Here is a 144,179-nt window from a genome sequence, read left to right as displayed (position 1 = left end):
TTCGTACATGGACTCGTTAAGAGTTATACCATTGCATATTTATTCCCATGTATGAAGTATTTATGTTTTATTTTGACAAAGATATTCTGATTGTTAATCTCATTGCTCTGAAATTGCAATTGCAGAAATACTTGAACAGTCAAAAAATGCAAAAACTGCAAACAGAGATGATGAGACGAAGAGCTCTGAAGAAGATGCAACCCCAAGCAAAATATTTTTAAGTTTAAATCAAACTTAAAAATAGGGGGCAAAGTGTAGGGTCAAAGTCAACCTCAACAAATTATATGGGTCATGTTCAACCCTACAACAACATAAAAGCCCAACAGATGCTGGGGCTCCGAAGCCAACAATAATAAAAGCCCAACAGAGGCTAGGGCCCTGAAGCTCAACAATAATAAAAGCCCAACAGAGGCTAGGGCCCCGAAGCCCAACAACATAAAACAGACCAGAACTTACAGTCCAAAAAGGACTTGGTCTTATCAAGGCAGTACGAAGCCGATGCAAATAAGGCCGAACCAATAACTAAGGGACGAAGCCGAAGATAAGACAGTTTCTCGTTAAACGGTAACAGCCAAAACTACTGTAAACTGCTGCAAACTACTACAAACTCCTCCAAACTACCGTAAACTCCTCCAAACTGCTATGAACTTCTCTAACTGCCACAATTGCTGGTAACTGCTCAAGAAAAGCATAAAAGAAGTTCATTAGGAGGGTGAAGGGGGAGGCGGATGGGGATGGGGATTTCCTACTTGAACTGTATTCACAAGTGATAAATAAAATACCATATCATTCTGCACCGTGGACCTAGGCTAAAAGCCGAACCACGTAAAATCTCTCTGTTTTGTCTTATATTTGCCCATTCATTCTCCACCATTCGATTGTCGATAATTTACATCAACACAATCATATTACAAGCATTCAATTAATTAACAAACAATTATGGTTCAAATTCAAGGGTTGATTCTTTCTTAAATATGTTGGTTCGTTCATTCGTGGTGCCAACAAATATTATTAACAATGGGTTAATCCTGTTCGGTTCACAATCATTAACCCAAGGCTAATAACTCATTGCGATCTAAAGAACTATAACAACCAATCAATTCCCTAAACCTTTTTCATGGCAGTCGACAATTGATTTCATTAATTTCGATTCCACTAAGACACGTGAATTCAGTTCGTTCCTTAGTCCTAGCTAGATGAGCCTAATTGAGCATTCAATTGATGATCAGACAATAAAACAAACAATAGACTATAAGCATGGTAATTAAAGACAAGAATCATTGAACCAAAATCATGCATTCATCAAATCAAATAGCTTGTAATATTCATGCTAGGCTACATCACACCCTAGTAATAAGAAAAACTAGAGAGAATACGACTCTCCAACTCTCCTCTCTCTCTACTGTCGTGGCCCCCTTTTATATTGAGTAGCAAAGCCAAAAAGCTTCCTTCAATTGCCAACTCCAAGTCATTCTCTGATTTCCTTATTTTCTTGAAAGTCTGATTGCCTTCAGTTAAGACTCACGAAAGTCGTCTTTTTATGTCCTTACTCATGCAAGTCCTAATTCTTCTCTTTTTTCTATTTAGCCGAGCCCACCTTAACTTCCTTTAATCTTTCAGAATTTTCAGCCGGGTCTCATGTCTCTTCTAGTTAAGAGCAAGGCCAAGACCTCTTAATGTGCATGTTTTCTCATTCTCTTCATTTCCTTCGGCCGCAAGTCACCCTTTTTTCTCCTAATTGATCTTGTATTAACCCCGACATAAGTATTGAACTTGGGCTTCTTTGATGGCTTAGATCATGGGCCTAAGAATCCCTTTTTTCACCACTTGTGCACAAATTAACCTACAAATCAAAATCAAGAATATTCTTATAATATCCATCATTAATTCCATCAAAAGAGACAAAAATAAGTGGAGAGTGAGGTATAAAAATATGTAAAATATAATACGATCAAGGGGCAAGGGTAGAAGTTTGAATCAATGAACAAGTTGGCTTGAATGCTTGTAGAGAGTATGTTTTCTTTCCATCTTTGCAATAGCTTTAGATCAAATCTTGACCATCAAATCTTGACTATCAAACTTCATTTGATCTCAGCCATTCATTGATTTAGATAAACAAATCCTAGCCTTCCATGATAGTGCCGTTGGGAGCATGTGAGGAAAGGTACTAGCATTGTTTTCAATGTGTTGTCACAAGCACATCCCTTATATCAACTCTTCCTTTAAATCTGGACCATCAATCAGCTCTTTAAATTCTCAGCCGTGCGATCAATTGTACTTTGCAATCTTGTTGTTTCATTTTGGTTCCAAGACTTCAAAAGCAAACCCAAGCCAAGGGCCTTGTTTGGTTGCACCAAACTAATCTTCTTTATAGCACAAGCCTTAAAATGAAGGAAGCCAAACAAAGACTATGGCAAATCTGAATTGTAGTACTAATAGGTCTCACATATTGGTCCTATGAAGAGAAAGCCTTGTTGGATGAATCCCCTCCAAGTATTTAAGCTCCAAGCTTGGTCTCTTGATTTCAAGTACATTAAATCAATTAAATTCAGCTGCACTAGACTTCATATACTCGGTCATATAGTCTTCATGCACAAGAGTGTCTTCACGATCAATTATAGCACAATGAATCATAATCGGGTCCAAGCTTGCATACATATATTTCAGGTCTGAAAAATCAACAATCAAACTGAATATGCAGCTCATAACCTTCAGGAATTTTGTAGCCTTAAGGTTCCATTCACCTCAATCAATTGACCTCAGTAGTAAGTTGGTGAATTAGGCTTTTATTGATTTCCTAGAGCTCCGAGCTCAATCTTGAAAACCGGACTTCAATTCACTTGAGCAATGAATTCTGAGTGTATGTGATCACAATGATGATTAACCTACAAGGAAATAAGAGGTAGCACTCCCCAATTGCATATAAGCTCAAAGAGCTTCATATGAAGCACATAGGTTAATTATATTCGAAAAATAACCCAGAAAATTCAGATTATTGCATACATATTAGAATGTCCATATAAAATTTCATAACAATAAGAAATCGTTTGGTCACTTAACCAAGCAAGTAAGTCACTTATAATAAAAATCGATAAATTCTAACTGTAACCTTACTACCATTTTGCAAACTCAGTGTAAATGACATTTTCTCTTGAACTTTTCTTAGTTAAATATGTTCATAATGATGAATTTAAGGTGCACACAAATTTTCATTTAAATCAGGATTTATTTGATTCACCACGCTCACAAAGAACACATATGGAAAAAATTAGGTAAAACCTAATTTTGGAGGAATTTAAGCATATGACCAAATATATATGTGATGCACTTAATTTCTCATGATTGTAGTCCTAGAACATACATTAGACCATCATGTGCACTTAATTTAAACATTAAGCTATGCTTTTATAGTATGATTTAGATGAACAATCCTATGATCTTGGCCATGAAAATTTATTTTTCTTGATAATGTGCTTATGTTCCCATCCTTCAATAAAATTAACCATGCAGCAAATGCTTGAAAATAGGTGGAAAAGATCTTGTAAGAGTGAGAAGTATCGTTCTCTTCACAGGTTTTGTTTCAATTTTGCTGAAAGGTTAATTTTAGATTCGTTAGAACTGTATTCATGAATCTATTTGCTTCTCACATGCCTTTAATCCTATTTTGTAATAGTTATTTTGGTTGAAAGAAAACCATGTTTGAATTGAAGTGGCATAATGTGTGTTCTAATCTATTTTACAACTTTGAACTTTGCTCAAGGTAAAGTGTGCATGTCATTTGACGATCTTATTTGTTCTATAACCTCAAAAGCAAGAATTGAATAATTTGAACTCCATACTAATACAGTGAAAGCCGTGCGAAGCGCGGGTAAGCAGCCTAGCTAGAAAAGTAACGGAGAAAAACACAACACACAAAAGTAACGCAAGAATTGAATAATTTGAACCCCATAATACAATGACAGCCTAGTGAAGCGCAGGCAAGCAACCTAGTTAGAAAAGTAACGGAGAAAAACACAACACACAAAAGTTACATAGATGATTGATGGATCAAAGGTTTGACTTTAATGAGTTAATTTGTAGAAGACTTGGATCTATTGAAGCTAATGAAAGGATTTCCGCATCACGTTCTACCACGGACATGATTTCTTCTTCTAGTGACACCCATGCTTCTATTCCATTACTCATTCTAGCATCCACGAGCGCAATCACAGATCCACCAAGTGGTAGAGGAAGACATGGAAACCATATCGGCTTCCCCCAACCAAAATCAACATTGTACATGCCTGCGTTGCACCAACTATTAAACACAATGAACTCGGCTCCGTCAGACAAAGCCTTGGAATATGATTCACCAGTCTGTATCGCAAACTCCAAAAATCGTTGTAGTCCTTGAGTAGCTTGAAGGCTTTTTAAAAACTCACCATTGATTTTGGACACGCTTTCCCTTAGCAGGCCTAGGAAACCACACAAATCTGTTTCTTCGCCAATTACAATGGGTTTTGTCAAAACTAAGCATCCCACACTTGTCTCCGGCAATGGTGGCACAGCCCTCGATCGCAAGTTTACTGCAGTAGACATTAAAATTGACTTCTGGACACCATATTTTTCCTTCAATGCAGACATGACACATCTAAAGAGGAGTGCAAGCACAACCTCTACCCGTGTTGGGTTATGCACTCCAGAGCTTGTTGCTTTCGATTTAAGATTGTTTACGGTTGATCCTTCAAACAAAAACCTCCTGAAAACAAAGTTACCATCCCGACCAAATATCTGGCCTACGATAATCGGGGATATCGGATCTTGTGGAAATTTAGTGTTTTGAGGAAACAAGCACGTGGAGCTGAAACGGGAGGTATCGGTGCTCCTCCTCTAGCCATTGTGGCCCAAGTTTTGAGGAATACCATCGTAGAAGTTGCATCGAATACATGGTGTGGAACAACTATGCCTATAGCAAGACCACCACAAACAAATGCAGTTTCTTGTACCATAACAACATAACCACCTGGAGTTATTTCACTACAAATGATTTCTTCTGGCACGAATTTAGCGAGTTTGGATAAATCAGGTTGCTTGAGATAGTCTTGCAAATCACAATTAGCTCTAGCCACCATATAACAAAGTCCCTTGTCATTACAATCAATAGAAAGATTGTCAATGAACCTTCCGGCGATAGGATAATAAAGAGTAAGAGTGCGTGACAGAGAGTGTTTTAGCAACTGTGATCTCTTGGTCATGGAGATGGAGGTAGCTTGGCTTGGTGGATAGAAAAAGAGGCTAGAAGTTAATGCTGGACTGCCAAATTGATCAATCAGAGATATCTTGTAGGTTCTAAGGTGATGAGGTGTTGGAGAAGAAGGATTGACGCACTCTCTTGATATTATCTCAATCTCCATATTTCTCGTTTTTTGATCAATGTCTGATCAAAATATTTGCTTGGCCTAGCTTTATAATAAAAATCCAAATATCTATTCCCACCACAAATAGCACCAAAGATTATCCCTTGCACACCATCTTCTTCCCTAGTACAGCTTACCTAAAGACGCCAGATAAGACAACAACTGACCAGTTGAGGGTGATCATACAGTTCTTCACGGCTTTTTGTTTTTTTGTTTGTCTCTTCCATGAAATGCGGAATCCGCCACATGCATCTTATGTGCCGAATGCATCACGTGATTCACGCACGTTACCACCACAAATAGCACCAAAGATCATCCCTTGCACACCATCTTCTTACCTAGTACAGGTAACCTAAAGACGCCCGATAAGACAACAACTCACCAGTTGAGGCCGACCACACAGTTCTTCACGGCCTTTTACTCCTTTTTATTTGTCTCAATCAGAATTGGCCCAATCTTGGACCACCCTATTATATAGAAAGGTTAATTATTAATCGGGGCCCACTACACACGGTTCGAGAAATAATTAAGGGAAAATGACGGGCTGATACCAATTTAGAAACTTATGGACAATTAAGTCCAGCCCAAAACAGTTTATCCCTCTAAGGTCCACTTCTTGCTTAAGTACATTCTTACCCCTGATCTTACTCCAAAACCACAAAAACGTCACCATTGTTGGACCAAATGCCCTACATTTTAATTTTGATGATCCAATATTATTGTGCTATTTGATTACATGCACTATGTGATAAACTTAATTACAAAGATATCGAATTTGAAATTGTCTTTTATTGAAAAGGTTTAAACCTACTTGTAAACTCACTGATCATTTTTATATCAAATGAATTTGGATTAAGCTGAAATTTGGCAGCGACATTATTTACATCATAATGAATATTTTTTATGAAGACATGATTAAGAAATTTTGACTTTTTCCTGCTCAAAATCGTTGCCCTAATATCTGTCCGAAATTGCTGCGCAATTTTATTATCCTATTGATTTATGTGACTCATCATATGACTATATGATCTTTGTTTGAACTGAAACTTTACATGAATATTCATATATATATATGTGATTATGTGTTTCATACTAAAAGATTAATTATTTATATTGACTAACCTATACTCAAAGCGTGAAGCTCTTTTGAGCTTACAAGCATATTGTGGTATAGTACACCATTTATATTTTTCATGTTAAATCAAAGAAATGTCAAAGTTGTCTAAAATATATGGTAGCTCAAGAATGACCGAGGAAAGGTCTAGGGCTAGCCAAAATCTCAGTGACACCTGTGTGAATCCACTATGAGAAAATTGAGTCAAAAATGAAAATTGCCTATGTCGCAACTAAGGTGGACATTTGTGCGACATGTAAATTATATGTGGTCGACTTCAAAATGTGTCAAGGAATTAATATGGAGCCAAAGTGAGCTGTTGGTGCCAAAGTCAAAAAGGAAAGAGAGTTTTGAAGTGGAATTGCATAAATCAAGGAATTAATATGCAAACCATGTGATCTAGCTTCCATTTTTGCAATTATTGACTTGAAGAATATCAAGAGAAATTCAAAGAGAGCCGAATGCATATTTTCCTTATCAAGCTTTCATATATGATCAAGCTGAATTCAAGAGATTGACGAGTTGATTCTTGCAAGGCATTTGAATGCAGAATGAAGGAAGAATGTGATTTCGTGAAAAAAAAACAAAGAAAGATATAAAGTTGATTGGCGAATAAAGTGTGATATATCTTTCCATTTATAAAGCTTTGAATCAAGCTATTCTTGAAGATTGAGTGGTGGTACAGCAAGCTATGATTCTAATATGGCAAGCTTGATTAAAATATTTAATGTCATGATTTATGCAAGTCGTAGCTCCTGTTATTACCAAAGTTCTGGAGCCGACAATCAAGGAAAGGTAATTTACAAGAGAAGATCATGGAGCGCTGTTATCATGGTCATTTCTGGAATGTAATTTCATATTCAAATCAAGTACAAGAAATATTTCAAGACAGAATACAGATAGGAGTTGATTTTCCATATGGTCTGAAATCCCACATTATCAAGGAGAATCAAAGCAAGTTTCCTTATCAAACAAGATGTTCTCTTCTTTGATATACAAGAAGCTCTAGTCACCTATGTGAAGTCAAATTGCTGATTTTAATTTCCTAGTATGAAGAGCTAAACAATGGGGCTAATTGATGATTCAATTGGGAGCAAATCATGGAGAAAATTAGTCAAGATTAAGGAGAAGTCTTTGAGGGTTTCTAAAGCCAAATTTAAAGAGACAAGTTGTTGTCCTATGAAGCTACACATGAGATCAACAACAAAAGCAAGAAAAGAGTTAGCTGAATTCTCTGCATTATTCAAAGCACAAGCATTATTCACTTTTCTGCTCTCTAGCCGTGAGCACTTAAAGCCTTTCTTATTTTCTCTAAAAGCTCCTACACTTCACAATACCTATATATCCTACCCATGAGTTAGAGAAAAATATGGAGAGTTCCATTACACTATCTTGTGTCTATACACTTGAGTGAAACCTTTGAGCCTAAACTTGTAACCCTATTCGGGTAACACCTTTTGTGTAAAAGTTTGTGGTTACTTTGAAAAGCCACGTGATATAGTGGATTTGAAAGCCTAGATAGGTACTGTCCAGGTAGTGGAGTAGGAAAACTTGGGGAAGTATCCGAACCACTCTAAACACTGTTTGCATTTCTCTCCTTCACTCTTTATTTTATAGCTTTGCATATTTGCTTTGATTTTCTTATTAATTGGTGTGTTCTTGCTTGATTAAAACATTAACTCTGACCATATAAAGTTTTGTACCATATAAAGTTTTGTACGCTAAGTCTGGTTGTGATTGATAACTTCTATCATACTTGCACGTCTGATCATATTTCCATTATTAGTACTTGTTTTGTTGATTTTCTTATTTTATATATTCTTAATATATGCATTGATTGTCCGATTCATTATCTTGTTACAATCTGAATGTGAGTTGTAATCTTGTGTGATTCTGTGATCTTATATACTTGCTTCTATTTGACCTCCGTGATTCTATGTGAGATAAACTTAGATTAATACTTGTTTGAATCTTATTAGGATTATTAGAGACCGAATCTTGTTTGTCTGTGTTTTGTGTGATGATTTTATTAAAGAGCATTCCTAATAGGAATTTGGGGACACAATTCACCCGCCTCTTGTGTGACTTAGATCCAACAACAATGTCTCTTCTATTCTCTACAACTGACGAAGACCAAAACTACCTCCGACATTCACTCTAGCCAACCAATTCCGGTGATAAACTGCTACAAATCAAAAACGTGAGATCGTTATACTTCTCTTGTTACGTATTATACAAAGATTATAGTAGCTTTAAAGATCTGTTGTTACTCTTTAAAATTTTGGACTAATTAGGGTTAGAAGTTACTATAATCTTTGTCGAGGATTTGGGTGCTCTGGAAGAAAAGGAGGTCAATCTGTCTATGGATGAGGTATCATTACCGTTGTTTTTCTTCTTTCTTGCTAATTTTGTGTAGAGTGAATGAATTGAATTGATATTTGGAATGATTTGAAATTGCTTATTGACAGTGTTTGAAGTTGTTGAAGGCCACTAAGATTGCGTTGACTAAAGTTTTTCTTGCACAGAAGGTGTAGTAACTAGTTTGGCATCTTATTTTGCATACCTGTTAAGTAACTAGTTCAATGTAAGGTAGTTGGGTCTAGTTCTGAAACTTATATAAGTTAATTATCGAAGTTTGTTGTTAAAGAAAAATTTCTGCATCCTTCGATGTCTAGTTCTGAAACTTATATAAGTTAAGAATAATGCTATTATATAATTTTTTGAAAGGAAGTCATTTCTATATAATAGGATGGGTTAATAGTTTGCAATAACCGTAACAGGAACTAGAATTGATAAGCATCCAAGGGATTCACTGAAAATAAAGACTAAACCAGAACCCTAACCAAAGAAAAATTCTAGAAGTTACTGTTTCAGGTTTACTTTGACTATATTTCTTCTTGCTAAATTTTGTACTAAAAACTTTTTCAATAAATTTAAATTTGTTGATAAATTTTGCATTAATTTTAGGTTTTTTGAGGCATACATGATTAATGTTGCCCTTCATATATAATGAAATTTACTTTTTGATATTTTTCAAAAAAGTTCAGGCCCTGCTATTTTTATTATAATGTTAATATTTTATTTGATGATAAAGTTATTTGTCTACTATAGAAAGCCCTCCTATTCTGGTTGATGATCACATTACTAATGTTACTATTTTGTTATTTCTTAAAGTTACTATTTCAAGTTTGTGTTCTCATATCCCATACATGCTTAAAAAAATCTACATAGTATTGTCTCATTCAGATTGCTTGTTGAAGAAAAATGGTGAAAGATTCATTCTGATAAGGTAACTATTATGAGTTAAGTTACTGTTTTATAAGTTACTATTTTATCAAACATTAACATTTAATTATTTATGATAAACATTTCACTTTATACAGGGCACTATAAAACAAAGTAAGAAGACAATGGCTAGCAAGCAGGTCTTAAAATTTTTACCACAATACAGATCAAATCTCAGTAATACGAGAGATCAAAAGAATAAAATTCAGAAAACAATACCTGATCCATCTCAAGAAAACTCCTTTTAGAATCTTATCAAATGCATCTTGAAAGTCAATTTGGACAGCAAAAAATGTAGGAAGTTCGATGACATCATTCTGGATATGATATTTTATTCGATGCCAAATCAGGGAAATTCTACATCAACAGGAAGAAGTTGAAAATGAGTCACAATGACATCAAGTTGATATTTGGAATTACTTATGGAGAAAAAAATTGCTTCTGGGAAAAGGGGAAGATGACAAGCGAATTTGTTGAACGAAGGTTTAACAAATGCGATCGCATTACTAAGACAAAAATATCTGCAGCTCTGAATACTGCAATGAAAGGTAGAAAATTTTTTGACATTGAAGATGTAGCTAGGTTAGTTACTCTTTTCTTCCTCGTATCACTCTGCGTTCCAAACAAAGCACAGTCACTGGGATGGGCATACATTCAATACGTTGATGATATAAGCCGAATGACTACATATGATTGGTCTTCCCACATTCTTGATTGCCTGTACATGTCTCTATGTGCACATGGGGACATTCCATTAAACGTCACCAGCTGTGTTATGGCTTTACCACTAAGTTACTTTGTTCTAAATCATCATGCTATTGTATCTTACACAAACAATAAATATATAATTGTACAAAGTTTTACTAACATTTATTTTTCTTCCATGTGTGATAACAGTATTTGCTGTGCAAGCATGTAAATCATTGCTCTTGAAGACAATAAAGCATTCCCTCGATGTCTAAAATGGGATTTGAGGAAAATAAGAAAAGAATTTAAGACAATTGATATTGTGAAAATTGAATGGAAAAAAGTAAGTCAGGATAGTTATTTGTTTCATATTTACTTTTTATAATATATTGTTAATGCTCCAAAACAGTTTCTAAACGGAAACATTATGTCAAATGGTACTATTTCAAAATAGTAAAATTTAATTTTACAGTTTCTAAATGGTAACATTAGGTCAAATGTTACTATGCCAAACAGTGGCATTATAACTATGTCATTGCGTGTGAACTTAATTGCTGATGTTTTTTATGTTCATTAATATTGTGTTGATATAGGTAAATACAAGTGAATTAGTAGCAACAAATTCAGAAGAAAAGACGATGATGATAGATATGATTGATGACGAAGATGAAGGGCAAACAGAATCAGAAGAAGATGAAAAAGGAGAAGAAATTGAAGAATATTCAAAACTGGAAGAAGAGGGAGATTTAGAAAAAGAGATAGATTTAGAAGTAGAAAGCTTAGGAGAAGATACAGAAGAAAATTCAGAAGAAGATATTGAGGGAGAAAATAGGGGAAATGAGCCATCACAACAAGAAGAAGTAGTTCCTGAAAAAGAAAAAATAGGAGAAGAACAAGAAGATAATTCATCACAAATAGAGGGGAAGAAAGTAGGAGGTAACGAAGAGAAATTATCAGAAAAAGAAGAAAAAGGAAGAAAAAATAAGGAACATGAGGAAGAAGAATGTGAGGAGGAGAAGTCTTCACAAAAGATGATTTTAGTTTATGAAGAAAATGATGTCTCACTTCAAATTGAGGCGAAAGCTAAAATTGAAGATTTGGAAAGACAATTAAAAGAGTCAAAATCCAGAGAGCAAGAACTATAAGAACAACTAAATGAAGCCTCGCAAAAATTGGCCACAGCAAAGCTTAATTTGGAGAAGTTTGAATCTGAAAATGAATCTCTTATTGAACAACTGATTGTGCTGCAAGTACACAACATTACACAGCTGCATGCCTCGATACCACAGGTGCACCAACCTATCAAAAATGTGCAGACATCAATGGTACGTGGACTAAAGGGCAAGAAGAGGAAAACAAAGACTGATCCAGAGTTCACGTACCCTAGTTTAAAAAAGAAGACAAAAGATCCTTCTCAGAAAGATGTTGGGATTATTGATCTTGAAGATTATCCAAATATTCCTCAAAAGAAGAAAGCAAAGAATGAGATAGTAAAAATTGCAATGAGTTGGCCAACGGTTAAACAACTACTGCTGATGACAGAAAGAAGATGTTGGAAATTCAAAAGGCTAAAAAACCAACATAAGTTGAATTAAAAAAATCAATAAATATTGCTGGTTTGATGTTAGTTTTTTCATATTATTATAACTACTAATGTTACTGTTTTATCATATAGAGATTTCATTTGGAATGGATCAGAATACAATTTCTATGTGTCATTAGTTGAATTGTTCGATATTCTCAAAGACCTTTCTATATTAAACAATGTAAGCTTTTACCGTCTTCTTCATATAGTACACATGTATGGCAAAACATGATTCTCAAAAATATATTAGCTTTCTTTCCAATATGTGTGAAAGTAATCAATGCCCATGGAGAATTCTTGAAAGCTGCAACCACCCAAAATGTTCAACTAACATATTCAAACCGATTCGTCATATTTGACAGCTTGTGCTGGGTAAGTGAAAGATCATTTACATTAATCAATAATAAAATTACATTAACATTACAACTATCTATTATATTATTTAATCAACAGAGTTATATCACGGATGATCGTATGGCTGATTCTCGAAAGACCAAGATAGATGATGTGCTACAAAATATAGATGATTCAAAGATATTGAAGTTTCCAATGAACTCAAATGGCGGAAGGGATATCACACCAAATCATTGAACATCACTAGTTTTTCATTCCGACAAAGGAGAATGGAATCATTATAATTCCAACCTACCTAGAATGGTAGCAAAAACATGTATCTTGAAGATGCAAGACTAATAGTAAGTTATCAACCAACATAAAGTTACTACTTTATTTACATATATTTCATAAAGGGAAAATTAACGATAAGTCCCTCATTATAAAGTTTTATTCCAATAAGGACACCCCTAAAAGTCTTATTCCATAAAGTTCATATAGTTTGAACTAATATTCCAAGAAGGACAAAAAGTCAAAATCTATGGTTTTATTACCTAAAATACCCTTATCTTCATCCTTAAACATGGCACATGCCTCCTGCACATAATTCATCTTGGACCTCCGTCGAAAGCTTTGTCTTCTCTGTCGGAAGTTTCGTCTCCGCCTCTCGTGGCTTATTCGAGAGTTCTATGGCATTTTTTAATGATTTTGCAATCAGATTTTTGTTGTGTTCGAACTAGATCTACTCATACTCACCGCGAGACTTGTAGATCTTGTTGTTTTCCTTCGATCTATCATCACATCATTATTTTTGACTGTTTGTGGTGATTTCATGGTCTTTTGGTTCTAATGTGAGATCTGCATACTGTAGGTGATATGCTATCTGTTTCGATTAATTTGATATTTGTTATAATGTTATCTGTTTTATTAAAATGTTATATGTCCTCAATGAAATGTTATCTGTTTAAAGTTCCAAAAGGACCAAAATTGATAACATATCAGAACAGATCCAAAACAGATATAATATATACAGATTCATATTCGATTTCAGAAGAATATTGACAGATACAAAACAGATATAATATCATATAGGAAACAGATATAATATCATATACGAAACAGATACAATATTTGCAGATTCAGATCCGATTTCAGATGGAAAAAATAAGTTCGAAAAAGCAATAAAACCTCAAAGGTGATGCGCCTTGGTCTGTGGAGTTGATTGGAGGTGTTGATGGTAGCCGGCGTCGGCTGTATTGGCCGGATCTAGCTCTTTTTCAAACAGTGACCTTGATTTCAATAAGCTTTTTCGGCGACACAAGTGATTTACTACTGTTGGTGATGACTGAGCTTTGATCGGGCTGAAGAAGAAGAAAGAGAGAGGGTATTTTGGTAAGTTGTTAGGCTTTGTTCTTTTTTCTAAAGTTTTTTTAGATTGTCCTTGTTGGAATACAACTTTTAAGTTTTGTCCTTATGGACAAAAACCCCAATATTAAATCATCTATCATTTGATTTTTTCCCCCTTAATTGTTATGCAGAAAGACTATGTTGAGGGCAAAATGAAGGACAAGATAGTGCAGTCAGAGATATCAAAATACACAAGTTTCAGTCAATCTGAATTCAAATATCCATTGTTTGCTTTCTTAAAATGTCCACAATAGTCTTTTGACGGTGTTGATTGCAGCATCCATGTCTGTCACATCATGGATCAGATCTGCAACAATGAGCCAATAAAAGAAAATATGACAATCATTGATGTAAGAAAATACAAAGCCAAAATGGTGGAAAATTTTATAAGGGACTTGAAAGATTAGAATGGACTTGAGATTGCGATATTTCTCTTAAATATCTTATTTTGATATTTTAGGAAATTAATTGTTTGTAAATCAATTAGTATTATTTTTCTAGGAGTCTAGTATCTTTTTAAGTATTTGTTTCCTATTAGAAGTGTCTAGGGTTTCGTTTAATTTACTATTTAAGGTTGTAACCCTCATTGAGGAATTTCAGTTTTGAGTTTTGATTGAATAAAATTAAGAGACGGCTAATCTTTTCCAATTCTTTGGTATTCATTAGAATAAACAAAGTTTTGAAGCCTTAAATCTGGTATTCGTGTGTCGAATCAACAGGTCCAAGTAAGTGTTATTTTCACCACGCCACGCTGCATCAGAAAGTAACTTTTTTAACATGGAGTATTTCTTGATGTTATTGATATATAAGTATTGGTTCCATTTGAATGATGTTACTGGTTTGAATGTTACTGTTTCATTCAATTTTTGGTGATTCAGATATGACTTTCTAGGTCTATGATTCTCTAGTTTGATTTGATATCCCTTGTTACACTTTACTTTACTTGGCATTAGATCTTTACATTTAAATTATTGTTATTAGAGTTTAAGGTTCTTGGTGCCGCTTAGTTTGTATTGTATTTCTGACTTCCTTTTATTATTTATATAACGTTAATTGCCAAACTGAGTGTAGAGTTTTATGTATTGAGACTAGGAGCAATGAGCATGTGAATGATGAGTTCCACTGATAGTTACCAAAATAGAAACAATAACTTTTTTTTTTTGATAAGTCTGAGGCAATTTTATTAAACTGTAACTTAAACTTTCAAGTATTGGTAGTAACCTTAAAATCTGGTTAAAAGAGATTAGAGACAAAAACATATTTCACTTTTCAGATTTTAACTACTAATGCTAATATAAATTTCACCATCTAAAAATGACTCAACAGTTTACATGAGGGAAAACAGAAAATAAAGGGAACCCCATTTTAAAATGACACCTTAAGACACTAATAGTTCTTTACATGTTTTCTTATTATGATTACCTAGTTTGTCACACCTAAAATATCGTATCCTCTTAACAAGCTCCCCCTTGATTTGAATCTTCTCTTTTTAGGCCTCCCGGGTTGTCTTTTCATAAGCGGTGTAAGAATATCATTCTCATTAGCTATTTCTAATCTTGGTCTTGAAAATGTTGGAATATGATGCATACCTTCTTCATACGACATTCGATATGTATCAACATGAAAATAGTATTCCACAATATCATTCATAGGTAAACCAGACCTAGTTATAGCAATAGCTGCATGAGAACAAGGGAATCCAGCCAGCTACCAATTGTGACAGGAACATTTGTATTCTCTTATGTTAACAATAATTGAAGGATCTGAAAAGACTTCAAAGACCATTGGTGCAGACATCCTAACATTTCACGTCCTTCCCTCAGACACATGTAGATTCCATTTTTTTTGTCATCTTTGGACTCAATATCCCATTCCACTTAGCTGCATGATCCCTTCTCTCTGAAAATCATTTCATAAGCTATATTCTTATAGCATCTATCATAGGCGTGATGGGCAAGCTTCTAGCATCAAGTATCCACGCATTGAAAGACTCTACAGCGTTCGATGACATCTCACCATAACGACATCCTCTATTATATGCATTGGTCCAATTTTCAAAGGGTAACCCTTGTAGAAAAGTATCCGCAATAGCACCTCCTTTCATTCTTAATTCATTGAGCTTCTCGCTAAACAGTTCTTTTGTTGGAGCATGCGCACATTCCCAAAATAAAAACACCATTTGCACCCTGAAATTATTTGTAAATGCACCATGACTAAATTTATCCCTAAGGTTTTTCTTCAAATGTTGTAGACAGAGGCGACACCGAGTCTGAGATTGGCAAAGAAGGGATAGCCCGGCCCGGCCCAACCCTACTTTTTTGGGCCCAGGCCCGGCCCCGGCCCTGGCCCGGTTTAGTTCTTCGGGCCTCGGGCAGGGCTCGGGCAGGGCCAAACTGAGAATATGAGGCCCAGGCCCGGCCCGGGCCCATAAAGCTCGGGCTCCGGGCTCGGGCCTCGGGCCGGGCTCTCACGGCCCGTCACTATTCATCCTCTTTGAAAATTATAAAATTAAATTGTTCATCATAGGATTCGAACTCAGGACTTTTAAATAGGAGAGTAATGAACTGACCAACAAGCCAAAGCCACTTTCATATTATACTTGTCAACTAATTAAATTATTATCTTTACATACCACCCGTTATATTTTTAACACAATTAAATAATTTTAGTTTTACTTAATGAGTATTGATTTTAAATTTTATATTATACGACACACCACCAGATCAAGCTTCTGAAAGTACAGGTGTCAACAGGCCCCATGCAGGAGGCACAAATCAACCCACGCTGGGGCAGACTATCAAGCCCACGTAGGGGCAGACGAAGCCCACACACCTCCTTGTAAATATTCGGAGGAGGTGAGACTAGAACCCATGACCTCAGTCAGGGACATGCAAAGTCATTGCCACTCAACCAATGGCTCATTTGCCACATCTATAGTTTTAAATAGTTTAATTTTATACTTATTTTATAAAATCTTAGGATTTTAAGATTTTATCAACATTTATGAGTAGATGGTCATATTATGGCTTTAGGGTTAGTGCTTAGGTTTAGGGTTTAAGATTTAAGATATTTAGGGTTTAGGGTCTTTAGGGTTAAGGGTTTAGGGCCTTTAGAGTTTTGGGGTTTAGGGTTTTGGGGTGTTTAATATATATATATATATATACACATACATTGCAATAATATATATATACATACACATATATATATTATATATTATATATACATACATATATATATATATGTATGTATATATATATATACAAATACACAGACAGTGTGCACTGTCTGTGTATGTATATATGTATGTGTGTGTGTGTATATATATATGTAAATATATACATATTATATACATATAAAAATAAATAATGTCGGGCTTGGGTCGTGCTCGGGCTCGGGCCGGGCCAAATTGGCCCGAGGTATCGGGCTTCGGGCAGGGCCCGGCCCAAAAAATGGAGCCCATGCCCGCCCAAGGGATCGGGTCAGGCTGCCCAGGCCCGGTCTACTTTTGGGCCTGGCCGGGCTTTGGCCCGTGGGCCCGGGCCGGGCTCGGGCCGGGCCTAGGCCCGCGGGCCAAATGGTGAGCCCTATTTGTACGAAGGTCAAATTTGGAATTATAAAAATTTTAAACGTTTTTATAAATTAAATTAAAAAAATGGACTTATGAGGGATAAAATTTTTTGGAGAGGACCTAGATGTCCAACAGTTTTGAAAGTGGTATTAATATGTCATTTTGCAAATAATTATTTGGATTGGCCCAAGATGAGCATTTACATAGCACTAACCAAACTATATTCACAACCAAACTGGAACTAAATGAATAACTCTGAAATTATAGAGGAAGGTCCACTAAAAACTTGCATGGGATCCAGAAAGCTCACAATGTAGTGCCACATTGGGACCAAGGGCATATCCATCTCCACCAAATACTCTCAATAAAAGAGAAGAGACACTCACATTGAAACTATTAAATAATGAAACGTACAGGAAAGCAAGAATTTAAAAGAAAGGATCCCTTCAAAGATGAAACCTCTCATTGCATCAAGAACTAACTCAAATTTATGCCCCTCTTCCTAGTATCACCTTCTTTCACCCACTAAGAGTAACAAGGCAACAAATCTTAGGAGCTTACCTCAACCAGATCAAGATTAAGTCCATAAAATGACTAATGAGAGCAGTCCAAGACACAACATTTTTTGCAAAGGCATTTCATCGAAGACTTCATGGGCATGGTCCAAAAAGCCACATTTTGCATACATGTTGATGATATGGTTTGCGACGAAAAGGTCCGCTGCATTGACTTGTTCATGGGCAAGCATGTATTAGTGTAATAAAAGGCTCTCTTGTTGACAAGCTGCTTCGACTGTTGCTTTAAGTGGCTCAATCAAGGAAAACTTTAGTCACACCTCACCTTTTACTAAAGACACCCCAATTTGAGTTGGTCATCCCTTGTAAAACTCAGTTAAAGGGTTGTCTTTAGTAAAAAGTGGGGTATGACTAAAGTTTCCCCTCAATCAATTGCTTTGGGTATCTTCAATTCTTTTGGGCCCTGATTCAGGTTCCCTCTCTTATGTCTTGGGGTTCCAGATTTTGGAAGTGTTTTTGGTAGAGAGCGTTTTGCGATTTTCCTTCTGATTTGTCTTTGTAGTTTTATGAACACATTTCAAGATTCTTGTTTTTAAACATTTGTTTGCAGATGAATATCAAAACCAGGGAACAAAATTGAGATTGCAAATAACATCATTGTGTTCACTCAAAGAAAATGCCGGCTATTAAGAATATATGATGACACTTTTATCTAAAACGGCACTTATAAAGAGTGTCATACTTATATATATAGAGCCCGTTTGGTTGACAATATTTGTCAACAATATATTGCACAGCTACACCAAGCAACAATTTTTGGACTCGAATTCCTAGACAATTTATGACAAAATTATGACCCTTTTGAAATGACGAAACCATATTTTCTATCCCGAAGTTTCCCCGAATTATAGATTTTTTCTTTAAAGTTTAAATTTTTATCGATTCTATTCTATCCTCAAAGTTTCAAAAAGATATCCATTTCTGTCCAGACTTGATGTTTTCGGTGAGATGGTGTCGGTTTTTACTGACATGACAACCAGAGTGCTTACATGACTTTTATAACTCATTTTGAGATTCACATATATTGCCACATTAGAAAATGAATTTAAAAATATTAAAAAGAAAAACTCCTTTCCAAACACGAAAGACCACCAAATCCTAACTTTCTAATCTTATTCTAGAACTTTCAATTGAAACCCATTTGTGAGTGAGCTTAGAAAGATTCGAAGATGAAAGAAAGGGATGTGCGCAGGTTTTGTCGTCAAATCGTCTAGTCGGTATATATCTCTTTCTTGATTTCATTTTGTTTGTAGTCTAGTGATTTTGCGTTACTATTGATATAATGAGAATGAGTGGGGTCAATGTTGAAAACTTTGTTGTTGATGAGGGTGCCGTTGTTAAAGGAGATAATGTAACTGATTTTTCGAACGACAGTGATGTTGAATTTGACGTTGACGAATTGGCAATTGAAGATGTTGATGATGAACTTGAGGCTGACAAATACATCGTTGAGGCAGAGCCAATGCTGAATGGCGTCTCTATTGATGAAGATGGAGATGTTGAATGCTGGGATCCTATCATCGATTCAGTCAGAGGACTGAGTGATGATGAATTAGATGAAGATCATTTGTATAGTTTACATTTTGAGAATGAAGGTGATGAAGAGGTGATACTCAATTTAACATATACTACAATTTACCTATATATACTCAAACATCTACGACCCAATCATATGTCAAATACCCAAATCATGATGACAATAGTGAAATAGATAGAGCGTAGTAGATAATCTAACCTGTTTAATGGCTTCTCGTTAACCCTATAACAGTCAAATACGTACCCCAATCGTTGAATAGTCCTTCGCTGTAGAAGATCTTCGGTCGCAGTGTCGAAGCACAAAGGAAGATGAAGTTCGACATGATATTGCCCTAATTTGGTGGTCTTTCGTGTTTACAAATGATTTTTTCTTTTTAATATTTTTTAAATTCATTTTCTGATGTGGCAATATATATGAATCTCAAAATGAGTTATAAAAACCATGTAAGCAATCCAGTTGCCATGTCAGCAAAAATCGACACCATCTCGTCGGAAACATCAAGTCTGGACAAAAATGGATATCTTTTTCAAACTTTGAGGACAAAGTCAATAAAATTTAAATTTTAAGGACAAAATCGATAATTCAGGGAAACTTTAGGGATAGAAAGTATGGTTTTGCCCTTTGGAAATTGACCAAAGTTGAACAATTCAGAGACAATTCTGGGTGCATATACCTGTTACGCCCTTAATTCTACATTGCACTGACAATAATACTCCTTCTCTCCTCCCTGGCCGCCCTCTGAAGAAGAAGAGCAACACTTTCGGGGGACTTGTGTATTGCATCCCAGTAGGTGTCGGTGCTGGCAGTTATAAGGACATCGACTCAATTCTTTTATTAACCATGGAGGATCAATGTCGGAGAGTGGAATTGCTCGTGAGTTATCTGCCCTTCCATATTGTCGACGGGATTTGGAGAAGGCGATGAAAGTAGGCATTCTTGCTCACCTCCGTCGACAGAATAACAAGCTCAAATCCAAATTACACAATCAATGAGAGAGGATAAGCAAAGAAAATAAGAGAAATGGAAGGGAAAAAAAATTGATGACTGAAACCTTCTTCGTGCTGGAGTGCGGAATCGAGCAGATCGGTGTTCTCTTTTAAAAAGGATTTTATTATTTATTTTCTTTAATTGAATTGAATATTTATTTATCCCCAATTTAATTTTAAGTTAAAATTGAAAATTATCTAATGAACTAATTATTTAGGTTATCCTTTAAATAAAAATTCTTTAAAAATTATCTAATTATTCGTTTTAAGTTAAAATACATTATATCTTTATACGTAATTTGTCACAACAATATATGTTACCAGCAAAAATACAACCAAACACCAACCATCATTTTAATCACCATATCTGCTACCATTTATTATCTACAATATATGCTATTATCAAAATTGTTTACCTAACGGATCCTAATAAGGATTAGCAGAATTCGAAATATTCGGCACTCAACAAAAGTGACGGTTATTAAGTATATATGGCGGTACTTTGATCTAAAATGACACTTTTAAGGAGTGTCGACTAAAAAGTAATTATTTGGCGTTCGAAGTAAGTGTCGGGTTTATATAATGTGGGTGTTTGGCAGTGCGTTTGCACTGCGTTCAGTTGCAACACACCTCACAGCACCACAGTTTTTTGTGACACGCCAAACAGCTTTGGCGTTTCAACTCACCTCACAGCACCACAACTTTTTACCTCACAGCACCTCACCACACCTCACAGCACTCCCAAACGCTTACAATGTATGTTGAATTGTCCTACGTAATCAAATTAGGTAAATTATTTTATTTTTGATTAATGTACAATATAAACATTAAGTTATTTTATATTAATATTATTAGTCATCTAATATAACCGTAATTTAGATACGCCAAACGCACCTCACAGCACCACACCGCACCGCACCGCAGTTTTAAAAGTGATGCGCCAAACAGCTTTTTGCGTTCCAACTCACCTCACAGCACCACAGTTTTATAACTCACAGCACCACACCACACCTCACAGCACCTCACAGCATTCCCAAACAAGCCCAATATATAGCGGCGCAATACTTACAAAAGTGCGGCTCCATGCATCCTTTATTGGCATTTTCAATAAGCGTGGTTACTAATTACCGGCACTTTCTGTTCTAGTGCTGTTACGGCACTTCCGTAAGTATCGTTTCTTATTGATGTCGGCACTTTTTAATCATTGGTGGAATTTTTAAAATGTCGGTAAAGAAGTTGTTTCTTGTAGTGTCGTTACACTCAAATTCTGCAAGTCAGCAAATATTTTTCTCTCATGCAAGTATAAACTGTTATAATAAGAAAAGCTACGGAATTCTTATTTATAACAATGCTTATTGGCATCAATTATGATTTTGCCCGACTTATTTTTTGAGCCCATTTCCATGATATACAAATACTATAAATTAACATGATCAATTGTAGGAGTTTTTACCCACTAAAACTAGTTGACAACAGAAGCAACAACTATTGAAGTTCAACTTAATCTTTAAACTGTTAAATGTCAATCGTTATCCTTTCCACTAGTGTTATTGTTACTCCCTTTCATGGCTTCCTTGAGAATAAGCTCCAAGAGCTTCTCATACATTCCAATTGCAGACTCAAGCATATCAATAGCTCTGCTTCTATCCTCTCCCACTTCACTCAACACATCTTCAACCTCAATTGTTTCCCTTATTGACTTGCTTACCATCTCTTTCCCCGATAACCCTCCACCACCATCACTACCTCCACCACTGCCACTACCACCACCACTATTTCCATCACCAATTCCATTAACAGCCACCACAAGACTACTAATACTCGCCGTGTCGTTGCCGAGAACTAGAATCACATTCCCTCTCTCTACCTGCCAAACAAAAACACTCCCATCCTCAGAAGCAGACACTAAATGTTTCCCATTATTCACCATCACAACATATACCACTGTCCCGCTGTGCTTTTCGGGGAATGTCGTGACTAGTTTTTGACGTTGAGAGATTTCTTGTTTGGTTTTAACCTTCATTGTTGCCTTGTAGATCAAACCATCTGAACCTGCAGCATAAAATTCTGTCTCCATTGGATTTAATGCCACCCCTAAAATGGCACAAGGGAATGTGAATGTCTGCAATTGTGTTCCTGTGAGGGTCCACAGCTTACATGTACAGTCTATAGAGCAGGAAAGCATGGAAGAGTTGAATAATCCAGCAATGTCTGTCACTGAGGCATTATGTGCAGCAAACCTGCCCATAAGCAACTTGTTCTTCAGAAAAACAATTTCAGAAAATATACAATTAATTAAAAGAGAAATCATTTTATCTTAAAATTAATTATTTTTGCACATTTCTTTAATGGATCGAGGTGTTCCAAATAGGAAAATATTTCAAGGGTTAAAATCCAGATTTGATAGTTCAGGAGCCACCATGCGCAACGAACTTGTAAAAAAAAGTTTTAAATTAATGACGTTCTTAGCCGTGGTGCCATATGCATGAGAAGGAAAGAAGATCACAAGCAATCTAGTTAACATAGCCATTAACAAAACCTTTGGAAAAGCAACGTGTTTGAGTTCTCTTGATCCATTGATGCATCTACAAGTAGAAAAATGGGAACAACAACAATGGCACCATCGTCACTGCCCGTGATTAGTAGCGATCCATCGTGGCTAATTTTAAGGCAAGAAACCGGCTTCTCATGAGCAGAAAAAGATTTGACAAGATCCCCTGAAGGCAGTGAGAGCGAATAAACATTACCGGAAAGCCCGCCGGCAAATAAATACGATCCATCCTTAGTGGCAACAATCGGAGCAACGGGTTCGGGGAGGGGGAGGTGGTGCAAGGCAGTTGAAGACCACCAATTGTAGAGGTGAATTGAGCCTGAGGTAGCGGATGATGAGATGTGAGAAGCGGCTATGAAGGACTTTCCGGCTAGGGCAAGGCCGTGGCGTGGGGACCGACTGCCCGTGAAGCGAGCGATGGTTGTGCCTGAAGAAATGTCATAGGCAATTATGGGTCCGTCAGGAGAGCTAGTGAGGACAATGTGATGAGAAGAAGAAGAAGAAGATGACATTTTTTTAGTGAAGTGTTTGTAAACGAGGAGTGCATGAAGGAGGGATGATATGTGGGGTTGCAAGGCGTGGAAAACAAGGTGCCTATGCTCCTTTTGTAGACTAGTTGTTGTTGTTGTTATGTGGATGAATTGGCAGTTGGAGTTCATTATTGTTATAACCATAATTAAATGGTCATTGGACCATATGAAGTTTGCTTATATATGGAATATATGTTTCTAGACAATGACTATGACTGAATTGGTTTTGTATTATTAATGAGTAAGGCTCAACATTTGTTACATGAAAACAGAAGAATGCAATGCTTGCATTGTTTTACTATAGAAACAATAAATTTAAATAGACTAATAAAAATCTAAATGGATTAAAAGCAACTAGGAAACACTCTGTTTTAGTATCTTAAATAGTGTAATTGAAGAGTGTTATAATTTATTGATTCCAACCCAAAATGTTAAAATGTGGTGCTATTCTTGGGCCAAGCCCATTTAGTTAACTCATCAATTTTAGACCCACTAAATTAAGCTCATCTATATTTTGTCCACTTTAATTAAAAATGGTGAAACTCATTCTCAACTAAAGTTGGATCTAATTGAACACTTGTAGGAATTACATGGCAATGAGTAACGATATAGAAAAATATCCAATATAGTATAATTGCGTTTACAAACTCATATCTTCTTAAATTTTCACCTTCAATTGCTCATAGTATGTTGCTTGCTTGGGGTCCATGATATGCATATTATTATACACCTTTTTGTTTGTGTAATTAGGTTGAATTGACGTTTTGTTTATCGAAATGAGATCGGATTTTGCATAAATGATATTTTTTGTGCCTTTTCAATTACTTATGCTCAACAACTGCTCAACCCACGCTCGAGCGTAGATGTCACAATATTGGCCAACAGCTAGCGCCTCAAAAGATACTCAACAGGCGTTCAATAGCTGCTCGACAGAATAAAATCCGAGAATTAGAAGTTTGACTTGTTTTAGGAGTTTCTTTTGAGGTTTACGTGCTTTATTATTATTGAAGGAAACCCTAGGAGGTTGGAAAGACTTTCGAACATATAAAAATACCTCATTACACGTCAAAAAGGGAGATCTTTTTTGAAGGTTGACGACAAAGAAAGAAAAAGAAGGGATTTCGGCAATCGCGTTCATCATTCTTGTGTTTTCTTTCCTAGATTTCCTTGGATTCTATTAATTTTACTTTCTTGTGTGAATCTAGTATGAGAAACTAAACCTTTTGCTAGGGGCCGGGATGATGTAGCCTTTTTTATTGTGCTTAATGATATTGGTTTGATCAATTTTTGGATTTCTTTATGTTACGTCAAATTGTTGTGCTTAATTGATGATTGAACCGTGATGCTTAGCTACCATCTAGGTTTGATTGTTCTAATGCAATTCGTAGTAGACGCCATGCTCGGATTGGGAATAGCTTCTTACAATTTAACACCATGACTGTCTAGACTTAGACGCCATATGCTAGGATTCATGTGATCACTACATAAGCTGCCATTGATCTAATTGCATTCTTGTTTATTAAACTAGTCTAGACGCCATGGATAGTTCTAAATTAAGAATAGACGTAGTAAGTTAGACGTCATGACTACTACATGAATTAGGGGACTTGGTCTTTGACATACATGAAGGAATTGATAATTAACAACTACATGATTTAAGAGCAATAAAATGGTGAAATCGGAACCCTAGTATTTTCACCAATTTGATCTTCTAAACAACCCTCTGATTTGTTCTTTGCAATTCTTTTCATAATTTTTATCTTTCTTTCTCATAATAAACCATCAACAATTTTTGTCTTCTTATTCGGTGATATTTGTGGTGAATTTTGTAATTAGGTTAGATTAATATTCAATCCTCGTGGATTCGATACTCATATTTGCCAAGCTATACTACCATTGATTCGTGCACCTGTGAGTAATAAACTGAGTTTTGAATCTATATACTCTAATGGTTCGAAATCTCACATCAGTCCATGTCACTAGTGTTTGTTTGAATAACATACATGTTGAGACATTACTACTGAATATGCATGTAATATTTCTTGATGTAGTTGCCATGCTCCTTCATGGTGCTCAGCAACCTCGTTCTCTTTTTAATTTCTTCTTTAACATCTTCTTTGATACTTTTCTACTCAATGCTTCTTTAACATCTGGGACCTGGGAAGTTTCGAGTGCCACCACTATTACATGAGACAATATATACGCATATTTGTGGAATACAATGCATAGATAAAAGGGGATTTTGGTTTTGGCTTGATCGATGTTCCCACTTGTAGCTTGTACGACTCTATGTATAGAGTGCATGCAGCTTCCAAGTGATGATGCGGAGCCTTACTGGCGAGGCATATTGTAGTATTTGATGAGATGAATGCGTAGGGGGACATATGGTATGTGATGCACGGATGGTAGAGGCATCATGAAAGAGTGCAAGATTTGTGAAACACGACCTATTCCCGAGTAGGTGAATAGAGGATCTGGGTGGATAAATAGGGGACACGAGTGTATGTGGTGCTCCTTAGGTAACGTCTATCATGATGTGCCTATTTTCATCTCTTTGTGAGCCCGATCCTCTCCTCCTCGTTCCGTCCCCCCCCCCCCCCGGCGCAATATGTCTATTTTATTTTCGTGTTTTGTCAGACCCTCCCTCCTCCCAGCCGCACGGCATCTGTCCTTTTTGGGTTGGCCAATCACGTGACCCTATCTTAAAGGTTGGCGAGAAGATTTTACTTCTTGGAGAAGTAAAAGAAGAACTTCCACTTGGAATCTTTCACTCCATGCCTATTTGGCTAAGTGATGGGGCCTGACTCAATCTCAAGGGAATGGGCTTTGGAGTCACGAATGGCTTCTCGAGCAAAAGTTTTGATCATACCAGATTACCAATAGAGCCTTACGCGATGTAAGTCAGTTTGGGTATGGGGTAGGACTGCTACTTGTAAGACCATCATTTAGGCCAGACAAAAATGGGGTACTACACTTTTCTTCGATTTAGGGCTGCTTCTGGTTATAGGGATCCATGCTTGTCTTTCTTCGGTTTCATTTTGGTTTTTGGTTTTGATTTAGGGATTCTAATTTCTGATTTGTGATTCTTATTTAGGGATTTTTTATTCTGATTTATGAATTTATGATTGTTATTCTGATTTCAATAATATGTTTAGCTTATTTGATTTCAATAATTGTCTTATTATGATTCGACTTCATTCTGCTTTGGTGATCTTTATTCGTAAAAGCTATTTTCTTGATTTCTGGTTCAATATAGACAATTCATATGCTAATCTAGTGAATTCATATGGTAATCTAGCTAATCACTAGAGAATAAGTTAAGTTACATATATCTGATGTGTTTTTTATATAATGTGTTATTATGTTATTAGTTTAGTTGAAACAGTAAGTAGGAAAAACAAGGAATCCTTAGTCGATCTTGGCTGTGAAAAGTTTAAATGGGATAGTAAAAATATGAAGATTTTTCTGGATATGCTGACTACATGGAACAAGAAAAGCATTGGTTTGCTTAAGTGGACAAAGTTTGTTCAAGAGTTTAAGAAAGTGAGTGGATTCTCTTGCACACTATTGAAATTGAAGACAAAACATGACAATATGAAACAGAGTGTGTAGCTGTTCAATAGGCTAATGACTGTAGAAACTCGCTTGGGTTTCAATTCTAAGGTAGGGATGGTCGAGGTAAGTGATGATTGATGGGCTGTCAGGATTTAGGTTTGTCGACAATTCTAGATTCTTGGTATATTATTGATTTTTGAATTTAATTTAATTTATTGTCATTACATTATGATTTTATCTATTATGCAGGAGAATCCCAACTTCAAAAATTTTTGAAGTGCTGGATTGGCATTGCGTCAGGAGCAGGATAAGCTGTGGGGTGGCAACACTACCACTGCTGATGAGTGTATTTCTCAAGTCACAACCAATTATGAAGGTTGCTACACTCCATAGTATGTGCATGCTGATCCGGACCAGATTCCTGAAGAGATCAACTGCTTTATCTCCTGTTAAAGCAACCACACCTAATCAGGCATCTACTTCTATAAGAGGAGTCGTAAAAGGAAGAAGGCTAATGAAGAAATTATCAACCCTGAATTTAAAAAGTTGTGTTTGGATATGAAGGCCATCACTGAAGAACAACGTGCGTATTTTGCTGTCAATAAACTATACTATGAGAAGATGAATGTTTAACTTGATTCTGTGAATACTTTTGATCAATGTGTGAAGGCTTTGGTTGAGTTGAACATCGAGGATTCTTATTGTGATGTATACTACTATGTTGTTGAGTTGTCCGCTTCACGTATTTATAGGAATTTGTTTCTTGCCCTACCCCATGATTCTCGGTTTGGATACATTGAGAGGCTTTACAACAAGAATGCATGTACGGGGGAATTGCTCCTAGTGGCTAACTGTTGGTGGCCATTATAGTTACTTTTTGAAACTGTTTTATGTTTGTTAATCTGAACAATAGTGACTTGCTTAATTATTTCTAGTAGGGTTTGAACAATTTCTGGTTTCTTTGTCTTTATTGGATTGAATTGGTCTAGCTTGTTAGAACCAGTTATGACTGTTATTGTTTTTTTTAATATTTGACAGATATTGATTATAGTAGTGACAGTAGTGATGAGAGGGATAACACATTCCAGCTAAAGTTCCTTGCTTTAGCTTTTTACTATGACAGGACAAGTAGTTCTAGAGACACAACTGTTAAAGGCAGTGTTCCATGTAGAATTTGTGATTCGAAGGGATATGATTGGGTTATTAATGTGCTGAGTGGTATCCTGGTACGATGTCAGTAATAAATTAGAATGACGGTTAATGATGTTGAAAGTTTATGCAGAGTATTGAGAGATGAGTATGGATTGAGAGATGAGTATGGATTGGCATAACTGAGATGGTTGCCATGCTTGTCTATATTATGGGACATGCTCTGGCCAACCGAGATATACAAGCGCGTTTTCAACTTTAGGGAGCATCCCAATGCTAGGTATCATATCGTATAGTTTCAAATATTTAATATATGGGCCGAACTTGGGAAGAGAGGTGGGCTTGATGAATGCACTAGACTCAAACAAATTTTTTCAACTTGGTCGGAATTCAGCCCTATCCGACCCTTGATTTTAACCATACTTCACATTAAAAAAAAACACAATTAACCATTTCAAAAAGGTTTTTTTTCTGTTTAATTTAAAAAAAGGTTAGTATGTATGGTTAATTCATTTTTTAAAATTCCAAAGCTTAGCATTGTAGTATTCTTTAATAATACCCAAATACAACAACTTTAATTAATATGCAGTAAAACAGATAATTACTACTTAAGCATGTTTAGAACAGTGTCAAACATATGATTTTGAAACTCTGATCCTTATAAGAACACTATTTACATGCCTTGGAATTCGATTTTTCTGTTCTTTTTTTTTGTCCTTCTTTTCTAATGCACATCCGAAATTATTTTGTGAATAAGTTGGACCAAAATTCAGAAATTCTTTAATTTTATTTTGTATAGGGGAGAAGAGAACCCATCATACAGAAGCTACTTCATACATGTATATGTATAGGTCATAAAGTATTATGTCATGGTAATTAGTTTTTCCATTTATTTTTTGCCCAAGGCAACTCTTTTTTTTTTTGTTCATGTGAAAATCTAGTTGTGTTGTAAGAAGGGTTAGGTATTAGGGGATTTGGCAGCTCGTGCTGGTTTTTTTTTTTTTTTTAATTTTAAGAAAAGGGCTTAGCCCAGAATTTTATTAATCAAGAAAAGTCTCTCTTTGATGGTTTACAAGAAACGAGGGGGTCATGAACCTGACCTGGACAGCTCGTGCTGGTAGTCCATCCAATGCGAGAATAGACACTATCATATATCACCAACGTATCCTGCATTAAATTGACTAAAAACAACAAAACACAATTGAACCAAAATTTTCTTATTAGTAAAAGTAAAATGATTTTCTTTTACTAGGTTTATTGGGTAATTTGGAGACAGTGGGACAATCCAAGTATTTGGGATTTGCGTGAACTAAAAATCCATGGTGTCTCGTCGTAAAAAGAGAAAGGCTATTTTGTATGATTTATTGAGAGTAATTAAAGACTATGGGTTCATATATACCGAAACTAATAACTCTTAGAAATATAACACTTACTCCCACAAGTATGAGATAATCGTTAACTGGCAATTCCAGCATATTAATGTTTGATCCATTTGTGAACTTCAAGGTCAACTAGTTAAAAAATTGTGTAATATCGTCAAGGGATCTAATAGGTTGTTGATTGTGTCTCCAACATTTTGAAAAGTCACTCACTGGGTGTGCTGGTGTCAATGGTGTATCTTCCAGAGCTAGGTCAATCTGAAAGATGAATATATAAATAATAAGTTTCATGATTATAGTAGAATAAAATCTTGTTTTGTCTTACCAGATGAAGCATTTGTTTAATGTTCATAGGCTGGTTGATCTAAGTATGATAAAGGAAAGTCCACTATCGAAATCGAATTCAAGGTGCTTTACTTGAGTCTCTCTTCTATCAAATAAGAGATCCACTGGTCCTGATAAGTAGTTCCTAAATAGTATATGAATAAATATAAAAATCATATTTTGCGTATATGATAGACAAAATTCAATTAGGATCGATGGTGGTTCTTACCCTTTATAACTATCAATGATTGTTGTCCATGAGACTGCTGAAGGTATAAGATCACTTCCGAAGAATAAATACCCACCTCCTCCACTACTTAAACAATGGCCAGTCACTTTATTTATTACACCCTTTGATTCCATTTGAGACAATAAACTAATATTACCCCTACTAATACCAAGTACTCCATTGCCTTTAAAATCTCCAGTTTGGCTGTATCCACACCTGCACAGTGCACAACTTGACAAAATTAACCTATTGAACTTGAAAAACATTAAGGGTTCCTTTGGTAGAGCTTAGATTTTTGAAATTCAACACGAGTTTATAAGTTGTGAAAAATATGTTAACTTATATGTCAATGTTTGGTGAAACTCATAACTGACGTTAACTTATAAACTAGGTAAAATCTACTAAGTTTAGTTTAAAAGATAGAATTAAAAAAAAAATGAAAAATGTGTAGATCATTGTACTTTGGTATTCTATAATTTTTTTAAAAAAAATTCTATGTAAATTTGGTTTAATTACTATTTTAACAATTTATGATATATATGATCTTAAATAATCGTAAATTTTTAAAATAAGTTTCAAATGTGGGCTAATTAGACAAAACTAAAGGAAAATAAAATAAAATAAAAAGAAACGATGTGAAGCTTATTCCCCAATAGATTTCTGCAACAATTCTGCTAGAGATGCCCCCGTTTGGCAGCGGTTTCGCCTCTAACAGTCCTATTATGTCAAACGTGGCTCAATTCTCCTAAAAGTTTAAACTTGTTGGAGAAACGAATATTTTATCTTTTATATTATTAATGAGCCTAATAATTTAACACTCCTCTAGTGGGCCGAATTTTGTTTCTTTTGGGAGGAACAAAAAGATATCGTGTGACATAAAAATAAATGAATTAAAAATTTCAATACTTCATAATTTTTGATGAAAAAATAATGTAATATATGCACCCACAGACCAAATGAGGACGAATAACATATCCATTTCTAAGTCGTAGAGGAAAAATATCTTTGACCAGATAACCCTCTATTGATTTTCCTTCAGCATAATGATTAAGTAGATATTGGCATCGAGAATTTGGATCTGGACAATCATGGTCATCTCCACGGATAGCAGTGCATAAGGGATCCTTACATTTTACAAAACTACCTTTTGCCAGCTTGCAATATCCTCAACGCTTAATTATCCACAAATGTGTGAATGAGAGTGTTAATACTGGTGTAGCTGAAAACAATGAACAACATTGTTAATTATTATTATAATTATAATTACCATGTCGCAATTCCTGCAAGATACATCACATTGGACCCAGGTAAGGTCATTACCACTATCAATGTGAAGCTCGAAAGACTTATGTGGGCTGCCTATATCAATGTTCGTGAAGTAGGCCTTGTAGATTGAATTTATGATATAAGAAAAGATTGTAAGAAAATAATGAAACGCATTCTAGGAATTTACCTTCCAGTATGATCATTAATCTGGTGTCCAGGATAAACAAGAGAGGAAACACCCAAGACTTTTGAGAAATAGCTTTGAAAGATTATACACAACACCATCATCATCATTGGTGTATTTGTAAATGTGGTGGAAGTCTTGTGAGTTTGACGCGCTTTGAGTTTGGGCAATGAATGTGTGTGTGTGTGTATATATATATATATATATATATATATATATACACACACATATAGTTGAGCATTATAACAAAAGATTCTTCCAAACAAAAAAAACAAGCAAACAAGAAACAAAACAAAAGTTAGCAATGATAACAAGGTTCTTAAGTTTTTTTATTCTTGATTTTAAATTGTGAATTTAAAAATAGTAAAATTGCTAGACAGTGTGATCACATAGAAAATTGTGAGAAAAAGAAACAACTTGTATAGTTGTATTTGTTTTGATGTTCCTCCATTCTTGTTTAAACAGTTGGAGTCATTGATTTTATTCTTAAAAACAAAAACAAAAACAAAAGTTTCCGCCTGGCTAGTTATAGAAAACCCACCTAGTTCTTAATTTCCGCATGTAAAAAAAGCGAATTATTGCCGGCCAAATCATACAAAATCCACCGAGCTTTTCCCTATGAAAACTCTTGAATGCTTATGTTTGTTATTGAGATAATCGCGCGTATTTGACACTATCCCAAACATTACTCTCCCGAAACAACTTGCTTATGTGCATTTGTAGCCCTTCGGATACATTTTGCCTGTCATGCTCTGAAATCACATGCTACTTATCTTTCCCAACTAGCAGGGGCAAAACCAGGGTTGGCCATAAGTGGGGCGGAACTTAGTTTGAGGGGTCCAAGGGCAATGCCCCTGAAATTTTTTTTTTTTGGTTCTATATATATCATTATAATAACGTGGAGGTAAAAGTAAGAAATCATATCCATAAATTTGATAAAATGTTTACAATTGATTTTTTCGAGTTCTCATATTTTGATAATATCGTATAATAACCTCATTCAGATTTTGATCAAACACTTCTTTCTCAATATATGTAACTAGACAATCATTGAGCCATTCATCCCCCACTCGATTTCGCAATCGCTACTTCACAATCTTGAAAGTTGAAAACGCTCTTTCTATGGTTGCAGTTGCCATAGGTAAAGTCAATGCTAGTGTTAATTGTTTATACACAAGCAGATATATCAAGTTATACCTTGTCGCAATCATTTTCTTTGATGACCCACTATAATACCCCGAACTTCATTTCTTTTAGAAATTAGGTATGACAAACACGTCTTGAGTATGTGTATATATATAAAATCATTAGAAATTAATACCGAGTGATTTGGGGGGTGTACGAGTGGTTTTAAGACTGAAAAATTTGACTACAGGAGTAACAGTCTGGACAGTTTTTAAAAGCCGTCCGGACATATATAGAAGAAACTGAAACAGGTGATTTTTTAGCATAGGTGTCGGGACACCTCCTTAAATTTTTCACCCGAAATGGGTTTAAAACACTCATTTTCACGATTTCTTTCAAAATACCCGACCTAAACAAACCCTAAACCTCATTTTCTCTCAAATTTCCTCCCTCCCATCAATCTAAGATCATCAACCAAGGTAAGATTACCCTCTTTCAAGTTGTTTCAAGTTGGATTCCTAACTTCTCTCTCTAGCTTACATATTCTTAAATCCCTCTCTTTGTTCTAATTTTTCAAGGTTTGAACCCAAACTCAAATCCATGGGTTCCTACATCATTTGAGGCCTTAAGGAAGCTTGAATCCCTTCCCTCTACTTGTTTCTACAACCTTGGTAAGTTTCTTAAACCTAAAAGCTAGTATTTAAAGATTGGGTGATTTGGGATCCTAGGGTTTTATGGGTTTTGTAGATTTGGGGGAAATTCTTTAAATTAGATGAAATTAGTGATCTAATAGGTTGATTTAGACTTGTTTATGGTTGTATTGCTTGCCGGTGGGCCGGATTAGGATTCCATATGTGCTTGAAACACCATGCGATGATGTCGTTGGGCTGTTCAGGGTCCCGATATGTGTAGGGATGCCGGTGGGCCAAGTTAGGATCTCGTATGGTGTGGTAATCTACTTGTGTTTGATATTTCGCTCACCCCTTTCTTTCTCCTATTCCCTCCTCGCAGGTGAGTCTAGTTCCGGTACCAGGGTTACGGATCAGGAGGAGGGTGCGTGACATGGATGGCCCTCTAGAGAGTGATAGGACTAGATATTCTAAACTTTATTTATGTTATTACTATTTTGGTCGTATCTATATTTCTTAGTTGAGACGTTGTGTGATATCCCCATTCTTGACTGTGGGATGGACGGTAGGGAGGGTACTCCGTGTGATCGGGACTCCCGCACCGGGTTTGTGGACTTTGTGTCCTGAAGACTTCTTATGTTTGCTAGATTGCTATTTGTGCTGGATGTTGATTATATATGTTGTTGTGTGGAGAAATTATGTGTGACTGTTAGGTGGCCTGAGGCCCTGCTTAGATGTGAAATTGATTGATGATATGACATGCTAGGAGGCCTGTGGCCCTGCTTAGAATTGAGAATTTAAATTGTGATATGAATTGTTAGATGGCCGGTGGCCCTGCCTAGGTTGTGAATATATTTGTGAATTTGCTACATGTTACTTCAGGTTGGCATCCTCCGTATTATGGGGAGGTGCTGTCGAAATTTTTGGTGACTTAATGATTGAATCAATTAGGAGATTGATTAAGAGGATACCAAAAGTAACGCATTCCGAGTCGGGACGTTACACCCACATACTGACATTCTTTTGATGAACTTTTCCTTGTATGTAGGTGTTCCTATCCTATATACAATTAATTTCAAAACAAAACAACACTCATGAAAATTGACCCACAAAACTAAGAGACTCTTCAAGCTTTTGATTTGTCAGACTCTACTTGAGGAAAGTGTCTGAAGTTTCTAAAGGACCTCCCTATTCTCATAATAGACTTCAATAGCAATAGGACTCGTATTTCTGAACTGATTGCTGAAGAGGAGAAGAGGGAAGAACTTGATGCTAAGCTCTAGAAACTTGGCAATGAACTATAATCTTCTTTGGTTGCCGAGGAAGAGGAACATAAAACCATTGATGAGCTGAAACAAAGAATCATGAACCTCCAAGCAGAGGTATATAAAACCGCATAAGAAGACCTTGGCTAGGATTTCATAGAAGAACGACATCACCCTCAAGGATTCCGAGGTTGTTTATGCTTAGGTATCCAAGTTAGATGACCGAGCGGCTATTATTTTCAATGAGAAATCCTTCATTGAAGTTAATATTGTAGCCTCTATCACCAAGTGGAATCAACTAAAAGACATTTGTGTGGAACTAGTGATTCCTACTAAAGAGACTGCTCCTTTGATTGCTGCTGCTCCAACAGAGGTTCCACAGGTTGGTGATGATGCTGCTGCCAAGGATCCTTTTGAGTCTGTAACTCCCCCTAACCCTTGAAAATTTATTGGTTGATTTGAACAATATTTGGACTCTCTGTTTGGTACTATTTTATTGCTTTTTCCCAGGTTTTCAGTGACATTCACTTGAATGCTCCTAGTAAATTTCTACATTTTTATGGCTATGTTTTCGATTTTCTGGTGGTGTTCTTTTTTCTACTTTTTTGGATATTTGCTGAATATTTTTGGTTTTTCTAAATGAATGGTAGGATAACTTGGCTATTGATTTAGATTCCTGAATGATAGGAGTTTTATTGTGGATAGGATAAGGTGGATGGAATATTTATTCTGGATTAAGGGTTTTTTTTTTAGTTTTTCTACAGGGTAGAAGGTTAGCACAAAACATATTTATCTATAACTTCTCATAGGGTAGGGTAATACCTTTTGATATACTTCCTATTTATAGGTGTGACAGGGCTTGCCATGAGCCAAAAGGATTTGATAGGATTTTGCACAGAGTCTAACCTCTGTTTCAAATGAACTATGCACAATTAGAGAACACAAGGCTATTAGCTCGAGGTTTGCATTTTGAGAAAATAACTTAAAATTCGTGGAGTGTCAATCTTAAAAAAAATAGTAAGGAAAACAGAAGACTATCACTGGAATGAAAGAGTTTCTGTTAAATAAAAATGAAAAATAACACATTGCTGAAATGCATTAAGAATTCATTGAAAAGGGATACATCCTGGGATGTAGGCGTGCTTTACAAGCTAAAATAAAAATATAGCCGTAGGGGCTTTGGAAAGAAAAAAAAATCTAAAACTAGTTGGCCAAACCCATGCTAAGTAAAAATAAGTGGCTAGAGTCATGCCTAAGAAAGAAATAAAGGATTGGAGATGCTAGGTCTATGTTTAACGATGGGTACCTTGCTTATTCTTCTTCTTCTCTGATCATATCAAGTGATTTCTTACTCATGCTTCTCTGGTACTTACTGCATGATTTAATGTCATGGGGATCATGGTGCAACTGCCTTGATATTGTTGACTTGAATTGCTGAGGTAATGGTCTACGACTACAACTCTCTTCTCGATGTAGGGATGATGACAACCTTTCTCTGGTCATGCGTATTCTTCAAGGAGGACGTGGACATTCTTGGAGGTCATGGTGGTGTCAACTTTGCGGGTCCTCTGGCTATATGCTTGAATATGTGAGAACATGGCTAACAATAATCATTATGTTGATGATTCTGCAAGAAAGATCATGTAAAAATGTGTTTTTCTTTGATGTGTAGGACGAACGTGACTTGGGCTTCGTGACTTCATGTGTCAACTAGAAACAAATTTGAGAGAAATTAGGAACTTTCAGCTAACAGACTATCATTTCTCCTGGACTCTCTTTGAGATAATCTTGTTGAAATCTCGTTTATCTCTTAACGAACAACTTTTGAAAATAATAATTTGTTAAGACAACAATTTCTTGATTTGTATTCTTTGGACACTGAATCTCAGTCAGCCTTGATTTCTGGGAACTGCCTCCTAGATTTCATTCCAGCAACCAATCAAGAACCCACAAAACAACTAACTGCTCAACAAATCAGTGTCCAAAAGGCTACAGATCAGTAAATTACCCGGCGTCAAACACAGACCCAACGTCTTCAATCTTTTATTCATTTCTTAGACATGGCTCTGGCTACTTATCTTTTTACTTAACATGGCTTCGGCCAATTAGTTTGAGATTTGTCTTTTTCTTTCCAACGCCCCTATGGCTATGCCTTCATTTTAGCTTATAAAGCACGCCTACATCTTAAAATGTATTCATTTTCAATGAATTCTTAATGCATTCCATCAATGTGTTATTTTTCATTTCCATTCAATAATAGTTATTTCTTTCCAGTGATAGTTTTTTATTTCTTGTATTTTGAGCCAGCAGTCTTGTGTTCTCTAACTACGCACAATCTTTTTTCTGCAGATGTCAGACTCGGTGTAAAATCCTATCAAATCTTGACAGTAAACCCTGACACACCTGCAAATTCATCATCCACATCCACAAAACTCTTGTTCCTAACCGTCGAAATTGTGCAATCTCCTGTTAGAACGGAAGATAACCAATAGAAATGTAAAAAAATGTACAAAATCTATTATAGACCCGGATCCAATTACTGGATACATCGATGTCTGGACCATCCACTTGAGAATTGGAACCGGCAACAGACTCTTGCAATCATGGGGGGGCACGGCTATGAAGTCGCATCACAATTCAGAAATCAGAACTTCCTTTTCCTTAGGAAATTGTAGAAGACACACTGGGACTGTTTCTTTGTTTGTTTGGGAACATATTACAATTGCAATCCACTGTTCGCTTCATGGGCTTGTGAGGGTTTTCATCGTTGGGAAGAAAAACCCAGTAACATATGAACTTGTAAGGAATGGCTCGAAGCAATCTTGAGTTCTTCGAAGTTTATCTACCAGAGTTCAGCGCTCAACATATGGTTCCTCTCTTCTTTCTTTAATTTCTTTTATGAACTTGAAACAAATTATTATCTGTTATTGTTTGAGATTTTTACTCTGCTTGTGTCAATGAGTGAATCAACGATGCTCAGTGGGTTCTATGTGTCATGGGCCTCATGCCTTAGTATGCTCAGTGGATTGTTTGGACCAACAAAAGCCGAGGATTATTGTCAGATATTGTTCAGGTTCATCTTGGAATGTGACTTGTATTTGTCATGTAGCTAGTAGGAGTTTATGCCTTTGGTATTGCTTTTTTATTTACTAGCCTTTGTTGCCTAGTTGTATGTGGTGATCTCTTATGTAGATTTGAATTGGTGTTATTGGGCAGTACATACCACCAGCTTTTGTTGGGCTTTTGAATGGAACCATATCAGCAGATGCTACCCTCGGGGATCCTACGGGAAAGAATCGGACCGTGAGGCTTGAAGAAGATGAGAAGGGTTTGTTTATAAAAAAAGGTTGGCAAGAATTTGTCAATGATCACTCTTTGAGATTTGGGGATTTCCTCATTTTCAATTTCGATGGCAAGCGCCAATTTGATGTCAAGATATTTGGTACAAATGGATGCCTAAAGAAAGATGTTTTGCTTGATGACTTGCGAAAAACTCGCTTACAGAAGGAAGCCGGGACAATCCCAGATTTGACCACTACCAGTAACAGGAAGAGGAAGAATTTCAAAAATGGCTCCAAGACTACTGGTAAATCAGGCAGTTGGCTACCTATATTACTTCTTATTAAATCTATTTTTTTGGGTTTTTTTATTTCATTTCGATTTTTTGTGTTGGTAAGCAGTTCAACTATTGTAGGTTCATCTGGAGTAAATTGGAACAGATCATACACCACTGTGGACAGTCTCCGACAAAGCAGTCCGAGTAAATATGGATTGGTTGTTGTACCAGAAGGGCCACACTTTGTGGCAACCGTGACCAGTGCAAACTATACTGTGGTAAGTTCTACTTCTTGAACTATTAGATTTTTATGTTGCTTTTGCAATCAAATTGTCTTCACGAATTGGACATAAAAGAACAAGAAAAAGAAAAGTTTAATGTTTCGTTATGTGTTAAATCCAAATTTACTTGGTATTAGAAGGACTAGAGTCCCTAAATAACTGTTTAGACTGCAACATCATCCAACATACTGTGAGCAGGAATTGGCGCGCGCAAGATATCAAACCCCTGGTAGTGTTCCAAAGATTATGACACTACAATGTTAATTTTCATGAACTGCAAGTTTGGCCTCTTCTTGTTAATCTGTTTATTTGACATTGCTTGCGGGTTAATCGGGTTACTTGTGATATTCTTACTGCTTGCAGTATATTCCCAAATTATTGCTGCAAGAGTATTGCATTGCACTGAACAAAATTGTCGAGATTCATGATGAAAATGGAAGAATGTGGCCTGTTCATATTTATCTCAGGAAGGATGGCCGAGGAGTTCTTGGTGCCGTTTGGGACGATTTCCGAAAATACCATGAAGTGGTATCGGAAGACAAGTTAATCATTGAGTTAATTGTTGATGGTATAAAGAAATGCAATCAAATACGGGTGCAAGTTCTTGGTTGAAAATAGGATCTCCGCTAAGTAGATCCCAAGTCTCCATGCAGGAAGACATGAATTTTTGTTCAAAGTACATGTGCAACAACTGGGTAATTTTGTCTACTCAGAAAGATTTTGGACAATTCTCAAACCATTTGGATATCATTTTCCAATTATGTCCTTCATTTTAAATGGATTGACAATAATACCCTTTTAAATTCATGATATAATTTATTTGCAATTTATTTCAATTTGTTATCATGATACCCATATACGTAATTTCCCACAATAATTTTAACTTCATATATACTACTACACACTACCAGAACTTCATATATTCTATTGTCAAAATTATCTATCAAACTGACGTGTTGAGATGGCTAGTATCAAATTAGTCCGGCGTTTTAAATTACTTGGTATTTTGTTTTCCACGACAAAAAAGTCATGTTTATGTATGGGAGAAGTAACGATTTGACCCCTGTACTTTCGAAAATGGGTCAACTAAGCCCCTGTACTCATTTTCGTGTCAAAGAAGCCCTCCTACTTTGGACAATGGACCACGTTAACCCTTCTGTCCCATTTTCCGTTAAAATGTGCTGACATGGCATAAAATATGTTGACATGGATATAATTAGTTGACATGGCTTTAGGTTAAGTAAAAATAAAAACATAGGTGTAAAATTAAACCTCTTTTACAAAATAAGAAACAAAGAGTGCGCCATTCCTCTTCTTCGTACAAGAACCCTAGAAACACAAAACACGGATTGCGCCATTCCACTTCTTCGTTCTTCGTTCTTCTTGCTTCTTCTTCGTTATTCTTCGGTCAACCAGTTGCAAAGGTCTCAACTCTCACTTTTCCAGGTATGATTCTTCTCTCATCTCTCACTTTTGTGTTTCGAATTTAGATCTTGCTTTGAAATATGATGATGGGTTTGAATGATATCTTCCTTTAAGCTATCTTTCCATGCTTGTTCTTGCTTAGATTTCACTTAATGAGGAAGACCCATTCAAAATAGAAAAATATGAACCCTAATTTTAGGGATTTCGGGGATTTCAATTTTTTGTTAATTTTGGGTTTTGATTGTCAATTGATTTTGTTGTATAGGGATTGAAATGGTGAAAAAATCCAGAGCTATTAGAAGGAAAAAGCAAATTTCAGCGCATGAAGAATTTTTTCCCAATGCTAGTAGTGATGGTAGCAGTGATTCAGAAAATGAAGAATTACTCCCTGAAGATAATTCTTCAGAGGATGATGAAGAAGTTCTGGAAGCGAGAGAGAGAGTGAAAAATTACTGTAGAGGATGGAAATCAGTGGCTTTACTAAATGAAAGTGACAAAGATGATATTACCATAGGAGCTGCTGCTACTGAGGATGTTGCTGCAGATACAGGGGATGCTGAAACAGGTGATGTTGAAATGGATGGTAGTGATGTTGAATTGGATGCTGCCGATGCTGAACTGGATACTGGTGGTGAGTCAGATGGTCCATGCAGTGATTATTTCAATTCATCTGATCCTGGTAGCTATAGAGATAGCACTGATGAAGACATTGAATTAAGAGATGATGCAATCCGAAAGAAGAGCAAATTCCCGAGATTCAAATAGCATATAGGTGTCCCCAACTTTGAACTCAGTATGTTGTTTGATAGCAATGACGTATTCAAAGAATCTGTTACGACCTATGCAATAAAGACTAGGCATGACATACGTTTCACCAAGAATGAACCTAGTAGGTGTAGAGCAAAATGTTTTGGGGTGACTGTCCATGGCATATTTTTGCATCTTATAACAAAGACATAGATGGTTTCCAAATTAAGACTTATGTTGCTGAACACACTTGTGAGCCTAAAAGGGGTTTGAAGAGGTTAACCACTAAGTTTTTGGTGTCTAAGTTTTATGACTTAGTTGCGGCACACCATGATATTAAGATTAGATACTTGAAGCCCTTTATGGAGAAGATTTTGGAGTTAGATGTGAATCTGACTCGATGCAAAAGGGTTAAGAAGACTATCTTAGCAGATTTGGCAGGGAATTGTATCAAGGAATATGGAAAGCTTAGGGATTATGCTGAGGAGCTTGTGCATTCTAATCCTGGTACCACTGTTCATATGCTTACTAATAGGGAGAATGAAAATGAAAAACCAGCATTTAAAGCCTTCTACTGTTGTTTCAAGAGTTGTAAAGAAGGTGTTCTAAATGGTTGTAGACCGGTGTTGGGAATAGATGGTTGTTTATTAAAGGGCTTGGTTAAAGGAGAGTTGCTCACAGCAAATGGAAGGGATGGGAATAACCAAATGTTCCCAGTTGCTTGGGCTGTTGTTCTAGTGGAGAACACAGAAACTTGGACTTGGTTTTTGAACTTGTTGAAGCATGACCAAGGTTCTGCTGAGGGTGAAGGCTGCACATTGATAAGTGACAGACAAAAGGTATGTACGCAATTTGCTAATGTATTTTTATTAATAATACCTTGCTGTCTAACAATACTAATAATACTTTGCTTTTGGATGTAGGGCTTGGTTGGTGCTGTTGCGGATACATGGTCGAAAGCTAAACATAGATTCTGTTGTCGTCGTTTATATGCAAATTGGTGCAAAACCTATTCAGGAAGGCAGTTGAAGAACCTGTTATGGGCTCTTGCCAAATGCACTAACAAATTTGACTTTGATATGAAGTACAAAGAGCTTGAAAAAGTTCATCCTGCTGCTGCCAAGGATTTGTTGCTTGTCGATCCTAAGTATTGGTGCAAAGCATACTTTAGTCCATTCTCGAGATGTGACTCATGTGACAACAACCTGTGTGAAGCTTTTAATGGCACTATTGTCGAAGCAAGAAACAAATCCATCATATCTATGCTGGACGATATAAGGAGAGCAGTGATGCGAAGAATTAGAGACAAACGAGTTGCGTATCTACAAGGAAAAATGACTTTGGTCCACTAATACAAAAAAAGTTGCGGAATAATGTGAAGGAAAGTTATATGTGGATGTCTGAATGGAATGGAGGAGGTAGTTATGAAGTGAAGTGTGGGAGAAGTCAGTACGTGGTTCGATTACTTGAGGGGACATGCTCATGTGGGGCATGGGAACTTTCTGGAATCCCATGTACCCATGCTGCCCGAGCAATTCATGACAATGGTGATAAGGTAGAAGAATACATCAATCTTTGGTACAAGACGACTACTTATTTGAGGGCATATTCTAAACCACTTGAGCCAATCAGAGGGGAGGATATGTGGCCAAGAAGTGAGCAAGAAGGTGTGGTTCCTCCTAAATTGAGGAAAATGCCCGGGAGACCAAAGAAGAAAAGAAGAAGAGAATTTCATGAGAATATTGTAAAAACCAAATTGACCAGGGAAGGAAGGAAAATGACTTGTCATGTGTGTGGTGGTAAGGGCCATAATGCAAGAAGCAAGACATGTCCAGGTAGGAGTACTTCAAGTAGCCAAGTCAGTGACCTAACTGCGGCACATACACCAAGTCAGTGTGCATTTGGCTCAAATCCAGCTCCTACAAGGGCTACTGCCAGCAGGCCTGTGCATCAAGGAAGTGACAATACTGCCAGTAGGCCTGTGCATCAAGGAAGTGGCAGTACTGCCAACAGGCTTGTGCATCAAGGAAGTGCCATTAATTTTGTGTCAGCAAGTGCAGTTGCAAACTTTGTTGTAGGTCAAATAATCGATGGACAATCTAGCAGCTCAATGGCAGCCACAAAAGACAGGTACATTAGCCATTTTCACAAAGAGTGCAGGCCTAAGACAAAACCAAAGAAAAGAACATTGCCAACTGGATATGGACTCTATATCAATCCTGAAACCGGCCGATCAATTCTAAATGTAATTGTTCAACCATCAATTAACGTATATAGTATGCATCTGTAACTTTAATAATGAAATAACATCTATTTTTTGTATATTTTGCAGACTGGAACATCTATGTCAAGGGTCATTGATTGTGGAAGTCAGAATACGAAATCGAAGAATAATTCTTCCAAAGAACAAGGTGATGGTGGCTCTTAGATGGGGACTGAATATTTTCACTATGGATTTCATGTTTAAACTTCTAAGATGTGTTATGTTAAACTTGTATTGAGACTTATCAGTATCAGGCTATCCTATGTGTGTTATTTCTATGTTGAATTATAATTGAAGGACTTTGTGTGTTATGTGTTATTTGATAGGTTTACTTTTTTTGATCTGGATTACAGGGCATTTTGGAACTGATTGAAACAAATGGTTGAATTGACTCATTTTTTACAACTATAAGGGCCTAGTTGACCCATTTTTTACAAATATAAGGGCTTAGTTGACCCATTTATGAAAGTTAAGGGCATCAATATATCGATTTCATAAAGTAACAAAATTTAAGCATGTAGAAATTTAATGCCATGTGTCATCGATTAATTGGCCAATGACACGCTGGAAATACACGTAGAATATTAAATAATTAAAAAAATGACATGTCAACGACTAACTGTCATGTCAGCACGTTTTAACAGAAAACGGGACAAAAGGACTAACGTGATCCACTGTCCAAAGTACGAGGGATTCTTTGACACGAAAATAAGTACAAAGGCTTAGTTAGCCCATTTTCGAAAGTACAAGAGTCAAATCGTTACTTCTCCCTTTATGTATTTATCATAGCAGTAGAGTAGGAACAACTAGTGAAAAAACTTGTAGAAACACATTCCTAGACTTCATAAGTGCGAAATTGATCTGTAGATTTTCATGAACATGATTTGAAAACAAAATAGTACGTTGATTCCCACACACCCCATTAATTTTAACTTCACAATTCACTGTCTCGATTACTAATTTCAAATCAGACGATACAAAAACAACTAGATATAGGTAATTACAAATCTCATTCCATCATCAACAACTAACAAAGATAATACAATCTTTCATGTCTAACCAGATCGATTTCTACAAGACTCCTCACATCGAGGCTCTTAGTCGTAGGCTTAGGTATGCATCTAAAAGATCCAATTCCGACGTACGACTTGCTGCATCAAGACTGCCAAAATGCTGCCAACAGATATGTTGATTACATTGACGGCATCGTTGTTAAGCTGCAAAACAAAGAGAGACACAGTCTAAGAACACTCCGTAAATTTTCAAAACAATATAACAGCAACTTCACCTTAAAATATTGCTATGCACTACGAGGTCAAGAACTTATTTGGCTTTTGCTATCTAGTTCCCTAAGAGCAACAAGACTGAAACTAACAGAGAATGACATGTCTTAAACGCATCAATTTATAACCAATGGATCACATTTTTCCTCCATCCGTCCATGATATGCTGCACAGAAAGATAATGCAAGTGAGTTTATAACGTAATTAATGTCTCCATACTGCTCAAATGTCAAGGGATCACATTTTTACAGCCACATGGCATCAACAGCAGATCTTATGCTTTCCAACATTGATCAAAATTCGGTAAAAACTGAGGCAGAGAGACACCAAGTTGACCCACCAAAACCTAGGACAAAAACAAGAAGAAAGAAATGGAAAGAGAGAGAGAGAGAGAGATGCAACATGCACATTTTTAATCTAAAGACCATGCCAACTATACTACCTTAATAAAACATTAGCGGCTAACGACACACAGTGCACTCTTTTATAAGTACATATAGGTGATGCATGAATGATGAAACTAAAGTTTAATCAGGGTTAGAGAATCAATTGGACACCTACCCACCGAAAGCCTTCCTTTTCTTGGAGTGCAGCGCCTATTACACTTTCGCCAAAATTGGCAATCTGGGAAGCTAACACACAAATAACTGCCTCAGAAGCACCTATCTGTCTCACCAAGAAAAATAAAAAAGAGTTGAGAGTGAGAGACATTGAAGGACTGCTACTCTATTGAAAGAAATTCAGCTGTTCAACTGCTAAGCATATTCTCCTAGGCAAAGCAACGATGTAAAATGGAAATATGACTCAAAGGCCATCAAAATAAGTGTATAAGCATATAATCCATGACCATACTATACCACGGTAATGTCGGTCCTGTCATATCATAACGCACAATGCTGCCTCAAGTGGAAAGTGAGATTTCATCATACAAATTCCTATTTTATAAGTCAACATTCGATAATTAGGATCTTTTTATGTTAGTTAATTTTCTTCTTCTTTTAGGAAGAAAGCCGTCTACTATACTTGAGGTTAACTTTAAGCTCCTACTATATAATGTAAAATTTAAGCCCCCTACTGTGTAATGTAAATTTAAGCCCTTGTGCTCATCAAGTTGGAGACATTAAGCCCCTCATAACTGTAGTTAATGTGTCGTTTATCACTCCGTGTAAATACTGACATCGTAGTGACATGTCAGCCATAGGAAGGTTCTCAGCTTCGGACTAAGCACGCATACAATTAACAGAGAGTGATGACCATTGAAAGTTTGTTATCGAAAGGGCTTAAAGTTTGCATTTTGTAGTACAGGAGCTTAAATGTTAACTTCAGGTATAGTAGAGGCCCTAGAGGGCCTTTTGAGTGATTTATCCCTTATTATTATTTCTTTGAAGGTACTCCCTGCTAGTTATCAAGGTTGGGATTGGCCATATTCTGTTTGATCCACAGTCCAAGCCAAAACTTTGAAGCACTATGGAGGCAAACATAAATGTATATATCCCTTGAGTATGTAAGAAACATTAATGTCAACAGAAAAAAATTTGAAGTTCCACTCTAGCATGTCAAAATGACCCACCATCTTAAAAAAATAAATCAGTACTTTGCCATACCAATATGAGATACAAATGCTGACCATTCAAAATAAATTGAAGTGTGAACACACAACCATACTTCATCCAAAAACTAAACAAAAATATCAACACATTAGAGGCATATTTAAATTTTAGCTCTTCTACCTTCTCAGAAACACCAGGCCCTTGTTTATTTTTATTTTTCTTTTGGTACTCCCAAATAAAGTTTACCCTCTAGTTCACCAAATCACAATATAAAGGTTTATACGAATCTTACAAATTGCATTGAGCTTACTCACAATTAGGTAGTTTCAAACAAAATCGAGAAAAAATACACCGCAAAAGTGCTACTGCAGATTTGTATGATAATCAAATACAAATGCTTTACCCAGTTAGATCAAAAAAATCTCTTAAGTTCTTCAAAGTGGCATGAGCCGAGTACCATAGGAACATTATGTATGCCTTTTAATATAAAGGAATGAGTTTGACGTTAGGTGGTCAGGAGAGAATATTATCAATCATGACTACAAGTCTTTTCAAACATAAGGAGTTCCTGTGACCTAGTGGTTGCAGCTCCTTATGCTTGCACGAAGTTCAAGGTTCAATTTCCCCTCCCTCAAAAATGAAGAATATAAATCCATGACTTATCAAAAAATTAAAAAAATATCTTTTCAAACATGTATCATGATCAAAAAGAAAAAAGAAGGGAAGAAACAACAACAATGTGGTGGTCATATCTAAAGGCATTTTGGAAAATACATACCAGGAAACTAATTCTAAAAACAAAATGAATCATACCTTTAGTACATGAGTATCTAAGATGCTGCCAAAAAAAAACACAAAGCAAATGAAATCCAGCAGCTAAAATCTGGTCAAATCTAGGAATAGAAAAGTATGAATAAATTAATATCAAGATTCATGAACAAAGAAAACCAACTAGAGTACCAAGAGATATAAGCCATCATGATCTAACCTTTAAAAATCTCTACTTATAAAAATGTTTCCAGAAGGGAAAAACAACCAAGAAAACATATTAAGGTTAAAAAGAAATTTCATCTGCATTTCAGGGAAAACAAAAAGCTCTCAGCACTAAAGACTAACAGTATTTTACTTATACTTAGGGTGCAAGAAAACCTCAAAAAGGGCTTTAGGAAAAAATGAGAAAAACAATAGCATGAATAGTAACAAAATAGCAACCATGCCTCACTCATCAGACATCCAATGGAGGCAAGAATAACTGAGGCAAAAAGTCCGGCAAGGGTTCCCTCAACACTTACAGCCCCTTCTGTTCCCCTTGGAACCACCTTGAATGTTGTTACTAGGTACCTGATCATAAGACACGAAGCTAGAACATCTTTTTTTTTTAAAATAATATTGAGCCTATAACAATAAATATGAAGCAATCTCATTTCAAGAAAATCCACTCTGCCAGAATTAGCATAGCCTTTGCTAGTTAATTCTCAATTAGTAGAATAAATGAACAAATTGACAAAGAATTAGCTTAATGATAAAGTTAAATAATAAAAAAAGTATATCTTGTACTACTGACAATTTCACACAATTCAGCCCATAAGGAAACAATCATCCGTTTTTGCTGAACACGGCTATATAACTGAAATGCTTATTGCAATGTATCTTAATACAAATACAACGATTGAATTTCCTTCCATCATTGAATTCCATAATAGGGAAATAAATTCAACTAAGAAATCTCAGGAAACTGGTTGCATTACATGGATATTGAAAATGCAAACCACAGTGATCTTTAATAAATCATCTAAAATAATTTTCTGTCCAAAGCAAATGAATTTCAAACTCTATTTTGTCTGATAGATGTTAGAATCCACGATGTTCGAATCCACATAGCAAGAAGCATGCATATCTAAACGTACACAACCAAAGTAGAGGTAAGGAGTTAGCTCAGAAGTACTGGTTCCTAAACCCTATTAGTTTGATGCTAATAGCTTCTTTTTTCATTTTTCTTTTGTTTTTCTTTTCTTGAATGCAAAAGAAGTTTTGTTACCGGGGAACTAAGTGCAACCAAGATGAAGTAAAGGCTGCCCTGGATGACTGTAATGGGGAGAAAGCACCAGGCCCTGATGGGTATAGAGGTATACCATGGAGTTCAATAAATTTTGGTCTATTGTGAAAGATGATGTTCTACTTTTCTTCTCTGGCATCCACAATAACGCAAAATTTGTTGATGTTTTAAAACACTACCTTCAGCAAAAGCAGTATCATAAGGTTCAGCGGTGTATCTTCTGCAAGGCTAATTCGGGATCCATTGACCATCTTTTGATGCATTGTACCTGGTCTAGTATCATATGGAATATCTTCTGGAATTTTGTTGGCCTGGTTTGGGCGCGCCAGAGCAGTGTTATGGCTAGGAATAATTTTTCCAACATCAGCACAAAAAGGAAGAATCTGCAACCGGCTCCTATGGCTATTCTTTGGTACTTATGGCAGAAAGGATGAGGAAAACCTTTGACAATATGGAATTTTCTGTTCCTGTTATGGTCGAGAGTATTTGCTCTACTTTCAAACTTTGGTGCTCTAGTAACAATCTTCCAGAGGCTGTAAGTATTGCCTCCTTGTAAACTTGTTGCGCCTCCTTGTAACCTTGCTGCCCCTCCTTGGTGCCCTTTGAATAAAATTACTTTCCATTCAAAAAAGAAAGCAAAGTAGGATCTAGGACGGTACAAATGCATTCAACAAAAAATTTGGGAGTAATCTATGGGTCATTTTTACTTATTTTCCTGTCAATGACCAGTCATACTCCATAACTCTTCAAAGCCTATTCCTGCAAAAACAGTCACCTGAAACATTGCAAAAGCCTTCTTGACTTATTTTCTCCTTCACTACAACCATACAAACCTCTGAAAAATGTATAGAATAACAAACCAAGAGAGACCCTAGAGGTAGAGGCTAATTGAAAGAATATCACAAAATACAACTACAGTTATCATCCCACCTGGAAGAAAGGAGGGGCAAAAAGAAAGCAGTAGGCTAATTTCACAAATATGCCACAGTTCTCTAATACTACTGGAAAACAACTACCGTGCATAAGCTCTCGCAGTGGATGGGCTTGGGGACACACAGAATGTACGCAGACCTTACCCCCACATAATATGTGGAGAGTTATTTCCAAGAAATAAATACAATAGATAAACTTGTTAACTTGATTGGAATTTTTCCTAGAACACAAAGAGAAACACCTATGTAACAAGAATCAAAATTCTTCACGTCTAATCAAATCATTTACAGGCAAATCAAAACAAGTACTGAGAGAAATAGATTTTTTTATTGGAGTTCTACTTATAGGATTTGTTAGAATATATTATTATAATTTAGTTTTTTTGTTTATGTTGATTTAGGTTCGTATGGTATTTCCTTAATTTCTAAATATCTTTTATCTCTAGGTTTGACTTTTTCTTTTATTCCCCTAAAAAAGGGCTCTCTTTGTACTACGCAATAAATCAAATCAATATTATCTATTTTTTATTTTAACATGGTATCAGAGCTATGGTTTCACCAGCGGTTTGTCCATCCTTGGTATGGCTGTGAATCAACTCCGGGGAACCCTCCAACATTCTGCCCTCAGATTCTAGCCGTCAGTAACTTTTTTGGCGACCTGTTTTCCGGCCGTTTACCCAAGGAAGAGGTCAAAGGGTGCCAATTTGCTCAAAAGACCGTTGGCACAAACACTGCCCAAAATTTCTGCTGAGTCGCAATCTTCTTCAACAGTTGGTGTTAAATCTCAATTCACTCTTTGGAGGTTTTACCAAATAAGCAGTCCGTAGACACTTTATTTTACATTCAATGACTTTTTTTGGTTTTGGAGTTTAAATCGACGCTTACATGCTTGCATTGCTGGTGAAGTCAATCAACAACCATCAGTCAATCTCTTCTTACAGTAAAAGATCTTCATTCACAAACTCAATATTGTGATACCATATTGAGTTTGAAAGTGTTAGAATATATTATTGTAATTTAGTTACAGATTTTTTGTTGATTTAGGTTCTTATGGTGTTTCCTTAATTTCTAAGTTTCCTTAATTTTTAGGTTGGACTTTTCCTCTAGCCATCTATATAAGAGCTCTCTTTGAACTACGCAATATATCAAATCAATAAGATAAAACTAAAAAGAGTTGCCAACTGTCACCAGAATGCAGAACTTACGTTATTTTTCCATATGCCTTCCCTAACTCACTTGAGACTGTATCACTCAACTTTGTACATAAACTTGCCACAAACGCAAGCCGCCACAGCTGAGAAAATGCCTTACCCCCTACTCCATATATCGAAAGAAAAGCACAAACACAAGCAGCAGCACCAGAACCAACCACACTGCCTGGTCCTCTTCTCCCTTTCCTCTTCTCAGCTATTCCCTGAGCTTCCTTCTGTGCCAGTTTAACTTTTGTCACTGCTGTGCCCTGACATATATACAACAATGGAATAGATGAGGGATAGAAACAATTAAGAACCTGCAAGTACAACAATACTACATTTCTCACTTCAAAGTTACTTCCTCAAACTATGTGGCAAGCGCACTGCTATTACTTCCTTAAGATTTCCATCAAAATAAAAGGGTTAAGGAGGATACAGAAGTAAACCCCCAATGGGAACGAAGTGCCATTATTCAACAGCATAAACAAAAGGAGAACCCAATACCATAATTATATTGGGTGTCCCTTTGGGGACACTAAATAAAAGGAGACAATAGAGCCTTAGTGGACAGGGGTACCTAAATAATGACACTCTGTACTAGTGTACCTAAATACAATCAACAAAAATAATCCTTTAGTAAAATGGGTGAGCCTTAGTGGACAGGGGTAGTTTGGCATAGATTATTGCACATGGGAATCATGAGGAATGTAGAAAATAAAGGTTGCTCACGGACACTCCTAAAATGGAGACATGTCCGTGTCGGACACTCCTCGGACACATGTCCAAGTTGTGTCCTGTTTTTTCTTAAATTTTTTAAAGATGGACACGGCTCGGACACATCAATAGACAATATACAAGTTACACAAAGTCAGCAAAGTTTGAATCACAAGTATGGAATCTTCCTTATCAACACCACCCTAAAATGGAAGTATACAGAAATTATACTATACTAATGTACCTGGATTTAATTTTAAGACGCTAATTTCAAGATCATACAGAGTTAGTAGTTGCAATACATTACATGCTTTTGTTATCTTGAAGAGAACCCATTAATGATTCTTATTCAAAACACTTTTTTGCGATTAAAAGTGTTGTTATCTGAATCAAATGAGAAAGAGTTGCACTACCTTAAATAGTTGTTACTTGTTAGGGTTCAAAGATCAAGTGAAAGTGAGAGTTGAAAAATATTTGTTTATATGATATATATAAACTACAATTAAATACTAGTTATTACTTATAAGGCAAAAGATAAAACAGGGAATTCTAAAAATTTCAACCCCACGCAGAAATCTGGAAAAACAAAAAAAAGATTTCTTAAATGCTGCTCAGCACCACGACCTTATTATTTTCACTGCTACGGACCTTCAATCCACTTGTCACAGCCAAGTGACATCTCAATTGCTCTAGCGCCATAAGCAGTACACCAACATTCTCCATTTTGCAATATCCCTCTAATATTTTCTAGCAAAACTTCCCATTTTTTAAAAATATTAAGCACATCCAAAACATGCAATCTATAAAAAAAGATCTGGATTATATCACATAACCTATATAAATTACAGTCAATCCTTAAACAGACCAAGGAAAAATATAAAACCAAAATGGAATTCCGGCAGTAACCATTTAACACTATGAAAAAGGGATCAGCATATTGTGACTCAAACCATTCATCATTGACCCTTGTGCTTCATTATTTTACCAGCATTCTCAGTATCTAACATCCATAAAAACCTGTATTTGGTACAGATAAATGCTGTATATGTAACAGACTCACTAAAATGAAATAGGAGGCGACTAGAAGAAACCCAGTAGGGCCAAAAGCTCGCCAAGTGAGGGTGCCGAGCAAGAAAGCTGCGCCAATGCCGGAGAGGGATAATCCAGCGACAAGAATCGGAGACCCCAAGATGAAGATCACTACGTTGCTTAAGAGAGCTGATTTCCAAGTAGGAGGGGCCGATTGGATCAGGGTCACTATCTCAGACACTGCTCCCGGCACCGAAACGGCATTGGCCAACATTTTGGGTCGATTTGCTGAGTTAGGGTTTCGATTGAGAATTAGGGGTTTTGGGGTGAGGTTTCGGGTGTGAAAGAATTGCAGGGGAAGAATTGGAGAGGAGTGGATGTGTAGTAGAGTTGACAGAGCCATTGTTTAAGGCGTGCCTTCCTTTTGAAGGAAAGTGTTTGACCCTTTTGTGTCGTCCATTACACGGAATGAATCGGAACTGCCAGAAGAAATGGCTCTTGGAACCCGAATTAGATGTATTCAAGTTCGGGTTTCCGGATCCTCTCTCTTTTTAGGTTTTTTCCCCTTCATTCAATAGTATTAAACTCGACCCGAAAACCGGCGTAGTGAAAAACCGGTTCCTGGGTGTCAAGCTGAATGGAAGACATTGCAATTGCAATGCCATTACCATTGGGACAATAAAATTCTTGGAAAATGTGTTATGATGACATGGTATAGGAAGGGATGTGAAGATTACACAATGATACATTTTTGCTTGCTTGGATTATCAAGAAATTTGGAGTCAATACCAACTAATTTTAATTGTGCTACTCGTGATGCCATATAAATCAATTATCAAGGGTTAAAGTAAATTTTTGATCACTGAAAGATACTCAAAATTTCATTTTGGTCACCAAAAGATCAAACCTTCCTACTATCCATTCCTATCCTGTGAAGGCCGGGAACTTAAATGGATCAAGGGAAGGCAAAAATAGTCACGGATAGAGGAGAAGATTTCTCACTAGTGTGGAAGGGAAGGAGACATATTTTTTTGACGTTTTCTTCTTGTTCTTCTTATTTTTTGATTTTGTTTAAAACATATGTATTTCAAGTTACTACAAGTGTAAGGTTCCAATTTCTCTATCTGTAATTTTGTAGAAAATTTATTTCACTTTAATCCACATCAGCATTAAGACAATTATAGTTAACGGTCAATATGCCACGTAAGCGGGTTGACTGCTCAGATTCCCTAAAATCTGCTCGAGTGGCCAAAGTTTAGCAAAAAAAAATTTTGAATGACTAACTTGGAACGTTTGATCTTTGAGTGACCAAAATGAAAGCTTGGGTATCTTTTAGTGATCAAAAGTTTACTTAATCCCAATTATTACCAATATGACATTTTCATCATATATGAAATAAAATGTGAAGATACTTTAAGGTTTTTTGAACAAAGTTTAAAGAGTTCAGGGTTTTTGTTGACCTCTTTTAACAGAATCAATTATAAGGGCATCTGCATCAGTTTATCTTAAAAGATTCCCTAAAATACATACAAAATGTCATTGTTCCCTATTTTACAGATTCCCTATCCAACGAACCATGCATCAGATTACCTATCATATTCTTTACTTCCTTAAAATAACATTTCTTTCTCTTTCTTTTATTTAGTCCATTAACTTTTATAAATAAGAAACCAAATAATTGTTTTTATCAATAATGAAATACATATTGATGACCCGATAATAAAAAAAATTAATATGAATTAATTTATTGAAAAATAAAAAATAATTATTAATGATATATTTTTGTCTCCCCATAAAATTCCCATGGCTACAGTCTTCATATATCACTCCCCATAAAATTCACGTGCCTACAGTCCTCACCTACCACTCCCCACAAAATTCACGTGGCTACAGTTCTCACCTACCACTCCCCCCATAAAATTCACATGGCTACACCATAATTTTCACCTACCATGCCCCAATTATCAGTTATATTTATCTTCTTTATAAACAACATTTATCTTGTCAAGATCAAATATCTCTCTCATTTACTTGTGGTTGTTTACTATCTTCATTTCCATCAATGAGACCCTTTATCAAGAAATTCATTTTTAACTCATCCTCAAGCTCTTCCTCTGATGATGAGGTTGAAGATATACTCCTCTTTGAAGCTGAAAGACTGAGCTTGGAAATGAGCAGGGGATCGACATCACGTGAACGACGTTTGTACATCGACCGAGGATCCATCGAAGGCCATAATCGACTTTTCAATGATTATTTTGCTGAAATCCGGTGTATCCTCATGATCGCTTTCGGAGAAGATTTCGTATGAGTCGAAATCTATTTTTGCGTATCCAGGCAGCAGTGGAAGCTCACGATCCTTATTTTCGACAAAAAAGAAACGCGGCTGGAAAGCTAGGATTGTCTTCTTTACAGAAGATAACAGCTTCCTTAAGGATGCTTGCTTATGGTGTAACCGCAGATTTTATGGACGAGTATGTTAGGATTGGAGAATCCATAGCTATAACCAGTTTGAAGAAATTTACAAGAGCGATAATTTCTATATTCGGTGCGGAATATTTGAGATCCCCAAATAGCAATGATATTGCTAGATTATTAGCGATTGGGGAAAATCGAGGCTTTCCTGGAATGTTGGGAAGTATTGACTGTATGCATTGGAAATGGAAGAATTGTCCGAGTGCATGGAAAGGTATGTACACTGGTCATATCCACGAACCCACACTCATCTTGGAAGCTGTAGCTTCCTACGACCTTTGGATATGGCATGCATTCTTTGGTATGCCAGGTGCTCTCAACGACATTAATGTGTTAGACCGATCCAATGTCTTCTCTGAACTTACACAAGGTCGTGCACCTGCAGTGGACTTTTATGTTAATGGCAATCAATACTCAATGGGGTATTATTTAGCTGATGGAATTTATCCTTCCTGGGCAACTTTTGTGAAGACAATACCGGCACCACAAAACAACAAGACAAAAAACTTTGTAAGATGTCAAGAGTCGGCTAGGAAGGATGTGGAGCGTGCATTTGGTGTACTTCAATCACGTTTTGTAATTGTGCGTGGACTTGCACGTTATCTAGAACCTAATACACTTAATGACATCATGATAGCATGTGTAGTCTTGCATAACATGATTGTTGAAGACGAGCGACATTTGCACCCTCAACTAGATAATAACACCTATGAAGATATTGAGGAAGGCCTCCCTACACCAACAGTGACACATGATCGTACTCCAGAATTTCAAGACTTTATCAATCGTCATATTGGCATAAGATCTAGAGACGTGCACTCGCAACTCCAATCAGACCTTGTTGAGCATTTATGGAATATTCATAGTCTTGGTTAATATTTTAATTCCATTGACTAGTGACCTAGTGACTAGTTGTTGTGTTGTGTCAATCTGTATGCTTCATTATCTTGTATTGTGTAACTTGTTTTTTCTAAGTAAATGCATGGATTGGAGTTATTGTAACTTATTGGACTTTCAAATAGGTATTGTCGTGCTACACAACTGGGAGTAGAATAGTTAAAAGAAATAGGCCAAATATAAAAAGATTCAAGTCTATGAAAATATATACCAAAAGAAGCTATGACAGGCTGCCTCCCTAGTTAATCAACTACAACTACCAAAAGAAAACACAGTGCTGCCTTTAACACAATCAGACAGTCCAAGACCTCCATGACTTTACCAAGCTACATATTCTTCTTTTTACCGAGTATTTCCGCCCTTAAAATTTTTATGTACTCAGCTTGATCTTCACTCAAGCTACTCAAACTCATCATCATTATGTTCATCTCTTCTTGCCTCTCTTGGAGCTTCATCCTCTTGTGCTCTCTTTCTTCTTTCATCTCTTTTAACTTAATCCTCTTGCTCTCATGTTCATCTTGCTTCTCTATCTCTATCTTTGCCATAATCATTTTCTCTTCATGCATCTTCATTTTTTGTTCATGCATCTTTAATTTTTCAGTTTTCAAATCAGAGATAACATCACCAAGATAACCCACATCTTTGTCTTTGTTTTTTCCTTTGCGAAGCTTCTCTTTCTCAGCCTTTTGTCCAATAGGTCTTTCCAAATCAATAGTGGGATGATAGGGAGGCATTTCATCACTTAAGTTTATTGACTCCGGTGTATTTGGAGAATTTTTCAAACTAAAACGTCGCTTGGTACTCCCCCCATCAATGTGTGAAAGCCATTTGGGTTGGTGTCGTAGTATGTTCCAGCAATGCTCAAACTGAAAAGTTGTCTTCTGAATGTCACGATACATGACTTTTGCCATCTCAATCTGCTGTAAAGAAAACAAAAGTTAGTTTATCAATTATTATATGACATATAATGAATGAAAATAACTTCAAAACTTAACCTTATCTTGTTCGTTTACACTGGAAGTGTAAACGAACATTTGACCATCGATTGATTAAGGAGCGATCAGTGCGGTATGGAAAAGATGAACCTATGGCACTATGGTATGTTGAGGAAACTCTTTTCCAGAATGTCGTCCCTTTTTGGTCCGTCCCTTGAATTGCATCCAAGGATGTGTTTAGCCATGCTGAGACTAGAGCTAGATCTTCTTGGGTGGAAAAGTTCCCAAGCCGTGGATTTTTTTTTGGCTTCCCACTTTGCTCGACCTGTATGGGTGTTTATTTTTCAGTGGTGTGTTGGATGGGTGTTTGTTCTTCAGTCGTGTGCTCCAATTGTGAACCTCCCAATGACATCTCATCAAGAATAGTATCAAAAAAACAATTGCCACTGCTATTTGAATTCATTCCTGTCAAACAAATCAAACTCAATACCACAAGATATTTCCTATCAATCTGGAGCATTCTAGGCTTCAAGCAAAAGACGATCAAAATCGCATGCTCAACAAATGGTATCATCGTTAAAGATCGTGACAAAAAAAGGACCGAAAATCGAGAATTACATATCAGAAAGACCCGTGATCGCTCAAAGACCCATCTGCATCTATCAAAAACCGCATAAAATTCCAAGGTTTCTCAACCAAAAGCAGTAAAATTTCGACCAAAATTAGAAAGAAAATCCAATTGGGTATCCGAAACATTGATGCTCGCTCTGTTTGAGTGAGGAATTGATGATGAAAATTGAAACAGATGATAATCCAATGAGAATTAAAGGGATTTCCTTTTATTGATGAGTTCAAGTAGGATCACGAAAAACCAATATCATGAAAACCCAAATCAAACCACATAAAGGGCAAAAAAAATATCACATAGCATATCATGAAATACCCATATGAAGTCAGATCCATTGCAAAACTCAAAACCCAGGAATACCCACCAACCAAAAGCAAATCAATCCCGACATCACTCCCTTCTTCATGAACAATCACCTAAAATTCCAAAGATTCCACATGACAGGGAACAAATGGAACTCTATGATACAAGCGGGAATAGGGGGGAGAATGATACCTGATCGGCAACAATCGATTTTCACCAGAGTTTTAGTCGGCGACATTAGAGAATAAAATCAGCAAAAACTCGTAAAGGAGGCGAACCGTCAAAGAATATGAGAGAGAGAAGAACTGTGTCGCAGGGCATGAAAGATAAAAGTTAAAGGAAAAAAATATTATTTTATTCTTAGATAAATGAACAGTGGTTCCCTACATCTAGGGAACCACTGTTCAAGTTACCTAGTTTAGATAACCACTAGGTAATCTGATGCAGACTTGTGTTTGACTAGTTCACTATATTTGTTCTCTATTTTAGGGAAAGAACCATGTTTAGGTAATCTGATGTGGATGCCCTAAGGCCCAGTTCCTTGAGCCTTATCAGACATGTTGCTTGCCAGGCCTAATCGTGGTCCAATAAGAAATCTAGCTCAAATGCCTCTCTTTTCTTCAAAGCAAAGCAAATATTTTCACCAATTCTTGAGAGGGAACTTGACCACGTGGCCCGTCAAGCCAAACTAAAAAGGACAACCAAGACATGAACAGCAACCCAGGACAGGCAGCAAAGAACAAAAAAGGGGAGACATCAAAGAATAAAATGGATGTCCTTAGATTTAAGACAAGAGGAGACATCAAAGCTTAGTCCACAAAAAAGGCAAGTGGGAGACAACAAGTCGAAAAAGCAGAAAAACAAAAGATAACAAGAAAGCATAAAAATAAGGGACATGGCCTCTAGAAGAAGGGATGCTAGAGAAAAAGAGGGGGAGTAGCTCACTAGAAGAAAGAAGGGTGGAGAAAGAGAACAGGAGAACCAGGAAGTAAGAAGCGAGATGTAAGGATTCAAGCTCATATCCAGTCATCCCAGGTCAGGAATACTCTCTTAACTGAAAAAATATAATTTTTGATAAACAAAAGGAGGAATATTCTGACAACCATTGGACATTACCATGAAGGTAGAAATCGGACGGCACCTTTAAAATCATACGTCTTAGAAGTTGTTATCATGAGACAAAATTTCTGTACCTTGAGATCTTTGCATATACTTTTTTTTTTGAAATTGTATGTTTTACAAACATTTATCATTTGTCTATGTCCCACATTCATTTACATCGCAATAGGCAGTGTTTCACACATCAAGTATCTGTTTGTGTCCCTTATTCATCCATCAAAAAATAGGCAGTGTTTCACGCATCATACATTTGTCCATGTCCTCTATTCATCCATTCGAAAATCGGTAGTGTTTCATACGTCCTACATTTACTCGTGTCCCCTATGTCATCATCACATAATGCATACATTCCCATCATGTGCCACATTATTCCCCCAACAATAAGGCTTTATGCCACCACTCACAAGTCGCGTGTGTTTTCTTCATAAGGTCGCATAGACTACAAGTGGCACATTTGGTCTAATCGACCCCCAACCCATTTTTGTTGCATGCTTTATACTGTAAATATAAATGTATGCTATTTCTCAAAACAATGACATCACCAAGAACTCTCCAAATCTCATATGGTAACTATCTGGTTGGGACAAATGTTGTGGGGCCGTTAACACATTTCCTACACATAATCGCCCCTGAGCCCCTGTGAATCTCAGGTATATATGCATACTATACATCGATATCAGACTTCCAATTGTGTCTATAAATATCAATTGGTGTCGGCTTCATATGCATTTGGATGGATTGTAATGACACATTCGAGTGCGCACTTGCATCGTGACCTCGGTTACAACACATATGATTCTCACACTTGTGGTTGCCGCAACAATTCAACCTAACCCTAAAACCTAAAAATCATGAAACATCTCACGAAGATATTGTTCGAGACTACTTTGCACCTTATTGCATTTATCCACCTTATTTGTTTAAACGAAGATTTCGTATGCATTGAGAGTTATTTCTAAGGATTAAAGATGATCTTGAAAGAACTGACACATATTTCCAACGTCTTCTTGATTGTACAGAATGTCTTGATTTCTCTGCTCCTTAGAAAATGATGGCATCCCTTCAGATATTGGCATAAAATAGTCTAGTAGATAGAGTTGATGAATTTCCAAAGATAGGGGAATCCACTGCCAAGGAAGCACTTATTCAATTTTTCTAGAACATTATAAAATTGTACAAGCACCAATATTTAAGAAAACCAAACATGAGTGACATTCAACAACTTACGTAGAAAAATGCAACACGTGGTTTCCCATGAATGTTAGGGTCCCTCAATTGTATGCACTGGGAATGGCGAGGATGCCATTGCAAGGATAATTTGTAGGTCACAATGGGAAGCCTACTTTGATTTTAGAAGTTGTGGGACTTAAGACTTATGGATTTGGCAAGTTTTCTTCGGTATGGTATGGCTAGATCACACAATGACCTAACTATTCTAAGGTATTCACATATTTTCAAAGAATTTATAAGAGGTCACACGCCCAACGTTGAGTTCACAGCCAATGTCATGTTCATCATACCCCCCGTACTATCTAACAGATGGAATATACCCATTGTATGCGACACTCATGCAATCAATTCCTCATCCTCTCATAAAGCATGAAAAGTCTTTTTGCAAGGAAGGATAGAATGTTCTGTGGAAGCTAGGCCCCATCACCGATTACTAGCTACATACCAGAGAGTGGTGCCGAGTAAATTGATGTGGCGAAGCTCTGTGCCTTGCTCTTGAAGAAACATTACTGGCAGATTTGAAACACATATTTGAAAGAAGTCTATTAACACAGATCTGAAAGAAGCATTAACAAAAAGGTGTCGTCGATGTGGTTTTTAAATTAAAATTACTACAACATCAAAGGATTGGTTTAACTTTTCCTCTATTTTAGAGGGATTCATAAGATGTGCTTGCCTGCTAGTGGGCAATTGATTTGAGTTTCATTGTTGTTTGATTTAGGGGTTTAATCCGACCAAACCCACCAGATCATGTAAACAATGTTTTTTGAAATTCCATTGACGAGATGAAGAAGAGAGTATATATGTTCCGCACTCACGTAGCTTAGAAGAGGTGTAATAGAAGCTTGATTCATTGAGAAATAACATAATAAGAGTCTGCAATAATGTAATAAGAAGTTGAAATAATATGAGTCTACAACAATGTAATAAGCACCTGAAGCAATGTAATAAGAGACTAAAACAATGTATCATCCCAATCACCTCCCTTTTCGTGACTTGGTACTCGAACAAAGTTTATGATTCTGTTTGTTCAAGCTTGGTTCAAAAAATCTTGCAACGTAAGATGGAGAATAATTTAGCTTTCATAGCTCCGTAACTAGATTAATAAAAGCAATAAATCAAAATACACGAGATAGAGTTTGGGGCAAGGTGTTTGGATATCTATTTTCAAGACTGCAATGCTATTAAGGCGTAATTTTGTATATTACCTTGATATTGGTCTCCTCACCCAAAGCAAGCCCTTGGTGATATATCGAGGGATTTGCTTAATATACATTGCCATAATAAATATTTACTAGCAACAAACCCGCGCTACGCTGCGGGTTATTACATTTTTACTTGATGTAATACATCATCAATTTATTAACCATTAATTATTGTAGATTAGTTTATAATAAGCTTAATAAGGTGATAGACTGTTGTTGAATTCAGGTAGTTTATCCAATGCTCAACTTTGTCATCTGGAATAATCTTATTGAAAAAAACCAAAAGAAACAGTTTTAATGTAAATGGAAAGTCTAAGTTAGACAATGATGTTCAGTATTGCTAGTACACAAATATGATCAAATGAATTAAATATAAATATCATTACTCAGATTAAAGACATTAGACACATATGACAATATTAACAGACTTTCATGGATGCTATAAATATTCATTATCTGAAACTTATATCATGTTTTTCCCAACTAATCATAAACTCATTAACTACATTTTAGGTGTTAATTTGAGTCCAAGTAGGTGCTTGATTTGAACGAATATTAGAATATAGACATGACAATGAAATAGTACTTAATCATTGAAGAAAGTCCTGCATAAGATTAGTCACTATGCATTGGATAATCCTAGAAAATAGCCCCTCATAAAAATTTGTTCAACCAATAAATAGTGAATGACTACCACTTTATAGAGCATACATGTGTGTGGCTCAAAAGAATGATTGGTAGAGTAGTAACAAAGGATGTACCAAAGGTCTTTAAAAAAAAGGATATACCAAAGAGCAGTCAACAAAACAACCAAGAGCAATACTCGTTAATAGATTATGATAAATAATCAATTTTTTGCATAGCTTAATTTTAAGAAATTCCTAAATAAATAACCTTAGGGGTAGCGAACAAAGAACTAAATGAGTCATATACTTATGATAAAGACCACAGTAGGCATAAAATGAGGAATATAAGCTGTTTGAGATGATTAATGTTTGATTGTGTCGTCAGCCATCCCTTATTTAGATTTTCCTTTGTCCTTTCTTTTGATGTGAGCAATTGTCTTCTTCTTTTTTATATTATGTAGTGGCTCCTCTATGTTTATTGTTCCACTGTTTATGTAAAAAAATATAAGTTCATTTATAAGTTTGGGCATGTAAATATTTTTTTAGTGCAAAGTTTCATTTAGAGAATATATTTCATACCTTTTTTCTTGTTTCTTATATCTCTGGAGCAAAGTAGATACTGGTTAATCATCATAATCGTATGCATCAGAATCTTCAAGCACTATATGCTAAGTACGTTTCTTGCGGACAATTGACCTTGTTTTTTACGGTGTATGTACTTGCATATCTATTTCTAACTGAGTCAATGGTTCTTTGTCGATTGTGATCAGTATTTCAGGCTCTTCAGGAAATATTTCTTCTTGTTTTTCCTCTTAAATGAATATTTCTAAAAAAAGACTCCTTAATATTTGAATATTAAAATATGGAGGAGTTCTTTCTGATTCTTGTTTTGTATGCAAATATTTCTTGTTTTTATGTAAATTCCAAGGAGTTTTTTTTTTTTTTAATTAAGGAGTTTCTATTTTGACTAATGCAAATTCTAAGGAGTTTTGATTTGTTTTGGTAAATGATTATAATTATTATTCATGAAATTATTATTTCATGGGTTAATACAATTTAAACTGACAGTACAATATATGGAAGTTTTTAGTAGTATTTTATTATTGTGGGTCTCACAAATTTGCAAAAGATATAAACAGATGCGAGATTACACAAATCAACAACTACTCTCTGTCAAATACATATACATGCCTTAGATTATATAGTTATTTTTATGAATATTTCTAAAGAAATATTTCTTGTTTTTATGCAAATTCTAAAGAGTTTTTTTTTTTTTTTAAATTAAGGAGTTTCTATTTTGACTAATGCAAATTCTAAGGAGTTTTGAGTTGTTATGGTAAGTGATTATAATTATTATTGATGAAATTATTATTTCATGGGTTAATACAATTTAAACTGACAGTATATGGGAATTTAAACTGACAGTATAATATATGAAAGTTTTTAGTAGTCTTTTGTTATTGTGGGTCCTACAAATTTGTAAGAGATATAAATAGATGCGAGAGTACACAAATCAACAACTACTCTCTCTCAAATACATATACATGCCTTACATTTTATAGTTATTTTTATGAATATTTCTAAAGAAATATTTCTTGTTTTTATGCAAATTTTAAGGAGTTTTTTTTTTAATTAAGGCGTTTCTATTTTGACTAATGCAAATTCTAAGGAGTTTTGATTTGCTTTGGTAAGTGATTATAATTATTATTGATGAAATTATTATTTTATGGGTCAATAAATTTAAACTGACAATATATGGAAGTTTAAACTGACAGTATAATATATGAAAGTTTTTAGTAGTCTTTTATTACTGTGCTTCCCACAAATTTACAAAAGATATAAACAGATGCAAGAGTACATAATAAAATAATTAACACTGCTTATTATGTGCAGGTGAGTTGATCAGTGATGATGTATAATTGAGGAAGCATGAAGGTAGTGAAGAAAAAAGGAGAATAAAAAGTGAGAGAGAATGAGAGAAGCAACCAAAGTGATATTCAATTGCTGTAGCTGTAAGATCACCAACGGTAATCTGAATGTGTACATATAGAATTTACATAGAACGGTCATATGATGTGACCTTCAAACAAATAATAAAATAAATAGAAAGAGTTTGAAATAAAGATTCAAACTAAGAGCAACCTTGGGTTGAGAAGCCACCCCAAGATTAACTAAATCAAAAGCAACTAAAGGACTTTAAACATAAACAGCCCAGAGGCCCAATGCTATTGAACTAAAACAAGGCCAAGAACATTGAGACTGAAATACGAGTGACAATCGCACCAAGAAAGAACCCCAGACAGGAAACTAGGCACCAAGTAGAGAGAGAACAGATCAATTCTATCACCCCTTGGTAAGCTGAGCAAGAGGTCGAGTCATGGTTCGCTTGTCTAGAAGATGATGAATCCTTTGAGCATATAAAGGTTTAGTGAGAAGATCACTGGATTGATCTGTCGTGCTCAGGTGTGCTAGTTTGATTAATCCTTGCTGCACTTTGTCTCTAGTAAAATGCAAATCCAATTCGATGTGTTTGGTATGCTCGTGGAAGACTGGATTTATGGCTATGTGAATAGCTGCTCGATTATCACAATATAGGTCCATAGGGTACACCATTTTGATGTGAAGTTCTTTGAATAAATTGTGAACCCATGTTAATTCAACAACTGTAGAGGCCATGACCCTGTATTCTGCTTCAGCTGAAGATCTGGAGACAGTCTTTTGCTTCTTAGATTTCCATCCAATAAGAGCATCACGTAATTTGATGCAATAATCTATTACCTATCTGCATGTGTCATGACATGCAGCCCAATCTGAATCACAGAAGGCTCTAACCTGCAAAATGTTAGTAGCAGGATAGAAAGGACTATAATTTTTGGTACCTATGATGTACCTTAAAACTCGATGAGCAGCATTCATATGCTCTTGAGTTGGGTTTTGCATGAATTGGCTAAGAGTGTTTACTGTAAATGTGATATTTGGTCTAGTTAAGCATAAGTACATTAACCTGCCTACTAACCTTCTATATCTAAGAGGGTCATCTAGAGGTGTGCCTTGATTGGCTAACAGTTTAGTGTTTGTATCAATAGGAAAGTTATTTGGTTTTGCCTCAAATAAAGAAGTGTCTTTTAGTAAATCAGAAACATATTTTTGTTGACTAATGGTAATACCATTGTCAGTGTTTTGTATTTCCAATCCTAAAAAATATTTTAAAGGTCCAAGATCCTTTATTTTGAAACAAGAACCAATGTAGTGTTTTACTTGATTGATCAAGGAGAGATCATCTCCTCATATTGCCATGTCATCAACATAAAACAATAAAAGAACTTTATGTCCATTTTTATTATAGAAGAAAAGAGAATAATCAACTCTACTTTGGATGAATCCAAATTCTAAAAGAGCCTTCTTGCATTTCTCATTCCATTGCCTAGAGGCTTGCTTTAGTCCATAAATTGATTTGTTCAATTTACACACTAAATTTTGGCCCTTATAAGAGTGTCCTGGAGGAAGTTTCATATAGACATCTTCCTCCAAGTCCCCATCTAAAAAAGCATTATGCACATCAAGATGACAAATGTTCCATTTATTTATGGTTGTCAAGGCCAAGAAGATTCTCACAGTGGAGCAAAAGTCTCTTTATAGTCAAAACCTTCACTTTGATTACAGCCTTGAGCAACGAATCTAACTTTGTATCTTTCTAGAGATCCATCTACATTGTGTTTAATTTTAAAAATCCATTGGCAACCTATGGCTTTTCTGTCAGGGGGTAAAGTGGTTATATCCCATGTTTTACTATTTGTTAAAGCTTGCATTTCATTCTGCATTGCCTTAATCTAGTTTACATCTTGTAAAGCTTCTTTATAAGAAGTTGGTTCTTTCTGTTGTATAATTGCATAAACAAATGATGCATGAGCAGGAGTAAAATTATGATGCTGCACATAGGATGTAATGGCAGATGATGCATGAGATGTAGTAGCAGTGGTGCAGATATAATCTGTCAAGTAAGTAGGTCTTTTCTTGACCCTAGTTTGAGTATTTAGATTACTTGTAGTGGGTTCTAGACTCTGTGTGTTATTTCTTGCTGAATTTTGTTGAGACTGTGGAGATTGCAGTGTAATCTGATTAGTTTTAAAAGGAACTCTGTTTCTCTAAAATGAACATCCCTTGATGTGAAAACTTCATGAGTTTGAATGTCTAGAACTTGTAACCTTTTGTGCCTGCATGATAACCTAAGAAAATACCAGGAATGGCTTTGGGATGAAATTTAGAATGAGGTGTTTTATTATTTTTGGCAATACAGAAACATCCAAAGACTTTAAGATCATTATAATCAATGTCTTTGTTGTACACAATTTGATATGGTGTTTTTTGATCTAAAATTCTTGATGGTAGCCTACTTACTAAGAAAGCTGCTGTTTTGACACAAAATGACTAGAATTGTTCATGAAGACCACTATGACGTCTACGGGTTCTAGCCATATTAAGTAGAGTTTGATGTTTTCTCTCAATAATACCATTTTGTTGAGAGGTATAGGGACAAGATTTTTGATGAGTAATGCCCTCTTGTAAATAAAAATCTATCATGAGAAATTCTTTGCCATTGTCAGATCTTATTGTTTTTATTTTCTTAGTGAACTGAGTTTGGATTAGGTTTATGAAAGCTTTTATGTACTTTCTAGTTTCATCTTTGGATTTCGTAAGGTATATATAACCAAACCATTCTAGAATGGTCATCTACAATGGTAAGGAAATACATGTAACCATCAATAGATATAGTGGAGTTTGGTTCCCAAATGTCCATGTGGACTATACCAAAACAAGCATCAGATTTAGAATTGCTAACAGAAAAAGGAAGCCTTTTCATTTTACCAAAAACACATTCATTACAAGATTGAGGCTTATTGGATAGATACTTAGGTAACATTTGGCCTACAATATGAGATGGGTGACCCAATCTCATATGCCAAATCTTACTGCTAGTTATAGAGTTAATTCTAGCAGAATGCAAAATTCTATGTTCTTCATCAGGTCTGAAGACATAGAGGCATTTATCCACGCTACCCATGCCAGTTTTCTTCAAGGTGATTGGATCCTGCAGTACACACTTGTTTTTAGAAAACATGACATTATGATTATTGATATGTGTGAGTTTACCTATTGAAATTAAGTTGAATGAAAAACTAGGAACACAGAGGACACTAGTGAGAGTGACCTGTGGTGTAAGGTTGACCACACCTATGTGAGTTATTCTATGTGTTTGTCCAATAGGTAGAGTAACAAAAGCATTGTGCATGGTATGATATGTATGAAACAATGATAAATGACATGCTACATGATCAGTGGCACCACTATCTACTATCCATTTTGTAGTATTTTGCAGAGAATTAGTTATACCTGAGATAGAGAAACTTGATGTGGATTTTGTGAAGTATGTGATGAATCTGCATTCACTTTTGTTTTCAAAAATTCAATGAGTTGCTGACATTGATGGTTGGTAAGATCTATCTGTTGAGTGCTAGATTCCCCAGAGTTAGCCGAGACTTGTTTAGCTGAGCAGGACTTGCCACTAGTATTTGGCTTCTTCTTTGGAGGAAAGCCAAATAACTTGAAACATTTTTCTGTGTTGTGGTTATCCTTTCTACAATGCTTGCAGTACATTCCTTCTTTGTTAAAAGAATACTCTTATTGCTAATATCATTGTCTCTCCTTGGTTTTTTTGAATTGTTGTGCTTAAAAGCTGGTTTAGAGGAGGCATTGTTTGGTTTGTTGAACGCCATAGCAATAGGATTTTCTGCTACAGGTCCTGTTGAGTACATTTGCTGAGTATTTTCTTCTTGTATGATAGATTGAAGGTTGTGTTTAGATCAAGAAAGGGTGACATGAGAAGTATTTCGCTTAGGGATGAAAATGGGTCGGGCCGAGCCGGGCTTTGACAGGCCCTAGGCTCGGCCCGTTCCCATTAAATAAGGCCCGAGCTCGGCCCGAGCCTTAAAGGGCTCCAAAAACTCGAGCTCGGGCTCGGCTCGTTAGAAAAGAGCTCGGCCCTAGGCTCGGCCCGTATAGCCCGGCCCGTTTGTAGGCTTGATCATAAATATAAAGAAAAAACCTGTAAAAATGCCTTAAATAAAATCCAACATTAATACAAGTAAAATTATTACAATAGCAGCCACCATTACACAAAATCCGTAAGTAAACTCCAAAATAATGTACGAGTCAAATACTTCATAAATAATATTGCTCCAAATCCATAGTCACACCCACGGGCTGTTTTTCTGTGGTAATCACACCATCATCTTCCATCCTGAAATGGAAGAGTATCAAAAAATAGCTAGACAAATGACCAAGGAAGAGTTATACAAAAGAAAATAACTAACAGTCTAACATGAATAAATAGTTGCAACTTTTTTTAGTCATTCGTTAAGTACTATGAGGATGCAAAAGAAAATTATAACTAACATGAGCAATATTGTCATCACAATCTGAAAGATTAAAATAATATAGAAACATGGAATCACAACTAAAACAGGTATAAAAAGAGCAATGGAAAGAGAGAAACTATTTGTTAGCTTCTTAAGCTTATAATTGAGCGAGTATGAAAGGCCAATAGGCCATATACATGTCGCTACAGACTAGCATGTGTTCCTTCAATGGAGTAGCGAAACAGATCGAGTCAAATACAAGTGATAAGCACAGTTAGCAAGGATTGCACGTTCAAAAAATAAACCCAGCCTAAAACAAAATTAAACCACCCCCAATAAGCCATCAAGAGAAGAGATCACAACACACAAAAAGAATGATTAAGCAAAATTAATCAATAGCAATTTCTGGAAATCCTCTTAGGAGATCAAAGCCCTGTTGAACAATGTAAAGAAAGTAAATGAAGTGCTGCAAGTACAGTAAAATGCTCGGTCAACAGACTCAACACATGCAATGACTCACCTTGTACTTCCCTCAGAATGTAGAAAAGCAAGATAAGAACCTCTTTCATACTAATGTTATATGAAGTTCTATGTAATTTTTTTGTAGAATTATCTATAAACTATCTCTCCTGCTATCTACTTGATAGCTTTAATCGCTTAAGTATGTAAGCTGAAAGAGGCTTGGGCTGATGACTACAATAACATTAAGGGATAATTTTAAGCCGTGGGTTAATATTATTTCCAGTCATTCTTAAATGTATATAAGTAGAAACCAACGATATCGCATATATAAAATCTATAACTACAATTATTTCAGGCAAGAAAACCATAACACGTCCTTTCCACATAGAAAGGTAGCAAACAATATTATCACTCCAATATAAAAGCATTTCAGGCATTATAAAAAGCAGTAATCAAAATAATCACCCTTCCTTTGTTTACTTTAGGGTCCTAATCAAGGGTTTATAAAGTGAACACTCTTCGCCACCATCCCCAAGACCTAGAGCTGCTTGGAAATCAAAATTCCACCTTCGTTTCCTACTCTCGGATTCAAGGAATTTTTGTTCAACACAAAAGTACCAAAATTAAAAAAAAGGTTTAAGATCGAGAGAAAAAATACCTGATAAAAGGCCGAGAAGTGAGAGCTCAAAACTACTGATAGATGCAGATGATGATCATGCTAGTTCTTCTGGTATGGCCGCTTCTCTGCCCATTAGAGAAGACTCACAAAAGCAATGTTTCAGGAAGAAAATCGAGACTCAAGAAGATGTTTTAGGGTTCCTTTGCTCTCTCAGCTCTCGTTCTCTCTACTACAATTTTTCCGTATAGGAGCAAGGTAAAGAGATTATGGATTTAGGGAATTAGGGCTTCTTGAATGGGCTTAAACAATGAGGAGTCTATTTGGGCTGAATATAGGATATATAAATATACATATGTGTATATACATACAGGCCCGAGGGCCTGTAGGCCGGACTTCCCCAAGCTCGGGCTTGGCCCTAAATATCAAATGAGCTTCCCATTAGGCCCGAGCTCGGCCCCTTTGTCTTACGGGCCGAGCTCGGGCCGAGCCTAAATAGGGCCGCCCGTGAGCCGCCCGCGGGCGGCCTGACCCATTTTCAACCCTAATTTCATTGCATACATGATGATAAGTGTCATTTAGGCCCATTAAAAATTGTATAACCTTCTCTGTCTCCCTTTGCTCCTTCAGAGGTTGATAAGTATTGCATACACACTGCCCACATTTGCACTGAGGCTTAGCTTGATAGTTCTGGAGCTCATCCCAGTAGGTTTTAAGTTTAGCATAGTACTCTATAACAGTCAATGAAGACTGCTTGATATTTGTCAAAGCCCTGAAGATCTTAAAGACACATGTCTTGTTAGTAACTGAATGCATATTCTTCAGCTCCAACCACAAGTCTCTTGCATACTGCCAACCAGTAATGTTGGCTAAGATTTCAGTGGAAACGCAATTAGTTATCCAATTTTTGACCAAGCTATTGCCTTGCCTCCATAGGGGAAGATTTGGGTCATTTGAGTTTGGCATAGGGAGAGAGCCATCTATAAAGATGAGTTTGTTTCGTGCCTCAAGGGCTGTGAGCATATTACAGCTCCAAAGTAGTTAGCCCCTGTTAATTCAACAAAGACCAAATTATTGACATTAAAGTTGTTAGGTATGATATGATAAGGGTTGAGAAGAGGATTTTGAATGGTAACAATGGGAAGAGTAGAGTATGCTAAAGGAGTGGGTAATAGTGAACTAGTGAAAGAAGGTGTGGGTAGCAATGAAGAAGCGGGAGGGCTAGAAAAGGGTAGAGTAGTGATGGGTGGGTTTGAAAAGGGTTGAGTAGTGGTTTCTATGATGTTTTGATGGAGATTAACTCCATTGTTGAGCCCAAAGTGAGTTGTGCTCCTCATGTATTCACTGGCCTCTGTCAAAGCTTCAAACACCAATGGTTGTGAAAGTCTTGGATCCATAGTAGCTTCGATACCATAAAATAATTAACACTGCTTATTATGTGCATGTGAGTTGATTAGTGATGATCTATAATTGCGGAAGCATGAAGGTAGTGAAGAAAAAAGAAGGAGAAGAAGTGAGAGAGAAGGAGAGAAGCAACCAAAGTGATATTCAATTGTTGTAAGATCACCAACGCTAATCTGAATGTGTACATATACAATTTACATAGAACAGTCATATGTTGTGACCTTCAAGCAAATAATAAAATAAATAGAGAGAGTTTGAAATAAAGATTCAAACTAAGAGCAACCTTGGGTTGAGAAGCCAGCGCAAGATTAACTAAATACAAAGCAACTAAAGGACTTTAAACATAAACAGTCCAAAACCAAAAGGCCCAATGCTATTGAACTAAAAGAAGCCCAAGAACAATGAGATTGAAATACCAGTGACAATCGCACCAAGAAAGAACCCTAGACAGGAAACCAGGCGCCAAGCGAGTAGAGAATAGATCAATTCTATCACACAAATCAACAACTACTCTCTCAAATACATATACATGCCTTACATTTTATAGTTATGGATAGATGTGATTGAGTTGAATGAATCAAAGGAGAAAGTTGAATGAATCAAAGGAGAAAATTAAGAGTAGTAAACATGAGTTTTTGAATGTAATCTCTATAAGTTGAATAAAATAGGGTGTGTGGTAAAGTTTTCTTTTTTTTGGGATATCTGGGGTTAAGCTAAATCTGAACTCAACATAACCCTCCACATCGTCTATATGCTTAGGCCCTTCTTTTCTTTGTGTTTTCCATTGTAGAGTTGCAGTTACCCTTGTCCATGAATGTGTTACCTTCTCTTCTGTGTAGTTTTATTGAACCTCAAATCTTATTTCAAGACAAACTGATTATTCCTTTTGGTCCATTTTATTGATGTCGTAGAGTGTAAGTAAACCTTTTGTAATCTAGGCATATTGAGGACAACGTAATTTTGTTCTGTTCTGAAAGTGTGTAAATTGGTGTGCTCACTTGCATCACAATGCGCTATGAACTAACTTCATGAATGTGACCGTGGAATGAATCCATGAAACAAATATTATCATTCAACTTTCATTTAGTTTAGAAAATATTATAATTTAATTCATCTTTGTCAAGGTTTTGATGCCAATCTCATTCTTTGTTAAACTTCAAAATTTGCACTTAGATAAATTACTCAATATCCTTATTTTTCCTACTTTGAATACCAACACAACCACGGAGCAATAACTTAGTTGGTTATATCTCCGGGCTTAGGGCGAATGATGCTAAAGTCAAAAGTTCGAACCAATCGAGTGTATTTCCCTGGGTTTTGCTTAATCACAACTTCGCCTTGAATACTCTTCATATGAATCTTGGGAGAACCACACTCCAAAAATCTAGCTTGTGAGGTTGGAGTGCCCAATGCACATATAAACTCTACATCAGGATCCCATACTTCTGATGTGGGACTTGATATTGTAACATTCTACCATGCTCCACCACATCCCCAGCGCCCACGCGGACTGGATTTACATTAGCTAGTCCCGGCAAACCGGCGTGACCACTTTTGTGGCTTGACACTAACTAGCCCCAAACGAACACTGTTATGCTGACGTCACCACCCCCACTGCACGATCGCAATTGAGAGACATGGTGTAGCCTCTGATACCAATTGATATGAGCTTTGGGAGAAACACACCCCAAAAACTAGGTTGTGAGGTTGGACACTTGGACTTGAGATTGTAACACTCTTGCCTGGATTTTTAAACCTTTAATAGGTTCGGTTTGTCCTCTGCAATCTATAGCAGTTGGATTGGGGTTTTCTTTAATAGGTCAACATTGTGTTTTTGATGATTGTGTGCCAAAATGTGTGTGAATATGCTTGACTTGAATATGTCTTAAAATATGGAAAAACATGTTTTTGAATATTCTGACTTGCTTGTGCATCAATTCCAAACATCAATTATTTCTTAAATCATACTTTGAATACATGATCTTAACTATGATTATATCTTGATTCAATGATTCATGTGCTAAATGCTTATGCTTATGAACTCTATTAACCTATGTTTCAAGCATTAAGCTAAACGAGCTTACAAGCATTTTTGAGATCGTTTCAGGTTCAACTTTATGTTTATCTTTTCGGCAGTCCAAGAATGGTCTTGGAAGACCTAGGGCTTGCTACAAAATTCCTAAACACCTTGCTAAATCCACTAGAATGTTGTTCTAAAATTGAAAAGTTCAACCAATTTACGTACAACGCCAAGTTGGCTAGATTTGAAGAAAAGTTGCATTCATTGAAGAGAAGTTCAAGCTAGAGTTCAATCAATTCAGCAACAATTGAAGTTGAGCTTGTCATACATGGATTAGGCGTGTACCAAAAAGAAATGCTATTGCCTTATCATTTTTGGTGTCTTAAAGAATTATAGTGAAGCTCTACTTACCTTATATGTGCAGCCTATTGACATGGTTTTAGCAATCAGTTTGAAATTTAAAATGGGAAGAAGAAGACCTTTGAGGTATATTTGAAGATGATAATGTCTCCTTATATATCTTGGACGAAATTCCTTGAAGAAATTATGCAAAGTAGATTATCTACTTACCATATGGAGAGGCAATGACATTGGAGACTTATTGGAATGTATACTTGCCATATTTGACAGCCGAAAATCAAGAGATAAGAGGAGGTAATCGTCTTTTGAAATTTGAATGGAGAAGAAATGATTTTATGAATACGATTTCGTTCCCATATACATCTTAGTTGTGATCTCATAGAAGAATATGCAAAGAAGGAGATTTTCTTGCCATATGGAGATATTTGACTTGGGGATCTTATGGCATTAAAAGAAAATGTTCTCTTACCATAATTGGTGGTCCAAAATCAAAGAGGAGTTGTTCATATCAAGAGGAGCCGATTATATGATTCAAGGAGCCTTCCACTACTCATATGAAAGTATATTGAAGAAGCTTTATTTACTATTTGGTCAAGTTGACATCAAAGATTGAAAAGAAGTCCTAACCGATCACTTTATGCATTCAAATGGAGACAAATCTTTTCTATAAAAGGAAAAGAAATAAAGAGGTGAACCAGTCTATTTTATCTCTAAGTATAAGTTGATTTCAAGGTTTTAACGAAGGCTCTATCCGATTTCTCTCTATATTCAAGGGAGTTATTTCGTTTCCTATTATGTGAAGATTATGACTGCTGATTTCATTGGAGGATTGAGAAGACTTTTGCCAAGTTTAATGACAGATCCTATTGCCTTATTTGATAGACAAAAACATAGGAGTTGATTACTAACTTTAAGAGAAGAATACTATGAAACATTATTTTAGAAAATCAAAAGAGGAATGTGTCGAGATTGAGGAGAAGACTTTGAAGGTTTTCAAACATAATTGTTGTATCTATCTACGCAGCACGTTTTGCTACAGAGAATTGTTGAAGAGTTTGTATTATATCTTCTTTAAGCTTCTGCCCGTGAGAACCATTATTATTATTCATACTTGCCACTGCAACCTTGAATCTTCTGTGTACATCATATTTTGATCTCCACATTAGAGAGCTCTTTGTACCCAAAATTAACATATCCTACCCGTGAGCTATCATCTTTGTTCTCCTAGTTTGTTGTTGTAAACACTGAGAGAGAACCTGAGCCAAACACTTGTAAAAGCCCTTAATTTGGTATACCATCTTTGTGAAGATCGTGAGAAGTTTACCTTTAAAACCACGTGTGTAAAAGTTAGGAGGGTGAACTTGTGAAAATCTCCCAGTTTCGGTGGTGAACTCCGGAAAATCACCGTTTCGATAGTGGATTGAACTCCTAAGTAAGAGTGTTTAGGGAGTGGACGTAGGAGGACTTGGTGAAGTTACCGAACCACTATAAATCTATGTTTGCATCTCTCTAACCACTACAAGAAAATTTTCATTTGTCGACGAAAATTATTTGTCGGTATAGCAAATTTTTCGTTGGCATAACCTTTTCCAGACGAAAATTTCGTCGGCGTATTTTGTCGGCTAAGGCCTGTCGGTGAAGAACAAGAGGACGAATTTTAAATTTCATCTGCATATATATGTCTTATGCCGACGAATATGCCAACAAATTTTTTTGTCAGCATGTTCTACCCCAACAAATAGGTTGTCGGGAAAGATTTATTGAATTTGTTTCATTATTAACTTTTCGTCGGCTCAAATTTGTTTTGGTGACAAACTAATTCATCGGGAAAGTATTTACTGAACAGACAAAAATAGTTCGTCGGCATAAATACATAATTAACCCAACGTAATATTTCGTCGGGAAAGTAACCTTTTTGTCGACAAATTTATTGCTCCACGACGAAATTGCAATGTAGTTTTATTTATCTTCCGACGAAAATTGTTGTTTTCCCGACGAATGTTGTATTTGTTCTGTTCAGGGTCAGATTTACCTGCTTTCAACCTGTTATGACAGTTATTGCCAACCTGTTGCTAAAGCATCCAATGAACAGTAGTATATATATATATATACTCATAAAAAAGATACAAAATTCATCAAAATAAGTTAAGCTGTTTAAACAAAATCTCCTCCTAAAAAGCATAATCCAGAGTACATATATAGACCATAAACAACTAGAAGTATCATTATGTCATAGTAATAAATAAAAATGTGTTTAATCCAAAGTAGTGTCGTCATCATCACCAACCTCACATCCTCCATCTAACCCTGGTGGAAGTGACACACCTGGAATATGAGCAATAATACCACGCATGAAGGTGATGATACTTTGCATCTCAGCTTTATGCTATCGATCCATCTTCAATCTAGCTGTCTTCTCAGCAGCTAACTCCTGCTCCAACTCATGTATGCGAGTAGACAATGCAGGCCTCTGAGTAGTAGATGATGATCCAAGGTCTCGAATCCTCCCAAATCCTAGGCCACGAACCTCCATGCCAGGCCTAACACCTAATGTCTCCATCAAAATCTTTCGTCCAGCATCCGCAGGTATAGGGATTTGCCTTGCATTGCTTCTGCAAGAAGTAAACATTTTATGTGAGTCTATGACTTTTATTATGTTGAATCCTAGGAAGCACCGACTTGGATGCGGGGACACGGGAAACGGGTGCGGGGACGCAGGGATTCGCAAATTCTCAAAGAATCCTGCTTGTGAGTGCGGGGGGACTCGGCAAAGAAAAAATATTTATATATATTTTTATATACATATTATAGAATTGTAAGATGTAATATAAATACTCCATACATATTGTACTACTTCAAATGTAATAAAAGTCGATTATTACACCAATTATAGAGTATTGTTCACACTTGAAAATTACATAATATACTAGTAGTTATGGATTAATGTTGAGAAACTTCTTCTTCTTCTTCTTAATCAACGTGATCAACATTTTATGTAAAAAGAACTCCTTCCATTTCAGGTTCATCAAGAGAGAGGTTAGCCACCTCTAGGATACCTGCACCATCCATAGAATCGAAAGAATCTCCGCCAATATCCCACATCTTAGACTCCCCTGTCATATATTGATGACTTTTCCTCGATAGTAGACGAAGATTAGTGTGTACAAACACTAAATCTTCAGCACGTTGTGGTACTATCTTATTCCTTCTCATGGAATGAATGAAGGAATATGTACTCCAATTTCGCTCTGAACAAGATGAAGATGAGGGTTGACCAAGTACTTTCAGCGCTAGTGATTGTAAACTAGGAGTGGAAGCCCCATATATAACCCACCATGCTTTTGGATCAAGTGATGCTCGATCCTTCATAGAATCATATGATGAAAAAATACCCATAAAGGCAGAGAAATTAGCAAATTCCACGGTTACCTTAGTCCTTTCTTCATCATTTGGGAAATACTCATCAAGCATTTGTTCCTCTCATGTGAAATTTCCTGATCCTTATGTGGAGGAACACGATTTGGAGTACCATTAATCCATTCCTTACTATAATACCTATAAAATAGAATGGAAATTTATAAAAAAAAGTCACAGATAATCTAAGACATTTGAATAATGGAATTTGTAATCTTAGAAAAAAGAAATTTACCTTGAATTTAAAGAATGTGCCAAGCAATGTAATGAAGTATTACTCTTGTTCCATCTACCAACTAGAATGGAATGAACAATGGAATAAAAGCTTGATTCTTCGGTAAGCTCCTTTCCTTCAAAGCAGTATATAGATGCCTTCACTCCCTCAATCATGGAATCCCACATATCATAGATCAAATGAAGTGTAGGCTTGTCTGTGTTAGCACACCGAAGCATCTCATATATTGGATTAGTGAAAGAAATGACTCTCAACTTTGTCCCACCAAAGATCATTCAAAATTATTTCCTTCACATTTTGAGCCTTTCCAACATCATCTTCTCTATATGCTTCCCATTCATCAGAGATAACCAACTCTTTCAGACCACGCTTGATAAGCTTAAACCTTTTCAACTTCACAATCACAGAAGCAAATCTGGTTTCAGCAACAGAGAGCAATTTTAAAGGCACAAATCTATTGAACAAAGCTACTCTCATAGAATGATTGGAGATAAAATTCTTCACCAGCACCGCATCCTCTGCAAGTTCACTAATCCAACGACACTCATGATAAGCAACTTGGTTAGCTTCGGTATTCTTGGGTGCACAAATATTCTTCAAAGCAAGATTTAAAGTGTGCACCACACAAGGTGTCCAAAAGATGTGAGGAAATTGTGACTCAATGATCAACCTTGCGGACTTGCATACCGGGGCATTATCCGTAACAACTTGAACCACACTTCTCGGTCCAACTTCCATTATTGCCTCTTTCAACAAATTGGCAATGAAGAACCTGTCTTTAATTTCACCTTCACAATTGACAGCTCTTAAGAACATTGGAGAACTCTCTGTGACCGCCATAATATTGATGAGTGGCCTTCTTTGAGGATCCCCCCATCCATCATAGAGAATACTTACACCTTTTTCACTCCAACTATCTTTGATTGGCATTAACAACCTTTCAATATTTGCCCTCTCCCTCTGAAGGAGTGTAGTCCTCAATGCATTATAACCGGTTGGAATAAAGCCAGCAATGTTGTTGTTGGATGCAAATGTGTAGGAATTTATAAAGTGAGGATTTCTAGCCAAGTGAAATGACAATCCAGAGGAATAGAACATCCTAGCAATTTCACCCCTCAACTGTTCTCGAGCTTTGTTATTGAAAGCTTTTGCCACAGCTGAATCATTAACACCCTTTCTTTTTTTCAATTGAACATCCGGCATAAGTGAACTTCCACCCATATGTGACATTCCACCATGTGGATTTGAAGTAGGTGGGAGTGGGATAGACGAAGATTTCGACCTCTTCAAATGTTCAGCTTCGTGAGTAAGTTCTTGCATCTCAAATTTAACTTGAGGAGTCACAAAATTGCAAGTAGCTATTCCTTGTCCCTTGATCTCAAGTATATGAGCTAACACACGGGAATAAGATCCCACATAACTTTTATGGCAATATTTACATTCAAACTTCACATTTCCTCCCTTTTTCCCAATTCTTTCTAACACAGTCACATACTTCCATAAGGGATAATTAGCATCTGTATCATCAGTACTACTCCCTACTGTGGTTGAAGAATTACCACTGGAACTCATTGTAATTAAAAGGCATAACTACAGAGCATAATATAAAAAAAAATTATGCATAGTCGACAGAGAGGGGAGAAGAATAGGGTGGATGGGAAAATTCTAGATTAGAGAAGATGTTGAATCTGATAAGTGATAAGTGATACCTGAAGTCGAAATCGAAGCAGATAGCACAAACCGAAGTCGAATTCGAAGCAGATAATCCAACCAGAGAAGTCGCGCCAACCAGAAAAGTTGAGCGAACCAGAGAAGTGGAAATCAAAGATGCGAAGCCAAACCGCAGTCGAAGTCGCGCCAACCAGAGAAGTCGAAGCAGAGGATGGAGATGGGAAACCAGAAATCGTAGTCGACCCACAGTAGAGAAGCCACACCAGACCACCAAAGAAGTCGAAGCAGATAGCAGAGAAGTCGCGATGAAGGTTAGGGCTTTTCTTATGTGAAACTGTGAAATTTGTGTAAAAAACGAGTCAGTCCCGCGTCGAAGGTGAGTCACTGCTGATCCAACTGTGGAGACGCGGTCAACGTGCGTCAAAGCCGCATTTCGACAAGTCCAACACGCGGGCTAACTCAATACGCAGGGGACGCGGACTCGGCACTGATTTTGCCGAGTCAGTGTTTCCTAGGTTGAATCTTAAATTATGAAAAAGAATCTATAAAAATTACCACAAAGTCTGGGTCCGTAAAATGATCACACAAAGCATCTTATTGCTCATTACCTCTCGTGTACCACTCTATAGGCGGGTTCTGTTTTGCCTCCTCCTTCATAGCATAATCACTAAAATAACTATGCAACTCATACTTGAACTCTCGAAACATCTTGGCAAACAATTTGTCCAAGCACTCCGAAACTCGTGGATCGAAGTGCTCTATGCTATCGCCGTCGATATCAATATCAAAATGAGTCTACAAATAAACATTTGAAGGTTACACATATTTTAAAATGAAAAACAATTAAATAAGTGATTGTAATTATTACCAATAGAGTTTGTTTAGCCTGATCCTTTTCCTTTGGATCTACCTCACTCCAATACCCACGATCCATGGGGAGTGAAGTCCCAATGATGACCCCGATTTGATGTGATAATAAAGACGACACATTATCGCTTATTGGCCGCCCATGATGATCATCAAGTTGTACTCTGATTTTTCGTCTGCTCGTCCGCACAGTGCTCGGCACCGTTGCAGAGTTGCAAGCTGCACATCCCTTTTTACAGTCATTTCGTCCTGCAACAAAATATGCAATACCTGCAACAAAATAAGCAGTACACTAATTAAGACATAAACCATAACAACTACAACACTATGATAGATTCAAAGTTAACAATCTCAGTAACAAGCGCAAAGATCAAAGATAATACTAGCAGTTACAGGAGCTAGCCGCCTCCACAGTGGGTAAAACCCTAACACAAGATATTAGAATCTAAATGCCCCAAACGGCCACACCTAAGAACATATATAAACCCTACTACAAGACATCTACCAATAAAAGAGTGACAACTGGACTACTACTAAAAACATACTACTACCCTGCTTCACTTCATACTATTGGGCTCCTTCTCTGGGCTTTCCTCTTGTATTGAACCATCTTGGACCTATCAATACTCCCCTCCCCAACAGGAACCTTGTCCTCAAGGTTAAAGTGCGGAAACTGCAGCTTGATGTCTTCCTCGAACTCCCAAGAATTATCACAAGATGGTAAACCCTGCCATTGGATGAGCACTTCCCTTCGAGCATCCAACAGCCTGCGTGCCCTAAGCACCTTTTCTAGATAAATGAAGAACTCCAAATATTCATGTAATCCAAAAGGTAATGGTTGGCTAACCACATCTTGAGAAACACAACGTTTAAGTTGAGAAACATGGAACACTGGGTGGATGAGAGACCCTGGTGGAAATTCCAACTTATAAGCAACTTCTCCAATTTTTGCAATAACAGTGCAAGGTCCATAATAACGTGCGCTCAGTTTATGAAAAAGGACGCTTCGCTAATGACTTAAATTTGTATGGCTGCAATTTCAGAAAAACTCGATCTCCCACTTCAAATGACACATCTCAGCGTCGACGATTCGCATGTTTCTTCATTCGGTTTTGAGCTGCAGATAAATTTTCCTTTAACTAGTCCAGCACCGCATTCCTATCATTCATCAACTGATCCAGTTCTAGAATAGGAGATTGACCATTTCCAACTAAACGAAATAACACAGGTGGAGGATGACCATACAGAGCCTGATATGGAGTCATGCCAGTCGAGTTGTGATAGGAAGTATTATACCAGTATTCAGCCCAAGACACCTATCTTACCCATTGCTTAGGCCGAGAACTCACAAAGCAACGGAGATAATCCTCCAAACAACGGTTGACTACCTTTGTCTGACCGTCAGTCTCCAGATGATACGCTGTGCTCATCTTCAATTTGGTTCCTGACAATGCAAATAACTGGCCCCAGAAAGCACTTGTGAAGACTATATCCCTGTCCGACACAATAGATTCGAGGAAACCATGTAATTTAACAGTTTCAACGATGAATAACTCAGCTACTTCTTTGGCTGTAAAAGGATGCCCCAACACCAGGAAATGGGCTTGGTCAATCTATCCACAACAACCAGTATAGTATTCTTGCCTTGAACCCGTGGAAGACCTCCAATAAAATCCATTGAAATTGCCGACCATACAGTAGTTGGAATAGGCAGGGGCTGCAAAAGGCCTTGTGGACTGAGGCTAGAGTACTTGTGACGCTGGCACGTCGCAACTCGTTACAAATTTCTTAATATCTGCCCTCATTCCTTGCCAGAACAAAACATACTCAATGTGCTTTAGGGTACAAAAATACCCCGAATGCCCCCCCTTGTGGAGGACTGTGAAATTCATGTAAAATAATTTGTATCCGAGGAGAATTTCTGGGCACCACCAAACGCCCTTTGTGAAATAAGCAACCACCCTGAAGAGAATAAGGAGGTTTATAAGTTGGGTCTATCATCAATGATTGCACTATCTGTCTCAAAGAATCATCACGCAAAATTTCCTCCTGCAACTCCTCTAAAGCTGGACATTCAACCATGGAAATAGCCAAAAACTGTGGCTGAGCATTAACATTTGATTGCACCTGAAAACCATCCACTCAAAACGCATCCACCGCTTTATTTTCCAGGCCAGGACGATATTCTATCTCAAAATCAAAGCCAAGCAATTTTGTGAGCCATTTTTGCTGACCTTCGGACAACAATCGCTGATCCAGCAAGTGGTGAAGGCTACGCTGATCTGTCCGCACTAAAAATTTCGTCCCCAATAAATAATGCCGCCAATTATTTGTGGCAAACACAATAGCCATAAGTTCCCTCTCATAAACAGATTTGGATTGAGCACTTAGGGACAATTGTTGGCTTAGAAAGGCAATGGGATGACCCTCTTGCATTAATACAGCTCCCAGCCCATATCCACTAGCGTCAGTCTCAACCACAAACAATTTTGAAAAATCTGGTAAAGCAAGAACCGAAACTGTGACCATGGCGTGTTTAAGAGCCTCAAAAGCTGCCTGAGCCTTGGAATCCCATACCAATGCGCCCTGTTTTAACAATGCTGTCAAAGGAGCTGCTATGATACTATAATTACGAACAAAGCGTCAATAATAACCCGTAAGACCAAGAAAACCTCTAAGAGATTTAACAGAAGATAGGGAGGGCCAATCAATCATGCTTTGAATTTTAGAAGAATCTGCAGATACACCTTGGCCTCAAATTATATGACCCAAATACTCAACCTGCGATTGAACAAAAACACATTTCTTCTTGTTCACAAATAATTGTTGTTGGGCTAACACTTCGAGTGCCTGCTTCAAATGTGTAAAATGAGTAGCGATATCCCGACTAAAAATTAAAATATCATCGAAGAAAACTAAGACGAAACGCCGGAGATATGGCCGAAAAATATCATTCGTTAATGCTTGGAATGTAGAAGGGGCATTGGTAAAGCCAAAGGGCATCACAAGATACTCATAGTGGCCCTCATGAGTACGAAAAGCCGTCTTTTCAGTGTCGACGTCGCGCATCCGAATTTGGTGATAACCAGATTTCAAGTCCAATTTGGAAAAAACAGTGGCACCGTGTAACTCATCCAACAATTCATCGATCACTGGTATTGGAAACTTATCCGGTACTGTGAGTTTGTTTAATGCACGATAATCCACGCACATTCGCCACCTACCATCTTTTTTCTTTACTAAAATCACCGTACTAGAATAAGGGCTAGTACTGGGTTTGATGATTCTGACAGCTAGGAGTTCCTTCACAATCTTCTCAATTTTAGTCTTTTGATAATAAGGATAGCGATAAGGTCGAATGTTAGGAGGAGAAGCACCTTCCCGGAGGCGAATGCAATGGTCTGGTGAACGACAGATTGGTAATCCCACTGGCTGATTAAAAACTGCACTTATGTGTTAAAAATTGAATCAAGTTGTTGGGATACATCGTTGGATAGTAGCTGCATACCCTATGGATTCATGCCCTCGTGAGGATTCACTGTAAGATTGGTAAGAGAACATAAACCAGTTTCAATAAGCAGCTGCACATCCTCCTCTTTAAGCATTTTTAGCATACTTTTGAGAGAAACGACAGTTCTAGACAAAGCTGGATCACCACGCCACAACACTTCTTGACCATGCCAGGTGAAAGCCCTGGTAAGCTGTTTGTAATTAGTTGAAATATCACCCAGCTTTTGTAGCCATTCAATACCCAAAATAACATCTGCGCTACCCAAATCTAAGACATGAAAACTGTCAGAAATATCTACACCCTGCACAGAAAGATTCACACCAGTGCAGATGCCTTTGCCTTGTATACACAAGCCATTCCCCACCTGAACAGAAAATTGTTGAGAAGCATCCACCGGAATTGCAGCCATAGACACCAACGCTGCCGAGATAAAATTATGAGATGCGCCATTATCAATTAGAATAATCACATTGAGTCCCAAGAGATGGCCTCGGAGCTTGAAGGTACTTGGCTTGAAAGTAAGACCAATTAAAGACTGTAAAGATAACTCAAGAGAATTGAGTCCAGCAACATCATTACTGGAAATATCATCACTAGGCACAGTATCTTGAGCATCAACAAATTCTTCAGAATGAGACTCGTCTTCAGCAACAATTAATAAATTAAGAGTTCCCTGACGACACCGGTGACCCGACCGATATTTCTCCTCGCAATTAAAACAGAGATTTTGGTCCCTCCGACATTGGATTTCCTGCTCCAAAATGCGATGAACAGATTCCCGCTTAGCAGAGGAAAGAGGGATTTTGGGATGCTGGGGTGGAACTGATTTAATGGGAAGTGGTGACCGACCAGACTCCATAGGTTTGCCTGAAACAGAAGAAAGACTGGAAGAGTAAGTTTTAGGGGCCGGAGCAGGAGTAGGTGAGTGTACCTGATAAGTGGCCTTGGGCTGAAGGGATGGGTCGAGAATCCAGGACCTTTCCTCCACTCTTTCGGCCAAATCCATAAGATCATTAATGGTAAGGGGCTGTTGAACTTGGACCTCAGCTTTAATACTCGTCTGAAGCCCATTAAGAAAAAGGCCATATAACATGTTGTCACTGACATCTACCAGTATTGCTGCCCTGCGCTCAAAACGATTGCGAAAATCAACCATAGTGGTCTCTTGATGGAGGGCTGCAAGCTCGGCATGACCACTATGCATCGGTGAGCAACGGAAACGATGTAACAACTCAGCTTTGAAAACCGGCCAAGTAGTAAAAGGGTTGTGTTGTTCGGTGTATTGATACCAATCGAGAGCGCGATTCTCCAAACAAACTACAGCAACGGGAAGTTTCTCAACATCTGGTACCCCATTAACAGTAAAGTAGCGTTCCAGGTGGAAAACCCAACCGACAGCATCATCACCAGAAAAATAAAGAAGCGCTAGGCGCCGTTTGTTGAAATCCCAATCCAAAAGAGAACGATTGGACAGAGAATCAATAGAGGGTGAAACCGTGGAAATTGGTTGAGTAGGGGCTGACGAGTGAGAAGTCTGACCAACATCAGGTGTCTTCCCTATGTCTTTGGTGTTTTCTCGCAGCTCATAAAGACAAAGCTTCAGCTCTGCCATGTCTTCTTTCAAGGACCCCATGTCTGATTGAAGGGTACTATGGCCAGTGGAGATATTGGCAACCTCCGATTGCAAAGACGATACCTCGCGTTCAAGAGCAGCAGTACGAGTTTCCATGCGGGTTTCCATGAGGGTCGTGTTGGCTTCGATACCTTTGATAGATTCAAAGTTAACAATCTCAGTAACAAGCGCAAAGATCAAAGACAATACTAGCAGTTACAGGAGCTAGCCACCTCCACAGTGGGTAAAACCCTAACACAAGATATTAGTATCTGAATGCCCCAAACGGCCACACCTAAGAACATATATAAACCCTACTACAAGACATCTACCAATAAAAGAGTGACAACTAGACTACTACTAAAAACATACTACTACCCTGCTTCACTTCATACTATTGGGCTCCTTCTCTGGGCTTTCCTCTTGTATTGAACCATCTTGGACCTATCACACCGTCCCCTACAAACCTGTGCTCCAAAATTCTCCTAATGGTCTCCAAAATAGGCACTACACTTATATATGCACTTACGACCTGTTACATATTCTATTAAGCTACACTTGAATAACTATAGAAGATTGACATAATTTAGGACTCTTCAAATGAATCTCAGAAAAAAGATGATGAAAAAGTAATTCAATTTCCATGAAGACAGTGATTCAAATATACTAGAGCTCACCACCAAAAATTATATGTTATGAAAAAAAAAGTCAATTGTTACCACCAACACCGTCTATAGCACGTGTAGTGCCATCGGGAATGACATCATCTCTAGCCTCAACCCGAGTGGATGGTGCTCTACTATGACGTCTGACAGCGCTCCTAGCCTCAACCTGAGTGGGAGCTGTAGGTAGACTTGTAGATGGAACAAAAGGTGGATCCTCCTGAGTATGTATTGTTTGTGAAGCACCTATCGTCCTCTTTCTAGGAGGTGGTACGGTAGTTATTGCTGTCTGGGAACTTTTTCTACGTCTCTTTGCGGAAATGGTTGACATCTGTACAACAAACAGACCCGTAACTATGCAATTCAATATACTGGGTTTCATCAAGTTGGAGCAAAACAGTAAAGAAAATGCTTCAAGCATGCGAAGATCACCTATCAATAAAAAGATGGTTCAGGGTACTTTAAAAAATATTCCAAGGGAATATACAATAAAAATATTAGCAAAAGACATTAAATAAATCATCCTTTAATTTACCTCGGTATATAGCTGAATGAGGATTTTGCCAATTAATCAACTGGTAAATAAACTTCCTCTACCAGCAAAAGATGTGTCTATTATGTCACCTGCAAAAACTTCCTCTACCAGCAAAACAGAACATTTACAGATAATGTTCAAACAAAAACTCATTTACAGTGCACAGATAATGCAAACAAAAACTTCTATTATTACAGATAATGCAACAGTTCCAACAAGGGATAAGGCTCTTCCTTTACCAGCAAACTCATTAACAGTGCACAAATGTAACTCCAGCATCAAAATATAGGAAAAAGAAATGAAATAAACTTAATATCATATTCTCTAGATTCAAGTTTGCTGGTAAAGGAACTCTATCAAGAGTTACCAGAAAGAAGCATGGAATGCTCTGTTCAATGAACCAGATTCAGAAGAAAATTAATTGTTCCCATAGCAATACGTACTCCTCTGACTTGAAATAAAAAGCAACAAATAATAGAAGTCAAGACAATCTATAAAAATTTTCCTTCTAAATTTTCATGCATGTATAGGAGGATACAATATAGGATCATATGATCTGATATTGGTTATCCAAAACTAACAAGAAAATGGAGAATCAAAAAGGAAGGATGCCGATGCTTCTTCATGTTTGATAAGCAAATATGATTAATATGCAATGCACTATATATATCACCATTTTCATACCAAATGTTCCAGAGCTACCTTCTATGAAGGTAGCCTTAGCATGTTTCCAGGGTCCGGGTTTGAACTTTGGTCTGTGATGCTTAGGAACAGCTGCAGTATGGTTAGGGGGTAGACCTTTGCATGACAATAAGGCAATAGAACAACTAGAAGCATCAGAGTTACAGAGATGACATACAAAGGTGATGCCATGATTTTTTGATTCATAAAACAAGATTGCAATGCCTTTGATATTTCTCTTTCATTTCTCTCTAAATGCAATGTTAATGCTATATTCTTGCAAGGTTGCAAAGGAAACTGTTTTTACCTCATTTTTTTTGTTGAAGAAACAACTGAGTATGAGCATTCGGAGCTAGAATAGGATATCTATCAAGAAATCCTTTTGCTCCTCTCCTTTGTGACCCAAGATTTTGACCCCTGACTCTTAACTGCTCCTTCCCTATAAACGATTAGCAATGAGGTTAATAATCATTTGATGACACTTAAGCAAAATGGAGATGTTTCAGGCTACTTGAAAGAAAAATCGACAATTACAGTATAAGAATCAAGTTGCCACAACAATAGAGAGAAGGAACTGAGGCTTACAGACGAGAGAGAAGAGACAAAGGCACACACGGAGAAGGAAGCGAAGGCGGAAGCAGAGGCGGAGGTGAAGGCAGAGGAGAAGTAGTAGGCCGGGCCGAGTTGAAGGCAGAGGTGGATTCGGCGGCGGTGGCTAGGTTTCGCAGACGGTGGAGAATAAATATTGTGGAGGCTGAGGCGGAGGTGAAGGCAGAGGCGAAGTAGTAGGCCGGGCCGAGTTGAAGGCCGAGGCGGAGTCGGTGGTGGCTAGGTTTCGTAGACGGTGGATAATAAATATTGCTGGGTGCTATGCGTACGCTCGTAGAAGGCGGCCAGGGGAATTATTTTCTCTAAGCATAAAGAAAAATAAGTCACTCTCCCGACGAAAATTGCCCGATTTGTCTGCAAATATTTTTGGTCCAAATTTAAAATTTTAGCCCAAAAATTTTTGGGACCGAGAAAAAAATGGCACCATATAGCAGGCCGACGAAACAGGCCAAAATTTTACGTCGTCCGTTCAACTTCTGCATTTTACCGATGAATATTCTAAATTCATCGGTAAAAGACTATGCCGACAAAATATTTTGTCATTAAATTTGTCGGTAAAAGGTCCTGAGGAAATCTGCTACATACGTCACAATGTTCCCGACGAATCATTGTTAGCCGTCGGTAAAAATTAGTTTTCCCAGACGAAATTTTGATTCACAGGCAAATTTTGTTGGCATAGTAGTTATTTCTTGCAGTGAACCCTACTGTTTTACAGTCTTTTGTTTATTGCTTTATTTATTATTTATTACATAGTTTCTTACCTCAAGTTTGATTGTAGTGTCCTTTGTGTTGTTTAAATCATTATCTTATCAGAATCTAAACTTGTAAATTGATTTTGTGTGACGATTTATTAAAGAGGTTCCTAATAAGAATTTAAGGACACAATTCAACCTTCTCTTGTGTGGCCTAGGTCTTTCACCTTGATGGTTGGCAATGCTTAGTGGGCATCTCACCCTTAGTGGGCAAGGGGGAGATGTTGATGGTCACCCACTAAGTGCATTGTATCAACATAATAATTCTAAGTTAATTATTCTCCATTATTGTTCTGTAGTGGCAGATATGATTGATTAGTTTTGGTGGAACCTTTTCTCATTGTGGGAGACATGATTGATGAGTTTTGGTGGAAATTTTTGTCATGTCTAAAGCAGTGCTTTTGAAGGCGTTTTCCAAACGCGTTTTGAGGCGTTTAGCCCTTAAAAGCAGTGTTATCAGACCCGGCCTAACTAGTTAGTCAGAGCAGTTAAACCACCATTTTCAAGGAATGCCAGGCCGGTTACTATGTTAGCTTGGGCAAGCAATAAACCCGTCACGACTCCCCTAAACCTGCGGGTAATCGTCAAACCCGTGACCCTTACAACCCGCGATTTACTAAATGAAGATTTTTTATTTTTTATTTCCTAAAAATAAAATCCAACAAATTCATCAAGCTAGGGTTACGCTCGTGAATGAACTCATGAAGACATGAACAAAGTTACTCCTTCTGAACTCTGAAGTTAAAAGGCACTGATGCGCATGGATAAAATGAAGACAAGTAAACGCACGCCTTTCGTCCAAAAGCTTACAAAAACACATCGATGCGTTAAGCGTTTGAGGCGTGCGTTTCTCAGGCAACTCGTGAAACTACATCATTTCTATTATATTTATATATTTTTAATGTAAAAAATATTTTTCCCGAAAAACTTACGTCTCAACGCATCAAGGCTTACCTCTTACCTTGCATTTTCGCCTTTGAAAGCATTGGTCTAAAGTATATGTATTATTGATAGTAAAAGTGATGGTGGAGAAACCACTTATCTTATCCCACATATACTACCCAAAAACTCTCTCTATACACTCTTGTGGGAGTACGGTAGAAGTTCTTAAGAAAGAAAAGAAGAGAACAAGTTGTCTTAATTCTCCATTTTTCTTCCAAGGCTATCACCAAAAGCTTTTGGGTTTTGTGAGTTGTCGAAATCAAGGGGTAATTCTAGTAGCCAACCCATAGTTTCACGGAGAGGTCATACTCAGAAGCGTTGGACAAATGGAGGCTGTAACACAAACAACAATCCTGTGAAGATCAGATATTTCTGCTAAGGTAAATCCTTAATCCGATCTATTGTATAAATGTTATAAGTACATAAATATTAACATTTAGGTCCCCGAAAGTGAAGTACTCGAAAATCACTATTTATTTAAAACGATTAAATATGATTGAAAATAGATATAATGATGTCAATTTATTGTCATGATCAATCATTTAAGTCATCTCAGTCTTTTAACACATAGGCAAGTTTGTCACATAATCAAATAGCATAAGATAGACAATCATCAAAATCATACATGTAAGATCTGTGGTCCAACAAAATGTTCTAGCTCCATACTTTTTTTGTGGCAAACTTATCTTAATAGCAAAGAAGGTGCAATAGTCTAACAACCCATGAATACAGTGTTGGATTTTTGGTGCTCACTTTGATTGGATGATTTGATATAATTTTTATTTTGTTTGATTCGGAAGACTCAACAATGCTCATATCTCGTTTATTGTTTGTGAAGTCCCATATCGGTAAGATGTGGGAACAATTCCTTATTTATAAGGATCAAGCCCACCCTTAACCACTAACAAGGCATTTTCCTAGGCTTGAGTGAGTTGGGTCTAGCCCATTTGTTTGGGTCTAAGGAAAAACAAAACCGTGCGGGTCCGATGTATCCACAGGAACCGGACAACCCAAAGCAGACAATATTGTTGGTGTGTATGGGGGTTTGGATTTACAACATGGTATTAGAGCAATTCGATCCAGTTGGACATAACCTCTAGTCCACTTGTTGGGTCTGACATAACCCAGTCCACAAGTGCAGGGGAGTGTAAAATCATACATCGATAAGATGTGAGAACAATTCCTTATTTATAAGGAGGACTAAAGCCACCCTTAACCACTAACAAGACATTTTCTTAGGCTTGAGTGAGTTGGGCCTAGCCCACTTGCTTGGGCCTAAGGAGAAACAAAGTCGTATGGGCCCGATGTGTCCACAGGAATCGGACAACCCAAAACGAACAATATTATTGGTGTGTATGGGGGTGTGGATTTACAACATTGTTTTCACTACTTGTGTAGTTTATTGTTTGTGTGTTGTTTGCTGTCAATACTTGTATAAACTATTAAGGCTTTTTGTCACGTCCCTCTCTCCTAAGGTATACCGAAGTGTACCTATTCCCATAAGAACGTGACCGGCAGGGGACCCCATCCCCTGAACCAAGCCTTAATCCAATATATAAACCTAATAAAGTATATAAAATGAAAACAACTCCTGAAACATATAAGGAAACAGTCTCTCCAAAATACCATACATACACCCACCAAAACCATCGGAGTATCTATACAACAGTGGAAATAAGAAGACATATCTACTTGAGATCAAACTGAGTAAATACGTAATATATACAAAATACAATACCCAAAGTCCTCACGCTCGGCTAAAGAAACAGCTCGAGACTACACACCAGCTCATGCGTCCCGCCGCTGACCATCGTCACCTATTTCCAACTCACCTGAAAGGGAAACAAGAAGAGGGGTGAGCCAAGAGGCTCAGTAGGGCATAGAAAGGGAACATCGATATCCAGAAATAAGAAATCAAGGAATATGATGTATAATATGAAGTACAATAAATATGTAACTATCAGTAATCCAACCAAGTAACATGACAGCCGATAAGGCTATACAGCACCGTAACCACAAACACCAATCTCAGGTAATCCATAATCCACCCCCGAACCCACCCTAATCCCCCCCGTAGGATGTCTCCTAGTCCAGGTCCACGCCGATACTGGATGAAGATCTGATATCCCGATAGCATAGCCTACACCAAAGAGCGTCCCCTGTGATGCACCTCACCTCAGACGGTCTATAGGTACGTACCCGATTTATTGTATAGTCCATAATAATCCAGTATATTGGACTCCTACATGGGCCCCACAGTCTACATCAACCACCTCCAATCACCTCACTCCTAAAAGCATACCAATAATGATAATCAATAGAGAATACGTATAAAACATACAAACAGGTCGCATTTCCACCCCCGAAAACTGACAAAACCATAATATAATAAAAGTCTGTGAAACCGGAACCCTAGAACCACACGCGAAAGACACGGAAACCCCTACCTAGAAATCAGGATGCAAATACCAAGCACATGTCCCTGATTAACCCCTGACTCTGAAAGTCAACTCGCTCTGAATCTCAACCGGGATCACCGTCTACATCGAAAAACACAATATATGAAAATACAGTTAAAAATACGTTCGGTCAACTATGGTCAACAGTCAAAGTCAATGATCAACTGTCAAACCAAGTCAAACCGGGTCAAATTGGTCAAACAGGGTTAAACCGGGTCAAATGGGTTAAACCGGGTCAACTCGACCAGACTCTACCCAAACCCATTCAACACCACCGCCGGCGATCCGGCCACCCAAACCTTCCAATCCTTACATCAAATTGAAGAGCTCGATGAGATGAACTCATAGGTACCTGAAACAAGCCAAACCGTCGCCGGAATCGGTCGGATCAGCCAAAGGAAGTTCACGGTGCCAGGAACTTCAATCCCAGATTTCTCCCAAACCGGAGCTCCGTTCAACTTGATTCAAGTTGGGTTATGCTCGTCTCGTCCATACGCTCCTTTTAGTACCAACCACGACCACCAATGTCGCCGAAATCATGAAATCGCCATTGAACCGTGATATAAAGAGAGAAACAGGAGAGAGAAAGTTGTGTGAGAGTGAGGGTATATTTGCAATTTTTTATTTTTTAATTATTTTAATTTTTCTTTTATACAATCTTTTACTTTCAAATACACACCTTAATGAAATGTTCCAATTGACTTCAAAAATTCATAATAAATCCAATTTAAATCCGATTTAAGTGATTCTCGTGCCAAAAATTTTCTTTTTAAATCCACCATTTATTTCATGGTTTTATTTTGATTTAATTTTTATTCTCTCCAAATCTCAATTCACAATCACCGAGGTTCACTCCACCTCGATCAACGCGTCAAAGTACTATGAACAGTGTATAATCAAGTCAGGATATTACATCCTCCCCCCTTAAGAAAATTTCATCCCCAAAATTAAAATCGTACCTAGGTAGTGAATAACTCTAGAAATCTAGCTCGCATGTCAGACTCCAACTCCCAGGTCGCCTCCTTAGCACCATAGTGCTGCCATATCACCTTGACTAGGGTATGGTCTTCGATCGTAGTCGCCTTTCCTGTTTATCCGCAATCCTGATAGGACGTGTCTCAAAAGTAGCGTCCTCACCAATCTCCAAGGTAGAGTCCTCACCAATATCCAGACTCCATTATACACTGTTCATAGTACTTTGACGCGTTGATCGAGGTAGAGTGAACCACGGTGATCGTGAATTGGGATTTGGGGAGAATAAAAATTAAATCAAGATAAAACTATGAAAATATTTTTAATAAATGGGGGATTTAAAAAGAAAATTTTTGGCGTGAGAATCACTTAAATTGGATTTATTATGAATTTTTGAAGTCAATTGGAACATTTCATTAAAGGGTGTTTTTGAAAGTAAAAGATTGTATACAAGAAAAATTTAAATGATTAAAAAATAAAAAAATTGCAAATATACCCTCACTCTCACACGACTTTCTCTCTCTATATCACGGTTCAACGGTGATTTCGTGATTCTGGCGACGTTGGTGGTCATGGTTGGTACCAAAAGGAGCGTATGGACGAGACGAGAATAACCCAACTTGAATCAAGTTGAACGGAGCTCCAGTTTGGGAGAAATCTTGGATTGAAATTCCTGCCACCGTGAACTTCCTTTAGTCGATCCGGCCGATTCCGGCTACGGTTTGGCTTGTTTCAGGTACCTATGAGTTCATCTCATCAAGCTCTTCAATTTGATGTAAGATTTGACAGGTTTGGGTGGCCGGATCGCCAGTAGTGGTGTTGAATGGGTTTGGGCCAAGTTGACTCGGTTTGACCCGGTTTAACCCATTTGACCCGGTTTGACCATTGACCATTGACCGTTGACTTTGACCGTTGATCATAGTTGATCGAACATATTTTAACTGTATTTTCATATATCGTGTTTTTCAATGTAGACGGTGATCCCGGTTGAGATTCGGAGCGGGTTGACTTTCGGGGTCAAGGGTTAATCAGGGACGCGTGCTTGGTATTTGCATCCTGATTTCCAGGTAAGGGTTTTCGTGTCTTTCACGTGTGGTTCTAGGGTTCTGGTTTCACAGACTTTTATTATATTATGGTTTTATCAGTTTTCGGGGGTGAAAATGCAACCTGTTTGTATGTTTTATACGTATTCTCTGTTGATTATCATTATTGGTATGCTTTTAGGAGTGAGGTGATTGGAGGTGGTTGATGTAGACTGTGGGGCTCATATAGGAGTCCAATATATTGGATTGACTGAAGAGTTACGTGGATAGGAGACGTAGACCTCTAGAGTTTCAGGTGGGGGATCACGTGTTTCTGAGGGTTAGTCCGAAGCGAGGGGTACAAAGATTTGGGAGAGCGGGGAAGTTAGCTCCGAGGTTTATAGGACCATTTGAGATTTTGGAGAGAGTGGGGACAGTAGCTTATCGATTAGCTTTACCCCCACAGTTGTCAGGGATACATGGTGTGTAGTCTCGAGCTGTTTCTTTAGCCGAGTGTGAGGACTTTGCGTATTGTATTTTGTATATATTAAGTATTTACTCAGTTTGATCTCAGGTTGATATGTCTTCTTATTTCCGCGGTTGTATAGATACTCCGATGGTTTGGTGGGTGTATGTATGATATTTTGGAGAGATTGTTTCCTTATATGTTTCAGGAGTTGTTTTCATTTTATATACTTTATTAGGTTTATATATTGGATTAAGGCTTGGTTCGGGGGATGGGGTCCCCTGCCGGTTACGTTCTTATGGGAATAGGTACACTTCGGTATACCTTAGGAGAGAGGGACGCGACACTTTCCATCTAGACATAAACAGTTATTTGACACATAGGAAGAGGTCGACTCAATAAGCCAGGGAAACGGACTTAGTAAAGACCAACTTGTATACAATCTATTGTTATTGTTTTGTAAATTGACTAAGAGAATTCAAATTGTTTTGAATTTAACGGAAAAATTCGAATATAGAAAATCTACGAAAACAAAAGAGAGAAACAAGATTTAATGAGTTTCGGCACAACTTATCTACGTTCTCAAACGAAAAACAACAAAGAATTTCACTAATATGAAGAAAATTTACAAAAGAGGTAAGCTCTTGAATTCGAGAACTAACCAACAAATTCCTAGCTATACTAGACTCTCTCTCTCTCACTGAATGTCTTTTTCCCTTGGCGCAACAACACCTACATCACTACTCTTACACACGACACTCCTCTCCAATTATAGAAAAACAAAACCAAACACCACACATATAGTCCACATAATTGTCCCCCCACTACGTAGGGAAGAAAAAGAAAAACAAAACTCAATACACTTCTGTAATTTTGCTTCTCCTTTCCTTAGGGTGGGTCCCACTCATTTCCCTTATTCTCTTTAATAATGGAGACGGGTGTTAGCACATCGGTTGATATCATGGAATCAACAAACAAGTTCGAAGATAGTTTGGATTTGACTAGAGTTAATATCTAATGATTGATATTTTGTTGGAGAAGCAACAAGAGGAAGAACGAAGATTTTAGGGTAGATTGTTGTGTTTTATGCTATTTAGTTCCATGTTTGTTACGCTAAACAATGATCAAAGGTGGAGAATTGTTAGGATTTGATCAAAGATTGAGAAGATGGTGCCATTTTATGCGTGGGGTCCGCCCTAAGAAAAGAAGAATAACAAATTCAACACACTTTTGTAATTTTGCTTCTCCTTTTTCTTAGGGTGGGGCCCACGCATTTTCTTTCTTCTCTTCAATAATGGAGATGGCCGTTTGTATTTTTCCCCAAGTGCTACAGTGTCCAACGGTTAGCTTTGTCCAAAAAATGGCATCGTCTTCTCGCCTTTGATCAAATCCTAACAATTCTCCACATTTGATCAAAGTTGAGTGCAACAAGCATGGACCAAAATAGTATAAACATAGCAGTCCACCTTAAAATCTTCATCTTCTTCATGAACATCCTTAAACAAAGTTGCATTCTCCAACAAAATCTCAATCTTTAGAGATCAACTCCGCCCAAGTTCAAATTATCTTTGAACTTATTTGCTGGTTCCATATCATCAATCGGTGTACTACAAATCTATCAACCAGTTTCACTCACTTTGACAACTCTAGAACAAGGAACCTGTTTATTCTTTGTCTTAGTAAGTGCTTCAAAAACTATGTTTCTCATTTGAGAATGACCAACCTGTTTTCTCTGAGAATACTCTGCCATAGATTGAATTAGAGCACCATCCTGCACTCCACTTAACTTAACGAAGTTCGACACAACTTGCCTACACACTCGGGCAAAAAAAACACAAAATTCCATTAATATGAAAAAGATTTACAAAATAGATGAACTCAAAAACTAAACAACAAATCCTTACACTACACTCTCACTGACCGCCTTTTCCCCTAGGTGCTACACAGGCTCGTTTGGTGGAGCTTATAAGCTTTGACGGACCTATCACATACAAAGAATCAGGTCCGTTTGGTAGAGTTTATACGTTAGCTTATAAGCTTTACTCCCATACCCAACCAAACGTTTAAAATACCTGCAAAACTCCCTTACACAAGACACTCCTCTCCAATTATAAAGAAATTCAGACCAAAGACCACACATACCTAATTGTCCATATAATTTTGCCCACCCACTACATAAAGAAAAAAAAAGAACCACAAAATTCAACACACTTCTATAATTTTGCTTCTACCTTTCTTAGGGTGGGTCCCATGTGGATCCCACGGTTTTCCTTTATTCTCTTGAATAATAGAGACGATTGTTTGCATTTTTCCTCAAGTGCTACAGTGACGGCTAGCTCTGTCCAAAAAATGGCACAATCTTCTCAACTTTGATCAAATCCTAACACAAATTCTGAATTTGGTTACACAATTCAGCTCTACTCATGTTGTAGCATAGATCCTTCCTACACAAAAGTTTAAACATATCGATCAAACGAACTTCCATCGACTGGAGTTGAAAAAGCTAAAAAAATGGAATATATCATAGGGTAAAACGTAAGATAAGCTATTTGTAGAAGAGGAAGAAGTGAAAGTTTGTAGATTCAAATCCATAGATTGCAGAATTTTAAAATATCCTGAAAGTTAATTGATCTATTTTATTTTAATGATCCTTCAAATAAATTTGGATGTAGATCTAGATTCGGATGTAAAGTAGGTGTACATCTATCTTTTGCATCCCCAATTAAGGCTGTTATGGTAGCAGCAAATTATTCATTGGTATACCGTTACCGGCACATTGGTACCGAAAATGATAAAATATTGGTATACCGTTCCCAATACTTCTGTATGATAAATTTACCATTGAATTTGGTACCGATAACGGTAAACAAAGTTCAAAATCAGTAAATTTCTCGATTACCGACATATATATTAAATATATTAATATTTTTTATTTTTAATCTCTTTTAGTTATAACCCTTGGATGAATCACTTGAAATAAGATCCAAGTCATTGAGTTTTAGGGTTTCTCTCTTGAAATAAGATCAAAGTACCTATTTGGTGGTTATGGGATGATGTTTATGTCTTTATATTTTATAATTTTTTTATGGGTCCCAGAGTCATTATTACAAATTTATTACTTTTAAATAAGGGTTGGGCCCACATTTGTTTGACTTAACATTTCTTTATTAATTTTATTTAAAAAATATGTAGATTATAATTTTACTTAACAATTTGTTTATTAACAATTTTTATTAATATTTACAACATTATATTTTATTATTTTATTTCTTTTACTGATTAACATTTTCAGTTTTGATATAAAAACAATTTATAATTAATGATATAAAATTAATTTTAATAAGAATTATATTTATTATATTTAATTGAATAAAAAATTTATAAATCCAATATTATAATATTTTATTTCAATAGTTTTTCTGTTAGCGTTAGTTTTTACTTCACCCAACACCTCACAGCATATTTTACAACTTTAAGCTTAGCTTTTTTTTTCACAATTTTTCTGTTAGCATTGAAAATTAATCTTTCTGCTCTATCAAATGGATAGAAAGTCCCCTCTCATTTCCCAGCCACCGTCACTTTCAACCGATATTGCCTCTGCTTTCATCACAATCGTCGTTGCCTCCCACTCTTCTTCAACCACCACAGCTTTCCACGGTCTCTGCTATGTGACCGCAAGCTCTCCACTCCCTCCCACAATAATGAAGATTCCGGCCAGCGATTCGCCCTGCCCGAATTCGTGGCCAAAGGAGGCAGCAGAATCAAGTGTTGGAAAATGAATTTGGGTACGAGTTCGTAAAGGTTTGGAGAGTTGTTCTCTTGGCCAGCTCACCGTGGACCTATTCTCTCTATTGTCATAACTGCTTATGGTCTGGTTCCTTCTCCATATTGATTACTTGCTCTATGACAATTTCGGGTGTGGGTCATCGCGTGAACACGCACTGATTGCCCAATGAGAACAGATTGTGTAAATGATGCTAAAAAAAGTTGGATGCTTGTGAATGATGTAAATGAGAACAGATTGTGTAATTTAATTTCCTTCATTTTTTTTTAAAAGATTGGTACTTTCTTTCTTGGGTGGATATATACTGTATTTGATACAACAATTTTTATTTTTTAAAGATTTATCATAACAGTAACAAGTAGAAAAGTTATAGTAATTGGTAAAATTACCAATTACCAACATATTATTACCGATTTTTCGGTATATTGAATTTACCGATAACGATAACAATATCACATTTTGAGTTACCGACATAATTGGTATGGTAACGATTTTCCCGTAATTTTCCCGTATTCAATAACGATAATCGTTACCATAACAACCATATCTCAATGCTAAAAGCACAAATTTTCAAACAAAAGTTGCCAACCTGTCCGTCTTTAGCCTCACATGTTTCTCTACCATCTACTTTTATAGATTTTTACTTTTTGTGTAAACTGAGATATTCATTCTGTCATAAAATACGTTAATATAAATATATTTTGAACCCTCAATATAGTTTTTTTAAAAAAAAATAAACAAGAAGAAGAAGTTAGACCCTGATAGAACAAGTATAGAAAAAAAAAATTAGGTGCCATTGATGTATTCTATGATTTGAAAAAAGAAAAAGGAAAAGTTAGGCGCCATAGTATTAGACCGATTCCATGTATTCTTGATCTACTTACTCTTTTTTTTTATTTGACAAAAAGGTGTTATTTTAATCACTCATCAATTTTGAGATATATATTGTAACGGCTCACACTTTCGCATTAATAACACTTTGTCAGCTTTGATCAGTTCATATCATTTTTTTTAATTTTTAAAAATTATATTTGTATATTGATCGGTTTTATAAAACCAGCAATATAATTTTCGTTAGAAAGAAAAATCAAATTCAATATAAAAAATGTATATAATAGTTTTTGATTTATATCTAACGGTTCAAAATTGTCATGCACTTTTCATATTTAATTTGATTTTTATTCCGATCAAAAAAATATATCGTTAGATTCGTAAAATCAATCAAAATATAAATATAATTTTCTAAAATTTTGAAAAAAATTTGAGCTATATTTACAGTAGCCCCTGTCATCCGTCTTTACTGTGTCTGCTGGGGAGCAATTGATAGTACTGTCTCTATTTCAGTGCTAGTATTCTTATTTGGATTGGTTGTCTTAGGTTTTGGGTCATTGCAATGAATTAGTGAGTGATGTCCAAAATGGTAATGAGGACGTTTGATTTGGAGACAAACTGAGTCTGAGGCGGTCTCATGTGAGATTTTATAGTATTTTTAGAACTATGATTGGAGTTGTCTGGTGGTTGTTAGTTTTGTTGGATGGTAGGTCTAGCATTTGTGATTTTGATGATATAAATACATAGAGTTCTATTTGATTATGTATTGAATTGAAATGAATTTACATGAGTTAAAATGTTTTTTAAATGAGAAATTTCAAAAGTCGATCGAGCAACTGAATAGTCAAGTAACTCATGTTTGGGCAGTTCCACTATTTTTATAGGGATTTGGCTGCTCAAACACCCTTTCACATTAGTAACACTTTGTCTGTTTTAGGTCAGTTCATACTGGCCTGTAGAGCTTTATCTTTCTAAGCCCAACATCAGCCCATACTAGTTTGAGCCTAAGAAAAGCGCTTGTTACTAGTTAGAAATTTTGGCCTATTATATATTACACTTGACATTTCTCATGGGGATATGGGATAAGAGACTTAGCAATATTGTCACTCAGTAGCTTGCCTAGCACCACTAAGATTGATACAATAGAGGCTTATGACCCCGCTCACTCAAGTCGATTTCTTTTAATCACTTATAAAAAAATTTTAATTTTTTAAAATTTTATTTGTATATTGATTGGTTTTATAGATTCAGCGATATAATTTTCAAGACCTCAATGACTTTGAATGGTCCTTTCCATCATTCTCCTAACTTCCTGGCGTGTTTCTCGATCACTTAAATCCTTCTTAGCACTAGATTTCCTTTGTCAAATTTTCTCTCGTACACCATCTTATTGTAGTACTGTGTAGTCCACTGTTTGTAAGCAGTTGTTTGAGTTCTAGTTTGTTCCCTCGTTTCTTCAAGAAGATCGAGGTTGTTGAGAAGCATATCATTATTTTCCTGTTTGGTATACTGGGTGACCCGCTATGTGGGGATCCCAATTTCAACGAGAATGAGAGCCTCTGTTCCAAAGGCGAGAGTGAAGATAGTCTCTCCAATTAAAGTTCTTGGAGTAGTGTGGTAAGACTAAAGCACGCTAGGGAGCTCTTCTGCTCATTTTCTTTTGGACTTCTCCAGTCTTGTTTTCAGACCTTGGAGGAAGTTCTGTTTGGTCAACTCGACTTACCCGTTTGGTGAAATGGTCCAAGGAGGTCTAACCCCCATTAAGCAAAAGGACATGGATTCTGGATTGGCTTCATCTCGCTTGATGGGAGATGAGATATGGTGGAGTGCCTCTGAAATTTGTCACACTTCTTGACAAACTGCTTAACATCCTCTTTCATAGTTGGCCAATAGTGCCCACACCAAAGTACCTTGTAAGCCAGTGCTTCTGCCCCCAAGTGGCTACCGCAATTCTCGGGTTGTAAGGCATCTCAGGTAAGACAAAGTGAAAGATTTTCTGTACAACAAGAGTACCTGGCTGCTCTTCGCAAAATTCTTTTCTTCGGGTAGCTTACCCTTGGGGATGTATTCCCTAATAAGATCCTATCTAGATCGACTCTTAGTGGATATCGGCCATATTGAGCTCTTGTTATGCTCAGTCAGGGGAGAACTTATACTTAGCTTAAGGATGACTTCTTGGCCGAGCATGCGGATGTTATACAAGCGAGTACGTCAACCTTGGCAGTTACTTATCGTGGAATTCTTTTGAACGCCATCTTGGGACCTTCTCCAATAGCTCTCTTCTTGGCTAGATATTTCACCATGTTTGGGGCATTTGCTTTATACTCTTCTCTGATTTGCTTAGTGTTGAGTTGAGAATCACTGTAGCTGAGGAGATTTTTGATCTCTAACTCAATGGCTAGGTGCAATCCAGCTAACACGAACTCATTATGGGCACAAATGAAGTCCAATAAGACTCCTGGTATTTGTACAACTACACCCCCTCAACACATTCTTGAGGAATGTATTAATGGAAGTCCGGGATACTAACTACTTGAACTAACCCAAGAAGATGAGGGCTCCATTAGGAAATTGGAGCTAGGTTGCGTTCCAAGATTCGGAATATTCTGCATTGGAGCTAGAGGAATAGCTACAGAAACTGCAGCTAGGTTGGTCACAACAGGGTGTCCATTGTTAATACTGGGATTTGATGACGATTGGCCGACCATCAACATGGTGGCCAGCTCTGTTAGGAATTGTTGTGATTGCTGAGGTAGAGTTGGCTGTTGAATAGTTTGCATTGACTATCAAGGAACAAGTGTTGAAAATGCAACTTGTTGTGAGCCTTGCTGCATTAATTGAAGAACTTGCCAGAACTCTTGGGAATTCCTTTGAAGACCTCATGATTCTACAGAAGAGTATGTCGACAAGCTTGCTGCATGTTCTTGGCTATCTGCTCCATGGTCTGCATTAAACTATGGTTTGCCAATGAGATTTTTCGGCTCAGAAGTTTGACGAGTACAGTGCTCACATTACCTTTGCCTTCGCCAGACTGAGTAGGCTGAAAGTTGTTGTGTATTCCCCTGGAGAAGGTGGCAAAGACAGGTGTAGTAACCGGTTTTCGTCTGGCCCAAAAAATAAAAATAGAAAAGCACAAAAAATGCAAAAGCCCATTCTTAAGACCGCAAGCTCATAAAAATTCAGAAAACCACTTTTGGACCCACAAGCCTGCAAAAACTCATTTCCTTGACCCACAAGCCCACGAATATTCAAAAGTTTATTTCTTGGATCCTTAAGCCCACAAATACCCAACTATTAGCCCAATAAAACCAAACCCTAGAAATTATCTACAAAATAAGGAAATTAAAAGATTTTGGGAAATAAAACCTTAAAAAGGAAAAGGTGACAACTTTTTAGGGTTTTACAAAAGGAATGAAAAATACAAAAAGGGTAATTTTCTTAGGGTTTCTAAAGAGAAAAGAAAATAAGGTTTGAGGGGACTTTTTGATAGAAGAGTAGAAATAGGGTTTTTGTGTGAGGTGGTACGGCATTATATAAGGGAGCTAAGGGAGGATGATACAGACACAATTGAGAGGGGGAGATAAAAGAAAGAGAGCCTTTGGTGAAGAGAGGGAGGCGGCACCAACAACAAAAGAAAAAAATAGAGAGAAGGAAAAGAGGAACAACTGAGAGAAAAGTGGGTGATTCGCCGCACATCAAAGTGAAGAGAAGAGAGCAGAACTAGAAGACTATTTTGTTCCTTTAAGCTCTATTTCTCTGCAAGGGTAATGACCTACACACATCTCTGTATCTCTCTGTTTCTCTATTGGATTCATACTCTGTATTTCTTTCGTTTGGTTTCTCTTGGTACTTTTGATTCCTCTTATTCCTTAGGCTTCTTTATTTTTTCGGATTTCGAATGTTTGTTCTACATGTCCATATTGCTATTTCGATTCTTGTTTACACTGTTTTTGTTCATATTTGTGTCCTGTTTATTGTTTGTATGATTGTATCGATTCTTTAGATTTGTCTATATCGGTCTTTGTTCGTGCCAATCTGTTCATATCGACTTATCTGTGCATATGTATATATGGTGTGCGTGTGTATATATATACTATATATATTATACACGGTTTGCAGGTTTCTGTGTGCGTGTATATATATATACAATATATATGTGTGCAAGGTTTAGGATTTGTATGTATGTTTATATGTATATATGGCCCGAATATATACGTCTATAGGTATATGTATATATATGTACATGAGTTCATGTGTTTATATATGTATATGTGTGTACATGATATGGTTGTGTGTGATATTATCATATATGTTTATGTGAATCTTTAAATATGGACTTGACTTGATATTATGTTTGGATACCCATTTGACCCATTTTTGTGTTGATGTTGGGTTTAGATCGGGCTTGACCCCACTTGGGCCGATGGGCATACTTAGAGGATTTGATCCGGAATTATTGAGAGCTTTGAGTAATTTTTAGATTTTGTCCAAATTATTGTGATTTATAATGTGCGTATATTTGGCCCTTAGGTTGGGTAATTTATTCATATTGGCATGTATAACTTGGGCATTAATTATTTGGGTTATTTTTTATTTATTATGAGTGTATGAGTTTAAACTTGAATGTAGGTCATTTCAATTAAGGAAATCATAAGTTGATTCTCTTTATTTGGATTATGGGTCTTATTTGATTTCATTTATGAATTTGCCATAAGTTGGCAATAATAGGCTAAATTGATACATGTCTCTTTCCCAAATTATCATTTATACCATAAGTTGGTATTTAAAATTAAACCTACCAAAAGTTGATAGTGTATTTTCATTAAACCTACCAAAAGTTGGTAGTGTATTTCCAAATAAAAACTATCATAAGTTGATAGTAATATTACAAATTTTTTTAAATACTATCATAAGTTGATAGTATTCTTACAAATATTTTTCTAAAACTATCATAAGTTGATAGTATTTTTCATACAAACTTTTTTCTCAAAACAATTATATCTTGCGAGCAAGTTTCCAAGAGATAGCAATTAAATTAATTAGGGTAACTGTTTTCAAATGGGAGTTATGGGGTGCCTAACACCTTCCCCACATTTAATCGGTCCCCGTACCCCTTTTTCTAGTTCGCAGGTCTTTATGGTGTCCAATTGCACCTTAAATCAATTGGTGGCGACTCTGAACGTTTTTCATCCTCCATCGCCGTTCCGCGTTGTGACCCCGGTTGTGACAACAGGTCTCCAACTAGTTGACCTATTGCTACTTTTCCAATTCTCTTTGTTATGACTGCAAGTTACTAACACTTCAGGTTCTACCGGGTGTGAAAAAATATGTTAGTTATCTTATGCTCTAGACAAGAGATTGCACAATTATGGCTGTTGGGAATAGGAGTTTTGTGGATATGGATGTTAGATTTGTAGGTGCTTCATGGTCTGCATTAAACTATGGTTTGCCGACGAGATTTTTTGACTCAGAAGTTTGACTAGTACAGTGCTCACATTAATTTCGCCTTCGCCAGAATGAGTAGGCTGAAAATTGTTGTGTATTCCCTTGGTGAAGGTGAAGGTGAAGGTGGCGGAGACGGGTCTTCAACTGGTTCACCTATTGCTACTTTTCCAATTCTCTTTGTCACGACTGCAAATTACTAACACTTCAGGTCCTACCGGGTGTGCTTTAATATGTTAGTTATCTTATGCTCTAGACAACAGATCTCACAATTATGGCTGTTAGGAATAGGAGTTTTGTGGATATGGATGTTAGATTTGTAGGTGTGCCAAGACTCATTATCATCCCAAATGATTTGATAGGATGGTTGTAGGATTTTACACTGAATATGACCTCCACACCAAACAGACTGTGCGCAGTTAGAGAACACACGGCTACTGGCTCAAGGTTTACCTTTCGGGAAAATGACTTAAAATGCATAGAGTGTCAATCTGGAAAAAAAATAGAAAACAAAAGACTATCATCGGAATGAAAAGAGCTTCTATTGGGATGAAATAAAAAACAACGCATTGTAGGAATGCATCAGGATCTTCATTGAAAAGGGATACATCCTGGGATGTAGTCATGTGGGCATGCTTTACAAGCTTAAACTAAAACATAGTCACGGAGGCTGGAAAGATAAATCTATGTACTAGTTGGCACGGAGCCATGCTAAATAGAAAGATAAGTGGCCATGCCTAAGAAAGCAATGAAGGATTGAAGACGTATGGTCTGTGTTTGACGCGATGTGATTTCCTATTTCTTCTTCTTCTTCTTTTATAGTGCCAAGTGGTGGGTACTTCTTCTAGTGTTTGTCGTGGAACATCATGAGATTGTTGTAAGACTACTCTCTTGTTGCTGGATGAAATGACTAGGTTAGCGTGATTCATAATCGCAACCTTCTTCTGAGAAAATGAGGATGATGGTAGTATCTTTCGATAGTTATCCAACAGACTATGTTTGAAAAGAATTTATCCGTTTAGGCCAAGACTTCCTGAATTGTAGCCTTTTGGACAATAAACCTTGCACAATCCTTATTTCTGGGAACTAATCCCTGGATTTCAGGTCAACACCCAATCAGAATCCTGCAAAATGAATAACGATTAGTATAAAATTCCTCCTTGCTTTCGCCACATGTAACCATAAGATTGGTTGCTTTTTGTGTATGTGGGATTCACCTTACCACGTGTCAGATGACTTGTAGGAATTGATTTTGATACAAACACCTTGGGATGACCGATCAATTACCAACTTTTATATAGACACACATTTACGGTACCATTAAACTTACCTTGGGATGACCAACCAAATAAACAACTTTTATAAAGACACTCACGAACGACACTATTAAACTTACCTTGGGATGACCAACCAACTTCTATAAAGACACTCACTTACAGCAGTACTAAACTTATCTTGGGATGACCAACCAAATAAACAACTTCTATAAAGACACTCACTAATAATACAAATATTTAATAAAAAACTTCAAGTATTTAGGCTCAAGGAAAACATTTCATTAACAATACAAATATTTAATAAAAAACTTCATGGGAATGATCTATTCCCCAAATAAGTCCATAAATCTTTCACCTCTCACATATTTGTCGGAATGCAACTTATTTATAGGCCAGAAATTTATTACTGTGGCAGAAAAACCAGGACATGGTAGATAAAATTCGAATGGCACGTGTATTTTCTCTTTGTATTTCCAAAGACACAGCCTTGGCTCTTTTATGCAAAATTCTGATGAGATGTGTATCTTCTCTTTGTATTTTTTTTAAAAATTTTGTTATGTAGTAAATGTTAAAATTAGTAATACTTTTATGATAAAAATGGTTATTTACTAAACAATAACTGAAATTACAGAAGTTATTACCAATATAAATGAATGATCATATTTATCAACTTAATTCTTATAAATTTAAATGACCATAATTAGTTTAAAGCGTGATTATAAAAACACAGAAATACAAAAATAATTTTTTAACCCTTTGATTTTACCATTCTAATGAGGGCTTATTAAAGTGAATGTTCTCATATTGAAAATAGAATTACGGATTGAAAAATAGATAGAATACTGCAAGTATTTAAAGAAAAACCTAAAGCTAAAATTACATGATAGTTTAATTTTTATTTTCTTATAAACACCATTAACGCTGATATGTGGTAATTTAAATCTATAAGAATTTTTGTTGATATAAAAATACATCAATTCTTGTTCAAGAAAAAACTAAATTTTTCTTGAATTTTCTTTAGCTAAGATTTAGAGAGGATTTAATGTTTGTAAGACGAGAATCATATTAATTAGGATAAATAAAATTCTGGCATGAGAGGAGAGAATGTTCTATACAATAAAATAAAGCAAAAATAAATAAATATTAAAACGAGATAAACAAAGAATGTGAACTCTATATAGCTGTTAATAATCTGTATCATTGGAGTTGTCGATTGTATTTTTGTCTCATGTTGTGCGTTTCAAAGCTGTATATGTGTATATATATATATATATATATATATATCAACAAATTCCTCTTGAATATGAATGAAATGGAGAAACATTCCCTTGTATGCATCTTTCTTGTATTTTCATTAACTTCACAATGTTCATATAGGACTGTTGCAACAAGAACGACAACTGGTGGTGAAGGGTTACAATGCTGGGGCTATGTTGAAGTTCTAACAAGTATGTTAAAATTTTCACCTTTCATACATTCTTCAATCTGTTTTTGTATATAAATTCCTATTTTTATATGTTCTATTCCTCTACCATGATATACAGAGGTTCATTTATTTTGGTGGCATTTTAAGAGTCCTTCTCGAGTCAAACATCCATATGCACCATGGCCAACAATTTTATGGCTTGCAGGAGGCCCAGTAAGTATTTACTTTGAGAAATATATACCATAAATTGAGTTTCAATTCAAGTTTATAATATGAATCACTTCATATTAAATATGATATATTACAAAATTCAGGGTGGTTCAGGAGTTGCATCTGGAAATTTCTTAGCAATAGGGCCATTAGATGGACATTTAAATCATCGTCAATATACATGGCTTCAAAAGGCAGATCTCTTATTTGTGGTACAATTTTAATACTTTGGTTCTTCCTCCATCCAAATGTATAGAAACAATTGATGAATGCACTAATTATTTATAGCTAATATGAAATTTAGGATAGTCCAGCTGGAACAGGCTTCAGTTATGTCGAGGATGAAACCTTGTTGGCTAGAAGTGATGAAGGGGCAACAACTGAGTTACTTTTCTTGTTAAAGAATCTATTCAACAGATTTAAATTCCTCCAAGAAAGTCCTCTTTATATATTTGGAGAGTCATATGGAGGAAAAATTGCAGTTACTCTTGGATTAGCAATTGTAAAAGCAATCGATGAAGAAGCATTAACGCTTAAACTTGGCGGTAACATATATAACAATCTGCGAATTAGAAATAATGAATTTAGTTATCTACTTCCAAGCATAAGTCTAGCGTAAAATATTCTTGTTTAACTTTTAATGCAGGAGTTGCCTTAGGAGACAGCTGGATTTCTCCTGAAGATTTTGTGGTAGGTAAAAAGCGTAAACTATTTTATACAATAATATTTATAATACTAATGGATCGAATCTGTGAAATAAAATACAGTTTTCATGGGGACCTCTTCTAAAAGATATGTCTCGTCTCGATGACAACGGTTTAAAGACATCAAACGAGTTTAGTAGCTTTGAATTTCTAAACTATCTACTAAAACTTTTATTACAATGATTTAATGTGATTCCATTTGTGATGGTAGTTTGACTCAAAAAATAAAGCACCAGCTTGAGAAACATGAGTATAAAGAAGCAACTTCTACAACGTATGAGCTACAAAAGAGAATTTTTGAGCACAGTAATTTTGTGGTAGGTTTCGTAGTTTTCATGCACATATATATTCATATATAAAGATATATGTACATAGATATATTCACCGCAATCACATTAATAATACAGGATTTCTACAATTTATTATTGGATCAAGGTACTATGCGGATCAATGTTAACATACTTAGCTTAATGAATGGCCGTATTAGAAACAAGCTACAAATTATTCCTAAGAATATAACGTAAGTTCATTTTGTTGTTGAAATATTTATTGTGTATATTTTATGTTTATTAATCATATGACTTATATGCTCTCCTTTTTTTAATGAATAGTTGGGGAGATCAACTCGAAAAATTTCGTAATGCTTTTAGTGAAGAGTTCATGAAACCTAGAATTAACGAGGTAAACATTTATAACATTTTACTTCCCTTATACCACTTTTAATTTTTACATTGATCTTATTCGATATTTTTAGGTTGACCAGCTGTTGGCCAAAGGCGTGAATGTCACTGTATACAATGGACAAGTACATATTATTTTCACTTTTTATTCATTGGTTATATATATGATATATATGATTATTAATCATAATTAAAGTTGGTATTGTGATAGCTCGATCTCATATGCTCAACCAAAGGAGCAGAAGCATGGGTCAAGAAGCTTAGGTAAAAATAAAATTCATATCCCCTATCAAATAAAAGCAAACTTAAAAGGGGTTGCACATGCATTCTTTTGTTATTATTTAACAGATACTCCATCCATATGAATTAGGTGGAATGGCTTGCAATCTTATTTAAACTTAGATCGTGATCCATTGTATTGCGGAAATGACAGGAGAATAACAAAAGGATTTCGAAGAAAATATGGAAACTTTGCTTTCTATTGGATTATCATGTCTGGTCACAATGTAAATATTCCATCTTCAATTCTCTACTCCGGACCTAAAAAATTTCACTTTAATTGAACTAGTATTAATTTTATGGCTGCAGATACCACTGTTCCAGCCCTGTATTGCTTTGCAAATGGTGGACGAAATCACTAAATCCCCAAGTTTTCACTAGTAAAGCACCAATGGCAACGGCAAAGATGTATACAATAACTAATATGATCGCATTAGCTACCAAAGAATAAAAAGTGCTAATTTTTAATGTTATAATTATTTATGGTCATATCTTGACAGTCAAGACTCGACTCTTAGTGGTAAAGGAATGAAATAACATGTGAGAATGAATACATACATACATGTATATATATATTATAACCAGTTTGAAGCACTTTAATTTTTGGTCAAAGTTTTCAACAAATTTGGTGTTGATTATTTTGTAATAAACTTCACCATTTAAATAATAGAGAAAGTCCACAATATATAGTTGATCACAAAATGTCTACAATGTATAATTGATCAAAAAATTTCGAATAGCCAGTCCACAATGTATAATTGATCACTATTATTTGCAAGTCACACAATAAGACATCTTATTGTGGGTAAACTATGGGGACGGCCAAATGGAAGTCTTGTACGGTTGGGCGTCATCTATAAGTGTTCCATAATTCTCGAGTTTGATGGGTGGAGCAAACTTGAAGTATTTTGGTTCATTTTCTGCATACTAGTCCATTTGTCAAGGGAAATTATTTCGGCAAATGTCATATTAATATCTTTACCTTCCGCGGCCCAAGCGAACGTTGATATTGAAAGGTTAGGACATCGATATTGAAATTGTTGGTTTATTCTATTCTTTCTTGAGGCCATGATTGTATGATTACATTTAGGAATAATTTTGTATGGATATAAACCTAGGACAAAGCTAGGATTATCTACAAACTTTAGAACTGGATCTTGTATGCATATATGCCATGTTAAGATATTATTTGTAATCAAATAAAATTGTTACACACATGCTAAAACAATCTATGTACGATCGTGAGGTACCTATGGTTGTAGGGATTCGTTCGTTAAATTTTTTATTTATGTCTATGTTAAGACGATCCTAAAATGCTTCCGCATATCTATAAAATTTAATTTCGCAACCAACAACTTTGGCATGTTAATTACAATTATCATCCAAATTGACCATCACTTTCCTTTAATTACTCCGTTCTTAATTATATCAAAAATACTTCTACTACCAACCCCTGTTATTCCTAATATTTGGATAAAGATAATAAAATTTCATTTCTATGAAATTATGTAACAATCACATAGGCTATGTCCCTATATTATTATGGTCCATGTAACCTATGGTATCTATTGTCGAAAGCATAAATCTAAAGATCACCTTCTAGTCTCAATTTAACACATCAAATCATTCAAATATTGATCAAGTATTTAAAAGCATTAAATACATCAATAGATACTCATACGTGCAATAATAATTATGAATTAACACAACCAACATTATTGAGTATTCATGATAAGGCTACACTAGAGCCTTAAGAGCAATCAAAATGAGACTTCTTTGCTGGCTCAAAAGTGTGATTTAATGTCTCTCTTCTTGATAAGCATAAAAAAGGGCCATAATGGTGATGTTTTCTTATCCCAAAATATCTGGGTCAACCTTCCAAGAATGGATGTATCAATGCCTCATTGTTTGTCCTCTTATTTCAATTGGGGCCCACCCAACTACCAAAACTGTTGTATGCATGTGATACTTCAACGTGTGTATGTGTGTATACACACACATATGATATACATATATGCTATATATATATATATATATATATATACACATATATGCATACTGTGTGTGTATATAGATATATATGTACAATATATGCATATTGTGTGTGTATATATATATATATATATATATATACACAGAAATTCTCCTATGTGGACCAAACGTGTGAACCAAGTTTGTGGATTTGTTTTTCAACCATAGATGTGGTGGGTCCCATAATAAATGTGTGGCCTCCACTTATGTTGTGGTTTATTATAACCATTGGATTTTGCTCCACACTTTTTGGTCCACACTTTTTAGTTCACATAGGAGAATTCATATATATATATATATATATATATATATATCACATAATTAGGTGGTTATATTTGGAGCCAAAAATGTAGCCGGTAAAATTACATCATTGTACAACTTCAAAAGACATTTCATTTTCATTCTCAATTACATCAACAAAACAAGTCTCTCAATACAGTGACATCAACAAAACACAAATCTCTAAGCATTATCTATTCCCAAACAAAAAGCAATCATTGATTGCTCTAACAAGATGACTAGTTCCTCATACCACAATACAAGAAAACTGAATTAAAGAATTGCGTAATTCGAGATAACCAACATAGAAAAAGCTGAGAATATGGGACAAATCCAATCTCTCTCCATGCTCGTGGTCTCCTTACGTCAGAAATCAGCAAAATCTGAATAGTATTCAAGGGTGACTGGCCATGCCCTTTCACAATGCTAGGTTTTCTAGTTCTAAAATCTTATAGACTCCTTTCCTCATTTAAATATAAGATGTTTTTACAAGCTAGAAATCTTAATAAGAATCTGGATAGCAATGGTCGGATATCCTTCCAATTAGGAAATACCAAAACCGTTTCTATTTAAGGTACTCTATATCAAAACCATTCCAAAACCGTTTAAAAAACCATTTTAATTTCCAAAACTGAAACTGTTTCATAACCATTTACCATTGGGTACCCGTTTACCATTTAAATTTTAATTTTTTTTTAAAACAATTTCATTAATGGTCGGATAACTGTTTGTAGCAAAACCCAAATTCAAACGCTAACCCACTCCAAACTCAAATGCGAAATCCAAATCATGCACTAAAAATAGAATAAAATAACAAAACCAATAATTAGTTATGATTATATTAATACTAAGAATGATTTATCTGGTAATGCTATATCATTTGGGCAATTCAAAGTACTGTATTTTATATATTGTTTTATTAGTATGATTCTATAAAAATATATGTTTTAATATGCTTTATCATGTTATAATTTAGTATCCTAGTAATACACTTTTACATGGATGATATAATATTGTTACTATAATTGACTTATTTATTAAACGGTTCGGGTACCCTAAACCCGACACCAAAAACCAAACCCGACCTAAACCATGATGGGTTTGAAAATTAAAATCAACACCGCTTTCAAACCCTATAGGATCGGTTTTCGAGTTTTAAATGGATCGGGTACCCTACGGATAGTACTCGAATCGGTTTTTTTCATCCCTAAATAAGAATAGAGTTTTCCAAATTTACAGCAATAGTCAAAAACTAAATCTAATTCTTCATTAGAAAAGTTCATGGCCCAGCCCAATAATTTCTTGATCAACAATTAGCCCATAATCTTCACTTGTCAGGTAAATGGCCTCAAAATCGATATCATAATTAAAATAAAACATGTTGAAGTCATTCTTAATCAAATAAAAAGAAGACATGCTGAAAAGATTCTTAATTAAATAAAAAGAGACAAAAAAACAGCACGTCACATTGCTTGTGATTATCGAAATGGAGTATATGGCCAACCTTTGTATTTTGTAGTATGTAATTGGCTGTAGTCGTGCACGGCGGACTTTGTAAAGAAGAAAGATTAACAATCTCAATTATAAATACATTCCTCTCAAGCTATTGCCATCATCATTATCACTTTACTTTGCTTAACAATACCATAAAGAAAATATTATGGCAGTTTTTCAGAAGTCCTTTGTGTTATTCATGGCATCACTCTGCTTTTGTTTCAGTTCGTTTCCAACGGCATCAACTCAAAACCAAGGGACTGCAACCTTCTTCTCTCCTCCCTACGTTCGTGAGTATTTCAGTATCACTTTAATTTTTTGTTTTCATTAGAGTTGATTATAATAAGTATATGGGATTTCTCTTATGCGGATTTAAAATATAAACTATGTTTTTACCGTTGATTTGGAACATGTGAAACCCAAAATAATGATTCTTACTCATCATTTCACTTATTCACTTGCTCCGAAAGTGATTTGTCAAGCTCAGATGCAGATGCCTGTAAATAATAAACTTATAGGCGTAGTGGAGGTCGCTCCATTGAGAATTCACTTTTTCGGTTTGAATTTTAGAGAAAAAAGTGGACGCCCGTAAATTCTTCACCTGAACCGCGTTGCACGAGCTTTGGGCTAGTTATAGTTAATATTTGATTATTATGTTTTTCGTACTTTTTTAAAGAAATTGTTTATTAATAATGGGCAATTACTTGGGGTGGAAGTTCGGTGGTTTAGTTCGGGTTCAGTCCGATTTTTAGCCAAACCGAATTTTTTTGATTTCAGATTTAAACAAACCGGACTAGACCGAATAACATACAGAATCCTAAATAAATCAACCAGTAAATTTCTATTTCGGTTTAAACCGGAAAAACTGTAATTTTATTTTCCAATATATCCAGTTATATTGAACTTGTGCTTGTGACCTGTCAAGCTGTTACCTGCCAAAGCAAATACAAGTTACATGCCAATTGCAAAGTGTCCAAAACCAAAAATCGGTTGGCAGGTCATAGGCATAGGTTCAGTACAACTGGATTGGGAAATAAATTACAATTTTTCCAAGCGAAATCGAAATATATAGTTTGGTTTATTTCTGTATGTTATTCGGTCTGGTCCAGTTTGCTTAAATATGAAATTAAAAAAATTTGGTTTGACTAAAATTGATCCAAATCCCGAGTCAAACCACCGAACTTCCACCCATACCAATAAGGACAACCTAAAAAAATTATTAATAAGGACACAACTCATTAAATTACCCATATGCCACTTTTCTTTTAATAAAATTACAAAGTGTTAATCATTCGCATTTTTTTTCCTATTTCTTCTCCGAGCATGATATCATCAGTTTTGACTTTTTCCATTTCATAAACAAAACTTAAACAATTTATCTCAAAATACATGACGGATGAAAACTCTTTCAAACAAGATCACTCATCGATATATTTTGAGATGAAAAAATCTCGCATATAAATTTAATTTATCTACACTGTAACGAATTGCTACACTGCATATGAATTTATCTACACTACATATAATTTATCCGCACTTCAAATAATTTACCTACACTTCATAAAAATTTGATTTATTTGCACTGCATATAAATTTGATGTATCTACCATGTATATAAATTTCAATACATACTAACCATAATACAACCACAACAGATAATGTAGATAAACTAATGAATACATATAAACTTAGTGCAGACAAATTTCAGTATATACTAATGATAACAACACCACAACAGATAATATAGATAAACTAATATAGAAATATAAATTTAGTGCAGATAAATTTCAATATATACTCAATCAATGTGGTGGTTCGAATCCATTACACAAGGGGAAGGATAGTAGAAAAGTCATAAATTCATAATGTCGTAGCCTACTTTTCTTGACACAACAAATTTGAGCCCATAATGTGTACATGAAACTGATGATATTTTTTAAAATAAAATAATTAAGCAGAGACGAAAATCAAATCAAAATCAAATCAATTCGATGTCTAAAAAAGAGGGAAAACAATCCTAGTAATATCTACAGTCACCAAATTCATTGTTGGGTGCCTGTTTGGCACAGCAGAAGCGAAAGCAGATCCGCTTCCGGCTTTCGCTGTGCCAAACAACACAGATGAGCCAGCGGATCTGCTGGCTCCTGGCCAGCGGATCCGCTGGCGCAAAAGAAGCAGAATGTTCCGCTGCAGCTTTTTTTTTTTAATTTTTTAAAGTGTGGGTCCCACACTTTTATATAAATATTATTATTTAATAATATATATATAATTATATTATAATAAAAATTAAAAATACAATAAATGTAACAAAATTTATTTGATTAATTAAATATAAATTAAAAAATACAGTAAATGTAAGTTTAATTAATTTGATTAACTAAAAAATACTTAAAATTAGTTTTAATATAAATTATATTTGATTAATTAAATTAATTTTAATGAGAATTATATTTATTAGATTAATTTTAATATAAAAATAAAAATTAATATTATAGTACTTTATTTCAACAGTTTTTCCTCTAGCATCAGTTTTTAGTTCACCAAACACCTCACAACATATTTCACAGCTTTAAGTTCAGCATATTTTTCACAGTATTTCCGCTAGCATTGAAAATCAACTTTTTCACTGTGCCAAACGGAGCCTAGATCTTCTTCTATGGCTATATGAAGATAGAAAGGACAACACCTCTTGGGACCAAAAAAAGAGTGAAAAAATGACGTGAAAAAATATGACGTGTCCATTAATTAAATGTTATTAACTAAGTAGTATATTTAAAATAATAGAGTTGAGCTATATTATTTTTAAAGTTTTTTCATTTTTTTAGCAGGGAACAACTTATATGTTCTAAATTCTTTTATTTTCAAAATATTAGTATTAGTATAGATTTGTAACAGAAATCAACCTTGGGGATGTGTAGCTTCTGCTTGTTATGGAAATGAGGACAAAGGGCAGTCAATTGCAAGCGCAAGCACGGAAATTTGGAACAATGGCAACGTCTGTGGTCAAATTTACCATTTTACTTGCGTTAGTGTGCCGAGTACACAATTAGGGTCCGGTTGCTTAGGCACCTCATGGCCTGTTATGGTTGTAGATCACTGTCTTGGTTGTAACACAACCTTTGGCCTGTCACAAGAAGTATTTAGATATCTTGCAGATACTAATGCTGGTGAAATAACCATCTCTTACACATAGTTAGTATTTTCAACTACAAAATCTCCTCAAGTTTTTTTTTTTTTTTTTTTCCATTCTTTGTATACAATTTTTTTTTTACCTTGGTTTTCTTAATCAAATCAAATTGAATTTTGCAGGTCTAAATTAAGACATATTGGGAGCTCTATTCCCTAATGTGAGGAAATAGTTCTTCCAATATCAAATATATAATAAGGGAAGACTATCTACATGGGCCTCAGATGATAAATAGACCATCTTTTAATAAATGCCCAAAAAATAATGATGAAATGAAAAATATATAAATATTCCGCTTTTATGTTTTTTAATAAATATATATTAAGGACTTGTTTTGATAGTCTTTCTCTAATCTTATACTTTTTGTTTCAAAATGACATGACCAAGAATACTTAGTGCCTGCTTAGTACAGCTTATAAGCTGGAGTAAGACGATCTATCAAACATCTCGGATAAATTAATTTATAAGTTCTAATAATCTCCACTTTCCCTCTCTTACTCTCTCAGCCTCTCTCTCTTCCAGCTCCTCCATCTATTCCTCTCCTCCATCTTCTTCCTCTCCTCCTCTTTCTTCAACCTTTTGCCCTCTTACCAACTTTTCCACCAGATCCTAATGGTTCCTCTCCCCTACTACCTTACCCACTTTGCGTTCAACCTTTTGCCCTCTTACCCACTTGCCCACTAGATTCCGTTCACGTTTCTATGAATCTGAGTCAACTGAGTGTAGCTTCCGACTGTGTGAGTTGTGAGGAAGAACTTTGGGGTTTTTGGGTTTTTCTGTTTATTAGTCTACGTTTTAGCAGTTTTCTAAAATAATTAATATCCAAATCACTAACTTATTGGGCCACATTAGCAAAAAAACCAGTTAATTTCGACTTTTTTTCAGCCACATCGGATTGTTAGGTGCCTGAGAACGTAGAAATCTGGGCATGTGATGAATTTGAAACAAATTATAAAATTTGATACTTAACTTGAAACATTTAAAAAATAAATAACCGAGTTGGAGTGGGTTAATTATTCAGTGACTAAAAATGCTATTAATAAAATATATTTTATATTAATGATAAGTGTCATGAAACATTTAATGTGCATGACCCAAGAATGAAAGCTACGGCGGTTTTATTAAAGACAACAATGCATGAATGTATTATATAACATGCAATTTATTCTTTAATGTGTAATTAATACTTCAATTACATTTGATATCATTTTGTATATAATACATGTAATGGTCATTTGTTCAAAAAGAAAGAAAAACACTAAAGAAGTATTCTCTTCCATTATTCTTCTATTTCATAATTCTAGATCAATTAACTTTTATATTTATTTATGTTTACAACACGTTATCTGCACGAGCCTCTACCATTCTACTAGTATTAAACATTGTTTCTTCAAATAAGCAAAGTAAGTATTATCTTCTATTACATTTATACTAATATTTTTATTATATCAAATATTGCGAAGTTAGTTTTGACAGCCCTAGATATCTTGAGGAAGAACTACCTAATATGGGTTGGTGATGTTGAGATCCATGTTGAAGTTATGGGCCATACTATAATTGAAGGAAATATCGAATCCCAACAGGATCGGGTAAAAATAATGATTTTTCTTCGCCACCACATCCGTGAGGATATAAGTCCCAGGATCAAATCCCCACAGTGGCAATGATTTCAAGATTTTTTATTTATTTTATTATATTACATAAATGAGTAATATTAGTCGTGTTTTCTTGTTTTAGAATTATGACTCACAACAATGCATTACGTGATTGTCATTCAAATGATGAAGACACATGTTTGATAGATAGTGCAACAACACACACTATCTGCCAAAAAGTTGTGCACAGTGATACTTATAGATCAAGCGTTAGTATTTGAATTGATTGATGGATCAGTTAAATAAGCTTAGAGGATAGATATAAGGGAACCGAGAGTTTAAGGAAAATATGAATTTTGGATGTTTGATAATACACCAACTCTCACTCAAACTTATCAGGTGTTGCATGAAGAATATATTCATACACATCTCACTGATCCGGGACATGTTCCAAATTTAAAGCCTCAATGTAAGAATCGTGCATGTGTGGGAGTGCATCAATAGTATAGGCGGTCTCGTATGAAAAATGGATAGAAACATTATTCCTAATTATAGTTTTGACGATACAGAATAATGTTTCGAGAGCCTAGACATAAATATCCTACGAGGTTCTCCTGGTAGCCATTCTTTAGTCTCTCGTCCCATTAAAATAGAAGAAAGGTTAGGACCTCGATATTGAAAGTGTTGATTTTTTCTATTCTTTTTTGATGCCATGATTGTATGATTAGATTTAGGAATAATTTTGTATGGATATAAACCTAGGAGCAAGTTAGGATTATCAACAAACTTTAAAACTAGATCTTGTATGCATATATGCCATGTTAAGATATTATTTGTAATCAAATAAAATTGTTACAGACATGCTAAATCTATCTATGTATGATCATCAAGTACCTATGGTTGTAGGGAGTCGTTCGTTAATTTTTTTTATTTTTGTCTACGTTAAGACGATCCTAAAATGCTTCCGCATATGTATAAAATTTAATTTTGCAACCAACACCTTTAGCATGTTAATTCCAATTATCATCCAAATTGACCGTCGCTTTTCTTTAACAAATTCAATTACTCTCTTCTTAATTGGCAAAAGAGTATTTTTCATCCCTCAACTATTGGTCGGGTTTCATTTTCGTCCCTTAACTTTTTTTTTCCCCTTTTTCGTCTCCCAACTATGGGAAAGTAACATGTTTATCTCTCGAATAAATTCGGCCATTGAAAAATCCTACGTGGCATCATATTATTCGTTAGATAAGGTTTTTTCCAACCTCAATCTCAATTGAAAAGATGAAAATGATCATTTTCAATAGTTGAGGGACGCAAATGGGAGAAAAAAATGTTTGGGGACAAAAATTAAACTCACCCCATAATTGAGGGACGAAAAATATCTTTTTGCCATTCTTAATTATATCAAAAGTACTTTTACTACCAACCCCTGTTATTTCTAACATTTAGATAAAGATAATAAAATTTCATTTCTATGAAATCATGTAACAACCACATAGGCTATGTCCCTATATTGTTAAGATCCACGCAACCTATGGTATCTATTGCCAAAAGCATAAATCTAAAGATCACCTTCCAGTCTCAATTTAACACATCAAATCATTCAAATATTGATCAAGTATTTAAAAGCATTAAATACATCAATAGATACTCATATGTGGAATAATAATTATGAATTAACACAATCAAAATCATTGAGTATTCATGATATGGCTATACTAGAGCCCTAAGAGCAATCACAATGAGACTTCTTTGCTGACCCAAAAATGTGATTTAATGTCTCTCTTCTTGGGTCAAGCATAAAAAAGGACTACAATGGTGATGTTTTCTTGTCTCAAAATTGCTGGGCCAACCTTCCAAGAAAGGATGTACCAATGCGTCATTGTTTGCCCACTTATTTCAATTGGGGCCCACACAACTACCAAAACTGATGTATGCATGTGATACTTCAACGTGTGTATGTGTGTACATATAACACCATTTATGCGTGGGTTCCATCACGTGTGGGGGTCGCGCACTTACACCAAATAATCCCTCATTTAAAATAAAGTGAGAGATCTCTCATCTGAGAATTTATATATATATATATATATATATACACACACACACGTACAATATATGCATATTGTGTGTGTATATATATATATGTACAATATATGCATATTATGTATATATAAATATAAATATATATATATATATATTTATCACATAATTAGGTGGTTGTATTTTGCGCCAAAAACGTAGCTAGCAAAATTACACCATTGTACAACTTCAAATGACATTTCATTTTCAGTCATATTAACAAAATACGTCTCACAATACAATCATATCAACAAAACACAAATCTCTATGCATTATCTATGTCCAAGCAGAAAACAACCATTGTGGTTGTTGTAACAAGATGAATAATTCATCATACCACGTACAAGAAAACTGAATTAAAGAATTGCGTAATTCGAGATAACCAACAAAGAAAAAGCTGAGAATTTGGAGCAAAATCCAATCTCTCTCCATGCTCGTGGTCTCCTTACGTCAGAAATCAGCAAAATCTGAATAGTATTCAAGGGTGACTGGCCATGACCTTTTACAATGCTAGGTTTTCTAGTTCTAAAATCTTATAGACTACTTTCCTCATTTAAATATAAGATGTTTTTACAAGCTAGAAATCTTAATAAGAATTTGGATGGCAATGGGTCGGGTACACTTCCAATTAGGAAATACGAAAACCGTTTCCATTTAAGGTACTCTATATCAAAACCATTCCAAAACCGTTTAAAAAACCATTTTAATTTCCAAAACTGAAACTGTTCCATAACCATTTACCACCGGGTACCCGTTTACCATTTAACTTTCATTTTTTTTTAAAAAAATTTCATTAATGGTCGGATAACTGTTTCTAAACTCACAAATTCAAACGCTAACCCACCCGAAACTCAAATGCGAAATCCAAATCATGCACTAAAAATAGAATAAAATAACAAAACCAATAATTAGTTATGATTATATTAATACTAAGAATGATTTATCTTGCAATGCTATATCATTTGGGCAATTCAAATTAGTGTATTTTATAGTTTTATTAGTATGATTCTATAAATATATATGTTTTAATATGCTTTATCATGTTATAATTTAGTATCCTAGTAATATACCTTTACATAGATGATATAATATTGTAACTATAATTGATTTATTTACCAAACGGTTCGGGTACCTTAAACCCGACACCAAAAACCAAACCCGACCCTAAACCATGACGGGTTTGAAAATTAAAACGAAAACCGCTTTCAAACTCTATATGATCGGTTTTCGAGTTTTAAATGGATCGGATACCCTGCGGATAGTGCTCGAATCGGATTCTTTCATCCTTAAATAAGAATAGAGTTTTCTAAATTTACAACAATAGTCAAAAACTATATGTAATTCTTCATTAGAAAAGTTCATGGCCCAGCCCAATAATTTCTTGATCAACAATTAGCCCATATTCTTCCCTTGTGAGGTAAATGGCCCCAAAATCATAATTAAAATAAGACACGTTCAAAATCATCCTTAATCATATAAAAAGAAGACATGCTGAAAAGATTCTTAATTAAATAAAAAGAGAAAAACAACACGTCACATTGCTTGTGATTATCGAAAGGGGCTGTATGGTCAGATGTATGGTCAGCCGGCTTGTGATTGTCGCAAGTGAGTGTATGGCCGAACTTTCTATCTTCTACTTTGTAATTGTCTGCAGTAGTGCACGGCGGACTTTGTAAAGAAGAAAGATTAACAATCTCAATTATAAATACATTCCTCTCAAGCTATTGCCATCATCATTATCACTCTACTTTGCTTAACAATACCATAAAGAAAATATTATGGCAGTTTTTCAGAAGTCCTTTGTGTTATTCATGGCATCACTCTGCTTTTGTTTAAGTTTGTTTCCAACGGCATCAACTCAAAACCAAGGGACTGCAACCTCCTTCTCTCCACCCTATGTTCGTGAGTATTTCAGTATCACTTTAATTTTTTTTTTCTTTAGAGTTGATTATAATTAGTATATAGGATTTCTCTTATGCGGATCTAAAATACAAATTGTGTTTTTACCGTTGATTTAGAACATGTGGGACTCAAAATAATGAGTCTTACTCGTCATTTCACTTATTTACACCCTCCAAAAGTATTATTTTGAATTTAATAATCATTTTTTAATCATTTTTTTCATTTTCTTATTAAAGTTAATTTAATAAATATAATTTATTATTAAAATTAATTTAAGTCTATTAGAATTTTTATTGTATCATAACTGAAAATTTTAATTAGTCAAATAAATAAAATAATAATTTTTTATGTAAAGCTTATTAATGTGTATTTTCTTTATTTTATAAATATTAAATTAATTTTTATAATATTAATTATAAATATTAAATTTATTGACAAAATATTTATAAAACTAAATAATATATTAAATATATGTTATTAAAGTTGTGGGACCCACATTAATTTATGTGTAAAAAAGTCAACAACCCAATGGGAGCTTCTTTCTGGTTAGCGGATCCGCTGGAATGGGCCAACGGATCCACTGGCCGTTTTTAGCTTGTTTGGCAGTGCGAAGCCGCTTTAGGAGCCGCCCTGCCAAACAGGTTGTTAATATTTTATGATTATGTTTTTCGTACTTTTTTAAAGAAATTGTTTATTAATAAGGGCCAATTATCTAGGGGTGTAAGTTCGATGGTTCGGTTCGGATTCGGTCCGTTTTCTACCCAAACCGAATTTTTTTGATTTCATATTTAAACAAATCGGATCATATCGAATAACATACATAAACCTAACCGTAAATTTCGATTTTGGTTTTCGATTTACACAAGGCGAAAGAGAAATAAATTCATAATGTCATAGCCTGTTTTTCTTGACCCAACAAATTTGAGCCCATAATCTGTACATGAAACTGATGATATTTTTTAAAATAAAATAAGTAATCAGAGGAGAAAATTAAATTAAAATCAAATCAATTAGATGTCAAAAAAAAAAGATGAAAAAAAATCCTAGTAATACCTACAGTCACCATATTCATTGCTAGATCTTCTTCTATGGCTATACGAAGATAGAAAGGACAACACGTTTTGGGACCAAAAAAAGAGTGAAAAAATATGACGTGTCCATTAATTAAATGTTATAACTAAGTAGTGTATTTAAAATAATAGAGTTGAGCTATATTATTTTTAAAGTTTTTTCATTTTTTTAGCAGGGAACAACTTATATGTTCTAAATTCTTTTATTTTCAAAATAGTAGTATTAGTATAGATATGTTACAGAAATCAACCTTGGGGATGTGTAGCTTCTGCTTGTTATGGAAATGTGGACAAAGGGCAGTCAATTGCAAGCGCAAGCACGGAAATTTGGAACAATGGCAACGCCTGTGGTAAAATTTACCAAGTTGCTTGCGTTAGTGTGCCGAGTACACAATTAGGGCCCGGTTGCTTAGGCACCTCAGCGCCTGTTATGGTTGTAGATCACTGTCTTGGTTGTAGCACAACCTTTGGCCTATCACAAGAAGTATTTAGATATCTTGCAAACACTAATGCTGGTGAAATAACCATCTCTTACACAAAGTGAGTATTTTTCAGCTACAAAATCTCCTCAAGTTTTTTTTTTTTTTTTTTTTCATTCTTTTTAAACATTTTTTTTTTTACTTTGGTTTTCTTAATCAAATCAAATTGAATTTTGCAGGACTAATTAAGACATATTGGGAGCCCTATTCCCTAATGCGAGGAAATAGTTCTTCCAATATCAAATATGTAATAAGGGAAGACTATCTACATGGGCCTAACGGCCTCAGATGATAAAATAATGATGGAATGAAAAATATATAAATATTCCGCTTTTATGTTTTTTAATAAATATATATATTAAGGACTTTTTTTGATAGTCTGTCTTTAATCTTATACTTTTTGTTTCAAAATGACATGACCAAGAATACTTAGTGCCTGCTTAGTACAACTTATAAGCTGGAGTAAGACGATCTATCAAACATCCCGAATAAATTAATTTATAAGTTTTAATAAGCTTAAAAAAAGCATCAAATGGTAGCTTATTTTAGAGATTTTGTTTTTTCTCTTTCCTTTTATTAAGATAATATTGTAAAAAAAAATCTCTCACTTTCTCTCTCTTACTCTCTCAGCCTCTCTCTCTTCCAGCTCCTCCATCTTCTTCCTCTCCTCTTCTTTCTTCAACCTTTTGCCCTACTTTTGCCCTCTTACCAACCTTTATTCTTTAATGAGTAATTAACACTTCAATTACATTTGATATCATTTTGTATATAAATTCATGTAATGGTCATTTGTTCAAAAAGAAAGAATAGCAATAAAGAAGTATTCTCTTCCATTACTCTTCTATTTCATAATTCTAGATCAATTAACTTCTATATTTATTTATGTTTACAACAAGTTATCAGCACGAGCCTCTACCATTCTACTAGTATTAAACATTGTTTCTTCAAATAAGCAAAGTAAGTATTATCTTCTATTACATTTATACTAATATTGTTATTATGTCAAATATTGTGAAGTTACATTCCACAACCCTATCTATATCGGGGAAGAACTACCTAATATGGGTTGGTGATGTTGAGATCAATGTTGAAGTTATGGACCTTAACAATACCATGTGCCCGTTTGGCACACATTATATGGCAACAATTTATGGTTGTAGTACAATATATGGTATTCATGAACCAAACAATAATATATTGACTCACTTCCCAAAACATTTTCTTGACAATATATTACCTAATTTGCAATTGTCCTCAATTCAACCATTTTTCGACAATTTCCTAACTCCGTTACTACTTTACCCTCAAAGTTGCCCTAAATTACTAGTATACCAGAGTCCATTTCACATTGCAGTCATTCACGAGTGAATGACAACCATTAAAAAAATGTCTTAATGTATGCATTAAAAAATGTCTTTTTTTTTGAAAAGAAAAAAAATGTCTTAATTTATGTTTTAATAAATACATGTGAAATTATTTGTTCATTAAAAAATATATAATTATTTTTTATTTACTTAATAATGCTATAATTAGTTTTATAATGTATTTACAATTAAATTTGTTATTAATTTAAATCTGTTAACACTTAAATGCATAATACCCCTGGACGTAATTTGCATAACAATTATAACACCATTTATGCTACAAGCAAAAGATGCACCAAACACCTACTAGCATTTCAAGAACCATTTCTGCTACCATTTATTACAACCATTTATCATCTGTAATATATGCTACTATCAAAATTATCCACCAAACGGACCCTATAATTGAAGGAAATATCGAATCTCAATAGGATCGGGTAAAAATACTGATTTTCCTTCGCCACCACCTCCATGATGATATAAAGTCCCAGGATAAAATCCCCACAGTGGCAATGATGTCAAGGTTTTTTTTATTTATTTTATTATATTACATCAATGAGTAATATTAGTCGTATTTTCTTATTTTAGAATTATGACTCACAACAATGCATTACGTGGTTGTCATTCAAATAATGAAGACATATGTTTGATAGATAGCGCAACAATTATGGAAGTGAAGGTAATACAGATTATCTGTATATTACTTCCATTATTTCAAGCCAGACGTTTGTAATAGAAAAGCTTGCAACTTTCTCTTTGGGTTTATACTGCACAAAGATAAAATGGATGGAAGCACAATTTGTGAGGCACCTGAGATGCTTTGATCCGAAAGAATCCATACTTTAGCATGATCGTCCTGGTCACCCAGGTTTTACCATGATGCGTAGAATAATTGAAAATACAAATGGACATCCATTAATAGACCAAAAGTTTCTCTTAACTAATGATCACTTGTGTGTTGCTTGTTCACAAAGAAAGTTAATTGTTAGACCATCTACCCTAAAGGTAGGCGTACAATCTTCTAACTTCCTAAACATATTCATGGAGATATATGTGGACCTATTCATCCACCATGTCGACCATTTTGTTATTTTATGATTCTGATAGATTCATAATCTAAATGGTCACACGTATGTTTATTGTCTACTTGTAATGTTGCATTTGCTAGGTTCTTAGCTCAAATCATTCTTTAACATGCCCAGTTTCCTTATTATCCTGTTAAGTCTATTCGATTGGATAATGCTGCTGAAATTAATTCTCAAGCATTCAATGATTATTGCATGTCACTAGGAATAAATATTGAACATTCTGTTGCACACACTTATACTCAAAATGGTTTAACAAAATCACTTATAAAGCATCTTCAATTGATTGCTCGATCTATGCTTTTAAATAGCAATTGTCTTTTGACACTTGGGGATATGCAATATTACATGCTGCATCATTAATTCGAGTTAGACCATCTGCTCACCATTCATATTCACATTTGCAATTAGTGTTAGGTCATCAACCTAGTATTTCATATTTTCGTGTTTTTGGTTGTGCTATTTTTTTTCTAATTCACCTCCACAGCGCACTAAGATGGGACAACAATTAAAACTTGGTATTTACATTGGCTTTGATTCCTTTTCTATCATTCGATATCTTGAACCATTAACTGGTGAGATTTTCAAAGCCAGGTTTATTGATTGTCATTTTGATGAGTCTGTTTTTCCTCCATTAGGAAGAAAAGACTCTCAACCATATAAGCATAATAATATTACTTGGAACAATATGACACAATCTCACTTGGATCCCCGGACAAAACATTGTGAACTTGAAGTTTAGAAAATTGTTCATTTACAAGGTATAGCTAATCAATTATCTGTTGCATTTAATGATACTTCAAAAGTTTTATAGTCACGCATTTCAGCTAGAAATTCAACTGCACATGTCAATGTCCCTAAAGGGCGAACAACAAGTGATGACTTGAAAACACATCAGAAATGTGGAAGACCATTGAAAGCTAAAGATAAAATTCCCCAAAAGAAAAATAAACAAATTTCTACTAGAGCTCTAGCAGAGCATACTCCAGAAGAGCAAATTTCTCCTATAGAGAATACTCCTACAGAGGTTACTCCTGAAGAGAATATACTTGTTAAATCCCAATCTTCTGAACAAATATTTCTGAAGAAATACAGGTACTTGATAATGATAATAATAAGCATTCAATATCTCACGAAGAAAGTAGGGATAGTATGATGAGTATCCCACATCGAAAAAATAGGGCTACCAACTCTAGTTTATAAGGATCCAAGGCACCCTCACCTAGTAAGCCGGTTTTCTGGGTTGTAGTTCTACCTTGGGCTTTATGGGCTGGGGTGGGTATTCATCACTAGTGCTTTCAGTGAGAGAGTCGCGTTTGCGGAGAGGGCTGCCGTCCGGGAAAGGGCTACCGTGTGAAGGGCGAGTGGAGCCGCCAGGCAAGTGTAGCCGCCGTGGACGTCGGCTGTCCATGGGGGGTGGTTTGATAAGTATCCCACATCGAAAAAATAGGGTTACCAACTCTAGTTTATAAGGATCCAAGGCACCCTCACCTAGTAAGCCGGTTTTCTGGGTTGTAGTTCTACCTTGGGCTTTATGGGCCGGGGTGGGTATTCATCATAGTAGTAAGACAATTATCGACAATGTATTTGCATATGCAGTTGCTACAAGCATTACTAGTAGTAATAAGGATCCTGAGCCAAAATCTGTCAATGAATGTTGACGTAGGTATGATTGACCAAAGTGGAAGAGGCTATGACAACATAATTAAATTCTCTATCAAAAAGAGAAGTTTTTGAGTTTTTGGATCAATAGTCTAGACACCTAAAGATGTCCAACCTGTAGGATACAAATGGGTATTTGTGCGAAAGCGAAATGAGAATGATGAAGTTACTCGTTATAAAGAGAGAGTTGTAGCACAAGGTTTCCCATAGAGATCTGGAATTGATTATGATGAAACATATTATCCTTTCATGGATGGAATCACATTCAGATTTCTAATTGGGTTACCAATCACTGAACGACTGAATATACGTCTAATGGACGTAGTAACAACTTATTTATATGGATCGTTGGATAGTGAAATTTATATGAGATTCCCCGAAGGATTTCGTTTGCCTGAAGTAAAGCTTAAAGGATTGTACTCAATCAAACTCCAATGTTCACTATATGGGTTAAAACAATCCGGGCGCATATGGTTCAACCGATTAAGTGAATACATTGTTAAAGAATGATTCGCAAATGATCTAATTTGTCCATGTGTTTTTATTAAAAGTCAGAATCTGTATTTGTTATAATCGTTGTTTATGTTGATGATTTAAATTTAATTGGGACCCCTGAAGAGCTTACTAAAGCTAGTGATTATTTAAAGATAGAATTTGAGATGAAAGATTTGAGAAAGACAAAATATTGTCTTGGCCTTCAGATCGAACACTTGAACAACGGTATCTTTCTTCATCAGACTACTTATATTGAAAAAGGTGTTAAAACAATTCTCTATGGATAAAGTTCACCATTTGAGCACTCCAATGATAGTTCGTTCACTTGATGTTAAGAAAGATCCATTTCGACCTCAAGATGAGGGAGAGACACTATTAGGTCCAGAAGTGTCATATTTGAGTGCAATTGGATCGTTGTTGTATCTAGCCAACTACACCAGGCGAGATATTGCATTTTCTGTCAATTTACTTGCAAGATATAGTTCTGCTCCTACTCAACGACACTGAAATGGAGTAAAATTTATTCTTCATTATCTAGGAGGTACAACCAATTTGGGTCTATTTTACTCATATGATCCCAAGTCTCAGTTAGTTGGGTATGTAGATGTTGATTATCTATCCAATCCTCACAATGCAAAGTCTCAAACTGGTTACATATTTCTTTAAGAAAATAATGCTATTTCTTGGAAATTAGTAAAGCAAACAATAACAACAACTTCTTCTAATCATTCTAAGATACTGGCAATTCATGAAGTTAGTGGGGAATGTGTGTGGCTAAGATCAATGATTTCTCATATTCAAGATAAGTGCGGATTTCAATCAGTTAAGAGTATCCCAATAGCCTTATTCGAAGAAGTCTTCAAAAAGGTGACAGGACTAAACACATGAACTCCAGAAGAGTGGTGATATAGATGTTCGACAGATTCGCTCTTTTGAGAATCTGGCAGATTTATTTACGAAAGCACTACCACATGTAACATTCAAGAAGTTGGTCTATAACACTGGCATGTGAAAACTTCGAGATCTTCTTGAATCAGGGAAAGTAAACATGTGAAGACAGTGGTATGGATTGTACTCTTTTTCCTTCAACCAATAGTTTTTTCCATAGGGTTTTCCTTGGCAAGGTTTTAACAAGGCAGCCTCCACACTGGTCAAATCAAAATTGATGTGTAAGAATGATGTACTCTTTTTTCTTTGCTAAGGTTTTTATCCTACTGTGTTTTTCCTTGGAAAGGTTTTAGGCCATTAAACTACTAAGTTTGCACCACCTAGTATAACCTTATACAATTTTCTAAGTTTACACTCAAAATTTGATGACTAGCCCAAAATACCCTTTATTTGTAATTCATTTTCCTTTTAGACTTGTCTTCCCCTTCTGGAGGCTTCGTCCTCTCTCCCTCAGAGCCGGTCTCCATTGCTAAATGATTAAACCGATGTTTGTCATAATAGATGTCAAATGAGCTATATATCAATCACATGATTCTACATAATCATAGGGTAATATATGATACTGCATGATTATAGGATGACTAGCATAATTGTAGGAGAATATATCTCGGTATTAAATGTATTGATTAGTTCCCTAGAATAGTCTCTCCTAGGACTGTATATATATTTGATGTAGACTTGCATATATGAATTACCAATGAGAATATATTCTTTACACAAACTTAGATGGTATTAGAGTAGTCGATCATGACTGTCTCTTTACCAAAACCCAGCATGCTTCCATAGCTTCTTCCTTCATTCTTTTGTTTTTTTCCTACCGCAAAGTCATTTCTCAAACACTATTATCATGGCTACCGATGATGACCTTGGCAAAGCCACCAACCGTGATCAATCCTTGATTACAGATGGATCTTCTTCACAACCTCAAGTCGTCACAATCTAGGGAGATAACTCCAGCTTCTCAACAGGGGTCCGACTAGATGATAACAATTATTCTCTATGGCATCAGGCCATAGAGATGAAAATTGCTGGCAGAGAAGAACATGGCTACCTAACCGGCGATATACCTCAACCAGCAACCACAGATCAGAATTACAATAAATGGTGTGCATCTGATTGCCAAGTCAAGAGTTGGTTATTCGATGTTATGCACCCAACTCAGATGAAACGGTTTATCCGTTACAATACAGCCAAACAAGTATGGGATGCTATCAAGAAGACATATTCTGATAGTTTAGATGAGGCCAAGATTTATGATCTTCACATAAGGTCTTTCAGAATGAAACAGAATGGGGTAACTATTACAAATTATTACAGTGAGCTTATTGAGGATTTTCAAGAACTTGGTCAATTGAGCCCCAGTAACATGGAGCATCCAATTGACATTGAAATCAGATTCAAGGAGGTTGAACGACTGTGAGTTTATATATTTCTCACAGGGTTGGATAACAATTTTGATCAGATTAGAGAAGAAATCTTGCGAATGGAACCCAAACCAGAACTTGAAGCAACCTATGCACATATCAAAAAAGAAAGTAACCGACAAGGAACCATGTCGGATACTAGTGTCACATCTGAATCCACGGCTTTGGCTACTATTCGATTCAAACAACCTCGACCACATCATCAGAATATTGATTCTACTCGTAATCGGCCTCCAATGCAGTGCACGAAATGTGGTTTAGATAACCATACAATTAAAGGTTGTTATGACATCAGTGGTTATCTTGAGGGATGGGTTCACAAAGGGCGAAAGAAGGAGTCAAGCAGAGTCTCATTTGCTTCCGCTACTTCAGAAACTCTATCAGAGTCTCCTTCAGGTACATATGACTCTACGGCTTTATGTACTTCAGGTAATATCTCTCAAACACCTTCACTTACTTGTAATAGATCATGGATTATTGACACTGGCGCTACTAATCATATGACATCTAGCTCTATTGGATGACACTCTACTAAACCATCAAGTCAAACACATGTTACTAGTGCTAATGGAACTATCTCTCTAGTACTGGAAGAAGGTTCCATATCCCTAACACCATCATTAAACCTAGACCATGTCTTGGTGGTTCCTTCCCTTGATTATGATTTGTAGTCTGTTCCTTAAATCATTGATTCTCTTAATTGTACTGTGTGTTTTTGGCCTTCATATTGTCTCTTTCAGGATCTTCTCACTAAGGCCGTGATTGGATGTGGTACTAGGAGGGGAAAGGTGTATTATATGGACCTGACAGAAGACAACACAAAGAAATTGAGTCAAGCACATCATACAAGAGGGGACGAATCGATCAGAATGAAAGAAATTTAGTTGTGGCATAGGCGCTTAGGACATCCTTCATTTGGTTATTTGAAACATTTATTTTCGGATTTGTTTTCAAAATTTACCGAATCAGACTTTCATTGCGAAACTTGCATTTTGACGAAAAGCCATCTTATTTCTTATCCGTTACGGTTGAATAAGAGTTCTATGCCTTTCATGCTAGTTCATTCTAATGTGTGGGGACCGTCAAGAGTTCTTACACTTAGTGGTTATAAATGGTTTGTGATATTTATTGGTGATTGCACCAGGATGACCTGGATCTTTCCTCTAAAACAGAAAAGTGAAGTCACTGCCAAATTCAAACAATTTCATCAATATGTCCAAACACAGTTTCAAAGGAAAATTGCTACCCTTCGGTCTGACAATGGCGGAGAGTATGTCAACACTAACTTACATAATTTTTTAAGCAAGAATGGTGTCGTTCATCAAACCACTTGTGCCTATACACCACAATAGAATGGTATCACCGAACGGAAGAATAGACATCTTCTAGAAGTTGTCCATGCTTCTTTATTGGAGGCACATATGCCGCATCATTTCTGGGGAGAAGCTCTATGTTCTGCGGCTTATCTCGTTAATCGAACACATCCAGCACTCTCCAATATCAGACTCCATATCAGACATTGGCCAACCTCCTCACCATGACATCCACACCAAATCTAGAACCACATATTTTTGGTCGTGTTGTATATGTTCATGTATACTCACATCAACGTGGCAACCTTGATCCCTGTGCATTACGGTGTGTCTTTGTCGGGTATGCACATACTCAGAAGGGCTACAAGTGTTTCCATCCCCCTACTCAAACCTTACATATCACGGCCGATGTTGTTTTTAATGAAAATGAGTTTTATTACTCAAGGGCAGATTCTGTGTATCCTCTGTAGGGGGAGAATGATATATTTGTAGAAGATACTCAGTATAACATCCCAACTTCAGACATCTCAGAAGCTGCAGAGAAGGTCTTGGATCACACTATGACAGAACAAACTCAAGAAATAACCGCTTCAGATCAACCTATGTCTGAACCACAAGAGATGACAAAAGATGTATTGACTTCTGAATGACCAACTCCTCCTACAGTACCATCACCACTCATCCAATCAGGTCCTATAGATCTCCCTTAGGTAATGAACAGTCTGTAACAAACATTTTATTTGAGTCGAATTAGTCTGAGTCAAATCATACTTCACCTGAGTCTATTCATACAAAGGACATAGGCTATCAATTGCCCCCTCGAATAAATAGAGGTATTCCCAAACAACAATAAGATCCAGACCCTAAGTCTAAAGTTAAATATCCTATTGCTAACTATGTTTCCCTTCATAGACTATCTCCGTCATGTGCATCATTTGCATGTCAATTATCTACTGTATCTGACCCAAGTAATGTGCAGGATGCTTTGAAAGACCCCAAGTGGACTCATGCAATGAATGAAGAGATGAGAGCTCTCCAAAAAAATTCAACATGGGAAATGACTAATCTTCCTAAAGGGAAGAGAACCGTGGGTTGCAAGTGGATTTATATAATAAAGTACAAGGTGGATGGCACCATTGAGTGGTACAAAGCAAGACTAGTGGCAAAAGGTTATACCCAGACTTATGGGGTTGATTATGGGGAGACCTTTGCACCGGTAGCCAAGATCAACACGATTCGCGTACTTATTTCTCTAGCAGCAAACGAAAATTGGCCATTACATCAGTTTGATGTAAAAAATGCCTTCTTGCATGGTGACTTGGAAGAAGAAATCTATATGGATCCTCCACCAGGATGTAAGATGGAATCCACCCAGAGCAACATGGTGTGCAAACTAAAAAAGTCTCTATATGGATTAAAGCAATCACCAAGAGCATGGTTTGGAAGGTTCAGCAAATCAATGAAGAAATTAGACTACAAGCAGAGTAACTCGGACCATACACTTTTCATCAAACATAGAAAAGGTAAGGTCACTGCTCTTATTGTGTATGTTGATGACATAGTAATTACTGAAAATGATTCAGAAGAAAAGGCAGCATTGCAACGTTATTTAGCCAGTGACCAACAAAGCAAGGTATCAACGTCTTGTGAGCCAATTCATGCATGCACACAGTGAAGCACACATGGATGCCGTGAATCAAATTTTGAGGTACTTAAAAACAGCTCCTGGAAAAGGCTTGATGTTCTCATGTCATGAACATTTAGATGTGGAAGGTCATACGGATGCAGAGTGGGCAAGTACAATTACGGATAGACGATCAACATCCGGCTATTTTACATTTGTAGGAGGTAATCTAGTTACTTGGAGGAGTAAAAAACAAAAAGTGGTGTCAAAGTCCAGTGCGGAAGCAGAGTATAGGAGTATGGCATAGGGAATATGTGAACTACTCTGGATTAGATACTTGTTGAAGGATTTGGCTTTCAAATCCAAACATCCCATGAAGTTATATTGTGACAACAAGGCTGCAATTGATATTGCACATAATCCTGTACAACATGATAGAACAAAACATGTTGAAGTTGACAGACACTTCATCAAAGAAAAGCTCGAGGCTAAGATCATTGAGGTACCATTTGTGAGATCCGAAGACCAACTGGCAGATGCACTTACTAAAGCAATAAAAGGCCGAATCTTTCATAGCTCACTTAGCAAGTTGGGTATGGAAGATATATATGCTCCAAGTTGAGGGGGAGTGTCAAATGAGCTGTATATCAATCACATGGTTCTGCATAATCATAGGGTAATATATGATACTACATGATTATAGGATAACTAGCATAATTGTAGGAGAATATATCTCGGTATTAAATGTATTGATTAGTTCCCTAGAATAGTCTCTCCTAGGACTATATATATATTTGATGTATACTTGCATATATGAATTATCAATGAGAATATATTCTTTACACTTACTTAGAATAGATTCTACAAATGTACGAAAGGAGGTAGATTTGGCAACTCGGGATTTTCACCGGCTGTGTTCTAACTTTAAAGAATCCCTGTTGAGTTCATTTAGCTTCATGAGGGAATGGCTACCTTGTTTGACTTGTCTACTTATAATGCTACATTTTTTAGTTCTAAAATCTTTAAAAACTCCTTTTCTAATTTAAATACAAACTGTCTTTTGCAAGAAATCCTAATGAGATGAGTTCTCTAAATTTACAACAATAACCAAAAATTCTAATTCTAACAGCCCAGTAATTTCTTGATCAACAATCGGCCCATATTCTTCACTTGTTAGGTAAATGGCCTCAAAATCATAATTAAAAGAAAACATGCTGAAATCATTCTTAATCAAATAAAAAGAGACAAAAACAACACGTCACATTGCTTGTGATTGTCGAAAGGGGGTGTATTGGCGGCTTGTGATTGTCGAAATGGAGTGTATGGCCGGGCTTTGTATTTTGTAATTTGTAGTTGTCTGTAGTCGTCCACGTACGGTGGACTTGTGAATTTATCCAACACATAAATATATATATATATATATATAGAGGAATTCTCACATAAGGGTGTAATGTAAGGGTGCAAGATAAGAGTCTATGTTTACACCATTGATTTGAAACATGTGAGACCTAAATCAGTGGATCCCTCTTGTCATCTCATTCATCCACACCATTAAAAAGTCACCCTTATTTTACACCATTACCTTACATTAGATCCTTATGTAACAAGGCTACACTAAAGCCCTACCAAGATGATTAATTCCTCATATTATAGTACAATAAAACTAAATTAAAGAATGGCATAGTTCTAGTTAACCAAACAGGCAAACACAGAACAAGTTGAAAACTTTGGAGTTGAGATCCAATCTCTCTACTTCCTCTTGCTCTCATTGTGTCAAAAATCTATAAAATCTCAATAGTCTTCAAGGGTGGCCGGGCTATGCACTTTTATAATGCTAGTACATCTAGAATCTAAAACCTTAAAGACTCCTTTCCTAACTTAAATACAAAATGTCTTTTACAAACAAATCCTAATAAGAATAGAGTTCTCCAAATTTACAACAATAGCCCAAAACTAATTTTAATTCTTCAATATAAAAGTTCATGGCCAAGCCCAATGCTATAAATTTATAGCAATAGCCCAAAACTAACTTATATTCATTATAACAGTTCATGGCCCAGCCCAACAATTTATTGATCAACAATCCGCTTATATTCTTCCGATGGAATTTTTATTGATTTTTCTTATAAATAATTATATTAACTGCGTAGTACATTTAAAATAATAGAGTTTACCTAACTTATTTTAAAATTTTTTCATTTTCTAATTTTTAAGCAATGGGACAACTTATCTGTTTTAAAATGATAGAGTTTACCTTTGGCCTGTCACGATAAGTATTTAGGTATCTTGCAACTACTAATGCTGGTAAAATGTACCATATTTAAAATAAATTCCCAAAAAACAATTATGGAATGAAGTCAATGATCAGTTAAATCAACGATTATGAAAAGGGTGGAATGGGTGCGGCAAAGGATAGGGGTGGGACTTACAACAGTACTAAAAAAACCAAAAAAAAACAAACACGGCACGGCCCTAATAATAAAGTTGGTCGAACTGTCTCACTAGCGGTTGGATTTGTTCTGATAAGATTGACTTGTAAACTGAAAAAGTTAGTTGAATCGTCTCACCAATATATTGGTTGGATCGGTTCTGATAACAATTACTTGTAAGCTAGAATAATCTTCCATTAATGGTACAAGACTATGAGGGGATAAAGATCTTGTTGAGAACTAACAAAAAGAGGAAAAAAAAAAAAAACAAGATTTAACGAGGTTCAGAACAATTTGCTTACGTCCCCGGGCGAATAACAACAAAGAAGTTCATTAATATGAAGAAGATTACAAAAAAGATGAACTTTCGAACTCAAGAACTAATCCACAAATCCCTTTATTTGGATTCTCGTACCTCAAACCCCTCTCTAGGACTCCATGGACACCAGGACTTCCTAGAACACCATAGAAAGTTGGACAAACTTAAACTCTTATAGGCTTCCCCAAAACACAAAAGAAGGAAACCTTAATTCCCACTCAAAACCTAATAGAATTTTGATTTTATAACTATAAAAATGTCAGGCCCTTGGTTTCCTCAAGGAATGATCCATGCATTCCTTAAGGAAAGACAATCTAATATGAACTAAAAAATCAACTTTGAGACAAACTTCATAAATCTCCACCCTGAATCAAAATTGATTGTCACAAACGACAGAAAACACAATAGTCCACTCAAAAATCTTCATTCGTCCTCGTAAACATCCTTCCTAACTCATGTTGCCTTCTCCAACAAAATAGATGAACACTATTTGCACTTCATGTTTTGCTAAGTGCACCCCAAAATCTCACCAAAAAACACAATCTTTAAACACCCCGTATTCCCTACCATTTTCAATCTCAAATCTCTTTCTTCTTCCCTAAAAACCCTAGATCAGATAGAGAATGCCAGCCATCAAAAGTGGAAGCACGATTCCGACTCCATCAAGGCATCAAGCAGAGTTTCCCATTCTCTAATGGTGGGTGTGCTTGATTTGAGGTGGAGTCCCTTTTCAGAAAATGCGTTTCGTGTTGCTTTGGATGCTTTTAACGTGTAGAAGGTTGTCAACCAAGGAGATTTGAGTTTTTTTTTTCCCTTTGATTGGTCCAAATGAGAGACTTCCCTTCCTGTTTTGGTGAATGCAAAGTCTAAGTAGTTGATTCTTCATCTTCAGGTACCACTAGAACTACTCAAAACTTAGTACCACTGGAAAAGTTCAACAAAGCACTAATCGAGTGAACTGACAAGAGTTGGGCTCCATTGGTGTGCTCAAAAGTATGGGGGAAGGTTTGAAGGAAGAGGAGATGAAGAGGTTAGTTACAAAAAGCATGAAGAAGAGGAGGAGGAAGAACAAGGATCAGAGCAAGAACAGATGAACTCAAATGGAACAAGAAGAGAGGAGGCAGAGTTGTAGATTTAGGGTTTGGGTTTGGGTTTGGGTTTGGGAAAGGGAATGCAGATTGAATTTTTAGAAAAAATTGAAAATGGGGGTATACTCAATAATGTTATGTATTTAACTGTGGTGCTTTAAGATTGGGGTGTATTTAATAAAATTTGGGATTCATATAGTCTTCATCAACAAAATATCAAACTTTAGAGATTAACTCTGACCAAGTCAAAATGCTCTTTGAACTTGTTTGTCGAATCCACAACATAAATCGATGTACTAGAAGTCTGTCAATTAGCCTCACTTGCTTTGACAACTTTGGAATATAGAACCCCATATTCTCTACCTTAGTAAGTGCTTTCCAAACTGTGCTTCTCATCTAAAAATGTCCACCTTGTTTTCTTTGAGAATTCTCTGCCTCAAACCAAACTAGAGTACCAACCTACACTCCACCTAATGCTCTCATCTGAATCTCCACCTATATCTGAGATCTAGAACCCATCTTGAGGGTATACAACTGTTGTTTTAGATACAACTAGTTTGTCAGAGACTTCCTCATATACAAGCTTTCTAGCTTGTCCCATAGCCCTTTTGCTGTTTCTACGTCTACGACCTCATTGAGGACTACATCTGCAAGAGATAATTGAATCACACTATGTGCCTTCTCGTCCATCTATACCACCGTCTCTTCGGATAATTTGGATGCCTCTTCTACAGCCAAAATCTTTGTCAAACCTTGTTGTCGCAAAAGTGCGCGTATCTTGATACGCCACAAATTGAAACAATTCTCTCCATCAAACTTTTCTATCTTGAGTTTTGCAAGAGCCATTGAACCTGGCTTCGATACCAATTTATTGTGAATTAATGAACAAAACTCTTATGTAGAAAGTATGTAGAAACAAAAAAGAGAAAAGAAGACACAAGATTTAACGAGGTTCGACACAACTTACATATGTCTTCGGGTGAAGAACAATGTAAAATTCCACTAATGTGAAGAAGATTACAAAAGAGATGAGCTCTTGAACTCAAGAACTAACCCACAAATATATTTCTTTGGACTCTCACACCTCAAACCGTCTCTAGGACTCCCTAGACACCAAGACTTCCTGGGACACCTTAGAAAGTTGTACAAACATGAACTCTTATAGGCTATCCAAAACACAAGAGAAGGAAAACCTAATTCCAACTCAAAATGTTGACTTTACTACTAAAAACACGTCTAGCCCATGATTTCCTCGAGGAAGGGCACATGCTTTCAACATTGAGCCAACCATCGTCTCATATCTCATATATATATACACACTTCTATTTTGTAATTCTAAATATGTATATGCTCTATAATTTTTTGGCTTAATTCATTTTCGTTTTCTCATATTTTATGTGCAATCTTAAATGGCATAACAGGCTTTGAATATGGTTACTTCATAATGAAGTTCTAGAGTAGGTTCATCATCGTTCAAAGGCTAGGAAAGAAGAGAACCAAGATGAGCTTCTAATTTTGAAAACTTCTACCTTAACCACTGGAGAGTCCCCAAACAATGAAAGGTCATCTCCTATTCCTTTTACACGTAAAAGGTTTCGAGGTGATTCACTCCGCGTCAGATCTCTAAGATTAACAGAGAATAGGAGACAAAAGATCATTATCAGATTCTTCCTGTACATTACACGATAATAGAACCAAAAATAATGTCTTTTTTATTAGGTAATACAAATAATAGGGGACAAAATATCATTTTCAAATTGGAAAAAAAACCAGGTCATGTAGGGAAAAAAAAAAAGAAACATCAGTGTTTTTCACAGATTTTATAAGAAAAATAAAAGGACTATTGGAACACCATTAACCATTAGTTGAAAGGAACAAAAAAAATTTGAAGTAATTGCTTGCTCTATTTTGTGCTGGACAGTAAATTAGTCGCGTCTGACTCTCAGAGTTTTACCGAGTGTGACAAAAATATTGAAGATTTTCTACGCTGGACAAGAGATTCGTTGATCCTGGATTGTGGGAATAGGAGTGTTGGATACGATGATGATATGCGTATTCAGGTGTGTTAGCACTTGCTGTCAGCCTAAATATTTTGATATGGGGTTGCACCAAATGTGACCTGTCACCAAATGAGTTGTGTGCAGTCTGAGAACACAAAATTACTTGTTCGCGGTTGCTTTCCCGAAAGAACTTATAATTTAATTTGTATCAAATGAGAAAAGTAGGAGATATTAGACTAACACCGGAATGAAAACACTTCTATTAACGAAATAAAAAACAATACATCACTGGAATGCATTAGGATTTTCATTAGAAACACATCCTAGAATGTATGAAAGAGCGTGATTTACAAGATAAAATAAACATAGCCACAAAGGCTACAGCCACGGAGACTTGAAAGTAAAAAATGGGCTAAAGATAATTGATCGGAGTCATGCTAAGAAAGCAGTAAAGTTTGTAGACACGGAATCTATGTTTGATGCGAGATGGGTGTGAATCTCTTTTCCTGTTCTTCTTATAGTCTTCATGGTCTTCATAACTGCAATATTCTCAAAGTAATGGGGATCTTGGTAAAAGTCTCAAGTCGTTTCCCTTCTTCAAGGTGGATATGAGAACACTAAGAATATGTAGCATGCTACACTCTCCTGGAATGTAGGCCATATGTTGAGTGTTAAGGGGAAGAGCTTGACGGTAATAATTTCTTACTGTTGTTATTTGCTTGAATGTGGGAATATGCTTTCTTGTTTAAAGTACAGGACGAAAATGATTCTGATTTCTGGTTGTCGTACAATTGTTGAAAACATGTCTGAGGTAATTTATGAATGTGTAGGCTGTAAATTTTGAAATTTCTTGTGCTTCCTCTGCTCTTATTCAACAAAAATCTTTCTGTTCAGTTAACAAACTGTTTTAAAATTAAATAAAACAACTTTGACAATAAGTCCCTATATTTTAGCCTTCCTGACAAATCCTGCTTAGACCGTCTTGATTTCTAACAACTATCCTTAGATTTCATATCAAATACAACCAGGTTATCTACAAAATGAACAAACCTTAATATAAAATATTCTAGCTCCTGTCAGTCTGTAACATGCTCTTAGCGAGTGGTGGACCCCACAGTCCCACGTGTCATATTTATTATTTGCATCATATTTTTTATTAAATACACCCCACTCTAGTGTGTTTTTAAAGAGTTAATGGGTAAAAAACGAGGTGCAAATAATGTTCATCTATTTTCATAGCAGGAACGAACTGATCCATCCAGCCGGTTAAATTGGGATTTGATACATGGTTCGATTCAACATCATTAAAAAACTATTAATATGATCAACTAGATTGAAGTAATAAACCCAGTTTTAACTCAGACAATTTGGCCCGTCCAACTGGCCAATTTCAGACTTCCATAAATTTAAATAATTAGTTATACAAAAGAATTAGTATTCAGAATTCCTCAATTTTCTTCATTAGAACCCTTAGTTTTTTCTTAAATTTGTGTTCATTTTAATTATTCCTTAATCTTGAAATACAATGAACTAATTTCATTAATTAAATACTTTTGAAATTTTAATTGTAATTATAATTATCAAATACCTTAATTTTTTAAATCATGAAAAAAGTAATATTCAATTAAATATTTTTTTAATTTAATTAAAATCTTTTTTTCCCTCAATAAATAATTTAGAATAAAAATTCTTTAATTGTACAAATATCTTACTGTATGAGTTGACCGAGCAGACCAGTGGTTCAACCTATAGTTTATGACAACATCAAAAATTGTATTGATATTTTCAGAGATCAACATTAATTACTATACAAATTGAAGCTTTGATTTTGGTTAGATCAAAGGTAATCTAGTGATAAACAAGGTTCTAGGTCGAATTTAACTTATGCAACTTTAATTTTATCGATATATATATAATTTTTTCAATAAAGTAATAAATCTCCTTTATTTATTTATTTTTAAAAAGATGGATATTTTTCTGAAAAAGGTCATAGACCTGATAGATTCATAGATTCAGTTATGTTGAAATGGAGTTCAAATAAAATTGTTTGGAACTCGGGGCATCATAGAAGATGGAGTACAAACTGGAATAAACTAGATAGAAGCCAATAAAACAAAAAATAACAAAACAAACAAAAAAAAACTAAACTCTTTCGGTATCAACAAGACATCTGAGATACTACATCGAGATGAACACCCGACATTGGAGAACAACAACAACAAAAATAAATGACCGATCTATCCAATGAGGAGGGAATGTGTATATTTAGATATTGCTTATTTATGGGGTACATGCCAACCTTTCTTTTATTGTGAAGAATATATGAAATTTTTGGGTGATTCAACTGGCTCAATTTTTTTTGGATAACCGAGAGCAACATCATATAATTTAGTTATTTGAATATTCGATATGAGTTTAAACTCGAGTCATCATGTATGCGTTTATAGAAATTTCTCACTTTACGATATGATAGGGCTGTTATTGGTATGGTAAATTATCCATTGGTATACCATTACCGATCAATTGGTTACCGAAAATAACAGAAGATTGGTATACCGTTACCAATTGTTCGGTACGGTAAATTTACCGATGATTTCGGTAACGGTAACGGTAAGCAAAGTTCAAAACCGGTAAATTTCCCGATTACCGACATATATATTAAATATATATTAATATTATTTTTAGTTTTAGTTTTATTTAATTATGACCATTAGATTGATCTAATTTAATCTAGACCATTTATTATTTTTAGGGTTATCATTTATATATCACTCGTAGCAATTTCATTAACTTTAAAGCAGCGTTTGCTACATAACAAAATGCTTTGTTGGTATTGATTACATGCTTTTCTTCTCCATTTCCATTATGGTCTTTTATCTTTATTTATCTTGTTTCTTCTAGCTTTCATGCTATGGAGTTTAAAACACTTCGGATACTAAAAATATTAGAAATTAATGAAATGAAAGATTTTCCGTTATAGATTGTTGGAATAATGTTATGTGAATTCTCCTTTCTTTTTTTCTCCGATTGATAGGTATTTTCTCTTATTCACATGTAGCACAATGATCCTTCTCATTAATCTATTACTTTTATTATTGGTATTGTAGGCAAGATGAAAGTGTTGTACTTTCATACAATGACTATTAAACACAATACTACTTGATGTATTTTTTTTTTCTTTCTCTTTTTTAAATAAGTTTAAGAATTGGTAAATTTACCAATTACCGACTTACCATTACCGATCGATCGGTATACCGACCATCGGTATACCGACTCTTCCGGTAACGGTAACGGTAACATTTTTTGAGTTACCGAAAGAATTGGTATGGTAACGGTATTCCGTGTTTGGTAACGGTAACCGTACCAATAACAGCCCTACGATATGATAAGTTGAGTTAAAATTCAACGTGTGACCACAAAAATATTATTTGTAAAGAAAATTAAACTCAGAACCTTCGATACGATTTGATGACATTGAGATTGATCAAAACTAAACATTTATTTCTACCCAGCTAGACTGTTGAGGATAAACACTAGAAGTCATTGCTGATTAAGGGGATAACCACTAGAAAAAAGACAATTAAAATAGAAGGCAAGTGGGGAAGAATTAATGATTCCTTCGAGAACAACTTTTTATAAAAGAAACGCTTCTTTTGTCTCCACTTCTAGTAACCTTTAATTATTAGAGAGGGTAGAAGAAGAGAATTTCGAATCAAAGTCTTCTCGAAGGCTTGCGTGCACCACCCCCTTCTAGACGGACGGTTTTTCATACTTTTATTTCTTAATTTTCAAACGCGTCTTGTCTAGGTTACCAAGAGTCAAGAGTGGTGAGTTTTTTTCCAAAGCAACTCCCTCACATAAAGTATTTCCTAACATAATATTGGGATGAAATTATTTCCCAATATAACACTATACGCCATCGAAGTTGGCGTGTTTCTTGAAATTATTTTACGATCACGCCATCATATTCTCCAATGTAGATGGCGTGATCATTTTTGCATTAGTGTGAAAGTAATTGTGATATCAATCACGCCTATATCATAGGCGTGATTGATATTTTTTGTTCATTCACGTCATTCCAATTGGCCTGAATGAACAAAATTCACTAATAAGCAAAGGAAAAAATTGAAATCCAACTTGCCAAAAAAATTGAATTCCGAGAGTGTTTTTGTAAATCAAAATAACCCTTCAATATCCAGCAAAATACATAAAAGAGTGATTCTTGATCCAACATAGACAAACCATCTTATTCGAAAGAGTAAAAATAAACACATAAAATGTTATATGATTCTAGTGTTAGCAAATATCACATGGTCCTTTGCCTACTCCATGCGGCGGGAGTAGTGGATGGACCAACCTCATTATACGTCAGTTGGGATGGATGCATAGTAAAGTCAGTTGCACGGAGAATGTGACTACGTCGGCGTGATGGACCTATAGTATATCTACGACCATGTTGGGGCGTAGTTTCAACATTAGGGCCTATAACCTCTTCAAATCAGTGTCCCTCATCAACCTCGTCCAGAATGTCGCGGCAATTTCCCAATCAATTATTTGCAATGACAGCAGTAAAGTCATTAAATGCATCACGCAATGCAACAGTAGTAGAGTCAAGAAACACGCCAACTTCGATGGAGTGTAGTGCTATATTGGAAAATACTTTATGTCAGGGTGTTACTTTGGAAATATTGAGAGTTTTCATGATATTTTTGATTTATTTGTCTTAAGCTCCCTTTGGTCATTTGAAGTAACATTATATGGTCATTTGAAGTAATTTTTTTTTAAATGGGGAGGGGGAATTGAACCTTGCTCATTAGAGTGATACACATCATCTTTACCATTCCAACTAATGACTCAAGTGTCGTTTGAAGTACCATAAAGTGGTATTTCTTTTGGAGCATTTCGGAATATTACTTCAAGGAAGTATTTCGGTAGCATTTCATAGTTCTAATCTTTAAACATCCAAAATTAAATGTACTCTAAATCCTTTTCACCCTGAACTCTTCACGATTTCACTGTTTCCACAATTTATACCCACGCATAGCTTCGGTTACCCTAGACCCCGTAGAGCTTCTCGCCCTAGACCCACGATAGTCTTGAACTTTTTAAAGATATAATAATTTATTTTTTATTTTTTAGTGTTGAACATGTCTGTAAATCTTTTGAAATATGGCACAATTTGATAATTGATTGATTTCGTTTTATAATGAATTGTGCATGTATGTAATTTGACACAATATTTTGGATGTAATAAATGCTATCAATAAAGATTGAAATTTAAAACAAACAGTCACCATATTTTAGACAACATTATATACTATCAATTAATATACTAGTTTACAATTAGCATATATGATACTTTCAAATGATCAACCAAATAGAGTCCTAGATTTGTAGTATATAAGTGATTGTACGAGCTTATGAATTTATTGAACGCACATCCGAAAAGTTAATAACTGATTTTGATTTATTGAAAAACGTCTGGCACAACTTCAATAATTTAATAACTATATTACTATATAAATATTTACGCAATCTCAATCACTTTTCAATAAATAGTTCTGAAAAAATTTTTAGGTTCTGCTTCTAAATCCCTCCATCCTTTAACTTCTCCTCTTATAAATTTTTGACTACACCATGGACCATGCCCCCTCAATACATTTTATGTGGCATATGTACATTTTTAAAAAAAAATAGTTGTTGAGATTTTTTTATAAGTAGAGTGGTTGAGAGTTTAATATAGAATAATTAAAGCCCAAAAGCTTGTTATTACTTCAGATTTGGCTTGTGATTAGATATGATACATTGAATTTGTTGCTATATAATAATAAAGTTGATCTTTCAACCTTTCATGACAACAAATAAAACTCTTCTCAATTATTTATTTGACTTCTATGCAATTGCCCCCCTAACCACAAATAGTTTCCCTTCAAAACCCCCTAATCTTACATATAAAGAAGCTGAATCCATCTGCCCTAAATGCACACACTCTCAAAAATGACCATAACCACTTTGAGTACCGACATCATCCAGGCCCACATCCTGACCCGACTCGACGGCCCATCTCTCGCTGCTCTCTCCTGCGCCTCGTCGGAGTTGCGCGCTGTCTCTGCCGACGAAGAATTGTGGCGAGAGATCTGTGCAGCTACGTGGAACTCCATCGGCAACTCTCGTGTTCGCCAGCTCATCTCTAGTTTCCCAGGCGGTCACCGCTCCTTCTTCTTAGATTCCTTCCCACTTCTCGATCACCACCAAAACTATCCGTTATCAGACCAGAATCATCATTATTATCAAGATCGCTCGCCGGGGCCGTCGGATTTGATATCGGCCGTGGATATCTACTACAACGACAAGATCATATTCTCCAGAGTTCAAGAAACAAACACGACGACTAGGAATTTCCTTTGTTACCCCTTCAAGGTTGATTTACAAGTTCCCAAATCACCGATTTCGATTCCGATTCAAGACCGTGGAGAAATCGATTGTTTGGTTGAACATCTGAAGGAGAAATTGAGCTTGAGTTGGATCGTAATCGATCCGATTGTGAAACGGGCGGCCAATCTGTCCTCGGGAACACCAGTCTCGATCGATTGGCCTTGCAGTACGGCCGGCGACGTGCAGCTATTTTATTCGACGATCATCGCAGATCGACGGTTGGGACTGGAATCGTCGGAGTTCGTGGAGTGCAGGGTGGTGATCACGTGCAGCGGGGTCTACGAGGGCGAGATGCAGGTGGATGACGTAAGCATGGAGATAGTAGACTTCGAGGAAAGGGGGTTTGACGGACGGGCTAGTTTGGTCATTTTACAAAACGCTATGCGGAGCGGTCGGCGGAAGTTGAAGAAGAGCAAGAGAGCGGAAGAGGTGGAGAGATACGAGGAG

At 35.9% G+C, this 144,179-nt stretch overlaps 12 protein-coding genes and 1 long non-coding RNA gene across 16 annotated transcripts in view; 7 read left to right on the top strand and 6 right to left on the bottom strand.

Annotated features, from left to right (window-relative positions):
• Positions 1 to 2,538: 2,538 nt before the first annotated feature.
• LOC119985495 (stemmadenine O-acetyltransferase-like) lies at positions 2,539 to 4,623 on the bottom strand. Its single transcript, XM_038829787.1, has 2 exons — positions 4,125 to 4,623; positions 2,539 to 2,669 (listed from the first exon to the last, which is right to left on the bottom strand). Exons 1-2 carry the CDS (start codon positions 4,621 to 4,623, stop codon positions 2,539 to 2,541), a joined length of 630 nt encoding a protein of 209 aa, XP_038685715.1.
• On the bottom strand, positions 3,800 to 5,437 carry LOC119986223 (salutaridinol 7-O-acetyltransferase-like). Its single transcript, XM_038830791.1, has 2 exons — positions 3,987 to 5,437; positions 3,800 to 3,877 (listed from the first exon to the last, which is right to left on the bottom strand). Exon 1 carries the CDS (start codon positions 5,391 to 5,393, stop codon positions 4,776 to 4,778), a length of 618 nt encoding a protein of 205 aa, XP_038686719.1. The 5' UTR covers positions 5,394 to 5,437; the 3' UTR covers positions 3,800 to 3,877; positions 3,987 to 4,775.
• Positions 5,438 to 21,995: 16,558 nt separating this feature from the next.
• Positions 21,996 to 23,536, bottom strand: LOC119985494 (protein ROOT INITIATION DEFECTIVE 3-like). The gene is made up of 2 exons (XM_038829786.1): positions 23,013 to 23,536; positions 21,996 to 22,713 (listed from the first exon to the last, which is right to left on the bottom strand). The coding sequence occupies exons 1-2, from the start codon at positions 23,534 to 23,536 to the stop codon at positions 21,996 to 21,998; spliced, it is 1,242 nt and encodes a 413-aa protein (XP_038685714.1).
• A 13,682-nt stretch (positions 23,537 to 37,218) lies between these two features.
• On the top strand, positions 37,219 to 39,256 carry LOC119986234 (putative B3 domain-containing protein At5g66980). The gene is made up of 4 exons (XM_038830803.1): positions 37,219 to 37,528; positions 37,876 to 38,245; positions 38,354 to 38,493; positions 38,860 to 39,256. The coding sequence occupies exons 1-4, from the start codon at positions 37,466 to 37,468 to the stop codon at positions 39,106 to 39,108; spliced, it is 822 nt and encodes a 273-aa protein (XP_038686731.1). The 5' UTR covers positions 37,219 to 37,465; the 3' UTR covers positions 39,109 to 39,256.
• A 648-nt stretch (positions 39,257 to 39,904) lies between these two features.
• On the top strand, positions 39,905 to 42,973 carry LOC119985974. The gene is made up of 3 exons (XM_038830482.1): positions 39,905 to 39,942; positions 40,121 to 40,132; positions 42,064 to 42,973. The coding sequence occupies exon 3, from the start codon at positions 42,065 to 42,067 to the stop codon at positions 42,956 to 42,958; it is 894 nt and encodes a 297-aa protein (XP_038686410.1). The 5' UTR covers positions 39,905 to 39,942; positions 40,121 to 40,132; position 42,064; the 3' UTR covers positions 42,959 to 42,973.
• An 847-nt stretch (positions 42,974 to 43,820) lies between these two features.
• LOC119984940 (protein VTE6, chloroplastic) lies at positions 43,821 to 52,155 on the bottom strand. Of its 2 annotated transcripts, none has more exons than XM_038829063.1 (5): positions 51,720 to 52,155; positions 49,958 to 50,211; positions 46,982 to 47,105; positions 44,776 to 44,880; positions 43,821 to 44,148 (listed from the first exon to the last, which is right to left on the bottom strand). In XM_038829063.1, exons 1-5 carry the CDS (start codon positions 52,089 to 52,091, stop codon positions 44,053 to 44,055), a joined length of 951 nt encoding a protein of 316 aa, XP_038684991.1. In that variant the 5' UTR covers positions 52,092 to 52,155; the 3' UTR covers positions 43,821 to 44,052. The 2 variants fall into 2 exon arrangements, with proteins under 2 accessions (XP_038684991.1, XP_038684992.1); XM_038829064.1 differs by having other exon boundaries at positions 44,780 to 44,880.
• Positions 52,156 to 53,995: 1,840 nt separating this feature from the next.
• Positions 53,996 to 55,039, top strand: LOC119985493 (putative nuclease HARBI1). The gene has a single exon (XM_038829785.1). It carries the CDS (start codon positions 53,996 to 53,998, stop codon positions 55,037 to 55,039), a length of 1,044 nt encoding a protein of 347 aa, XP_038685713.1.
• Positions 55,040 to 74,521: 19,482 nt separating this feature from the next.
• Positions 74,522 to 86,615, bottom strand: LOC119985699. Of its 2 annotated transcripts, XM_038830028.1 has the most exons (8): positions 86,158 to 86,615; positions 85,880 to 86,011; positions 85,576 to 85,689; positions 84,892 to 84,995; positions 84,414 to 84,687; positions 78,573 to 78,841; positions 78,313 to 78,499; positions 74,522 to 74,996 (listed from the first exon to the last, which is right to left on the bottom strand). In XM_038830028.1, the coding sequence occupies exons 5-8, from the start codon at positions 84,685 to 84,687 to the stop codon at positions 74,944 to 74,946; spliced, it is 783 nt and encodes a 260-aa protein (XP_038685956.1). In that variant the 5' UTR covers positions 84,892 to 84,995; positions 85,576 to 85,689; positions 85,880 to 86,011; positions 86,158 to 86,615; the 3' UTR covers positions 74,522 to 74,943. The 2 variants fall into 2 exon arrangements, with proteins under 2 accessions (XP_038685956.1, XP_038685955.1); XM_038830027.1 differs by lacking the exon at positions 85,576 to 85,689.
• Positions 75,190 to 77,633, bottom strand: LOC119985698. Its single transcript, XM_038830026.1, has 3 exons — positions 76,538 to 77,633; positions 76,034 to 76,418; positions 75,190 to 75,939 (listed from the first exon to the last, which is right to left on the bottom strand). Exons 1-2 carry the CDS (start codon positions 77,603 to 77,605, stop codon positions 76,413 to 76,415), a joined length of 1,074 nt encoding a protein of 357 aa, XP_038685954.1. The 5' UTR covers positions 77,606 to 77,633; the 3' UTR covers positions 75,190 to 75,939; positions 76,034 to 76,412.
• Positions 86,616 to 87,955: 1,340 nt separating the features above from the next.
• On the top strand, positions 87,956 to 107,808 carry LOC119985492 (serine carboxypeptidase-like 51). The gene is made up of 15 exons (XM_038829784.1): positions 87,956 to 88,141; positions 88,242 to 88,255; positions 105,506 to 105,576; positions 105,673 to 105,767; positions 105,869 to 105,976; positions 106,069 to 106,309; positions 106,411 to 106,454; positions 106,532 to 106,599; positions 106,680 to 106,785; positions 106,876 to 106,988; positions 107,080 to 107,149; positions 107,223 to 107,273; positions 107,360 to 107,412; positions 107,519 to 107,654; positions 107,737 to 107,808. The coding sequence occupies exons 1-15, from the start codon at positions 87,956 to 87,958 to the stop codon at positions 107,806 to 107,808; spliced, it is 1,428 nt and encodes a 475-aa protein (XP_038685712.1).
• LOC119985268 lies at positions 92,312 to 96,876 on the top strand. Its single transcript, XR_005465075.1, has 2 exons — positions 92,312 to 92,373; positions 96,342 to 96,876. It is a non-coding gene; the product is annotated as an uncharacterized LOC119985268 (long non-coding RNA).
• A 3,554-nt stretch (positions 107,809 to 111,362) lies between the features above and the next one.
• On the top strand, positions 111,363 to 114,721 carry LOC119985013 (EG45-like domain containing protein). 2 transcript variants are annotated; one of them, XR_005465029.1, is made up of 3 exons: positions 111,363 to 111,521; positions 114,150 to 114,423; positions 114,541 to 114,721. XR_005465029.1 is itself a non-coding variant. In XM_038829163.1 (2 exons), exons 1-2 carry the CDS (start codon positions 111,398 to 111,400, stop codon positions 114,422 to 114,424), a joined length of 399 nt encoding a protein of 132 aa, XP_038685091.1. In that variant the 5' UTR covers positions 111,363 to 111,397; the 3' UTR covers positions 114,425 to 114,456. The 2 variants fall into 2 exon arrangements, 1 of the variants encoding a protein (XP_038685091.1); XM_038829163.1 differs by lacking the exon at positions 114,541 to 114,721 and having other exon boundaries at positions 114,150 to 114,456.
• A 28,452-nt stretch (positions 114,722 to 143,173) lies between these two features.
• Positions 143,174 to 144,179, top strand: part of LOC119986219 (F-box protein At2g27310-like) — a 1,328-nt gene continuing 322 nt past the window's right edge. The window contains exon 1 of the mRNA XM_038830787.1: positions 143,174 to 144,179. This exon is cut by the window's right edge and continues 322 nt beyond it. Within this exon, the coding sequence (XP_038686715.1) occupies positions 143,277 to 144,179 (903 nt within the window). The 5' untranslated portion in view covers positions 143,174 to 143,276.

Source organism: Tripterygium wilfordii, chromosome 19 (genome assembly GCF_013401445.1).
Source record: "Tripterygium wilfordii isolate XIE 37 chromosome 19, ASM1340144v1, whole genome shotgun sequence".
Taxonomy (NCBI): Eukaryota; Viridiplantae; Streptophyta; class Magnoliopsida; order Celastrales; family Celastraceae; genus Tripterygium; species Tripterygium wilfordii.
This window is presented reverse-complemented; position numbering and strand designations above follow the sequence as displayed.

Coding starts and splice junctions, on each gene's coding strand:
- LOC119985699 (XM_038830028.1), bottom strand. CDS start 84,687: ATGTCAACCATTTCCGCAAAGAGACGTAGAAAAAGTTCCCAGACAGCA. Junction 78,842..84,413: donor TGCTATAGACGGTGTTGGTG/GTAACAATTGAC, acceptor ATTTTGTTGCAG/GTATTGCATATTTTGTTGCA. Junction 74,997..78,312: donor TATAGAGTGGTACACGAGAG/GTAATGAGCAAT, acceptor TACTTCTTGCAG/AAGCAATGCAAGGCAAATCC.
- LOC119986234 (XM_038830803.1), top strand. CDS start 37,466: ATGGCTCGAAGCAATCTTGAGTTCTTCGAAGTTTATCTACCAGAGTTC. Junction 37,529..37,875: donor AGTTCAGCGCTCAACATATG/GTTCCTCTCTTC, acceptor GTTATTGGGCAG/TACATACCACCAGCTTTTGT. Junction 38,494..38,859: donor CCAGTGCAAACTATACTGTG/GTAAGTTCTACT, acceptor TACTGCTTGCAG/TATATTCCCAAATTATTGCT.
- LOC119985492 (XM_038829784.1), top strand. CDS start 87,956: ATGGTGGAGAAACCACTTATCTTATCCCACATATACTACCCAAAAACT. Junction 105,977..106,068: donor AGGCAGATCTCTTATTTGTG/GTACAATTTTAA, acceptor TATGAAATTTAG/GATAGTCCAGCTGGAACAGG. Junction 107,150..107,222: donor TGAAACCTAGAATTAACGAG/GTAAACATTTAT, acceptor CGATATTTTTAG/GTTGACCAGCTGTTGGCCAA.
- LOC119985494 (XM_038829786.1), bottom strand. CDS start 23,536: ATGTCATCTTCTTCTTCTTCTTCTCATCACATTGTCCTCACTAGCTCT. Junction 22,714..23,012: donor AACACGTTGCTTTTCCAAAG/GTTTTGTTAATG, acceptor GCTTATGGGCAG/GTTTGCTGCACATAATGCCT.
- LOC119985698 (XM_038830026.1), bottom strand. CDS start 77,605: ATGAGTTCCAGTGGTAATTCTTCAACCACAGTAGGGAGTAGTACTGAT.
- LOC119985974 (XM_038830482.1), top strand. CDS start 42,065: ATGTCTGAATGGAATGGAGGAGGTAGTTATGAAGTGAAGTGTGGGAGA.
- LOC119984940 (XM_038829063.1), bottom strand. CDS start 52,091: ATGGCTCTGTCAACTCTACTACACATCCACTCCTCTCCAATTCTTCCC. Junction 50,212..51,719: donor TCGCCTCCTATTTCATTTTA/GTGAGTCTGTTA, acceptor TATATATGTCAG/GGCACAGCAGTGACAAAAGT. Junction 44,149..44,775: donor AAAAGGAAGGCTTTCGGTGG/GTAGGTGTCCAA, acceptor TTTGTTTTGCAG/CTTAACAACGATGCCGTCAA.
- LOC119985013 (XM_038829163.1), top strand. CDS start 111,398: ATGGCAGTTTTTCAGAAGTCCTTTGTGTTATTCATGGCATCACTCTGC. Junction 111,522..114,149: donor CTTCTCTCCTCCCTACGTTC/GTGAGTATTTCA, acceptor GGGGATGTGTAG/CTTCTGCTTGTTATGGAAAT.
- LOC119985495 (XM_038829787.1), bottom strand. CDS start 4,623: ATGTCTGCATTGAAGGAAAAATATGGTGTCCAGAAGTCAATTTTAATG. Junction 2,670..4,124: donor AATCATGTCCGTGGTAGAAC/GTGATGCGGAAA, acceptor TTGATTTTTCAG/ACCTGAAATATATGTATGCA.
- LOC119985493 (XM_038829785.1), top strand. CDS start 53,996: ATGAGTCGAAATCTATTTTTGCGTATCCAGGCAGCAGTGGAAGCTCAC.
- LOC119986223 (XM_038830791.1), bottom strand. CDS start 5,393: ATGGAGATTGAGATAATATCAAGAGAGTGCGTCAATCCTTCTTCTCCA.